Consider the following 144179-nt stretch of genomic DNA (forward strand, 5'->3'; position numbering starts at 1 on the left):
TGTGTTATTTCTGTAGCATCCCAACCACAAATATATATTGGCTAAAGGAATACATTAAACAGAAACACACAAAGTCTTTGGTTCAGAAAATTGAGTTTTAATTTTTTTTCTTTATTAGTGATTGACATTGGGTACATTACGTAGAATGTCTAGAACTCAGTTTCTTCCTTTGTAAAATGGGAAGAATTATGGTATCAATTTTAAGACTGCTAGGATAGGGGATCCCTGGGTGGCTCAGCGGTTAGTGCCTGCCTTTGGCCCAGGGCGTGATCCTGGAGACCCAGGATCAAGTCCCACGTTGGGTTCCCTGCAGGGAGCCTGCTTGTGTCTCTGCCCCCCCCCCCTCTATGTCTATCATGAATAAATAAATAAAATCTTTCAAAAAAAAAAAAGACTGCTAGGATAATAAGATGATATGTATATAAAAACTGGCACATGGCAAGTCTGGATAAATGCCTGCCATTATTATCACTTAAAATAATCTGACTAGTTATTGACATTGTCTTTCGGGGCTTCCCGGAGCTTTAGGAGAGGAGGCGGCTAAAAGCCAAGGATGCCGGCTGCGGTTTCAGCCCAGGTGGTCCCCGTGTATGGCCGCTGACAGCTGCGCAGGTGGGGCGGCGCCCGCCAGTTCTCCCCCGCGGCAGCGCAGCCCGATTAGCGTTAGCGCCGCGCTGGGGAAGAGGCTGGCGCAGGGTCAAATGACTTATCCAGGGTCGTTCCCCTCCAAACCCCAGAGCTCAGGGAAGCAAGCCCCGGTGACGGTCTCCCCAGCGGTCCGGGCGGCGCGGGCTGCGGGCGGGCGGGGGCTCGGGACCCGGGGTCACCTGCCGCCCGCGGTGGCCCGCGCTTTGCCCACGCAGTTGTCGCGCACGCAAACAGGGAGAGCAGAGCCCGCGCCTCACCGCTTGGTGTTGAGGCTCACAGGCGCGGGGGGCTCTTTGGGAACCGTCAGGTGCAGCACGAATGAGCTTTGCAGCAGGCGTTGGGCCGCGAGCCCCCGCCTCGCGGGCCCGGGCCGCTCGGGTCTCCGCCCTGCGGGGCGGCGCGGGGAGGGACCGAGGGAGGGAGGACGAGCCCCGGGGCGCCGGTCGGCGCGTCCCTCGGCGGCGGGAGGAGTTCCGCCCCCGGCCCGGCCCGGCCCGCCCCGTCCCCGCCCCGCGCCCGCGCCCGCGCCCGCCACTCGGTGCGCCCAGGCCCCGGCTGCGCTCCCGGTCGGCTCGGCACGCGGGCGGCCCGCCAGGATGCAGGCCCCGCACAAGGAGCACCTGTACAAGCTGCTGGTGATCGGCGACCTGGGCGTGGGCAAGACCAGCATCATCAAGCGCTACGTGCACCAGAACTTCTCCTCGCACTACCGGGCCACCATCGGCGTGGACTTCGCGCTCAAGGTGCTGCACTGGGACCCGGAGACGGTGGTGCGCCTGCAGCTCTGGGACATCGCAGGTGAGCGCCCGCGGACGGCCGGGCCGGGGCCTCGCGGCGGCTCTGCGGGCCCGGGGCAGGGCGCGCGGGCCAGGCTTTCCTGGTGGCTCGGGAACTTGCTTCCACAACAAAACCAAAGTTTCCCTGCGCGACTTCCAGCGCAGCCCTTCCCCGGCGCGTTGGGGCAGCGGCCGCGGCTGGCCCTCCCTCCCACACCCTCCCCTGGGGTCTCTCGCCCCGGCGCCCCCCGCCCCCCGGGCCCCAGCGGGAGCCCATCTGCAGTTCTCGGTCTCCAGCTCTTGTTCCGGACTTGGGCGACGCCGCCGGTGACGCGGCCCTTCGTGTCCCAACGGCCACGGCCACCGGAGGCGGGGGGGGGGGGGGAGCCCCTGGGCGGGTTAAGGGCTGCAGCCAGGAGAGCGCCAGGCTAGAGGGATCTGCCCTCCAGCTGTTTTTCATCGCTCACTTTGCTCCGGCTCATGCCGCCCCGTCCACTCTTCAGTCAAGCGAGTTGGAGGCTCTCAGCTTTGAGGAGCCAAGAAGGGTCCTTGTATGTAGGTGTTGGGGGCAAAGTATTATTTCTCGGTCTCTCTCGAGATCCCTGTGGTCTATGAAAAGGAGCCTGTGCACATGCCTTAGGGTCACTTTTGGCAAAGAGTCGATGACATTAGCCCTAAGGTTTCTTGATTTGTCCTTAAAGTTTCCACTGGGAGATCTGGGAAATGAGAAGCTTCTTTAGAATGTCTGAAACCAGAATTTGTCTCCAGAGGTAGGCGGGGGAGTTGGGCAAATGTGAGTCTACGGCAAGAGTGAGTCCTTGCTCGGACTGAAGCTGTTTGCAACCCCTGCCTGTTAGGCCCCTCCGTACAGATCCTGGCTCTGCCACTCACTAACCTGCTCACTGGCTTCAGACAAGTGGCTTCAGCTCACTTGCATCCCTGTTGAGTGGAAGGGGGTTGGGCAGCTCAGGAATATTCCTGCTCTGAGGTTGCAAGATCCTCTGGGATTCCTGTTTTGTGGTCTGTGGTACCAGGAACCTTTGTAAGTGCTGCATGCAAACCGGCCACTTCTCTTTCAGAAAATAGGGTCATTTTTAGCTGGTGTGTTTGCCTGGAAACACTTTATCACGGCTTGAAGCAAGAACAAATGTGGAAAATTTCTGAAAGGGCATTTCTGTTTTTGAGGGCCCCAGTTGCCTCTTTAATCATGAGCTGCTAAGTCTTATGATACAACTTTTGACATGTGAACAGATTCACGCACTTGGCCTCATCTTCGGCAGCTCTAGTAGCACAGGGGTTATCAGAGACCGGAAGATGTCATCGGCCACTATCTGATTGGGCTTTTCATCTGGAAAAGCCACTGTGAGGCTCTGCACTGGGTTGATGCATGTTTTAGCGTCTGAGACAGAATTCTTCTGGCTGCACTGATGTATGTATCCAGGACTGAAGCTTAGAATTAGCTTACTGTTTCAAAGGCCATGTAGCTGTCATGTAGACCTTTGGGTCAAATGCAAATAAGGATGTGACCTCAGGCATGTTAGAGAATGTTCATGTGTCTCATGTCCTCACCTAACAGGGAGGATAGAAAGGTATAGTAATTAAGAGCCTAAATTCCAGGAACACCTGGGTGGCTCAGCGGTTGAGCGTTTGCCTTTGGTTCGGGGCGTGATCCGGAGTTCTGGGATCAAGTCCCACATCGGGCTCCCTGCATGGAGCCTGCTTCTCTCTCTCTCTGTCTCTCATGAATAAATAAATAAAATCTTAAAAAAAAGAAAGAGCCTGAATTCCAGAGTTGAACTATTTTCGACTGAATCCTTGTTTTACCCCACACATCCTGGGCGATTTTAGGCAAGTTCCTTAACCTCCTGATCTTGGTTACCTTATCTATAAATTAGGGAGAACGCTTCCTCCCAGTAAATGAGAAGTGAGCAGCCAGCTAAAGGTGGTGCTCCCTACTATCAAGGAGAACTGCAAGGATTATTGTTAAACTAACATATATAACTGGTAGGCAAGAGGGCCATGATATACATGTGCAAAGTCATAATAAATGATGATTCCTATATTACACACATAATCTGTCCCTGAATACCCAGCACCATTTTTCAACTTTATCCATATTACAACATGCTGTCATGAGCAGTTTAAGTCCTAAGTCTAGAAATGCCTCCTGGGTGGTTCAGTCCATTCAGTGTCTGCCTTTGGCTCAGGTCGGGATCCCCAGGTCCTGGGATTGAGCCCTGTGTCCAGCTGCCTGCTCAGTGGGGAGTCTGCTTCTCCCTCTCCCTCTGTGCTTCCCCTCTCTCTCTTTCTCTAATAAATAAATAAAATCTTAAGAAAAAAAGAAATGCCTCCTGAGCCAGGTTCTGGATTGAACGAAGTTGCTGTGAAGGCTCTAGTGACAGAAGTCTGTGTAAATAAGAAATCTGAGGAGCCTTGGAAAGTCAGTTGTACGGGTACAAGGTATGTAGCATTTCAGTAGGGGAACTTCTTTTTCCCAGAACTCTGAAGTTCAGTGGGAACCTGTCTTTGGCAGCCTACAGCCCAGAGACCCCGTGAGCTGAGTTAGAAGCAGGGCATCGGGCGCCGCTCGTTGTGGGAAAGCAGGGCCCTTTTGGGAAAGGATGATTGGGGCGTCGCGGTGACATAGAGAGCCCTGTGAGGAGTGAATTCATATGAAATCCAGCGTCAAGGGCCCATTCAGACTCTAGTCAGCTAAGTGTACCTTACAGCACCTGCACATCAGCCTGTCTGTCCAAACATGGGAATGCTTCGCTCTCTCCTTTGGCTCAACTCTGGGGTGTGTGTGGAAAGAAGAGGTGAGGCTAAAAGATAACTGGTTGGGCTTCACTTTGAGATGATTGGGAATGTGGATGAGATGAAGAGGATGGCTCTGTCTTGATAGAATATCTTCTCTTTTTTTTAGGTATTATTTATTTATTCACAAGAGAGACGCAGAGAGAGGCAGAAACATAGGCAGAGGGAGAAGCAGGCTCGATCCCAGAACCCCAGGATCATGACCTGAACCAAAGGCAGATAGATGCTCAACCACTGAGCCACCCAGGTGCACCCTTGATAGAATATCAGATCCATCTGCTATAGAGCATATCTTTGCCCATTAGATCGTTTTTTAAATTTTATTTATTTATTTATTTATTTATTTATTTATTTATTTATTTATGAGAGACACACAGAGAAAGAGAGAGAGAGGCAGAGACACAGGCAGAGGGAGAAGCAGGCTCCATGCAGGGAGCCTGATGTGAGACTCGATCCCGGGTCTCCAGGATCAGGCCCTGGGCTGAAGGCAGCGCTAAACTGCTGAGCCACCCGGGCTGCTCTGCTCATTAGATTTTTGATATTCATTTGATTCAATGCCAAGTCAGGGCCTATTTGTCCAACTAAATTACTTGATAAATCTCAAGTAGCCACTTCAACTGGCCAGTCTGTTCCTGAAAGACTCCAAAAAAAAAAAAAAAATACCTCTCAGGGGGTGCCTGGCTGGCTTAGCCTGTAGAGAATGAGACTCTTGATTTCTGGATCACGAGTTCGAGCCTCACATTGGGCATAGAGATTACTTAATAAAAAAAATTATATATTTTTTAATACCTCTCAGGGCTTGTGAAGTAGGCCTGAAAACCAATATGGTAAATTCCATAAACCTCACAGGGAATGGCAATCACCCTGAATCCCAAAGATTCCATCATAGAGGAGCAGCTGGGTCAGCTCAGGGTTCCAAGGCTCTTGATGGCATCAAGAGAAATTAAGTCACTTTGCCTGAGGTCACCTAATAAGTGGAAGAGCTGGATTAATAGAATTTTGTGTGATTTGGAATCAAGCCATGCTCTTCAAGACCATAGGCCTGTGAGTGCCTCAGGCACAGTCGGCCCACTGGGGCTATACCCTCCTCTTCTTTAAAGCTGCTACTTCTTTAGATTTACTAAAGGTTATCCTTGGCTTCTCCTTCCTATTTCTAACATGTTTTTGGATATTAATCAGAACGACTGTGCGGACAGTGGGAAGAAATAGAATGAAAATCTATTTCTGAAAATTTGACTCTAAGTTATAGGGTTTTTAAAATAGATGTATCAGGAAAAAAGTAAAAGAAAAGGTTCCCCTTTCAGACTCTCCTTTTCTATTCCTCTCCAAATCTAATACTATAATTATTCCATTAGCATTTTCAAAGAGAACTATACAATTTTGTCTAGAATTCTCGATGTGCTTTGGGACCCTAGCTGCAGGAATTAGGTCAGTCATAGTAATAGTAGCTAACATTTCTCAAGCATTTATTCTTACAGTTGTCCATACATATTTAATTTTTAATTCCCCAGTAAAATAGCTGGTTAAGTGGTACTGCTGGAATTTAAAATTTGGCTGTGGAATTCAGTACCAGTTTCCTAACAGCTTTGCTCTACTTCTCACGATTTAAAAATAAAATACTTTTGGGGTGCCTGGGTGGCTCTATTGATTGAGCATCTGACTCTTGATTTCGGCTCAGATCATCTCATTGGGCTCTGAGCTGGGTGTGGAATCTGCTTGAGTTTCTCTCTTTCCCTCTTCCACTCTTGCTCTCTCTCTCTCTCTCTCTCTCTCAAATAAACAAATCTTGAAAAAAAAAACTTTAAAAATAAAAAAAAAAGTAAAATGCCTTAGATATATTCGAAATTATTTTTAAAATATACTACTTGGCGTTGGGCAGGCCGTGAGAGCTTGCTGAACCTCAGTTCCCTCATCTATGAACTGGCTCCTGATTCATTTTCCTGCGATGTCACGTATTTGTATTATGTAGTCTCCCGTGGTTGCTGTCAGCTCTGATATGTCTTGAGTGTGCCCAGGTAGCATGCCGCAGCTTATTCCACCTTCTTCCCTTGCCAGCTTTGGGACTGATGCAAGCCACTTAAACTTCTTTGCCTTGGTTTCCTGTCTGTAAACAGGGGACTGTAGCAGAACCTGCTCCTTAGTGTTGTTAAAAGAATGAAATGAGGTAATTCACGTGGAGCTGTGCCTGACACATAATAAATGCTGAATAAATGTTAGCTATTACTCTTATTCTTAATCGCCATTTCAAACTACCTTCACATACAATTTCCTTCTTGATCTGCCCAATACGGCTAAGGATATAGATGGATCAGGTGGTATGAAATCTATTTGGGGCCCCCGGGTGGCTCAGTGGTTGAGTGTCTGCCTTCAGCTCAGGGTGTGGTCCTGGAGTCCCAGGATTGAGTCCCGTATCAGGCTGCTTCTCCCTCTGCCTATGTCTCTGCCTCTCTCTCTGTTTCTCATGAATAAATAAAATCTTGAAAAAAAATCTATTTCATAATAGGAAAGAACAAGAATCAGAGAGGTAAGGGACTTGCCCAGGGTTGTAGGAGTTAGCAAGTGGCAGAGGAGGAAAAGTGGCTGAAGAAAAATAATTCCCTCAGGGCACGCATGTGTGCTAACTTTCCCTGACTGAACTCTGTGACAAACATTGGAGGACATTGACTGTCCCACAGGCCAACTGGTGGGGAGGTGGCCTGGGCCTAGCGTCAAGCCAGTGGCCAGGAGGTTCATCTGGATCACAGTGCTGTGTTGTTTCAGAGTTTATAAAATGTTCTTACACCTCGTGAAATTCAACGGGGGGAAGCTTTTGGACTTGACTATCTCTTCGGTGTCTATTTCTAAAAGACTGTAACTCTCCAAGGTGTTTTAGAAGAAGGGTCTTAAATGTTAATAGATCTAGAAATGTAGAGGGAGCTAAATTTGGCAACCACACATCAAGCCAAAAATAAATAAGTAAATAAATAAATAAAAATGCATGTCAAGTCTGGGCCACTCTCTTCTGGGCAGTTTATTGCCTTGTTTCTAGCCTGGCTAATTATAGATTTTCTAAATACCATGTGGACTAACGTGGTCTGTGCTTAGAGGTAAGCAGTATGTACACTGAGCAAGATGGGGAGCTTTTCTTTTCTTTTCTTAAGATTTTGTCTATTTATTCATGAGAGACACAGAGAGAGAGAGAGACAGAGACACAGGCAGAGGGAGAAGCAGGCTCCATGCAGGGAGCCCGATGCGGGACTCGATCCCAGGACCCCAGGATCATGATCTGAGCCAAAGGCAGACGCTTAACCACTGAGCCACCCAGGTGTCCCTAGAGGACTAGTTCTGACAAGAGAGCACATAGCAGTCTGCACAAGGAGTGCTAAGTCATTTGAGAGAAAGAAGGGATGAGGAGGAAGAGCTCTAATGTGTGCGTCTGGGTTCTTTAGCACAGATGGTAGGAAGTGGCACAGTGTGTATGAATGTGTTAGAGACGTTCTAGGTGAGAGGAAGACAAAAGTGGATAAAAAATCGAATAAGACCTGATTCCTGACCTCAAGAAATTCACAGTTCAGTGGGCACGATGGCACCAAAGCAAATCACTATAATAGTGAATGAACTGTATTGAAATAGGCCACTTGAAAATATTCTGGTGGTGCAGAGGGGGTCCAGCCTGCACCACATATGTCTGCTTTTTGAGCTTAAAACTGAGCAGCTTGGATAAAGCCTCTGACTCCTAGGGTATTTCTAGTGCTCTTACCCAGCACCGGTTACTCCCTGAGGGTGATTTCAGGGCCATGCAACCTGGGGCTTTCTTCAATTCTGTCTCTTTCTCTTGAGGATCTTACACATTCCCATGGCTTTAAATTCCATGCAGACAACTCCAAAAATGTGCATGTGACCTTGACTTCCCACGATCTTCAGACCTACCATTTGGTCTTCCTGCTGAGCATCTCCTTCATGATATCTCACTTATATTGCAAGATCAATATATCATAAGAAAGTGGCATAAAAAACCCAAAGATTGTTGGTTTTTCTCTATTGGTGAAGTAATATATGCTCAATGTATCAAAATTGGAAAGTAGGAAACAATAACAACAACAAACGAGTACAGAGAACAGCCACAATAACCCTTCCTAATGATAAGTAGTAAAGGATGCTATTGTAAGTCTAAACTAGGCATCCTTCCCCACTCGCTGGACTTGGTATACACCTTTCCTGTAGTCACATGGACTTAGAGCCTCTGCCATCTTTTCTTCTTTGACCCTCCAAGTCAGATAGTGATTATGCTTCTCCTGCCACTGCTCTAGACCAAGCACAGCAGTATTATTACTTCCCTGTTCTTCTGTAATAGCCACCTGGCTAGTTCTAGTCTCTTCTTTCTTCAGTTGTTATGTGTACCTGGGTCAAATTCATCTTTCCAGAAATTGTCTTGGTGGCCTTCCCATTGCTTATAGATTATGTATGTCATGAAAAGAGGAATTAAAACACTAGAGATGGGACGCCTGGGTGGCTCAGCGGTTGAGCATCTGCCTTCGGCTCAGGGCGTGATCCTGGAGTCCCAAGATCGAGTCCCACATCGGGCTCCCCGCATAGAGCCTGCTTCTCCCTCTGTCTGTGTCTCTGCTTCTCTCTCTGTGTCTCTCATGAATAAATAAATAAAATCTTAAAAAAAAAAAAACACTAGAGATGAGGTGATAGGAGGGCTGATGGCTAGAAAGAGGACAGATTTCAGGTCATAGAGCCATTGAGGGAGGAGTTGGGTTCTTCGCTAGTAGAAGCGAGTGGTGCCCTTGAGTCCTGACTAGATCAAAAGAAAACCCAGGATCCATTTCACTGTGGCTTATTGTCATGAATACAGTTATTCGCATTGAGGGTTGAAGTGGTACTTAAATATTTTTTTTGTTTTATTTTGCTGAATTTTATTGAAAAGGTCATTTTAAAATTTGAGGATTTGAGAAGTGTAAGATTTTGCCTGGGAAAGTTTACTCATTCACTTGATAAGCAGAGGGATTTAGGGTAAACAAAATGGATCAATTTTTGCACTTATGGAATCTGATAATCTAGTGGGACATAAAATATTTAAAACAGAAAGATAATTATTTAATCTCTGTTTTGATGAGTGCTCTGAAGGGGAATTGTCAGATACTGAAAGGAAGTCAAAACAGGACACCTACCCTAGCTGTGAGGAGACATGGGATGGACAGCAATAATCTGACATAGCTACAGGTTACAAGGTGTGAGAAGGGGGTGGTGAATGTGCAGTTTACAAACCATGAGAGGACACATATGTTAAGCTAGAGGTTAAAAGTGATGATCCGTTACATTTATCAGTTTGTAAAGGCAACTTTTGCAATTTAAACACCACAGTGATTCTGGCAAATAGGTCTTATTAATTCCAATTTTGGAGGTGAGGAAACTGGGCCAAGCCTAAGTAAAGCATGGTGCCTGGTGTGTAGTGGTCGCTCAGTGAAAGTGGTTTGATACTGGAGTCATCACTCACCTGAAAAGTTTTTGAGAATGGTTGCTTAGACTTAGGCTTAGACTTTTTCTCCCTCTTCTGATGATTTACTCTGTGGAATCCTGCAAAGCTTTCAAGTCATTAAGAACTGCCCTGCCCCCATCCCCCTGTTTTTCTTTCTTTCTCTTGATTCTTTTTTTTTTTTTTTTTTTAAAGATTTTGTTTATTCATAAGAGGCGCAGAGGGAGAAGCAGGCTCCCTTATGGGGAGCCTGATGTGGGACTCGATCCCAGGACCCCAGGATCATGACCTGAGCCAAAGGCAGATGCTCAACCACTGAGCCACCCAGGTGCCCCTCTTTCTTTCTCTTGATTCTGAGATGGAAACTGCCAGGAGGATATGCTGGCCCTGCTGCTCCTAGGGTGAAAATCATGTTTATTCCACCAACGGATGACACTCATCTTCCAGGTTGATGTACCAGCGTAGCGTCTGACTTGGCAAGGCCAAGACTATGACTGTAGCCTGGGTTTGAAATCATTGAGTTCGACTATTTTTTTTTTCCAGCTGTTTGAAAATTTAATTAAGAAACTATGTGATTTTAAGTTACTCTTTGAAAAACACTCAGGTTTTAACCTCCCATTCCCCATTCCTTTTAGTTTCTTACAGGTAGATATTAATCAAATTCTATCTCTTCTGTCTTGAAAACTCACTCTGTCTCATCCCTCTATGAGTGGCCATGTCTTCTTCACGATGCATCAGGACTACTGTAGCAGCTTCCTAATACCGACCCTTCCTCAAGCTTTCCCCCACGTTGATTTGTAATCCACAGAGGTGAGACTTTTGAACATGGCCTCATTCTCCTTTTTGGCATTCTTCAGTGGATCCCCATTACTTTCAGAATTAGAGGCTAAACTTTACCATGAAATTGAGGTCACTCATTCCAGTCCCATTTTACATACCTCTGACTCTTGACCATTCCACACATCTTACTATGGCTTCAATTCACCTACCTCACCCTCTGTGTTATGGCTCATATGGTTGTCAGTGGCTAAATACACTTTCTTCTTTTCACTTAGATGACTCCTATGGATTCTTGGTCACTCAACCCGTCTCACCTCTTTTAAGAAATGTCTGTTGAGCCCGTGTGCCCATGGGAGGCACTGTTTCTCTGTTCCCATAATAGCCATGCTTTTCGTGGATTTGAAGCCTTCTACTACTTCTCTGGAATGTCTTTTTCTTCCAATCTATAACCCCAATTCTAACATAGTCCTTGGTAATCAGCAGGTCCTCAGTGAGTGTTCATTCAGAAGTTTTCTAGTCAACTATCCATCATTGCTTCAATTCCAAGATATATCATTGATCTAAAAATTTCTCCAGTAAAACAAAAAAAATAGAGCTTCATAATTTTATGAATATTAATGTATTACAAGTGCATACATTGTAAAATTGATAAATATGGTAGTCACTTTTCTTACATTGGCATTCTGTCTCATTTTTTCACCATAAAAATTGGGGAGCCACCCTAAAGACCATTCTTAAAAGCTGCACTTCATCATTTAACCAAGTCTTCGTAATTTGGAATGAAGTGTCATTCATCTGGAGGTCAAATGGCAAAGCTATCTTTATGATTTTTTGATACATTAGATGGAGTAATAATTTTGAAGGGTAATTTTCACAGAGTTAAGATCTTGAGAGCTCATTAAACCAAGCTCTGCACTGAAAGGGAAAAGGGAGGGGGTTTGTATTAGCTTCTCAGGCTTTTAGAGCTAGTTAATGGTAGAACTGGAACAAGAGTACAGGCATCTCTGGTTTACTAATGATGAGATTTGAAGAATTGATTTTTTAAACACTAGATGTTTTGATATAGTCTTAAGCACTGAGACAGACAATAATTGAATTTAGTGGGCACCCAGTCCTATGGAAATTCATGCAATGAAGAAGAGAAGATGAAGAGACTGGGAACATCCAGAGACATCCATGGTCTGGCTCAAATAACATTTGTAATATTTTCCTCTGCTCTCCATTATGAGGCTAAGAATCTGGCCTTTTTTTTTTTTTTTTTTTTTGCCTCCTAGTTCACACCCCAAGTTCACTGCCTCTGAGACTTTGTTCCTGCTCTTCCTGCTGGTTCACATGCCCTTCCCTTTGTTTCCACATATCCAAATCCTATCAAATGTTTGAGATCTACCTGGAAGGGCAACTCTTCTATAAAGACTTCTATAATTCTCTCATTCTTCTTCCCTTGAATTGCATGCAACCTTTTTTTTTCTCTCTCCCTGTAGCACTTCTTCCTTCAGCCGTGTATTAAGAGTTATTTCCTAGCTTCCCAGATATGCCTGGTGTGGCTTAGCTGGCCTTGCCATAAGTTGTGACATAGTTTAATTAAATGACTGTGGAGTCAGCAAAGAGGTAGAGAAGGAGAAAGCATTATACAGGGGAGAACCAAACAAGGGAAACCAAGTTAATAGTTTCAAATATCTGAGAGAAATCAGAATTATTTCTTTGTGCTGAGTCCCTACTTTTCGTAGTCTCTGTTAGCCTGATACATTATTTAACCTGTCTTCCTCATCAGCCTTACACAAAACTGCTCTCTCAAGAAAAGGAATGAAAAACTTTGCTTCTTATGGAGCTCCTCAGCCTAATGGGGACAAAGGAAATATCCATTGTCGAACGGGTCCACACAATTTGGAATCCAACTTCTAGGGCAAAATTTAAAGTAAATTGACAAGTTATTTGTCAATTTCCCTACAATGTAATGTGTTATTAATAGCCATCATTATTGAGTGTCAGGCATGATACTGTGTGTTTTTATGTATCATTTCACTTATTGCTCACAATGAGCAGATCCGGCGGGTCCTGTTACTAGCCCCATCACAGAGCCGAGAGAACTATGCTTAGATGAGTTAGAAAACACATAGGCAAGGACAAAAAACATGTAAAACTTTTCAAAAATCATACAGGTCATGAGGGATACTGCTGGGTAGGAACAGATTTGTTGGCTATTTTCTGACTACTCCATTTCTACTGTTTCCTGAGTGTGATACAGCAGTGCAGTCATTTTCACATTCCTGAGATTAAGTTGAATTTAGAAGATACACACTATATATTTTAAAGGAATAATTTATAATTTTTAGAATCTTTATATTTTTGGATAGAGCTAAGAATTAAATGAGCTGAATTCTTTGCACATATCACTGCTGAGACCAGAGGGTTGGCTTGGCTTAATAACAACTTTTTTTTTTTTTTAAGATTTTATGTATTTATTTGAAAAAGAGAGCATGAGTGGAGAGGGGATATGGGGTGGGAGAAGAAAGGAAGATGGGGAAGCAGACTCCCTGCTGAGCAGGGAACCCTTCATGGGTCTGGATCCCAGGACCCTGAAATCATGACCTTAGCTGAAAGCAGACGCTTAACCGACTGAGCCACCCAGGTGCCCCAACAGCCATTTGAATATACTCCTTCTAGGCAGAAAAACCACAGTGACTATGGGGCGCAAGTCTCTAGTTTGAAAATTAAAGGTAAGAATAGTTTTGACGCTTGATGGTATTGGAATAAAAATTAAGTCTTGTGTAGGATAGAGGGGGAGGTATATGTGTGTATGTGCATGTGAGTTTTAAACTTAAAGAAAACAGCACTCTAGACTCTAGAGGCTAGAGCAGAGGTACTCAGACTTCTTAGGTGTCAAAGTAATTTTTTCATGGTGCCTCTAGGTCAATAGGATTAACAGGCCAAGTTCTATGTAGTCAGTAGTTAGCACCAAACAATTCAATAAGTATTTTGTTCTAACAACTTAGTAGCCATTTGAAAAAAAATTGAAACACAAGTTTAAAATTTTTTCATTACATTTTTAATAATTTTAATTATTTACTATTGGCATATATGTGCCTTTGGGCCATGGGACAACATCACAAAATTTTGAGTCAGAATAGACATCAACACTCTCATTTCCTGTTTCACGTGACTCTTGCTTTTTTTTTTTTTTTGTAAAGACTTTATTTGACAGAGAGAGAGAGAGCACAAGCAGGGGGAGTGGCAGATAGAAGGAGAGGGAGAAGCAGGCTCTCCATGGAGCAGGGACCCTAACGTAAGGCTGGATCCCAGGATCCTGGGATCGTGACCTGAGCCGAAGTCAGACCCTTAACCGACTCAGCCACCCAGGCCCTTGAGTCTTGGTTTTTTTATCACCTAAACTGTGAAAACTCTAGTTTCGAAAAGATAAGATCACATCAGAAGGAATATAGCAGATCTAATGAGCTGTCTCAAGCTAGAAGTTCCTGAGATCAAGTTCCTTGATGGAGCTTGAGTACTGCTGTGTCTGGCTTGAGATTTTAAAATATCCTGTTTATCCTGTTGCACCCCTGTGGGTTCACTGACACACCCTAGAGCAACCTGGTACATGTTTCGGGAATTAGGGCTCTAGAGGAATCTGGAAATTCTTTAAGTGAAACCCTTAGAGTCTAGTCATAAATTTGTAAAAGTGTTATAACTCGTGAATTTTTTACTGTCTTGTGAGTTACTTATAAAAGTATCTTTGAAGGTAACTTAGAGGTGATGTCAAATGTTAAGTAATTCAAACGTACCTTTTTATGAATACATTTGAGCTTCTTGTTCAGTGGATATATTTTTAGGTTATTTGTTAGGCATTTGTTTAATTTGTTTAGGTGACAACATGGAATGCTGGTTTTTTTGTTTTTGTTTTTGTTTTTGTTTTTTTCTCAATTTGTGCCAACCTCTCTTCTGTGACTTGGTTTCATTTCCTCCCACTATCCAGTATTGGACATTACATTATTCTCTATTCAAGTGAGTTATTTCATCTAATCTGAGTAGTGTTGGACCTCAGTCAAAATAAATTCTGACCAAAAAATCTGGGATAGTGGGGTACTAATTGTCTCTCTCTCTTTCTGTTTCTCTCTCTCCCTGCCCCCACAACAGCCTGAAATTTAAATATAGAATTTAATTAGAATATTCTGTTATTATTTTAAAAATAGGTCACTACAAATCATTCACCCTTCCTTTCCATAATGTTATTGTTTATTGACACCTGAAAAATCAATTGTTACTTTTTATGTCATCTTACTCTCACACACTTTGGCTTCATTCGACATACCCTATCTAGCTATGAACTGAGGGAACTAAAGAAGTTGTGGAAAGAGCTTGAGTGGTTCTGAACAGGGCGGGAGGGCAGATTATTTTTTTCAAGGTGAATCTTAAGAATGAGTGGGAGTTTAGTAGGCATAGATAACAAATGAGTTGGATGAGAGATCTTGCTTTCTTCAGTTCACTGTTCTCCCCACTGGGGTTCCCCCCTCACTAATAAGAAATTAGTGTTAGTTGTTGCTTCATTATGTAAAGAGTCCTTGTATTATAGTCCCCTTCTATCACACAGGTTTGTTGTGAATGTAGTAGCCTATGAGCCTCTCAGAGGGTGTGTGCTGTGGAGACATAGGGAACAGCATTGAGTAATTCAACAGTGGGCTCAAGGTGTCTCTGTGCAATCAGGGACATAGGCTGCAGAGATGTGCAGCATATAAAAAGCCATGCAAGATGGGGGGGGGGGTGGTGCTGCATAAATGGGCAAACAAGTGACACAGTCAGTGCTAGGTGAGTACAATGGAGGAAAGAGTTAAGAGTGGGGTCAAGTTAGTCAGAAAGCTCCAAGAAGTAGGCCTTGGTACAACCTTGAAGAATAGTTAGGGTTTAGTTAGGTAGAGGGGAAGGGAATGGATCTGTTCCAGCAGGAGTGAAGGGTACCCTGGAGTGAGTGTGAATGAAAGCAAGAAGAGAAATTTAGAGGAAAGCCAGGCAAGGCATGGTTTCAGGCACGAGGATCCTCAGTCTGAGGATTAGCCTTTAACTTGTAGATCAAGGTATGCAACTTTGAAAATCCCATAGGAGCCCAGAGGGTAACGTACATGAACTCTTTTGTCTACCTGACAAACTCTTACTCATCTTTTGATGAGTTTCTCCCTGAAAAATCTGTTCCCAGTTTAGGACCACTCAAGCTACTGCTCCTTGTTTTCCTAGGAAGTGGGAACACAGCTTCCCCATAATCCTGGATCACGTTTTGTTTCTCTACAAAACTCCACTTATAGCTAAGTGAATAAGCTGGAACAAGCCCAGTGTGTTAAAGAGTATTTTGATGCAAAAATAAACAAACATGGGATCCTAGGTAACCATTTGGAAGAGGCTTATAGTAAGAAAAACAGATCAGTAGCAACAACTTTAAAATAAAATTATATCAATTTCATTAAATTCTAAATATTTTGTTAGAGTTATTTTTATAAAATGGATGCAATTATACACATTTAAATTTAAGACAGTGTTTTTGTGGTATATGACAATGCAAAAGGAATAGCATCTGAGCAAATTATCTTTCCTTTAAAATTGGGTGTTTGGTACTAGTTAGCTCAAATAAAATAAACTAGCTTCTAGACATCACTCTTATTATGTGAACTTGGTAGTTCTATATGCTCTGAGTTTTCAAGAAATTCCAATATCTGTCTTATTAGAGATCTTCCTATTTTTAAAAAGATATATTTATTTATTTGAGAGAGAGAGAGAGAATGAGAGAGAACACACCAGTGTGGGGAGGGGCAGAGGAAGAGAATCTCAAGTAGACTGACTCCCCATTGAGCTTAGAATCTGATGCAGCATTTATCCCATAACCCATAAAATCATGACCTGAGTTGAAACCAAGAGCTGGAGGTTTAACTGACTGAGCCACTCAGACATGCCTAGAGATATTCCAATTTATGACTGTTGGAAAATAGGTCAAATTGCCTTAATTTTGTGTGGGTCATAGAACATGTTAGCAGCCCAACCACCAGTTTGTGGCATCTGCTGTTAGTGTGGTGGCTCTCTGAATGTGTTTAATTATGGAAATGATAGGATGAAAATAGAGCTTTGGAAGGTGAATTTGGCAGAGGCATATAGAAATTAAAGTACCAGTTAGCTCTCCAGACCTGACCATCCTTTGGAACTTCAGCATTATATACACAACTGCCTACTCAACATATCAGCCTAATAGATGTCTCAAACTTAATGTATCAGAGTCCTGATCTACTTCCACAAAACCTGCACCTCCAAAGTCTTCTTTAAAAAAAAAGATTTTATTTATTTATTCATGAGAGACACAGAAAGAGACAGGGGTAGAGACATAGGCAGAGAGAGAAGCAGGCTCCATGCAGGAAGCCTGATGTGGGACTCGATCCTGGGACTCCAGGATCACACCCTGAGTCAAAGGCAGGTGCTAAACTGCTGAACCACCCAGATGTCCCCCCAAAGTCTTCTCTATCTTAGCTACTAGCAACTCTGTACTTTTGATTTTTTTAAGCCAAAAGTTCTGGAGTCCTGCTGGAATCATCTCATATTCAACGTCTCTCCTCTATTATCTTGATTACCAGTTATATCCAGAAAGCAACCAATCTTCACCACCTTTCACCATCACCATGTTGGTCTATATCATTGTTTCTTGCCTGGATTATTGTCTCCCCACTTCCAACCTTGACTCCTATAGGTCATTCCTTAATGCGACAACCATAGTATCCATTTAGTCCTGCCCCTGATCATGTTTCTAATCTGCTCACAGTCCTTCACTGCTTTCCTCTCTCATGCAGAATAAAAGGCAACCTTCATATAATGGCCTGAAATTAGCTCCCCTCTGGACCTTGAGGTCCGCCTGCCTCAATATATACTCTTCCTCTTGCTCTATCCTCTCCAACAGAGACTCCTTGATCTTCTCTAAACACTTAACCGACACATTTGTGCCTCAGAGTCTTTGTTGATGTTGTTCTGTCGAAAACACTCTTCTCCTAAATATCCATATGGCTTTCTCCTTTACTTCTTTTTGGTCTTTACTTAAGGGACACTTTTTCTGTGGGCCTTCATCATCCATCCTGCTTAATTTTGCCTTCACCCCCACATACCATATTCTCCTTTCCTACTTTATTTTTCTTCCTAACACTTAACCAGCTAGTGTAGCGTTATGTGTACCTTACCAACTTTTTATCTCTTGCTGTTAGAATGTAAGATTCATTAGAACAAGGCCCTTTAATTCTGTTTTCTAGTTGCTAGAATAGAGCCTGAAAAATAATAAGGATTCAAAACTTTGTTCTTCAGTGAATGGATGGGATGAGATGAGGCGATCCTCCCTAGAGTGGTGATGATGAAGGCAAGAGACATGGCAGAGGGTGACTCTTAACATCTTGTTAAGCCTGCATGTATCTGCTGGGAAAGGGGGGGAGAATCAGGGGCTATCCTTTCACTCAGTGAGGCCTTATTGAGCACTCACTGTATACTAACTGCTCAAGATACTTGTCATGGGGGCTGCTGAAAGGTGGTTCTGGCTAGGGGGAGCTTGTAATTTTGTGAGCGAAGATTACACATGGCTAATGCCAGTATGTCAGCATAGGTGATTTGGAAAAAAAAAAAAAGTGATGGTTTGATGTGTTTCTGCTGCTTGCTTGGTGGGGCAAAGTAGGGAAGAGAGAAGATGAATGAGTTTCAAAACGATGGCCAGAGGGTCAGATGGGCTCTTAAAAACTGGAGGAAACCTATTCACGAGGATGTCCTCCAAACTCTGAGTCTAGTCTGTGGGTTTCCCTGAGTCTTCAAAACTAGTTAAGCTATTTTAAGTTCAGTGTCCATTTGGCCATCACAGTCATTAGATAGATTTGTTTTCTTCTAGATTCCTGTCCAAAGTCCATATATACTTTTGGATTCATCTTCCTGCCTTTCATACTATTATTTCCAAGATATAAAGAGAGTATCTTGGTAGTACTCTTAACTCTCTGGATTATGCCGTGACCCAAAACATATGTTATTTTGAATAGAGTAAATTGATTCCAAGAGATTATTTTTTAAGAGGATGAGAATGATTACAAAAACATAACGTTCCAGTGTCAAACTTGTTACAACAGATATGCACATAACCCTTTCAGAATGTTAATTTTCTCCACTATTGATTATTTACTGGAAATGAGAGTATAACATAGAGTGAGTGTATTAGTACATAGCACTAGTTCGTGAATACATGATGATGTTGTATTTTAGAGGAAGAAAGAACTTTAATTTCAGTTTATTTCTACAATAGTACCTTGAGTTTTTATTCTATCATACAAGTAGAGAAGAGGCCTCAGATTCGCAACATTAAAATATGATCAAGGCACCTGGGTGGCTCAGTCAGTTAAGCATCTGACTCTTGATTTTGGCTCAGGTCATGATCACAGGGTTGTGAAGCCTAAGATATTCTGTCTCCCTCTCCCTTTGCCTCTCCACCAACCCCTGCTCACATTCTCTATCTTTAATATATATATTTTTTCAATTTGCTCTTTAGGATTTTACAGTACCATGGTGGAGATATATAGATAATATAGCATGACAAATATGAATAACGTAGGATAAAGAAGATGCTGTGGGAAAAGGAGTTATTAGTTTCAGCTGGGGGGCCAGGGAAAGTTGCACCAATATAATGACATTTCAGGGCACAATTGCAGTTTGCAAAGGATTTCATGGAGCAGAGTAGGAGGAAAGATGGAGAAGGAATTCAGGCTTTGGGAACAGAGGTATGAAAAGGCAAGAAAATCCAGTGAGTACTGTAGAATGTGTTTTAGGAAGAATAAGTAATCCAGTGAGGCTTGGCTGTGGGGTATGTTGGAGGAAGTGACAGAGGGGTTTGGAAAGGTGATTGGAGCCAAAATCTCCTTACGTGCAGTGTTAATAAAGGTGTCTGTTTTTAAGCGTGTAAGAGTCAGTAAGGGCTAAAGCAGTAGAGCGCACTGTTAATGCTTACATTTTGAAAGTGAATTCTCCTAGAAATAGAGTTTTAAGACTTCACCTAGGGAGTGCTTAAAAACAGATTCCTGGGCCCCACAGAAAACTAGCACAGTAAAAATCTCTGAAGAGCAGGGCCCAGGAATGGGTATTCTAGAAATACCTAAGGTGATTTTTCTTTTTGGCTTTATTGAGGTATGATTGGCATATAACATATACATTTAAGCTGTACAACATGATGGCTTGATATTCTTATATATTTCAAAAGTGATTATCACAATAGAATGAATATCTCTATCACCTTACATAATTACTGTTTTTTGGTATGTGGTGAGAACATTTAGGAACTACTCTCTTAGCAACTTGCAAGTATATAATACAATATTACTAACTATAATCACCATACTGCACATTAGATCCCCAGAACTTATTTATCTTAGAACTGGAAGTTTATACCCTTTGGCTAACATCTCCCTGTATTTCTTTCTCCCAGTCCCGGCAACCACCTTTCTACTTTATGTTTCTACAAGTATGTTTTTGTTGTTGTTGTTGTTCTGTTTTTTTAAGAGAGAGCACCTGAGCGGTGGGGAGGAGGCAGGGAGGGGCAGAAGGAGAGGGAGAGAGAGAATCCCAAGCGGGCTCCATGCCCAGCATGGAGCCCAGTGCGGGACTCGATCTCATGACATGAACTGAAATCAAGAGTCAGACGCTTAACGGACTGAGCCAACTAGGTGTCCCTACAAGTTTGGCTTTTTTGGATTCCACATATAAGGGAGATCATACAGTATTTTTTCTCTCTGACTTATTTCATCTAATACAATGCTCTCATTCCTTTTGTCCATGTTGTCGCAAAAGTCAGGATTTCCTTCCTTTCCATAGCTGATACTATTCCACTGTATGTATATGACATGTTTTCTTTATTCATTCCTCCACTGATGGACACTTAGGAGGTTTCTAAGTCTCAGTCCTTACGAACAATGCTGCAGTGAACATGGAGTGCAGACAGCTCTTGAAGGTAATGATTTCATTTCCTTCCAATGTATGCCCATCTGGTGATCTCTTATGAGAATTTCTGAACACCTGTGTTTATATTTATATTTATTTTAAGGGAGAGCAGGGGTAATGGAGCTGAGATGCTGGGAGTCTCAGTTAGGGAGCTATCAGGGCTCCCAGTGAGGGCCTGAATGGGAGCAGTGGCAGTGCTGATGGTGGGGGAGGGCCAATCACAACCTGCTTCTAAAACAGAAACATTGGTAGGATGTTGGAGACCCGTTAGGCAGCGGGGTGAAGAAAGAGTCAGAAGGTGACATAAAGGTACTAGGGGGGCAATATTACTAGTGATGTCGAGAACTGGAGGGAACACTGGGTAGTAGCAGGTGGAGAGCTGGATGCCTGCATCTGAGGAGGTTGATGGGAGAGGTGGCCAGAGGCAGTAATGAATTTCATTTCAGGTATCTTATCTACTCCCTATTTTACCAATGACGAAAATTGAGGCTCAGAATGATAAAATGACTCATCTGAGCTCACAGAGCTAGTAGGTTAGTGGTAGAGTGGTAAGAGAATGTGCCCAGTCTAACAGAAAACCCAACTCACTTCCTTCTGTTGTTTCTATGTCTATGTAGAAGATTCCCAGCTTGGTTATGCCCACTGAGAACATCTATAGAGTACTAATTACCAAGTGAAAATACCATTAAATACACATTATAGCTGTATTGCTTGTGTATATTTTTAACTGAGTCTGTGAAACCAAATGGACCATTTAAGGCTATTGGGGCAGAGGGCCAAGCGTTGATTTACTAGGAATATTTTAACTCTAGATGCAGAAAGCAGAAAGGGAACTTAGAGGTCAGCCAGAACAAATTCATTTTACAGGTGAGAAAACAGTTTCAAAAAGAGAAATGCATTTGTCTAAGGCTGCACTTGTAACCAATGATTAAAATGAAGACCCATGTCTTCTGACCATTCGATTTATTGCCTTCTGCAGCAAGATTGTCCAAATTATTACAGCAGCCATTGTATTAACTTTTGTGATTCAGTTCATTGCTTTGTCATTTAACTTTCCTGGAAGCTGACACTGAATCATGAGTCACATCGACATGGCCATGGATGTATGTGTAGAGCCTAAGAGAAATGGGAACCTACATGATGAATCAGATCATTTTTGGTGCAGGCATTCAGTATGACACTTCCTAGTATAGAAGTTCCTTAAGGGCAAAAGATATGTATTTGCAGCACAAAATACGGAGCCTGGACCTATTAGCTATTCAGTAAATGTGTGTTGAATGAGTGATATAGCCCCACTGGGAATTTTTGAACTATATTTTTGTTTGTTTGTTTGTTTCTGTTTTTGTTTTTGTTTGTCTTAATTACCTGTGATAAATTCATTAGGTCTCTACAATGCCCATATGTAGGCATTCATGGAAAGTCACCTGGTTCTCATTCTTTAATAAGAAACAACAGAGAGACTATCAGCTGACAAAGGAAGGATAAAATGTGAGCTCTGGAAATGCCCTTGTCTGAATGTGACCTCCTGCCAGAACACTGGAAATACAGACTTTTCAAGTCGGCAGGCCCAGTAACCTCAATATACTTTTTTCTCTTTGTTTCTGATCTGGCACACTTGCCCTCACAAACTCAAACACACACAGAGGCATACACACAAACACACAGATGTCCTTTTTGAATTCCTCCAGAGGTGTTAAGCCGATATATTGCTTTTTTGCTTAGTCTTAAAAATGACCCTTTGCCATATATTTGAACTGTAAAGGTCTTCCTTCTTGAAGATATCCTTATTCTACTATGAAAACCTCTGGACAAGCAGATTATTGAATAACCCATGACTTTGCTTTTCATCTGATTAGTTCTCTGCAAGGGATCATAAGACAACTGTACAAAGCCTAGAGGCCTTCAGAGTCCTGAATGATCACAGAAGGCTTTTTTCTCCCGTCTTCCCGAAATGTCATGGCCATCCTGAGCAGTATCAAAGGGGATCACTGTTTGTATTAGGAACTAAAAAAAGAAAGTAAAAGAAATTTAAAATTCATTTGGGAGAAATGAAAGTTCATCTGCGGGTTGTGTGTCATATGAAGAGCATTATACCACTTTCTTTCATTGGCTAGACAATTGTGGAGGAGTACAAAGAAAGGCTTCTATGGTAAATCCCGTGTAAGAGATGTTTTAGGATCATCATGTGCTGGCCCTTACAGGATGCTCTTCTCTCCAGTGATACATGCATGGGCACACGGCTCACCCGCTAGGGCAGAACCTTGATCTGCATCCATTTTTACTAAGTGCTCGTGGATCATGTCCTCCAAATCTGTAATGCTCATGCCCATGTGAATCTAAGAACCTGCCAAACTATTTGTTAATGTGAATAAAAACTCAGCATCACAACACGTTGTGCTCAAAGTTAAGTGTGAAGTGTTCTTAGAGCTGTTGACCTGGATATTCTTAGATACCTGCCAGTTTTGGCATTTTATTCTTTTTTGCAACAAATTGGCTTATTAAATACACACCTTGCTTTGTTTTAATTTATATAACTTTCTAAGACTCTTACCATAAATAAATGACCAAATCAGAAGAAAAGGCCTTTGTCTTGTCCTATACTTCTGGAGTTTTGGGTTAAAAAGAAATAAACCCCGCCTTCATTAGCTCCTGTCTTCAGCTACTATTAGTGGCTAGAGTTACAAGCAATAGGATTCATTTCATCAGCCGAAATCCCAGTAATTTTTTTGTCATAAACTCTGCTCTGGAACTCTGATTTCATATTGTCTTTCTTAATTTTTAACATGCTGGAGAAAGGCAGGGAAATCTCAAGGGCCAGTTAGTTCTAAGGTCCCGTGCTGGGCGCTTTCCATATGTTGATTCATTTCATCCACACCACAGTCCTGTGAGGTACACATTCTTGCTGCCATTTTGCAGATGAGGAAGGCTAACCTTAGAGTGTTTAACAAACTGGCCAACATTTACTTAAAAAATGAAGAATCAGAGCAAAAGTGATTCTGATTGGTCTGAATAAGACCAATGCCTGCCTACCTAAATCTTTCCTTCCTTCCTTCCTCTCTCTCTTTCTGTTTCTCTCTTTTTCTCTGTCAGAAGACTTTTCTTATTCAATAGATTGTAGAGTACTTAAGGGTAGAGGCCATCTAGTTTATTGTTGTATTCCAAGCAGGTAGTCCAGAAACTGGCATCAATGTAAATATCTGTTTTCTGTTCAGTTGAGTTGAGTGTGACCCTCTTGGTATGTAAGCCTGGAGGAGAGATAGTCAAAGACTAATGGTTTAGTAGTTGAGAGTATTCAATGTTGGCAAATGACTATGGGCTCTGGATTCACGAAGTTCAGATTTGCATTCCAGCTCCAAAGCTCATCATCTGTATACTTTGAACAAGTTATTTAGCCTCTTGAGGTCCAACTTTTTCACTGTAAAATGGAGATAGTAATTCTACCTTTATAATTACTTATGAAAACTGCATTTTTGATGGTTATTAAATATAAATAAATGCCAACCAACACTACCCTTAATTGGAATTGACTGTGGGCACTTTTTAACATATTGCATAATTTAGGTATGTTTGTTATGTTTATAATTTATAATCTATCACTCCACTAAAACGTAAGCTCCATGATGGCAGAGATTTTCACATTTTAATCATTGTATCCCAAGTACTTAAAACAGTATTGTCCAGTAGAATATCCAGTGATAATGGAAATGTTCTATATTGGAGTTGTCTAATTCTGTAGCCACTGGCCACATGTGGTTACTAAATACTTGAAATATGGGTAGCTAGTGTGACTGAGGAACTGAATTTTAAACTGTATTTAATTTTAATTAATTGAAGCCTAAGTAGCTGTTTGTGGCTAGTGGCATGCTGTTCTAGCACAGTTCTAGAACACTACGTGCTATAAGAAAATACTTGTTAAATGAACAAATCCCTTCCAGATTCAAAGATGAAAAACAAAGCTGCGTGATTGTATCTTCCGCTTACTCTTTAAAGATAGATACTGAGGCACTTTACTGAGTGATCTGCTCATATAATAAAGGCCTCATGAGGTTCTGGTATGAAACTCAGTTTACAATTGTAATCAGGTTTTGATTTCTATTTCTTTTTGGTGTTAGGTCAAGAAAGATTTGGAAACATGACAAGGGTCTACTACCGAGAAGCTATGGGTGCATTTATCGTCTTTGATGTCACCAGGCCAGCTACATTTGAAGCGGTGACAAAGTGGAAAAATGATTTGGACTCCAAGTTAAGTCTCCCTAATGGCAAACCAGTTTCAGTGGTTTTGTTGGCCAACAAATGTGACCAGGGGAAGGATGTGCTCATAAACAATGGCCTGAAGATGGACCAGTTCTGCAAGGAGCATGGTTTCGTAGGATGGTTTGAAACATCAGCAAAGGTAATGTGACCTTAAAGGATTAACTTACTAGGCAAGATTCCCACAGAAAATAATCATATCATCATCAGCATCATTATAATGATACTCATATGTGTTTGTCTAGTGGTTTATGGTTCCCAAATTGCTTGAAGCTCTTTCTGATTTCAAGGGGATGAGTGGGCAGGGTAGAAATTACTATCCACAATTTAAGATGATCTTGGCTAAGAGGGCAAAAAGTGACCTGGACATGGTCATAGTGATAATAGCTAATAACTTTGTTTGTTTATGGAGTGCTTATTATATGTCAGGCATGTTTTATATGCACATTCTCATCGAGTCCTCACACAGCCCTATGAGGTAAGTATGATTTTTAGAATGAATGAAAGAAATGGGTTCACATGCAGTGTCACTACCTTATCCCATGTATTAATTAATTTATGCCATCAACATTTAATATGATCCTCTGCCAGGAATTGTGCTTTGCCCTAGAAATGAAAAGATGGCAAGAACGCAGAGCTGTCACATTGGGAATACTGGCATAGTGGAGTAAGAAAGTAGATGGCAAGTGAAGAACATCGTGTGGTTTGGCACTGTTCACTCTCCTGGATGACAGAGGAGTAGCAGGGAGTGGGGCAGAGTCAGGGCTGGAAGATGAAGAATCTGATGTGGCATGATAAGTATATTATTCTTCCCATTATGCCCCAGGCTGCTATCTCATTTGTCAGATGTGTGGCTTTTGCTCTACTCCCTTTGTTTTTGCTTTTATTTTTGCATGTCAGTATCAGAGAGAGAGAGAAAAGTTTTTACGGTAAATTTTGAAAGTTAAAAAAAAAGCAAATTAGAAAAGTAAATGTATTTCACTATATTTTTTTGCTGTTTTTGGTGGGCATATAAATATATTTTACATTAATATATTTTTAATGTACATATTTTAAATAAAACATAAATATATGTATATTTATATAAATATAAAATATATGAAAATTTATATATAATTTATAAATAAGTTGTATGTTGAAATATATTATTTATATAATATGTATCTTTTATATATAAATGTGGAAATATATTTTACATTATTAGGATTACATTCTGCATAGTTTTATATCATAATTTTCCTATTTTTATGTATTTGTGGAAAACATATTTAAGACTTACGGAGCATAGGCACTGGGCTAGGTATTTGGAATTCAGCTGTGAATAAGATAGATATTGTCTCTCTACTTCTGGAAATCACACTAAGGCCTTATTGTAAACATTTATGCAATCATTAAAGAACGGTTTGAAAATATAACGAATGTCATTCAAATAGACTGAGGAGGACTCTTTGACCCGTTTTATGCTAGAGAGCAGAATGGTCAGATTTTCCCAGGGACTAGGGAAAGACGGGAGGCAAGTCAATCTGGAAACAGAGTAGTCATTGCGTTCCTATGGGAAAATACCAAGGCTTTGAACAAGGATAAATGCTATAGGGATTGGAAAGAAATACCTGATTTGAGACTCTGACTGAAGTTTATTTTTGGTTTTTTAAATATTTTATTTAAATTCAATTTCCCAACATATAACATAACACCCAGTACTCATCCCAATAAGTGCACTCCGTAGCGCCATCAACCAGTCACCCCATCCCCCCACCCTCCTCCTTCAAGTTGATTTTTTTTAAGATTTCATTTATCTCTTTGAGAAAGAGAGAGAGAGAAGAGAGAGAGAACACAAGCAGGGGGAAGGGGCAGAGGAAGGAGGGAGAAGCAGATTCCCTTCTGAGCAGGGAGCCCAGAATAGGGCTCTATCCCAGGACCTGGAGATCCTGGAGATCATGACCTGATCCAAAGGTAGAAGCTTAAGTAACTCAGCCACCCAGGCACTCCTCAATGAAGTTTGAACACCATCAGGGATTAAGCAACTGCTTGGGTTGGGGGATGATGGCGATGGAGAGGAGGATGGTGGTGTCACTTTTCGGTCATAGTTGGGATATTCTTTTATTCTGGCCATGTCCTGGACAGTTTTGGTGCCTGCCTCCTTTCAGTCATGTCTCTGAGCTGACCTGAGTCTGGAAGTTGCTACTTCCAGAAGTTCCTGGGGGTTTTGCCTTCCTTCTTGGCATACTAGAATGCTTTTCTCCTTCTCTCTTCCAAAACCCTTTGTTTCCCCTATTTCTTAGGATTTTTCCTTGGATTCAGGACATAGTATCCATCATTTGCTGCCATCTTTCTACTTTTCTTGTCATTGAATCTTTTTGATTTGTTTGTTTGGGGGATGATTCTTGTAAAGAGAGAAATGTAGAGCAAACTCACAGGTCTGATGAGGTTACAGAATTTGAGAAATACGACTTTGTTTTTTTTAAAAATGCAGGGCTTGAACTCATGGCTCTGAGATCAAGACCTAAGCAGAGATCAAGAGTTGGCTGCTTAACTGACTGAGCCACCCAGGTGCCTTAGAAATAGGACATTTTTTATAGTTTAATTTTCGGACATTCTTCTGGCTTTTTCATTTTAAATTGCAAAATGTATGTGAATTCACCTATTCCCCTTATTTCTTAGCTCCACACTCAGTTTTGTTCTATGGCTTCTGCATATCCCTTCACGTTTCTTTCTTTCAAAAGAATTGCTCTCCTGCATGCAAACTCTAGGTACAGGGGTAGAAGAAGAGGATTTTACAGAACTTCTTCTCTTAATAGATTACTTTACATCTGAAGGGTAAACTGAAATGAGTGACTTATATCTATATGGTGAGGGAGTCTTCCATCACTAATTCACTCATTCATTCATTCATTCATTCATTCATCCAACAAATGTCATTAAACACCTCTTCTGTACCAGGCTTTGGAAATACAAAGATGTATAAAACAGACAAAATCTTGACCTCATGGATAATGATAACAAATAATAAAATGTAAGTAAAATATATAGGGTAGGATAGGGGATGTGGTAGCCAGAGAGAGAGAGAGAGAGAGAGAGAGGAGGAAGAAAGAAAAGAAAAGACCTATGAATTTGTAGGGAGGGCTGAAGTTGCTTGTGGACCAAAGGACCTCCTAGACATTTTCTTTTACCTCACTCTGACATTTCTTGCTCAACCACGGCATTCAAACTCTGCTTAAGAGCATGAGGTTCATTAACTTAAGGCCTGACTGACCCACTGTACTTAGGGGATTTTTAATCCTCCAAATCCCTGCCAGTGTAAACTTTGAAGAGAAGCTTTGTACAGAGAGAGGGTGGAGGGATTTCACAAGCCTGAAGTGTGCTGAAATGCTAAAAAGGGTACAAGGCCTCATTGTACTGCATTCAATGTCATCTTCCCTCCAAACATACCGCTATTGAAGTTGTCCTGAAAGTCTTAATAATGAACATGCCTTCCCAATGCCAGGTTAGTATTCAAAGTTAACATCTAGAATCTCAGGAACAATACTGCAGCATTGACACTGGAGTGTCAAACTGCTCAAAAAGTCTTTTTAAAAGACCTCTGATAAAACTCTGCTTAATTTCTGAGGCTAGTATTACAGCATTTACAAAACAGGCCCAGACCAGACTGTCTACCTGAAGACAAGATGGAAGCATTTGGATACTGTGATCCACTGCTTCTTTGATTACAATGTTTGGGATCAGGGAGCATTTCCCATAGAGATCTTAGTCTAAGAAAGTGAATCTACTAATAATTAAAGTCCTTTTGTGTGATCCCATAATCATTCAGTCTGGTCATCGACATCTGATTTCCTTTTTTTTTTTTTTTTTTTTAAAGTCTCTAAAACTTCGAATGAGCCAAAGGCCATCACCTTTGGCTTTGTCCCCATGGCCACATCCTGAAGCAACCCTGTATCCTGGCCATTTCTGAAGCTGAAACTTCCAGGGTGTTAGAAGACTTTGTCTTTGGGATTAGCTTCCATCTTGCTGCTGACACTCCTGCTGAGGGAAATTTGCTGTCTTGCTCTTCAGTCTTCTGGAATAACTTTCCAAGAGTTTTCTTTCCTTTCTTTTGTCTTTTTTTAAAAGATTTTATTTCTTTATTCATGAGAGACAAAGAGAGACAGGCAGAGACATAGCAGAGGGAGAAGCAGACTCCTTGCAGGGAGCCTGATGCAGGACTCGATCCTTGGCCCCAGGATCACTACCTGAGCTGAAGGCAGGTGCTCAGCAGCTGAGCCACCCAGGCATTCCTCCATGAGAGTTTTCATGTTTCATTGCTATTGCTGGAACACTCATGGTAGCCTCTGACTATGAATTAGGAGAGAAAAAGTAAAATGTATGCTAGCTTGCATCTCTGATTTTTACACCATCTCTTCAAATATTAAAACCAAAGGAATAAAAGGGAAAACTCTCTCTTAAGTCGAATGTTCTTTAGTTTTCAACCTTTGCATTCTTGTCCTTTCTCAGCCATGTTTACTTGAATTCTACTTGCAGACTCACTAGGACCAGATAATGTATACTTGTGGTGATCACATGTCCCACTTTCCAAGGACACTCCTGCCTTATCCTACTGTCCTAGAATAATTATGATAACACCCCCATTCCTGGTTTGTAATTTAGATTTGCGCAGTCACCCCATAGATCAGGAGCTCTAGTACATCTCACTGCTAAAGTATGCTTTAACTCTAATAATGTCTATTTTATGCAGTCTTGTGCCCAAGCCAGTCTTTACTGGTAGATTTGTCTCTTTAGGATGACAGCCTTGGTCTGTTCTTGTTGGAGCATCCACAACATTGGGAGTCCTATCTTCTGGGCCCTTCTCAGTGGCCGATAGGGTCCTGCTACCTGCTGACCCATATATCTGTATGTTGTGTTGTTGCCTGAATCTCCACCAGTTGCTCCTTTAGGATTCACTTTCTGGCCACACCTGCCCATCTTTTAGGGTTGTCAAGAGCATTAAGGACATAATGTATATTTTATGCCTGATCACACATATACACCATACCTGCCCCTCAAACATAACGTCCCTATCATCTGTTCCCACAGCCCATCTGCTGGTGTAGATGTCACCATCCATACTTAGCTCTGATGCACACAACAGCAGCACTTGGTGGAAAGGTCTGTTTCTATATCTCAGTCCTTGCCAGGCTGTTCCACACTGCATTTATTGTGAGGGGGTCCATGTGTGGGTATGTTCAGAAACAGGACACCAGGAAAATGCCTTGGTGGATGGGAAGTAGTGGAACGGTAATATTTAGCCAGCGGTGGTGGTAGGAACCAAGGGCACAGAAAGAACCACAGTGCCCTTTCTTCATGCTCCCCTCCACCTCATGCCCTACTCCTGGCAGATTTCTGTCCTATGTATAGTGACTTTTTAGCCCCACTCCCTTTCTCAGAATGTTCTCAAATCAATGAGTACTCCAGGAAGAAACTTTCTTACATTAAACTCCACTCAATTTTAGTCTCCCCCACCACCCCCCGCACAGTTAAAAAGAAAAATGCTGATGTGTGTCCTTCTGGGAGAAGGAGTATATTCAGTAGTGTTCTCTATAAGAAGTTATTCATTTTTTCAAGGAGGAGTTGGTGGTCCTTAGTATAGTGGATATTTTTCATGTGTTTGGATTTCTAGCAATTAATACACGTTTGCTATCTTCGGGGAGCTTCTAGCCATAGCAGGCTTACCTCTCCAGGAAGAACCCATAAAACTTTCTTCTTTTACTTTCTTTGCAGCCAGAGCACAGGCATCTGACCTAGATTCCACCAGTCATACTGGTTGAGCAACTAGACGCAGAAGGTGCAAGTCAAAATCCACTTTTTGGTAGTGGGGTGCGTGGGTGGAGGCAGAACAGGCATCAGTCCTTGGGAGACAGCAGAACTTGTGCCTGACCCAGAAAGAGAATCAGTGCTGGCCCCGGGGACAGTTGCATTCAAGTTGAGCTCCTTGAAGCTTCACAGATTTACAGGACCCAGTACTCCATGGTGGCTGGCAGCTGTGTCCTCATCAGGCTTGTTTTATGTGGGGTTTGAGTTTCTGGAAGCTTAGGCTTGAACCTCTTTATTTACACTGCTGAATAATTCTGCAAGCTACACAATATCCCTTGAATAAACTGTTTCATATTTAGCCAGCTTCAGATTCTGCATTTTGCCACTGAGAACCTGGATTAACACACATGGTCAAATACATTTGAGAAAGCCAACCTGAACAACTGCTTCTCTTGTTGTGGGATTTCTCAGAACTTCGATATTCTAATGTACATTCTGAGTCTCCAGTAAGAACCATGGCTGTATTTTTTTTTTTATTTTTCTCTATGTTAGCTTATGACAAGATTTTTCTGCATGTGAACCTCATTCAACAGTAGTCTGTACTGCATGGTGCTATGAACCTATGGAGTAGGCTTTATTATTATTTGCCATTTGAAAGAAAAAAAAGTTGAGACGTAGGTGACTTCCCTAAAGCTGTATAACTACTATCTTATTTTTATTTATTCTAACATACTCTTTTTGTTCTTTCACATGTTAACATTTCAAAATCAAAATATGCCCTAGAGCCAGTGTGGATTTCTAAAATAATGGTGTGCCAGACAAATAATAGCTTTTTCTAGTATCTCCTTCAAGAGGGGACTACATCATGCATCAGTTCCTAAATATGTTATCATGTAGAACACTTAAAAAAAAAAAAGATTGTATTTATTAATTCATGAGAGACACAAAGAGAGAGAGAGGCAGAAACAGGTATAGGGAGATGCAGGCTCCTCCCCACTTAACCAAATAGAGGGACTTGCTTAAATTCTGGTCTAGATTTCTTATTTAAAGGGAAAGTTTTCTGTGTTTCATTGTTTACTGAGTTCTTTATTATTATTATTATTATTATTATTATTATTATTACTCAGGCTGAAATATGCAGCAATTAAAAAGTGACTAGTTTTTCTGGGAGCTGCTTGAAGAGTAGTATCACATAGCATTTATTTTATAGGCTTCTAGAAAATAGGCACTTAGAAACATAATGTACTTATACACTTTGGAAACGCATAGATAATTGCACCTGGGTATGGGTGGAGAGTCATTCTAATTCACTTTTTAATGGAGTAAATATAGAACACCATTAAAAAAAACCTTTTATTTTTATATTGGGTAGTAGGCCATCTCTGATTATTCCCATTTTTCAAATGTCAAGCCATGAAAATATTCTTGACAGTCACTAGTACATTCACTGATTCAACACAATTTGTATTGAGTGACTGTCCAGGTCTGTGCTGTGAATGATGTATATTAAGGCCTTTCTGAGTTCAAAGCATGCTATGAGGTACCAGCTCTTAAAGTGTCAGAATTTCCTATAGGAAATAGATATTCCAGGTTTTAGGCATCCATTGCCAAAGAATTTAGATGAGGTTGTAGGATGTGCCTTCACTGACTTACTTGCTTCTGGCACACTTAACCCTGGATTTTTAGCTCATTTGATTAGAGCTCTGTACTTAGGGACATAAAAGGAAGGGCCCCATCTGAAATCTAAAATTGGAAGAAAGTTAGAAGACATCATTTAAAGGACATGATGGCCAGGGGCCTGGGTGGCTAAATTGGTTAAGCAGCTGATTCTTGGTTTCAACTCAGGTCATTATCTCAGGGTCCTGGGATTGAGCCTTGTGTCAGGCTCTGTGCTCAGCAGGGACTCTGCTTGAGATTCTCTCTCCCTCTCTCTCTCCCTGCCTCTCTCCCTGCTCTGTCTCTCTCAAATGAAATCTTCAAATTATTTTTAAAAATAATGGAAATGGTGGTAGTACTTAATGGTCACAACTGTTTCATACTCCAGTCTGGAGTACAACCATTTGAATCATTGCTTCTGACAGATTCCTAATGCCCTACAATGAAAAATGGGAATGGTTTCTTAAGTTGAGAGTATCCTAAGTACAATATCCTCAAACTCAAACTACTTACCCTATTTAAGAATCAGTATAAATTAATAATAATATTTTAATTTTTATCTTTAGCTAAGTTGGTTCTCCAGAGGCTTTCTAGGTCTGTGCTTACAGCTGAAATTCAACTATGACTAAACCATTATAGGAAAGTAGTTATGGATCCTCAGAGGATATCATCATAGCTTGGTGTGCAGGAGGCACGGTGTGACATATGTCCTTCTCTCCTGCATGGTTCACATTTTCATTACTTAAAGCTTAGGTCTTCCCTATCTTATACTTGGACAATTTTAATAGTCCATCTCCAGACTTTGCCCATGGTAGTCTGTACTGCATGGTGCTAAAAGCTCAACCTACCGAAGATAATTCAAGATCTTCTGTAGGCTCTACTTCTTGATTCAAGTTTAGACACCTTTAAACAGGGGTCAGTGAACTATAGCCTGCAGCTCAAGTATAGCCTGCTGCCAATTTTGTAAATGAAGTGTTATTGGAACACAGTCATGCTCATTAATTTATGTTTCTGGAATCAGCTTTCCTCCTGGATCTTGATCTCCAACAGTGACTCCCTTCCCAAACTTCACACTTCCATATTCTTCTGGATCTCTACTTGAATATCTTCAGACAACTCTTCAAACCTTACACGTCTGAAACTGAATTCATTAGCTTTTCTGACCATTATATCACCTGATGCGGAGACCTCACATCCACCTGGACATCTAAGCCATGCACCCTTAGAACTAGGTCACTCACCCTTCAGAACTCCCCATTCCTGAGCATAGAAAACCCCACAGTGAGGTTCTTTCTTGCCCCTCCAGGCCTGCCTCTGGCTACCTTGACCCTCCATGTGTCCCCGAGTGATATGAAACTGCATCACATGCCCTGTTCACATCTTGCTATTCCTCCTGCCTGGGACATAGTTTCCTTCCTCTTCTTTCCTACAGTTATTCTCCTGTCTCTCAATTCTTCCTTCGGGACTCGGCTCAAGCACTCTGCATTACTGACTTTCAGGTAGTTGGCCCCATCCCTTACCACAATTATGTTAAGGTTCTTTCTTTGTGGGGCTGGTTCCTGCACTGTCCTGGGAAACCGTCCTGGTCCTTCACCAGCTCTGTGGCTTACACATGTAGAGTGGTCACTTGGTCAGAGGTCTGTGGTTATTGGACGGAGCTGAACTGTTTGCCACACTGCTATTCAAGGACTCTTTCAGAAGATTCTTTTACTGTATTATTCTTTCCTTATCCTTTGTTGGGGTATTTCTGTCCTTAGAGAGCTGTGCAGAAGCAGAAAAATTAATTTACTGCTGTATTTCCCAGGAGGACTCCCCATTATATAACTCCTTTCATCCAGAAAGCTCTATAGACACTTTGCACAGCAGGGAGGTTGTAGTGCCCTGCAGTGTGGAGGGGGAGCAGAGAAGGAAAATGAAGATGAAGGCAACAGCCCCCCTTCAAGCCTTGGGCCGCAGACTGGGAACTGCAGGACTGTCTGCTTGGTAATGCCACATAGCAGCCTGCAAGAATCACCCATGAGCCTGTAGATCTGATTATCCAGCCTATTCCTCCTTCACACCCCGGGACCACAGTTTAACAATTTTTTTCCTCATTGAAATTCCCAGCATCTTGTTTACATGCATCTCTCATTTTCTTCAGCTGCCATCATTTGAGCCATGAACAGTGGCTATCATATTGCTTTTTTTCTTGCAACTAGTAAAATGGAGTTCCAGAGAGGCTTTTCAGTGATTTTCATTGGAGAAACCATGCTAAGACTTCTAGTCCAGAACTTTATCCAGTGACAATACTTTCTTTTTTAAAGATTTATTTGTTTCTTTTAGAAAGGGAGTGAGAGAGCATGAGTGGGGGGAGAGGCAAAGGGAGAGAGAGAGAATCTCATGCAGACTCCCCATTGAGTGTGGAGCCCAACTGAGGGCTCAATCCTGCGACCCTGACTCCATGACCTGAGCCAAAATCAAGAGTCGGACGCTCAACCGACTGAGCCACCCAGGCTTCCCCAGTGACAATGATTCTTCAAGAGTTGTACATGAGGAACTCCTGAGGAGCTTTCTAAGATTGCACATGGCTCAACCCTGCCCTGAGATGTCTGGAGGGGCACAGAATGTATGTTTTTGGAAAACAGTCCTTCGGCGATTGTGATATGCACCCTGGTTAAGACGCATTGTGTTATACTTTGTTCATTCATTCACTCATTTATTCATTCATTCATTCCTGAAGTATTCCTTGAATAGCTACTATGTATTCTTTGCCAGACACTGGGGCATTGATGATAAAGGGCACAGATTCTTCCCATTAAGAAGTTCCAAGTCTTCTGGAAGGAAACTCATAAACAAATAATTGTAATACAGTATCAATTTCTATAAAAACTGGTGGCTACCTCTGCCCAAGAGTGAGACAGCATCCTTGACGTTTGATCTGTGTCACCAAGAATGAGAGAGTCCCTAAAGGAAGTTCCAAGGGGGACTGGTGAGAGGAACTCCTTTTTAAAGGATGCTATGCAGAGGGGCGTTAGAAGCCACCATTAGGAGATTCTTAAAAGTGAAGCCAAGCTTTTCATCTTTATTCTGAGGTATCTTTTTTTAAAAGATTTTATTTATTTATTCGAGAGAGAGAGAGCTCATGCATGAGTGGGGGAAGGGCAGAAGGAGAGGGAGAAGCAGACTCCCCGCTGAGCAGGGAGCCCAACATGGGGGGTAGATCCCAGGACCCTGAAATCATGACCTGAGTTGAAGGCAGATGCTCAACTGGCTGAGCCACTCACGTGCCCCTCTAAGATATCTTTAGTAAGAACATGTCACTACTGCAGAATTAATAGCTTTATCACTCATCAGAAAATTCTCAATACAAGACCACAAAGAATCTCACTATTAAAAATAATAGTTAAACTTTATATTTATGAAACACACTCTTACTCTTCTTACTAGGCCTTGTCCTAGGTGCTTTATTTGTTTCATTTACTACTCACAAACCCAATGAACGAAGTGCTATTCTTCTGCCTGTTTTACAAATTAAAGAGCTGAGACTTACAGACGTTGAATAATTTACCCATCATCATATGGTAAGTGGCAAAATCAGAATTAGAACCCACATCCCTCTATTCAAAGCCCTTGTCCTTGTAAATCCACTGCTATTACCCATTATGTTCAGATTTCTACAAATATGTTGGAAGGTGCCTAGGTGGTTCAGTGGTTGAGCATATGTCTTCAGCTCCCTTCAGCTTCTGGGTCCTGGGATCGAGTCCCACATCAGGCTCCCCACAGGGAGCCTGCTTCTCCCTCTGCCCTATGTCTCTGCCTCTCTCTGTGTGTCTCTCATGAATAAATAAGTAAAATCTTTTTTAAAAATGTGTTGGATTTTCTTGAATACTGCTGTGCATTTTCTCATTCTTTTAATTCTTGGGAGTCTAAATGAAATATTTTGTCTCTTTGAAATAATTTTTTTTCAGCATTTTGGTAAGGAAAGGAAATAAACATATTTCCTCAGTCTGCCATGTTTAACTAGAAGGTACCCATGCTCCTTGGCTTTTTGTTGATTGTCTCCTTCATTTCTGACTCAGTCTTAGTCATTATATAATTTAACTCATTACAGTGTCTCTTAAAATTAGGTTTTATCCTAGGATTATGTGGAAACTAAAGCGCAATGGGATTTAATTAACTCACCCAAAGTCACACAGCTAGTGAGTCTCAGAGCTAGGATTTAAACTCAGGTCTGATTGATTCTGGATATGCTTGGTATTTTCTAGACCAGCTTTCTACCTTGAAAAGAAAAACCACAGGCAAAAGCTTTGTCTCCTCTATCAGAACCATTGTTGAAACCTTCTAAAAAGGGTTGCTTCCTGTGTCAGTGGGGGTTTTGTTACTAAGACATATTTGCCTTCTCCCTCCCTGTGTTACTTCATTTTTTTCAGTATTGATTTTGTTTGTCCCTGTTTTGTGGTCTTTTACCTTCTTTGATGCATCTTGTTTGCCATCTTTGAAGCAAGTGGTCTTAGATTTGTGGGCAGCAGCCCTGCTCTCCCAAGGCCTTCCATTTCATCTCTGTTTGCTTCACTGACTAGTGAGGTATTGATTTCTCAGGCTAGTCTGCTGGGATTGGAGGAAAAACCAATATCCCATTAGATATAAATGAGAAGCAACAGCAGCTTCTCAGCAGCTTGTTCATTGACCTCACATGCTAGGACACTATTCAAAGACTAGTTAGCCTGATGTGTCCACGGATATTCTGAAGTGATTAGATTGTCTGAGATATAAGGTAGAAAAGCCAATGACAGAAAAATCAAGGGTTGTAAATCTATTTCCTTGAACTAAATGAGGTGGAATCATCTTTGGGAATCATTTGCCTGTCAAAAGTTGCTCCAGGAGAAGGAAGTTCTCTGTGGAGAAGTTTTCCAATTCTTGGTCCCTTTGAATTTTCTAGGGTCAGCACAATCTTTGTGAATCATAAGATAAGTCCTCTGGTTTTCATATTCCCCAGGGTTCTCAAGATGAAAGGATGTCAGCAATGGGGTACCTAGCTTTACCCATACAATATGTTTCTGAAACATTGCATGTAAATCCCACTTTTTAACAATACCCCAAGATGCTCATTATGACAACTATCCCTGGATGAGTCCCTTTGAAAAGGAAGGGTTCCCTTGGAAGGACAATTATCACCTTCTGGCTCATCTGGTGATAAGTTTAGTTCTTAATTTTCAGATTTTGTAAATGACAGACATGAGCACTAGTATCAAATGGTCAAGGTCTAAAGAGACAGTAAGAGAAGCCCATAATTAACCCTCGAATTTTCATGTCATTATATCTTCCTCTACCATTGGCTGGAAACATAGGAAAAGAAGATTTGGAGAATACTTCAAAAGCATCTTGTGGTCTAACTACTTATTTTATAGTTTCATTCATTCAGTCTTAAAATAGTCATTGAGCACCTCTCCTCTATGTGACAGGCACTTTGTAGGCGCCAGAGCTATACTAGGGGACCCAACAGATCAAATACCTGCCTTCCCGGGGCTCGCATTGTAATGGTGCAGACGGCTAATGAAAAGATGAATAAGTGCAATGTGTAGTGTGTCAGTGGAGCTAAATGCTCAGGAGAAAATTCAAGCAGGGAAGGAGTGTAGAGCTAGTGTGGTACAAATGCATGGGACAGGAGAGTTCAAAGAAAGGAGAGCACTTTTGGGCAGGTCACCAGGGAAAGTTCCATTAGAAGGTATTGTGTGTTTTTATTTTATTTTATTTTAATTAATTAATTAATTAATTAATTAATTTTTGTTTTAAGTTAAAGATTTGAAAGAGGGACAATACTGAGCTGTATAGATTCCTGGCAGGGCAATGCACCAGGAAGAGGGTATAGCATATGATGAGGCACTATGGAGGGTTCAATAAAAATGAGGTCAGAGAGGTGATAGGGGTCATGTTGATCTTTAGAGCATTGTAACAACTTTGGGTTTTCCTCTGAGTGAGATTGGAAGACACAGAATATGGGATATGATTTGATTTAAACAATTATTCTGGTGGTTACATTGAGCCTGGATTGTGGTTGGAAGAACTGGAAACAGGAGGTGAGCTCGGACTCTATTGTAGCATCTATGAAAGAGAAATTTCATGTCGATAAAATGAAAGTAGGAACGTTCGACATGTGTCTTTGAACATGTAGTAGAGAGGATTTCCTAATAATTTGGATGGAAGTTATGCAAGAAAGAAGGGATTTGGGGAGGGCTCTGCAGTTTTTGGCCTGAGCAGTTAGAAGAATAGAGCTGCTATTTACTTTCTTAATTGGCTTTCACTCAAATCCTCTGAGTTTTCACTCTTTTGTGAAACTCTTTGTTAAGACTCCTGCTTGTTGTTCATGGGAAATGGCTTTAAGAACTCTTATCATTCTCATTCCCGATCTGGACACTCTGTAATCTGTCCATCTGCCTTTTTTTGAGGTAGTGGCCAGGTCTGTTGATAACATACCAGACAGACTGGACAGAGCATGGTATAACAAGGCTTTAACTTACCTTGCTTATGTTGTATTTTTAATTTTATATAGTAGTATATTGTATTAATTTAACAGGTGTAGCAAAACTGATGACACGTGTTATACTCATGGTCATCGAAAAGCCTTCTTATTTTTGCAAATGGTAAGCTGTCAAAATAAGGTCTTACTCTACTGATTTAAACTGCTGATAATTTAAGCTTAAGTGTAAGATTTTATACTAAGGTCTATTAAATTTTCTTCTGAGGCCTTAATCTATGAATCCAGCTTCATTTTTTTAAAGATTTTTATTTATTTATTCATGAGAGACACAGAGAGAGAGGCAGAGACACAGGCAGAGGGAGAAGCAGGCTCCATGCAGGGAGCCCGACGTGGGACTCGATTCCGGGTCTCCAGGATCAGGCCCTGGGAGGAAGGCGGCGCTACCACTGAGCCACCTGGGCTGCTCAAGTATCCTATTATATTCATAGGTCCTACCTCTACTCAATGGCAATGGACCCCAGAAGGTGGGAATCTTGGGGACAGTTTAGACTTCTGTCTGCTTTGTTGGTTTCTAGGTAGGAACAAATATGTTGGAGGGTTAAGGGTAAAAGACATGTAACAGTTGAGTTTGCCCATCCCACCTCCTGTTTTCTAAATTTCAGGGAACAGTAGTTTTACTAGAAGTTTACCTGGTAGTCTTCTGCTTATATTTCATTAGTCTTAACTACCCTTAGCGCAAAGAAGTGAGGGAAATCAAGTTTTTGCTACTTACACATAATCAGGATTCCATCAGAAAGGAAGAGGAGATGCTATGTAATGTATAGATAGTCAGGGTGTGAGTGGAAATGCCAAAGTGGAGAAAGTAAATCTTACCTAGTTTAAGAAAATTGGGACTTAATGAAAAACAAAATCACACATAAGCTCCCACCCAGGATTAATCACTGTTAACCTCACATTTCCTAATTGCATCATATTATATGCAACTTTAAAACTTATCATGAGCATTTTTCATAGCAAACTCTTTGTAAATGTAATTTTTAGTAGCTGAATAATTTTGCATCATAAGGATGCACCATAACATCCCTCTATTGACCCTCCTATACTTGTTCTGCATTTAGGCAGTTTTCAGTTTTCACTATGATAAATAATGTCATTATGAGCATCTTTATACATAAGTTATTTTATGTATTTAAGATTATTTTATTGGGCTTTATTCTTAATAGATTACTAGATCAAAAGGAATGGACATTTGTATGATTCTGATTACATGTTTTCATATAGATTTTCAAAAATGATGAGCTACTTTATACTTGACAAGTATTTGTATGTCTGTGAGAACACTCTAAAATCAAAATTTCATCATGTCATTTCTGTCTGTTACTTGTGGGTCTACCAAAAAGTTGCTCATCCAAACTTCTGATGAAAATGAGGTTAGTTCCCAACCGGGATTTGAGCTCTGTGCCACCATCTACCCATTCTGCGTGAAGCCACCTTGTTCACAGAATGTGATGACGGGCATCATGCTAAACCTAAGATTTGAGAGGCAGTCTCCTGATTGTTCAATCTGAAATCCTTATTATTAGAAGAAAAGGAAGTTAGTTGGTTTGTGTTAGGTCTGCCTTCTCTGTTCATCTGTTATCCTTGCACCACATTATTTAAACATTAGGCTTTCCCTTCATGATCTATACTTTTGCTCTGAATAAATTCCAATACTGTCTCCTTCTGCTTTTATCTTTTTCTCCAGGCGTGTCCTTAGACTTGGTTTGAGCACCCTGACCTATTTGGATGGGTTCAGACCACCCTCGAATCTGTTCTGAGTTTACTTCCCTTCTCCTACCTGTTGTACATATTATTTTTAAATCTAATCTTAACGGAGATGTTCCTCTAGTCAAACGGGTTTCTTTTTGATCTCCTTCCTCTTTCTTCTTCACTGGGTTACTCGTGACTATAGAGTTAGAATTTCTGTTTCTGAGCTTCTTGTCCTTATTTTTCTCCAGACTCAATCTTATACTTTGCTTTCCATCTGTGAGAAAAACCTACATAAGTTTCCATTCATTCTCTATAATTCTGTTTTTCAGTTCATGAAATATTTATAGATGTGCTGTTTCCTTCCTGTTGTCTGGGCTTTGAGAGTAAAATAAAGATATTAGGATCTACCCTACTCATGGCTCAAGATTAATCACTCCTCTGTTCACACCTTTGAATGTGAATGCTAACATAGTATGTACACCTTACAAATAACTTTAAATAACCAGAATTATAAAATAGATGATTAAAATTATCTGTAATCAAATTACCAATTGATTTTGCTGTTAACATTTTCATCTGCCTTCTAATCAGCAATAAAGGTCTATTAAAAAGAACCTCATTCTATCCCTTTTAGGCTATATTTACTCTTAGCTCCTCAACACATAGAATTGACTTATTAGCTGTAGACTTAAATATACACAAGAGGAAGGAAGAAACAGGTAGTAAAAGGAACCTGGGTTCCACAAAAAAAGCTAAGTCATTTTCTGAATCATATTTTATAATGCAAGAAAGCAGGTAATACATCTTAAATGGTTCTCGGGAACAAAGTTAAGACTTTGAAAGTTTGCATTTGAAACAAATGTCCCTTACCTGGCAAAGTTATTGTCCTTTGAATTGACTGAATTCAGTGGAAATCTGTAAAAATAACCAGAAAATCAGAACTAAGTTTAAGTCTTAAATGCCAAGAGCCTCTTTTATTCCTTTTTTAAAAAAATTAGTAAGCAACTACTTCATACCTTTCTGAAGGGGGCTTCTTTTCAGATCATTTATATTTCAACTCTACTTACCTCTTTTTGCATATCCAATATAAAAACTCCAATGTCCACTTATTCTGCATATGTGAAAGTTATCAGCTGCCACTGGATATGTATCTGTTTAATAATGCACAACTTTATGGAAAAATATTTTTCTGTTTCTTTTTAAAATCATACCTTGCTTATGCCTGTCTAGAACATGAAATATGTATGTTAGTGTAGATGATTATGATGTTCATGAAGCTGTATAGTAAATACAACAGAGAGTTCCTGACTTTGCAGTGATTCCTCCGTGACCAATTTTGTACTTCTGCTCCCAAACATTCCCTTTCAGGTCCCCCCACAGGTTATCCAAATGGAAATTACCATTTCCTGCGTACTCTCTCTCAAGTCATTGTAATTGGCCAGTAGTGTCCACATGACCCGAGTGGGGTTTCCCCTGGGGCCATTCTCTCCTGGACTCAGAATTGCTCTAATCTTGAGTATGGGGACACCTAGGTGGCTCAGTTGGTTAAGCATCTGCCTTTAGCTCAGAGTCCTGGGATCGATTCCCACATCAGGCTCCCTGCTCATAGGGGAGTCTGCTTCTCCTTCTCCTTCTGTCCCTAACCCCCTCTCCAGCTCCTGCTCTTACTCTCTCTCTTTCAAATAAATAATAAATAAATAAATAAATAAATAAATAAATAAATAAATAAATAAAATCTTAAAAAAAAAAATCCTCAAATGTGAACATGTGACTGAAGCCAGACTCATCCATGTTTTTCCCCAGCACTTCTCCAACCGAGTTTTGGGTTAAGAGGCCTTTTCTTTTGGGTGGCAAAGCTGTGGGAATGTAAGCCCAGAACCTGCTAAAAGCTCTCTCCCCCTTTATGTGCAAGAAGGTGCTGGGCAGATAGAGAAAAATGAAGCTGATCTGATGGCATTTGAGAGCCTGATTTTATTTTAAGTCTGGGTCTTTTAGGTAATTCCCTCACTCCCGCTGACTACCCTTCAGATGACTTAGGTAATTCAATGGATTTCTGATTTTTGCAACCAAACATTTATGGCTAATCATGTTGATAGAGTGTACTTGCTCTAGTAAATGATTGCTTAAATAAACATCTTGTTCTTAAACTCTCAATTTGAGAAATCTTTCCCATTAAGGGAACATTATTCTTAGGACTTCTACCAGTTAAAAAGCATTAGTCAAGGGCTGAAGATAGTCTCGAGTCACCTTCAATCCTGTTTGGGAAAAAGGCAGAATATAAATTCTCTCCTTTCACAGCTGATGAGACTGATGCCAAAGAGTAGACTTAACCTGTTCGTAGTGACTAAGCTAGTTTGTAGTAACATTAGGGCGAGGACTCAGCTCCCTTAATTAATTATCTGTCTAAAGCTGTCCTGAGTTTAAAGGAAGTTCAGTATAATAGACCTCAACATAAAAGACGTCACAATATTTTCTTGTGATTTTAATTGGTATTAGTCCATTTCTCTTTCCCTTTCACAGCTCAGTTCATTCATAAATTACTTGTTGAGCATGCAGGTGCAAACAAGCCCTATATAAGCTGCTGGTAACACTCCAGGTGCCTAAAAGTGCCACTTCTGCTCTCAAGAAGTTTAATATCTAGTGGGAAGGTAACCCTTCTAGAAGTCATTGTAACCATGCATGATTAAAGCTACTGTAGAAGCTGCTATGGAAGCACCTAAGAGACCTTGACCTAGCTCAGATTATCATCACCAATCAGGTGCTTTGTCTTTAAATTTATTATTAACATTATCTCTGTCTACTCTTTTAGTCATATTGAAAAAATATATATAAACCTCATTTGGGCCTAGGCCCAGAAAAATGAAAAATGGCAAAAATACCTAGCACTACCCTAGGTAAAGGTAGAAAACCGCAAGTATAACACAAAGTCAGTTAATAAATATCTCTATCCACTCCACCCCTTAGCCATCCACAACCACTTCTAGATATGTCACCACAACTCCTCATCAGTAATGGCCAAATTGTGCCAAGGCAAACACTAGCTCTGTAAGACAGAGCATGAAATAAGGGTTCTGTGATCAGATGAGTTGATGAAATATTGCATACTCATTCTCGACTTGGAGATGGGAGGAGAAAGTGGAACTGCTTGCTTCTCTCCAACCCTCCCATCCCAACCTGCATCTGCCTTTCCTCGATTCACGTTATTGTGTAGACCTTTACCCTTTGCTCCCCTTTCTTCTGTGTTGCTCTGGTTCTCCTCATGTCCTGCCACCCAAGATGCTAAACCTCTTTTCCGTTTAATGCAAGAAGTTTGATCACATGCCACATTCTGTGAGCTGCTAGGACTCTGAGGAGTGATAAAGAAACATTTTTGAATTGTTTTTAACTTTTCATTAAATGATTTAACCATAAGATGCCTTTTTTTCTGTACCACGTCATGAAACCTCAGACATACTCACTCTAACAAAGAATTATGTTTGTTCCCCCAAACATATACATATCTCATATACAACCTAATATTTAAGCAGGTCGCTGTGTTGTTCCTCAGATGTCTTCTTTCTTTTTTTTCCCCAGAGCTTATTATATGCTGACACTATTGCTGAGTTCTTTCACATAGCTCACCTTGTTTTCATAACATCCTCAGCAACCTTGTAACAATTGACATTATTTTTTAAATCACAATTACAGGTAAAGAAACTGAGGCACCAGTTATGCATGATTGCCTGCCTGGTGACATTTGGTTACTTCCCTGAGGTTACATAGCTAGCAATTGGCAGAGCTAGAATAGTCTCTTAAACACACAAAGAGTAAAAATTCAAGATACCCTGAAGATTCTGAACCTGGGAAATGTACCCAGATTTCACCTAAAAGTTAAAAGCAGAGTAAGATGAAATCCTTGTGAATCAGTTAGATGTCAGTAGCTAATTACTTCCAAATGAGATCACTCTGTAGGCAGAGGACCTACAGACAGAGAAGTAAGAATAATCCAAGCAAAGCACATTAAGAGAATGGCCTATAGTTTTAGTTCATTTGGAGCCCAGCTAAGTAAGGGGCACCAGGGGTGATGAGCCAGGAGAAGTAAGATGGAGTTCTGTTGGTTGGCCCTCAGTTAGTGGGTTTGGACTGATTCTGACCAGGCAACATGAGTCGACAAAGTTTTTTGAGCTGGGAATTGGGGCAAAGTCTGACTATTACTACACTTTAGGTAGAGTAGTCAGGAGACCATCTGGAAGGAACATGGAAGAAAATTGCCATGGGAAGAAAAATGGAGGCATGTGACCACAGAAAAGACTACACAGGTCCTGGCTCAGAGCAAAATGTCACGGTGATTGTGACATGGAGCACATAACTATCATCATGTCTAAGCAGAGGCAGGAGAGGCCTGGACTAATAAAATAACCACATAGGGACTGGCGCCAGAGTGTATTAAAGTGAAGATTATAGATACTTTGATGAATAGTGCTTGGTCCATGAAAAACGATCAATGACTCTTTGCTGAATAATAAATTATTTCATTTGGTTACATAATATTTCAATATTACATAATAGAAATTCCAAAATGAAGTATCTCCTCCTCCTTTGCTACTACAAATTTGTAGAATGAAAAGAAGTGAAGTATTATTCCCCATCATAAAAAAGAAAATCAAATAGCACATGCTAAGCGCTACCTCAGGAAGGTTTCCCAGTCTACAAATGACTAGTAATCTGAGTGTGGAATTTAGGAGTTAGACATCAGAGATGTGGTAGGGAAGTGGAGACTTAGGTCTATCCCTTAGTGTAGACCTAGGGTTAGAGAGTTCTGATAGTTAGTTAGTAGCATGACATTTGAACATAAAAAGGGGGTTAAAAGATCGATTTGCTTAATTTTATCAGCACATCACCTTTTACACATGGTTTTTGTTGATACATGTTTTTTCCCAGGTTAATTGTACTCTAACAATTATGGTTGGAGTTTCATTAATGCTATCCGGAAAAACAGGTTTCAAACTCTCTGCTGGAGAGGGCTGGACAAAAGGGCTGTATATAAAGATAAAGGACAGGCCTAAGAAGTGATCATGAAGCTTGAATTGATCATTCATTCAGTTTCATAAAAGTTCTTAAGGAAAGATGATACTAAAATATTCAGATATAACATACAGTCTTAAATATATATGATGTTGCCCAATTTCTACTTTTGCCTCATATCTAATTATGTCTCATTCTCATAATTCTGTCAGTTGGGTGCTATTACCTTTATATTATAGGTGACATGCAAGAAAAGTGAGTATTTTGCCTAAGTTTATCATCTAGTTATTAAATAGTGGAAGTCACCTGAAATAGCTTTTGAAGCATCAGGATATAAAGACATTTTTTAAAAAGCAAAATCAGTATTTAATGTCGGTCTGTTTGACTGCAAAGCATTTAATAGTTCAGCTTGATTTTTATAAAGTGGTTCAGTCAGTCTTCCTTCCATTTCACCCAAAAAGAATGGTGTCAAATCATACTTGGAAAACAAGATAAGAACAGGCAGTTTGACTTGAGAAATAAATTCTGTGGTGAATACGTTTTCCTTTTCACTCCCTGCAGATATCGCCCACATCTGAAGTTATTTTCAGGTTGAAATCTGGACTCGTTACTCTTTGGAGGGCCCTTGTTAACTTGTTCATTCATTCATTTGTTAGAATTAACAAATTTACCTAATATATTTGCCCAGTATTTTCCAAAGCTATCCACCCAAAGGTATTTTACCCAGTATCTTCCAGGTACCTCCTGTCTGCAGGCACTGTGCTATGCATTGGGATGCAGCCATGAGACCCACAGGAGCCCCCAGTTCAGTGGAGGATACGTACTAACAAGCCATTCCATACTGACCAGTGGCAGGTGCCAGATTAGAGGGGTGCTTGTCCGCGCCCGGGGGAGGCAGAGGCAACTTCTCACAAGAAATGATGACTAAAGAATGACCCAAAGGGAGAAGATGAAGAGAAGCAGACATGATAAGGGGGCTTGTATTTATCTGAGGACCTATATGTAATGTCTAAGTTATTCATCTGTGTATCATTTAATTCATAAATTCTAACAAGAACCCTATGATGTGTAGTTATCATTAGCCCCATTTTCTAGATTAAGCAGGGGAGGCTCAGGATTTGGATTTGCCCCTGGTCCCGCAGTCAGTGACAATACCAGGTTTTAAAGCTTGACTCCAAAGCTCATTCTCTCTCTCTTTTTTCCTCTCAAAGCTCATTCTCTTTCCATTATATCCTGCTGCTTCCTGGGACAATATTCTAGTCTCGATCCTCCGACTTGTTCATGGAGGTGCTGGAATGAAAGCATTTGATTATGATAGAAATGAATTATTAGGTAATTTCTGCTCATAGCACTCGATAAGTGTGACTTTAAGTTGAATTAAGTCCAGCAAATCCTGTGGACACACAGCTTATCCTATATGTGTCTCAGTCTTCTAGTCTGTAAAATAGATTAGTAATATATCCAGTTCCCAGCATGTACTAAGGGTGAAATGAGGTTATTCATGAAGCATATATAGCATAGCATAGTACCCGAGTAAATGTTCAATAGTGAATGTTCAATAAATGTTAGCAAGTATTACTATTAATATTTTGTGTCTGGTGGGGCATTTATCTTCTTAAGCCTTGTAACTGAAGGCTTCTTTGTCTTCATTAATGGGATTTAGAAAGTCTGGCTAAATGATAGGTTTTCTGCTTATGTTTATTCTTTATTTTCTTTTCAAGACTGATTACTGTGTACCCTACCACTGTTTCAGTATAGGACTCACTGTGAGGGAGATTTAAAAAACATTAGATTAAAGCCAAAATTAATAGAGGCAAAATCTATGAATGCTTTGATTCTTTATAGCCATTAGTGGTAATCTGCACACTACATATTGAATTTGGCAATGTATCACAGGAATGGTAAACTCTATAAAAGATCTTGGGAACGGTGCCTGCTTGGTGCTAGTGTTGTCAGTCTGGTGTGAGAGAAGAGACGGGAATGGTAAACTCACATTCCTACAGGAGCCAGGAAGTTAAGGAAATGAGTCAGGTAGGTGGCAAGCTGTAGACTGTGCATATGTGTCATTTAAAGACATTTGAAATAAAAAATAAACACCTATGGGCCAAACATACCATGTTGCAACTGCTCATTCATAATTTTTGAAATTTAAAAAGAAAGCACTGGCTATCAAGTTAAGGGACTTGCATCTTCATTCCTTTCACAGACATTTACAGAGAGGAGTGGGCACAGTAGGTTAAGAGCAAGGGCTCTCGGCTCTGATGAGGTTTGCCATTTAATACTGTTGACCTTTCAAGGGCCGGAGGAGAAGGGTTTGAGCACAGGCTGGGGAACCAGGTCCCAAAAGTTTGATTTCCACAGATGTCAGCTAACTTTGGTAATTTTGTTTAAAGAGTTCTTATGCACCAAACACTGTGCTGGGAGCCAGGAACACAAACATAATAAGATAAAATCCATTTTTAAGGACTTAGATGATAGGCACTTAGGAGTCACTGGTAAGTGCCAGGTGGTTAGAAAGTGCCAAGGAGCCCTGATGACACATTTCATAGTGCTGAGAGAAGGCTACTCTGAAGAGATAATATTTCTAGAAACAAGGAAGTGTGCAGACAGCAAGAGCTGAGAGGTAGTCTGTGTGACGCCAGACAAGTCACTGTCCTTCTCTGTTGCCTTGGTTTCCGGATGAGTCGATGAGAGCAGGTTGAATCAGGGGTATCTGATTTCCCTGGTAATTGGCATGCTTGGGGATGTTTCATGCCTGAGGTCGGGTTCCTGGGGCTGCCAGAGGGCTGGTGAGGAAGAGAGCTGTAAGGGACCAGGAAATGAACTTGGACCCCTAGTGAAGTGAGGACAGAGGCTGGGGCAGGGCTATGGTGGGGGCGGTGTGGGGGGAGGTTGTCAGAGGGACACTGTCTTCAGAGCTGATTTTATCTGTGAACTTTGCTCTTCTTCACCAGTATCTACATGTTGACACTGTGATTCTGTCCTGTTATTGAAATCAGAGACACTATGGCTCCATCTGTCCTTCCCAGAGCCTGTCTGGTAAACTAAAAGTTACTGCCAGATGACAGGGCATCATGAGGACCTGGTTTATCTGAAGCACACTCTCTAGTGTGGAACCATGGGGGTGGGGTTTGGATTCAGGCAGACCTTTGCCTGGGCACCAACCAACTGTTGGCCATAGACTCTAAGAAGTCAGCAGGGAGAGGGAAAAGAAAATACAGAAGCCCCAAGGATTGGAGCTGGAAGCCAGGTTCTGCCCCTTGCAGTCCTTGACACCTTGTGTGCATGCCATTTAGCCTCTGTGCTCCTCACTTCATCAGTAAAAGGAGGGCCATGCCTCCTGCCTCAGCTTTGTTGTGAAAATTAAATGAAATGCCAACTCCTGAGAACAACGTCTGAGATAGAGGACTCAATTTAGAGGCGCCCCCGTAGAAGCTCAAGATTGGGAGGCAGCAGTTATCGGAAGGATGGGGAGAGGGATATTAGGGATGAGAGAAGGAAGAGGTGCCAAGCAGACAAAGATACTGCTTGGTGTCTGCTGTGCCCTCCCCATGTTAGATAGGAGCTAAAGCAAATGGAAGCAGGCAAACTGTTTAGTGCTTATGCGCTCAATGAACAAGTACTAAATCTTAGAGAAAGGCTATGAAAACCGCTGTTCTGCGCGCGATGACTTCCAATGGTGGTGTTATCCTGCGGGCCATCTGCTCTAATTAAAATTTCACAGGGCTGAGGAATTTAGTGTCCTAACCTCAGAGCCTCTGGTACACTTGGTGTTTTGTTTGAGGTTGATGCATTTGGAAAGATTAGAGGAGGATGAAATCTTTGCCAGTTTCTAACTAGGCAGATGTGAAGGGTTTCTGCTAGAATATTTTTGCTCTCTGGCACTGGGGTTCAGAGATTAAATAATTTGCCACCAGACAGATGTTCTGAAGAGCTAATTAAAAAACTGACAAGTACCCAAGACCTCAGATAGTTAGATTTATATGCCATCCTCTGCAGGAAGATCAAAATCACTGCAGCTTAAAATCACTCTATTAAATGATACTTCCAGAAAGTTCACCGTTGAAATTAAAAAAAAAAAAAAGTGCCATTAAAGACATTCCTGATTATACAAGTGTGTTTCAAATCTGGCTGTACATTTTAAAGAAACGGAGTATCTTTAGGATGCCTGGGTGGCTCAGCAGTTGAGTGTCTGCCTTCAGCTCAGGGAGTGATCCTGGAGTTCCAGGATGGAGTCCTGCATTGGGCTCCTGCAGGGAGGCTGCTTCTCCCTCTGCCTGGATCTCTGCCTCTCTCTGTGTGTCTCTCATGAATAAATAAATAAATAAGTCTTAAAAAAAAAAACTTAAAAAAAGGAAAAAAATGGAGAATCTTTTTAAAAGGTACCCATGCTGGGCCCCATCCCAGACCAATTATATCAATATCTGGGAGGAGGGCCCCAACAATAGTTTTTTTTTTTTTTAATTCTTTAAATGATTTGAATATGCAGCCGGGATTGAGAACTGATTTAGAAATGAAACTATTTTAATATCTGTTTTAATCTTGGGAGACAGTACAATGTAATATATGGAAACAGGAAGTGGAGTGAGGCCAGTCTTAGCTGGAAAGACAGATTGAGGTCATATACTGCTCTGGGTAAGTTACCTAACCTTGTTAAAGGTTAAAGTTTCTTTACCTTTAAAATATGGCTATTAGTTTTTTAATAGATTTTTCTGAGGATAGGATGTGAGCATTATTTCATGACTACAGTACCTGCTATATGCCCAGCATGGAGTAGACACTCTATAACAATAGCAATAGTTACAACTATTTGTTTTTACTAAATTGCTTTGTTAGGAATTTTAAGCCTTTTTTTCAGCCATGCTTATTAATATGAATGAAAAAGTTCTGAGCAGAGATACAAAGAGAAGCACACATAAACCTGACACAGTGTGCACAATAACCATCCTGCAACTTGTAATAAATCAGTCAGATGCAGTCTAAGTGTACATATCTTGAAAGTCATAGAATGTATGCATTTCCTCTTGGAGATGTTAGTACTCTCTAGAATAAATCCAAATAAAAGTCCCCAGGTAGTGTTTTGCAATTAAGCCAGCAGCTGTGTGTTTTCACAGCACCTAGAAAATGTGAACTTGGCTGTGTCCACTGGGATGCCAAATAGCTCAATCGATTATATTGCAATATCATTGCCCAAAGAGTCTGAACCTGTAGTTCTAGCAGGCAAGTTTTGATTATCCATGCTAGGTGTAGACAGAAGGAGAGAGGAAGTTTGCTCTGTCTTGCCATCCCTTCCCCACATTTAGGCCCTTGGCTGTGATGTCAGTGGTGGATACAAAGAGAGTAGGACCTGCAATAGAAATCAACTTTGCTGGAGGCTCTGAGTGCCCATACTTTTTAAATGCGAGACACATGTGCTCAGACTGTACCGTTCTTTATTTATTTGGAAAACTATTCTGGAGGAGCTGAGTGTCTGGCTCTACGCCAGCACTCTTAACATTTTATACCTTGCTTCTTGTAGTAAGCATATGGTAAATATTGTGGTAGGTATTCGTGTTTACTCTTCTCCTTGATCTCACACCTGGCCCCATTGCTTACCAGTGTGTGTCTTGAGATCAGCCAGTTACTCCATTTCCTCTGCTGCAAAATAGAGGAATAGAATGCACACATTATTGTGTTCTGATGATTAAAAGACAATATCGTGATAACAGGTATTGATTATGTAGACCATGCCCTTGTCTGAGTATTTGTCTACATAGTTCATGTGTCCTAAATATGAATATGGATTAACTTACAATTACCTGTAAAGTAGATCTCTTAATTCCCTGTTGACAGATGAAGACACTGAGGCATGGAGTGGTTAGTCATTTTTCCAAGGTCACACAACCACAAAGTGGAGGAGCTAAGAGTTTGGCTTCATGCCCATGCTCAGAACACTAGGTACCAGGCCTTTCTGTAGAATGAGTGCGATAAATGATCATATTTGCCCCTCTTCTAAGCTTCTGCTTTCAGTTTCTAATCTGAACTGGATATGCCATGGCAACAGCACCATGGTTCACCCAACAGGTATTTACTAAATACTTACTGATAGATGAATTGATCAAGCAGAGTGCTAAGGGTCTCTCTAGTAATGGATGTGTATCATATTGTGTTTATTGACACCTCACCTGCAGAAAGTCCTCAGTGACTCTACCTGGCCCCCTGAGCACTCGAGGCTCTGTAGTGATGTGATACCAGACACCCTTTCCAACCTCATTATATTTTTGCTGTTTATACAAACCTTGCTAGTGGTGAAGCTCAATTAAAAATGGGACTTATTTTATCATCTTTTCCTTTGTGTGTCTACTGCTTAGTGGGACTCTGAATTATATCAATTGAATGGGCTAATGAATGTCATTGAGCTGCCGTGTTGTTCATTATTCGTATGCACCACCTGAAAGCAGGCGATCCTTGGCTCTGATGCTTTCCTTTATTGACAGCCTCATCCTCCATGGTCCCGAATCCTAGTCCTAACACCAATTAGCCTTTATTAGGTGTGTTCAACTTAATGAACAACCTCAGCAGCATCATCTTATCTTTTGATAATCCAAGTAGTCCCACTACTTGGGCTTAGATTATTGTTGTCTTTCTCATAGTGCTGATGAAGTTTTATAAATTTATCCACACTTGCATTTCACTCACCTCATTAGTAGATTTTGCCAGTTTGCACATTAATGAAAGAAAACCCTATTTAAATGGCATGTTAATATATGAGTGGAGGTTTAAAAAATACTACTGACTAGTCTAACTTAATACTGGGGGCCCTTTTGAATGCTTAAAATGTGTTTTTCCTATCACATAAACATGTTTTTTTCCCCTAATGTATGAAAGAGAAAGAAACTAAGATTTATTTAGCACTGGGCCTTAACACTGCAGTAAGAACGTTTTATTTGTTTTTGCACTTGGTTTCCAAAGCAATCTTGGAAAGGAATATGGCATGGTAAGAGCCGGCTTTGATGTCAGAAAGACCTGGATGTGAGTTTTGGCCCCAACCCACTGTGTGATCTTGGGGAAGTTTTCTAATGATACCAGCAGGCCAGGTCCAAGGAGCCAGAGGGGGTCCTGTAGGACCAGCCAAGAGGGTCTTTGGCTATACATAGGATGGAAATCAAATGTGAGCCAGCATGAGGTGAAAGCAGAGTTTATTGAAGATGTTGAGAGAGCCGATATAGATGGAATGTCCAGGAGACTTGGAAAGGAAAGGAGCAAGAGTCTCGTCTTTGTTCAGGGTCTGGGGTTTTTTACTGGGGTCAGTGGTCCGGTGTACATGCCCTCTCGGGGATTCAGGAACTGGTTAGATGGAGGCCCAGGCATCATTCCTTGGAGCCGGGAGTCCTTGGTGTCAAGATGTCTAGTGCTGATGGTCTGGAACACACAAATGCTATTTTCAACTGGTCATCCTCACCTGCTCCTACCTTAGATGTTATCTATTCTAGAGAAGTCATCAACTCCTTGTCTGTTACAAGGAGGACGTATGCTATATGCATTTTGAGGCACTTGTAAAGTGGGGTGGGGTTGCAGGTCTTATCAACAATAGAAGCAGGGAAAGGAGCAAAAAGTAGATATTTACGGAGTCCTTTAGTTTCCCTGTCTCATTAATCTACCTAAACTTAAGTTTTCTTATCTATAAACAGACATAATAATATCTTGTGTTCAATATTTGAGGTGAGATTTTGTTGCCTCCTTCCCTACACACAAGCAATAGCCAAATGGGAACCCAAGTGTTGGTTTATTGATGGCTTGGCGAGCACCTAAAAACCAGTCAGAAGTAGGGCTTCCTCAATGAGATGTGCTGGCCCATGAAGCCAAAATCTGGAAAGCTGTGTGAGGCTACCCAATAGCACTTTCTTAAAATTGGAGATAGCAGAAGACCTGGATTAGGCTTCTAATTGTTCACGTAAACAAGTGGCTGGGTGCAAAAGCAGATGTTGAGCTGGGTCTCTCCCAAAGAGCGGGGCCCCATCTAAGTCAGATTACTTTCTGAGAGGAGATAGTTCAGGTGTGACCCCTGGGCATGACACCAGGCAGAGGAAGAGTGGCAGAAGGCATGCTGAGAGTGGGCAATGACTTGAAGGCACAGTAATCCACTCAGCAAGGAACAAGGCTAGAGGAAGCCGATCTCTGTGGACCGGCTTCCATGGAATGAGGCACATACTTGAGCTAAAGCTAACAAAGCCCAGCCTAACAATAACAACAAAATCAGTAAGAAAAAACAAACTCTTACCTTATATGGCTTTAACTGGAATTAAGTAAGATTATGTGTATAAAGTGCCCAGCGTGTACATATTGTGCAGGCATCAATGACTACTATACCCTGTAAGGAGAAGCAGTTTTTCATTAAGTAAGTATTGTCATCAAGACCATTGTATAGGGATCCCTGGGTGGCTCAGCGGTTTGGTGCCAGCCTTTGGCCCAGGGCGCGATCCTGGAGTCCCAGGATCGAGTCCCATGTCGGGCTCCCTGCATGGAGCCTGCTTCTCCCTCCTCCTGTGTCTCTGCCTCTCTCTCTCTCTCTGTCTATCATAAATAAATAATAAATAAATAAATAATAAATCTTAAAAAAAAAAAAGACCATTGTATAGTTGAGGAATGGGAGGCTCAGAGACATGAATTCTGGCCTGAAATAAAAACCAACAACAATGAGAACATTATAAACAAGCAAAAAAAAAAAAAAAAAAAAAAAAAAGCAACCAGAATTTTACCTTGTTTTATACTTAGAAAAAGTATTTTCACTAAGGCTCTGTAAATAAGAGAAAATAATCAGTCTGTTTCCTGGAACTCCAAAAATTTCCTTAAACTTTGGTCACAGGTGAACTCAGGATTGGGCTTGAAAGATGGGGAACATGCTAATGAATATTTACATCAACTGCCATTAGCCATAGGTAACATTTGCAAACGATCACTACCTCTTACATTTTCCATGAGGTATGACTTTTTGCAGTGATCTCAAAATATATCAACAAACATGACACACATACAAAATTCAGAGATAAGTAGTTATACTTCAGGCCAGACAAGGCCTTGTAGTAAAATAATTTGATAAGAAAATCCTTATCTCTTTACATTGACTATGAGGAAACACTCAGAGAAGTTCTACACATTTGACTTTACTGCAGATCCAGGTTTTTTGTTTAGTATGCCAGTAGTAAATATTCTGTATTGCTCAGTTTTCTGATTAGCAGGAACGATTTAATCTGGAAGAACTGAATAAGCAATGTATTTTTTAAAAAGATTATTATTTGTTTTAGAGAGAGAGAGCACAAGTGGGAGGGGCAGAGGGAGAGGGAGAGAGAATCTCAAGCAGCCTCCATACTGAGCATGGATCCCAAAGTAGGTCTTGATTTCACCATCTTGAGATCATGACCTGAGCTGAAACCAAGAGTTGGACAATTAAGTGACTAAGCCACCCAGGCATCTCCATAAACAATGTATTTTAGATTTAAATGTTTGCTCCATATTTTCCCCAGATTGAAGTTTATTTTATTCTTGAACACATACTGAAATTTCTGGTTTCATGTTTTCCTTTGAAGAGTTCTATCCACCTGGATTGTCTAGGTAATATCACAGTAATGACCTTAAATCTCAGTGGCTTGGAACAACAAGGTCATAATTCTGACTCTGCTACATACATCATCATGAGATACTTGTCTCCTCTTGACCCTCATTCATAGACCCAGGTCAAGAGCATTTCCATCTCTGTGCTTCCATGATTGCAGAAGCAGGGAGAAAAGATTGACGAAAGAAGCACTGCCTTTTATTCCATCTATATGAAAGTGAGCCACATCTTCCCTCACATTCCATCGTCTGATGAAAGTCACATGTCCATGAGTAACTTCAAAGAGGTCAGAGCAGCGTGCTCCTACTGTTTGATTGAAAGGCAGACAGCCAGAAAATACTTGTGAAATCACTATTGACCACTATAGGAGGTGTCTTATTATTCCTATTTCTTATCAAGGTCACAAAAATAGTATGTGGCAGTGGGCAATTATGAACCAAAGTCAGACTGAAGACACATACGTGTCTTACATGTGACACTATAGTGTGTAAGAGTATGTGAAAACAAGAAAATTGCCCTCTAAGTTAAATCCAACATATTAAAAGTAAGTGAGCCTGTTAAACACTTTCTCCTAAGGGACAAAACAAATATGTTTGCTTTTGTGAAGGACTGAAAAGGAAAGTTCTTCGAAGGAATGAGAGTGTGGAGAATAGAAAGAGGATGCATGGGTAGGATATAGAAGAGGTATTCCAATGAATTACCAAAAATACCGCCCTTTGTCACACATAGGACCCTGCTCCAGAATTATTTTAGTATATTGATAAGAAAAGTTGTTTTTTTTTTCCCCCTACAGGAGAATATCAACATTGATGAAGCCTCCAGATGCCTGGTGAAACATATACTTGCAAACGAGTGTGACCTAATGGAGTCCATTGAGCCAGACATCGTGAAGCCCCACCTCACATCGCCCAAGATTGTCAGCTGCTCCAGCTGTGCTAAATCCTAGTAGGCTTCTTCACTGGCATCTGACAGAAATAATCCCATTATCTCACGTCTTAATTCTTAGCAATTTGTGTAAATGTCAAGATAGGGATACACATGTCGCAAGCCAAAGATCTATGCCTATACCTTTCCTATAAGAGAGAAAAAAAGCAAGTGTTCTTTTTTATGTTTTTTCCAACACCAGCACAGTGTTTACAGGCTTGTTAAATATTTAGTCTGTTACAAAATTCTGTCTTGTAGCTGACCACAATTCTGCAAGGCCAGCATCAGCCCTGTTACTTGCTTCTTGGAATCAGCCAAGGCCTCAGGTCTTAAAGAGAAAGGGGAGAAGAGCAGTCTAGCTGTCAAGTTAAGCACTGGCTCTCACTTTGCCCCTGATGCCTTTGTCCAGACTCCAATACATTCTCTGCTGGGCTGACAGGCCTATTAAGTAGAAACAACTTTTTTCTCCAGAGATGACCTCCATTTTCAACAGACCTAAGAGTCATTTCCTATTTAGCCCTTTAGAGTCAGTACACAGGTTTCCTGAGCTTTTATGGCTTTTATTGTCACTTGTGATGCCCTAAATGTTGTTTAACTGAAAACTTATGAAAAGACCTGCCTCCATATGTGCCTTTCTGTTAGCTTTCTTTGATTCCAGCTGTGGGACTCTTCTGTTCATGTAATATATATTATATATATTTTCACAAGTGGAAAATAAGACATTAAAAGATGCTGTTTCCCTATTTCTGAAAAGGCTGTGTCTTAGTATTGTGATTTTTTTTCTTTTTGACTATGTATCCATGGTTCTCAAGACCCATTTCTAAAATTCTGTTTTGAAAACAGGATGAGAAACATACACTTAAAGGAACTTCTGGGCACTATTATACTGAGATGAGTCTGTCTATTGTTCATATCAACATTTAGGCCAAGCAGTGTATCCATATTTTCTTGGTTAGGCAGAGGAATATATTCTCATATATTCTCATCAAGAAAGGTACCAAATCAATCAACATGCAAAGAAACAAAACAGATATCATAATGTTTTGGTTTACACAATGGATATGGTGCTGATATGCTGTGGGTAGCTACTACTTTTTAATGGCATTGAATGGCAGCACTGAGGGGTGCCTGGGTGGGTCAGTGGGTTTAGCGTCTGATTCTTATTTCAGCTCAGGTCATGATCTCAGGGTCATGACATAGAGCCCCACATAGGACTCCACACTGAGCGTGGAGCCTGCTTGGTATTTTCTCTCTCCCTCTTCCTCTGCCCTCTTCCCACTCACACTTACAGTCTCTCTCTCTCTCTCTCTCTCTCTCTCATTCTCAAAAAAAAAAAAAAAAAAGAATGGCAGCACTGACATTCGTAATATGCTCATGGAGCTTTATCTTTTGTAACAGATGTTTTGAGCGTCCTGCCCAAATATTATCTTGGCATTCCCTGTTTCTATAAGCACCAACCACTCAGCCTCTTACTATGAATGTTTGTGACCCCATTCCCAGAGGGCATTCTCTGGCCTCTGGAGCACTTGACACATGAGGCAGGCAGGTGAGAAATTCCAGGAGTTAATGTCTCTCAACCAATGGTAACAGGAGTTGAGGGATGACTACCCTAGGTTCCTTGCTCCTCAGGAACATTGTTCTGAGGCATGCTTTATGAAGCCTTACAGAAGTTCCCAGTGGGATGAAGCCCCTGGTTCTCATAGGGGAAATCTTCCATCTGACTCATCCTGCATGAGCTTCCTTTTCTTTTTTCCTCACTTCTCTACTCCTCTACTGGTCCATCCTGGGTTCACTTCCCAAATAAACTACTTTTACTCAAGTCCTTGTTTCAGGGTCTTATGGGGAAATCCAACCCCAGCATAATAAGTTAGCTGGGACTAAGATGACCCAAGAAGCAGATTCTCAACACCAGCTTCTTGAACTGAATCATTCAGCAGCTAGGTGGTACTAAGGACCACTTTGCTGATAAACAACATGGTGGAGCTAATCCCTAACAAACTGTATGTAGCAACATAATTACTAAGACTGTCATCAAGTGGATTAGGATAGAATATAGATAGAAGGGGGATACCTGGGCGGCTCAGCGGTTGGCCGTCTACCTTCAGCCCAGGGCGTGATCCTGGAGACCCAGGATCGAGTCCCACATTGGGCTCCCTGCATGGAGCCTGCTTCTCCCTCTGCCTCTGCCTGTGTCTCTGCCTCTCTCTGTGTGTCTTTCATGAATAAATAAATAAAATCTTAAAAAATATATATAGATGGAAGGAAAGTCTATTGTTCTTGTCTTTGAAAGACATGAGATTATGGAGTTGGCTAACTTCCAGAAACTCTGTAGGAGGAAACGTTACAGTCTTGAGTCAGCCAACACTCATCTCAGGATTTGGTGTAGAAGTTCGAAGACCTCCAAACAATCAAAGTGATCCTCATTTCCTTCTGCTATAGGATAGAGAGGATGGATGCTAAAAATCAGGCCTCAGATCTGATTTTAGGAGAAGCAGAGTTTTAAAGGAGACTCCCTACACAGAGCTAGCAAGTCTCCTCCACTAAAATGAGAATTCTTTTAGGAAAGGAGTCAGACACTGAATATAGGAGGAGATATTTGGATAGATACTCTTAGGAGTCTTGGCCCCAAAGATGTTTCTGAAATGAGGCCCAGAAAAAAAAGACCCTTGCCCATTCCTAGGGGAGAAAAGTCACTTGCCACATGAATGCTCCACCTGAATAGGATGTTTTATAAAGTGATACTTTTCCTTCTCGAGTTCTGCTACCAACTGCCCTCATTGCTTCTGGACAAATAACTAGGATCAGGTCTCACTATGAACTGAGTAGAAAAATATGTTCTATGTTGCAGGGTAAAATGGATTATTAATCAAATGAACTATAGGACCTGGCTAATAAGTACTGGTAGGAATCTGGAGAATGTTCTTGATTTGGTCTTGAGATGCAATCAGGGAGGACAGAATGTAGCACAAGATGATAGATAATCTGTTTCTAGGAGAGCACTCCTTAATGAGTTAATTTTTAACATTCTGGCAAGTAAACCTGGAACTGATCCCAATGTGCTACTAGAATAGCTCTTTGAAGCTTGGAAACAATGTTGGCCCAAAATAAATGATGTGGAGATGCCAGAACTACCTTGGCAAAGTATTAGAAGAGAGTTCCAAGGTCTCAGAGAGGTGGGCATATTATAATGTATTTATTTTGTGATATCAGAGAAACTACCAACTGATTATGTTCCTCAGGAAAGCCCATAGACACTCCCTTCACTAAAACAATAAGAAGTGTCCGCCAGAAAGGGATACCAGCATCAATGAGAAGCTCAGTGGTCACTCTTCTCTGTACCAGATTTGAGACTGTAAATATGTTGCTGTGTTTCACTGGGAATGACACCAATGTGGTTAAATTCAGTAGGTGGTACTACTTTTAGATGATGTTAGTATATTTAGTGCTAGGTCCTGAATAGCTAGCATCAAAGGTGGAAGTGGGAGTGAAGCCTCCTACCATCACTTTAAAGAATCAACTTAAGAAAGCAAGCTTCCCCTTGTTGCAACTCCGGGTTCTGCAGAGTTAGAGGTCTTGATAATTCTACCAGGGGACACAGTAAGGGCTCTGCTAACTCTATAGCTTCAGCTGCTGCCTGATTATTTTTGGCTCCTCGTGCCTACAGGCCTGTTGTTGGAGAAGGCTGTTAGCACACAGGCAGGGGTAATTCATCCCGATTACCAAGAGGATACAGTTGCTGCTAAATAATGAAACAGGAGGAGTCTGACTAGAAATCATGGCACTCGTTGGGGTGCCTCTTGATGCTTCCATGCCTAGTGAGAACTGAAAGGGCAATTGCAGTGATAGCATCTTGCTGAGGACGAGCAACCCGGGACTCATACTCTTAGAAATAAAACTCTTGAGATTTTGCCCCACAGGGTGACCCTAGCCTAGGAGCAGGTTGGTCAGGGGAATGGAAGTGGTAAAGGAGGGAAATGCGGAATATCAATTCTCGCCTCAAGATTGACTACAGCAGTGGAGACTAGCTTGTCCTACCAACCCTTGTTCTAAGTTCTCTATTTCTCTCTCTCTCCCTTTTGGAATTATGACCAAGAAGTTCCTTTAAAAAATCAATGAAAGGGGGACGCCTGGGTGGCTCAGCGGTTGAGCATCTACCTTTGGCCCAGGGCATGATCCTGGAGACCCAGGATCAAGTCCCACATTGGGCTCCCTGCATGGAGCCTGCTTCTCCCTCTGCCCATCTCTCTCTCTCTCTCTCTCTCTTTCTCTCTCTGTGTGTGTCTCATGAATAAATAAATAAATATTTTTAAAAATCAGTGAAAGGACAGACTGAACTTAACTTGTGGCATAAATGAATCTGAGAAAGGAAGACATGGACTATGGTAGTGAGACAATAGTGAGGAAATGCCCACACCCCCTCAGCACCATGCTTCCAATCGCAGTCCCCTGCATCTCTGCTTATAAGCATTCCACGGATGCATGGGGTGTGTCTGTCTTGCACATTGGACAGACCAGAGTGCTACAAAGTTAGCACCCCCAGGAACAGTCTCATCTGAGGCTGACATACAGGGAAGTAAGTTCTTCAGCATCCTCCCCTCCTCAGGTGGAATAAATCTGAATCTCATGCTATGAACGCTCAGAGGTCCCCCTGGGACTGAGGCAAGGTTTCACACAGTGGTAACTTGCTCATTATCACAACCCTTTTGCTTTCCTTTCCTTGCCTGTCCTACTTCTCTACTCCTCTGCCAGTGCTTCCAAGGATCATCTCCCAATTAAGAGATTCTCATTTTTTAAAAAAAATTATTATTTATTTATGTATTTATTTATCAGAGAGAGAGAAAAAGAGTACAAGTGGAGGGAGGGAGAGGGACAAGCAGACTCTGAGTTGAGCAGAGAGCCCAACTTGGGGCTGGATCTCACCATCCTGAGATCATGACCTGAGCTGAAATTATGAGTTGGTTGCTTAACTGACTGAGCCACCCAGGCACCCCAAGGGATTTTCATTTTTGATTGAGCTTCAACTGCTAATAGTTCTTAAAACATCAGAGCATCCAGGCAACAATTTTTCATTACCATGGAATCTCTAATTCACTGTTTTTCTTTCTAAACATCCACTGAACTGTGGTGTCTAAAATATGCGTGGTAAGATTAGAATGGCCTTCTAACCCTAATCCACCGCAGAAAATTGTTATTTTCATGGTCTTCAAAACGAATATCCATTGATTTATTGATTTCCTTACTCCCTCAACTAATATTTGTTGGATAATGACTCAGCTCCCAGGATTTGGCTAGGTATTTTTCTGGAGATACAAATGACTAAATCATGGTCTCAGATCTTTTTAAAAACATTTTTTTGCAAGAAGATCCTATCATCTTTAATATATGAAACACTTCACGAATTTGCATGTCATCCCTGCACAGAGGCCATATTAATCTTCTCTGTATCCTTCCAATTTTAGTATATGTGCTGCCGAGGCAAGCACTATGCTCTCAGACCTTAAGATAGCAACTCAAATATGTAAATAATTTACCACGTATCAAGAGAGAGGTCAGACGTCCAAACTAAGATATCTCTTCCAAAAACATAAGTTGGTTTTAAATCAGGAAAAAAAAACAAAAAAAACAAAAAAATAAAAAATAATAAAAAAAATAAAAAAAATAAATCAGGGACCACAGCTCCAATTGTGTTTAAGGAAATTGAACATATGTGCCTACAGTTTTCTTCCTAAAACACCAGGATCTAGGCACACAAGACTATTGTGTTCAGCTAGCACTTCCTGATGTTAACAATATCCTTTGCCCCCTTTTTTTTTTTTTTTGGCCTGGAAACCCTACTCATTCTTCAAGGACCAGCATAATGGCACGGCCTTGTAGCCTTGTAGGCCACTGTACGTAATTCAAATCTCTTTCCACACTTGCTTAGCTCTTGACCATTATCACTCACATGCTGCATTATGGTGATATGTTAACTGTTATTTATAAAATACATACTATGGGAGAGTCACTGATATGTAAGCTTTCCTTTATTATGTCATTTAATCCTCATGGCTGCCCTACATGGAATTACTCATCTCCTCTCTTATATATGTAGAAATTGAAGGACAGAGATACTGAGCAACTTGCCAAAACTCACACAGCTACAGACGGGCAAGGCAAGCCTTCCAACCCAGGGAGCCCAATCGCAATGTCCCTGCTTTTAAGCATTATGCTGAACTATCTCCTCTTAGCCAGTCCAGGAAATGCTAACAGGGCTTACCATATGCCAGACACTGCTAAGCACCTCTCTTACCTATCAGGAGAGGTGGTGTCCTCTTGTGATAATATGTGAAAAACCCTTAGCACAGCACCTAAACTATAGCAAGTAATTGATACATATGGTTATTATGATACTATTCTGTATGCTTAGTTATTTATTAAATCCAAGTAGTGCAAATAAAACAGATAAAAAATGGCATCGATTTTTGGAGGTATCAAAATTAGGACAATACCAAATCTATAGAGATAGAAAGTAGATTCATTGTTGCCCAGGCGTAAGGGGATTAGGTGTGGCTGCTAAAGGTTTACTTTTGTGGGTGACGGTAACATTCTAAAATTGATTGAGGTAAGGCTCGTACAATGATGTGAATTTACAAAAATCCATTGAATGGCGTACTTGAAATAGGTGAATTGTATGGTATGCAAGTAAATAATAAAGTTGTAATAAAAAACGAGGGCCATAGGAGAAAGCGGTATGTGGTTATTACCTCCCTCAGTGCATTATCTTGTGCCTCCATGGAGAATCATCCTGCTCTTATTCCCTAGGAAGGAATCCTTTACCACCACTGGCATCTGTCCGGTGAGTCATCACTGCCAAATTCATGACTTACTCTCAGATGTCAGAACTAGTGTTATACCTGGATTTGGATTTGGCTGCATCCGAGCCGTTTCAGTGTGAAAATAGCCTTCGTTTTCTGGGCTCCCTGGGGAACAGAATATTCCCCAACACTAGAAGAGAAAAGAGTGTGAGACATCCCAACAAAAAGAGGTCAGAGGTGAGGATGGACTAAGCTTAAGTAACTCTCAAAGATGAGGACAAAATCTGTCTGGGAAGTGTGGATGCACTATCTCCCTGCCTAGATTAATCTGAAAATTTCCATTTCAACAAACCAACTTATTTTGTTCCATTGTATTGATTTTCAGAATATGAATCCCCAGGCCCAGGCCTTAGTATTTTCCTAAGTGCAATGTACTCCTTCAAACTGTAATTAATGATAGACATAAGACTCTGGAATTCAAATTTCTAACTGGCCCAGATTATGCTTTCTATTAGAACAAAATGTTCTTATAAATGGGCTTAACGGAACCTTATGAGAGAGGGGCTTTTTTTTTTCATATGTGAAATATCAAAGCATTCTATTACTTGTAATACAATACATTGTTTTCTGTTTTTGATTGGACTGCACTTTTAAGAAGTTACCTATTCAGACGTAGAGCATCAGTCAATTTGCATTCCCTGAACTTCATCAAACAGCTATCAAGTGACTGCTCTGAATAAGAGCTCTACAAAATGCATAGTGCTACTATATGCTAGTTTCTTTCCTTTTTCTGTGATAGTTGTTGTCATGGAAACATGAGGACTAAGAGTCATGGGTCCCTGCTCTTTGCTATTTTCTTAAGGAGATGGGGATGGGTTAACAAGACAGGCAAAATATATGGTTACAGAACAAAAAAAGAAGGTCATTTCTGTCTCTACCACATAACATTCTTAGTTTTTATCTTGTTATTATAATAAATGTTAATAGTTATTGCTCAGGTCTTATATCTTTTCCAAACAAAATGCCATTTCGTCATCATGATCTCCCCTACTGGGGTGGTGGGTGATTTCACAATTTACGGATAAGAAAACAGAATGGTAGAGAACAATGTCCACACATATTATATGATTCTGCGCAGGAGTCTTAGGATATCATCTGCCCATTTGGCCACAGTGGGTTAATCAGAGTACTTTATCCTTCCTGGCTAAAGTAAGAGATCTAGGACTGGGCTAGTGATTCAACTGAACCATTCAAAGTTCTCTCGTATGTCTTCCCCTCCAAAGCTTTAAGAAAGAGGTCCATGGAAAACTGTCATAATTTTCTCACACCACGGGATGTGTGACAGATGAGCACATGCCAATAAGGATGAAGAGCCAAGAATGAGAGAAAGGAGAGCAGGAAGAAACGAAAGCCCTATTTGAGTCCCTCAGTCCATTTATGCCTGAATCCTGAATTAACCTTTAACTTTGCAGTTGTGTGATGCAATAAATTCCTCTTTGATTTCTTTGTTCATCTCTTCAGGGAAGATTGAGTTGATTTTCTGCCGCTTGTAACTCAGATGCCACATGGTCATTAAAAGTGGAGCTATTGATGTTGAACATCTTTTCATGTGTCTGTTGGCCATCTGTGTGTCTTCTTTAGAAGAATGTCCATTGAGGTCCTTTGCCCATTTAAAAAATTGGATTATTTGTGTTTTCAATTGTATAAGTTCTTTACATATTTTGGATATTAACCCCATATCAGATATATCATTTGCAAATATCCTTTCCCATTTAGTAGGTTGCCTTTTCGTTTTGTTGATGGCTTCCTCCACTGTGTAAATGCTTTTTATTTTGATGTAGTCCTGATAGTTTAATTTTGCTTTCTTTCCCAGAGGAAATGAATATAGAAAAATGTTTCTATGGCTTATGACAAAGAAAGTATTGCCTATGTTTCCTTCTATATATGGTTTCAGGTCTCGCATTTAGCTCTTTAATCTAATCTTGAGTTTATTTTTTTGTGTATAGTGAAAAGAAAGTGGTCTAGTTTCATTCTTTTACATGTAACTGTCCAGTTTTCCCAACTTCATTTGTTGAAGAGGCTTTTTCCCATCATATATTTTTGCTTCCTTTGTTGTAGATTAATTTACCATATAATCATGAGTTTGTTTCTGGACTCTCTATTCTGTTCCATTTATCTATGTATCTATTTTTATGCCAATACTATATTGTTTCCATTACTACAGCTTTGTAGTATAACTTGTAATCTGGGATTGTAATACCTCCAGCTTTCTTTTTCTTTCTTAAGATTGTTTTGGCTACTCATCACTAATTATCAGGGAAATGCAAATTAAAACCACAACAAGATGTCACTTTACACCTGTCAGAATGGCTAAATCAAAAACACAAGAAACAACAAATGTTGGCAAGGTTGTAGAGAACAAGGAATCCTCGTGCACTATTGGTAGGAATGCAAAACTGATGTAGCCACTGTGGAAAACAGCGTGGAGTTTCCTCAAAAAATTAAAAAAAGAATTACCATATGATTCCAGTAATTCCACTACTGGATAGTTACCCAAAGAAAATGAAAACACTAATTTAAAAAGATATGTGCAACTGCATGTTTATTGCAGCATTATTTACAATGGCCAAATTATAGAAGCAACCTAAATGTCCATTGGTAGATGAATGGGTACAGAAGACGTGGTATATTTTTATAATGGAATATTATTCATGCTGTAAGAAAGAATGAAATCTTGCCATTTGCAACAATATGGATGGAATTAGTATAATGCTAAGTGAAATAAGTCAGTCAGAAAAAGACAAATGCCATATAATCTCACTCATATGTAGATTTAATAAAATAATAAATGAGCAAACAAAGGAAAAGAGGAAACAAAAATAACAACAACAATAAAACCAGACTCTTAAATCCAGAAAACAAAGGGGCCAGAGTGGAGATGGATGGGGAGATGGGTGAAATAGATGGAGGAGATTAAGAATATACTTATCATCAAGAAATGTACAGAATTGTTAAATCATACTGTATACCTAAAACTAATATAACACCGTGTGTTAATTATATTTAATTTTAAAAACGAGAGTTAAGACTTTTACCCAATGTGTCTGTGTACATGGTCCTCCTGGTCCATGTTCTTGACCATAAGGTTTATTTATAAATAATAACAGCTTCCACTTAAATGGAAGACTCTTACAGGCATTGAAAACTTTACTTCAAATATTCTTCTGCTAGGGAAATGTGTAAAGACACAGTTGATAGAAGAACCGGTGCTTTATGCTAATAATAACTAAACAGTCAGTATCCCCAAAATAAATAGATAAATAGTGACAAGAGGCTTACGGAATAAAAATAAAGCACATAAATACTTGTGGGGACTAGGTGATATTGTGAAATTACTGTAGAGGAAGTTCTAATAGACACATCATACCACATGTTGTATTTAAATTAACATTTAAAAATGAATATAAAAAATGCTCTAACCAGATGGTGTTTGCCTATAAAAATCAGGAAGCAGTTATTCTTAAAAGTCCACAAAGTATGATCTGGGAATCTCTCTTTCAGAAAGAAAAAATAGTGAGCAGAATCATAGAAGGATGGAAAATAAAAGACTTGTGAAAGCATAATTGGGGTCAGAGAATCTCCCCAAAGAAACATGAGAAGGAATTGGATAAACACCTTAAATACTGATTAATTTTAACAGAAATGATATTCAACTATAATCTTTGGCAAAAGAAACAAAGTGAGAGAACGAAATTTAAGCTACGTTTAGAAATGCTTTGTTTGACATAAGTACACAAAGATCTACAGTGAGGCTATGGGGGACACAATCACTTGAATATGACAAGAGAATGAAAGATTGCTCAACCACAGGTACTGAAAAATCCTCATAGTGAATTATTATTTAAAATACCATTTAGGGGATCCCTGGGTGGCTCAGCGGTTTGGCGCCTGCCTCTAGCCCAGGGTGCAATTCTGGGGTCCTGGGATCGAGTCCCATGTTGGGCTCCCGGCATGGAGCCTGCTTCTCCCTCCTCCTGTGTCTCTGCCTCTCTCTCTCTCTGTCTATCATAAATAAATAAGTAAATCTTTAAAAAAAATAAATAAAATAAAATACCATTTATTTGGTACCTACTTTGTGCCAAAGATGTACAATATGCTACTTAATCTCGATAGCAAGAGAGATATTTAGAGACCCTCCAAAGGTCACAGAACTAGCAAGTGACAGAATCAGTCCTCAAACTCCAGACTACCTTACTCAAAATACTTTATTTTCAATATGTCTCCATGTGGCCATATTTTATATTACTATAGATTTGGATGGCACCGATTTTTAAGTTGTGTATTTATTTCGTGCATATTGGTTAAGGTTCAGTAAAGAAACAGACATTATTCAGTAAGTTGAGCAGGGAACATTTAACATTAGGAATTATTAATTAGCAAAAACAAATTAATTATGAAGAGAGAAAGAACTTTACAGGAATAGCAGGTGTAGGGAAAAGCCACCACTTCTGTGGCTGAAGGAGAGCATCCAAAGAATGAAAATGCTTGTCAGAGCCTGCCCACTTCCCACCCACTTTGTTGCAGAAGGTATTGCTGAGGCCCATTGGATGGTGGAATCGTTCACTTGGGTGCCTCATGCCTTGGCTGATGAGCAGAAAACCACTTGCTGGGCAGTTGCTTGATGGTGCCCCACTGAAACTCTCTGGAGGGTGTGCACCTGTAGGTCTCCATTATTGCCAGTGCCTCTGGCAAGAAACCTGTCTGCTGGTAGGAAGATGGCCTCTGGCAGCAGTGGTTCTAGATAAAAACAATCCCCTCCTTCCTACAGTATTCCTCTAGCACCCTGCACTGGCAAAGCCTTTACACTGTGCCTGCTGGAAAAGGAGAAATGTTTGTAGCGTCCAGCTGTAGAATCAAAAAAGAGGATGGGTTTGGAAAAGAGGATGGGTTTGGAACACAGAGGCAATAAATGGATAACTGGCAAAGTGTATTAATTAGGATAAGTCATAATAACTGTGGAAACAAATAACTACAAACCATTAGTGACAACATAATGAAGGATCACTTCTACATACGTTTAAGTGGTGATCTGGTCGCAGGTAACTATAAAATGCTACCCTTCTACAAGCAGAAATTCAACTATTTTGGCTTCTTCCCTTATGTGGCTCCACCACTTTGCAGTCCTTTGTTTCTGGATGTACAGTAGGAGAAAGAAAGAGAGAACATAAAAGACTGAGGAGCATACTTTAAAGCCAATCCTATAACATTTGCGCACAGTGAACTGACCAGAGCTTACAACCTTCCACCTCGTTGTGGCTTGGAAATGTACTGCAGGAAAATGAAATGGACAGTAAACAGGTAACCTTATTTCTGCCCCACTAGATTTCAAATACTTGGTCTATTATTACTGTTAAGCAAGTTATTATATCTCTGAGTCTTAAATAACTCATCTTTAATATAAAAATAATAAATTAACCTCCAAGTAATGCTGTGGGATTTAAAGAAATATAAAGCATTAGCCAATTTATAAATATTCAATAAGTATGAGATGCCTTAAATCAATGATTATCAAAAGTGAAAGAGGAAATGGATACGTATTAAAATCTCAAAGCGAAAAAAAATAAAAATAAAAAAATAAAATAAAATCTCAAAGCGGTGATGACAAGAGGGAAGATATTCAATCTTATAGTTCTATGTATGGAAAACTAAAATGCCTAATATTTTCATGATACAAATCTCAGACGATTTAAAAATCTTCTGTGGATGGGATATGTAGAAGTTAATTGCACAGGATGGATTTGCAACAGAGGGTCATGGCTGATGGGAGTAAAATGTAGAAGGTACAAAGGTGCTAGGTGAAATGACATATCAGAATCTGGTGTGTGTGTGAGAGTAAAAGAGGGTGGAAAGAGCAGAGAGTGCTGATTTAGTTCTGATTAAAAGGAGCATGTTTGAGGCACCTTGGTGACTTAGTTAAGCATCCGACTCTTGATGTCAGCTAAGGTCTCCCATCTCAGGGTCATAAGTCCAAGCCCCACGTTGGGTTCCTTGCTGGGCGTGTAGCCTATTTAAAGAGGGGGATGGGTTAAGAGAGGTTGAGAACCACTGCTATAAATGCTTGTTAGGTATCTACAGTAGTCCCTGCCTTATCTGCAGTTTCAGTTATGCCCTGGTCTGGAAGCAGATATCCTCCTTCTAACGGTGGTGGGGTCAATAGTAGCCTAACCCTGCTTCATAATACTTACGTCCCTCACTTCGCTTCATGTCATCACATGGGGATTTTATCATCTCACCTCATCACAAGAGGGGTCAGTACAGTGCAAGAAGATATTTTAAGACAGAGAAACTGCATTCACATAACTTTATTTACAGTATATTGTTACAATTGTTTTATTATTATTGTCGATCTCTTACTATGTCTAATTTATAAATTAAACTTTAACATAGGAATATATGTATAGGATAAAACAGTACATGTGGGTTTCTCACTTCTGGCATCCACTGTGGGTTTGGGAACCTATTGTGGCAGGTAAGGGAGAAACTACTGAAATTTATTTGAAGCATTTAGAAGAGTCCCTAGAATCTTGAACTGAGTATGTGCTGTTATTATTCTGATATGAATTAAAATTCAAATTATCACAAGGCAAGACAATTTCACATATCCCTATGTGCCAAGGGTTTTTCTGTAGCAACCATACTTTTAGAGAAATTAGATCTGACACTCTTATCCTAAGAGAATGTCAAGCACTCTAAGTGTTGGAGGATGTTCATGTGGCATATTTTAACATATGCTCTCATTCATTAAGCTCCCTTGAAAGGGAGCCCACTGTGGTGTATGTATGTATATGTATGCACACATGCACCCCCCCCCCCCATATTGTCTTTTAATTCTACTATGCTCTTACTTTGGGTTAGTTTACTCTCTTCAGGACATTCTAATCCATAGCAATGGAATGTTAATATAATTAAAGTAGAATTCCCACCTGTGTCCCGTTTTAAGTTCTCTTCCTTCTTTTGATTTTGGAATAACACACAAAGAAGGCCTCAGAGACTCAAAAAGAGGTCACGAATTTTGTGAAAATTGAAAAACAAAAAAATATGACAAGGAAAAGAATTTCCTTGAACTCTACAACATAAGCATCATTATTTAATAACAAACCAGGCTTGATTTTAACTCCAGTCTATTTTTCATAATTTTACTTCATTTAAAGATATATTACATGTAATCAGTTTGCATAATAGGAAATTACATACACAGATTTCTTATTCTGTTGAGATTGTGTTTGATGTTTTTATATCAGTTATAATTCTATCTGTGTTTTAATCATTATTAAAGAACTTTATTTGAACCAAAACAAATACATGGAAAGGCTTTTCCATTTCCACTGGTCCATTCTATGCTCAATTCAGAATAAAAATGATTTAGGGTAGAATTAGCTTATCTAAAAAGAGCTGTTTTGTTCAAGTTTTAATTTAAATTCCAGTTAAAATAGTGTTATATTACTATTAGTATATAGTGATTCAGGGCTTCCATACATCAGCCAGCGCTCATCATAACAAGTGCATTCCTTAATTCCCATAACCTATTTTCCCCATCACCCCACCGACTCTCTGGTGACCAGCAGTTTGTTCTCTGGAGTTAAGAGTCTATTCTTTGGCTTTCCTCCCCCCCACCCCTCGGTTTTCCTTTGTCCATTTGTTTTACTTTCTTAAATTCCACATATGAATGAAATCCTACAGTATTTGTCTTTTTCTGACTGACTTATTTGCTTAGCATAATACTCTCTAGCTCCAACCATGTTGTTGCAAATGACAAGATTTCATTCTTTTTTATGTTCCATTATATATATATATATATATATATATATATATATATATGCCACACCTTCTTTATTCATTCATCAGCTAGTGCACACTTGGGCTTTTTCTATAATTTGCTAATCATAGACATTGCTGCTGTAAACATTGGGGTGCATGGTATCCCTTTGAATTAGTATTTGTGTATTCTTTAGATAAATACCTAGTAGGGCAATTGCTGGATCATAGCATAGTTCTATTTTTAACTTTTTAAGAAAACTCCATACTTTCTTCCACAGTGGCTGCACCAGTTTTCATTCCCACCAACTGTGCAAGAGCGTTCCCCTTTCACCACATCCTCACCAACACCTGTTGTTTTTGTGTTGTTGATTTTAGCCATAAAAGACTTTTTGCCTTAAAAAATGTTTTTAGTATTATGCCTGTTAAGAAGATACAAAATGAAGATGAACTATTTTTAAATAACATAAGGGTTTCTTCTGTTGTCTAGGTAATGATGGAGATGCCAGGAGTAAATACAATATATAGGATGCCCTTAGCCATTAACTGAACCAGAATTCTGATAGAAGCAGCAAACTGAGGTCAGCTGAATAATCAATTTACAACCTTGGCCTTGAGTTTGAGTCTTTTGACTCACAAAGATCTAGAGGTGCTCTTGTGAGGTATCAGTAAAAAAAAAAACACGTTACTATATATATAACCTAGGTTGCTCCCTTAAAACCTAGGTTGCTTTGAAAACCTTTATCTTTAGGTTTTCTTCCCAGCCACTCCTTTTACTGATGAAACTGAAGTCCAAAGAAGTTTAGTGACATATGTGAAGTTACACAACTAGCTAAGACTTAGAATAATTGCTAAAAGCCATATCTCTACTATTCCTCTAATAATACCTCCTGCTCCTGAGAGTCTATTGGGTACTAGGTATTCGACTTACATTAATTTATTAAATTGGCATAGCAGATTTTCAATGTAGAATTAATTTCACAGTTGGTGAATAAAGAAACAGAGGCTCTGAGAGAGTAAATAAATTGTACAAGGTCACATAAAAGTAAAGATATAGACACATATATAGAGAGAGAGACTATTTTCTATATATATATATATATATATATACATACGTTTTTCTTTAAAAAAATTTTAAAAATAGGGTACCAAATTATGTATATCCTGTTACCTCAAATAAAAGGTATATACAGAACTTTTCTATATACAGAACTTTTTTAAAACACAAAATCTTCTTTCCTTCCTTCTTCCTTTCTTTCCTTTCTTTATTATTTTTGTGTAATGGGATCCTTCTCAACAAGGATTTATTTATTCAACAAGCTGTCAACATTGTTGAGATTGCTGTGGATGGAGGAATGAGTAAATCAAAGTCCCTGCTCTCATGGGGGTTGCATTCTAATGGCCTGCAGTGAGCAATACACAAATAAATATATGTTACATACTAATGAATTTCATGGAGAGAAATAAGGACATTTAAGAAGAAGAGTGTTTATTGGGGATACTGTTTATATAAAGTAATCAAAGAAGTCTTCTATGATAGTACAATAATTGAGCAGAGCTCTGAGGAAAATGAACTAGGCCATGTAAATGTCTGAGAGAATAAAATCCCAGACAGAAAGACAAGGAAATACAAAGGCCTAACATGGGAACGTAAATGAAGCTTTCCAGGGACAATGTGACTTAAAGACCTGGAACAAGGAAGAATTAGCAGTGAATGAGGTAAGAAAAGTGGTAGGTAGGGAGAAGATGATGTACTTTTACCCTGATTTTCCATAGGAATAAAATAGGGAATTGATAGAGGGTATTGAGGGAAGGGAGTGGCATGATTTAATTGGCATCTTAAGAAAGCCCGTCTGGGTACTTTATGGAGAAGAGTTTATAGGGGTCAGAGGGAAGCGGAGAGGCTGGAGAGGCAATTATTATGATAAACCAAGAGGATGATGCTGAAGATGCTGCTGGACTGAATCAGGGGAGCTGTAGAAAAGGTTTGAGGAGAAATGAAAAGGTGTGAGATAATTTGAGGAAGGAAGATGACTTGACTTAAAAAATATACTCAGGGTTGGTAATTGTGAATTTAAAATGAGGGCAGCCCGGGTGGCTCAGTGGCTTAGCACCGTCTTCAGCCTAGGGTGTGATCCTGGAGACCTGGGATCAAGTCCCATGTCAGGCTCCCTGCATGGAGCCTGCTTTCTCCCTCTGCCTGTATCTGTGCCTCTCTGTCTATCTCTCTCATGAATAAATAAATAAAATCTTTAAAAAATAAAAATAAAAAATAATAAAATGAGGTTAGTAAGTATGGTTGTGCCTTTTTTTCTCCAGTCACATTCTACTAAGCAGGTTTAGGTCAAAATAGGAAGAGATTTAGATTCCGCATGAGTTAGTGATTTAATAAGAAAGTGCAGTAGAGGGAAAGAGGGGCAGTGGAATATGCAAATGAACATAAGAGAATTAATCTAATTATTGACAGTGGAACTCAAGTGAATAAAAAGTGAAGACAGGAGTTAAGGGACAGTAAGGAGGTGGTAAGATCAATGTATAACAGGTACAGATGGGGTTAATGGAAAGTGAGACTCGTCATTCATAATGGCAGGGCTAGAACAGATCTCAGAGGCAAGTTGCTGAGGTAGGTAGAACAATAGTATTAAGATCAGGTCCACAATACTAGAAAATTTATTCACGTGCATGTTGTAATCATAACAGGTGGAACTGGAGAGTGATGTCGAGCTACATGATAAAATCTCTAATAAAGGGGAGGAGAGTAATTTTGGAAGTTCTGGTCTATCCAGGAAGGGGCAAGAATGATGGTACATTGGAAAAAGCACTAAACCTGGCTTCATTCATTTACTGAGTCTCTATTGAATCTTTGTGTCAGGGAGTGGAAATGTCAACATGCATAAAATAAAAATCCGCTTCCTCAGGGCTTCTGGCCAGTATGAGAGAGAGAACACATCATCAAAGCCACATCCTGTGCAATCCAATAGTCATGAAAGCCCCCATAGTGTGGGAACAGCTTGTTGTATCAAGGGGCTGGAGAAACTTTCTCAGATAAAGTAGAAAGGAAACCTTGGAAGGATAAGTATACGTTTCAAGATAAAGAGGATAGGACATCTGGTAGAGAAAAATGAATAGGAAGAGAGTAGCAAATGAAGTGGAAGGTGAGGGGAGACTTAATTGGCAGATGTGGCAGCGCAAGTCCTACATGGGTAGCAGAGAAGCTGCAAAGCTGGGGCTGAAGCACAGGTTGAAACCATCATTAGAAAGTCTTATATTGTAACCAGTTAGAGTCACCATTGAGCTTAAACAACGGAGTGACCATGAGATCTAGATTTCAGAAAAATTCTTCTGTCTGTGGGATGGAAGATGGATTGACAGCAGCACTGGATGTAGAACAAGTTAGGATAATACAGTTAAGAATTGGCAAGGGCCTTGATTGGCAAGAGGAATGGCTGGGGGTATAAAGTTGCAGCAGATATATTTTTTTTAAGTATGTGATTAAAATATTTTCCAATATACTCACAAAGTTGCCTGATGATGACTATAATCAGTTTTAGAACATTGTCATTACTCCTGAAAGCAATCCCATAACCATTAGCAATCACTCCCAAATGCCACCCCTCCACCCCCTGAAAATCACTAATCTATGTTCTATATCCATGAATTTGCCTATTCTGGACATTTTATGTAAATTGGATCATATAATGTCTTTTGTACCTGGCTTCTTTCACCTAGCATTCATATACAAGCATTTTTGTGGACATATGTTTTCAATTCTCTTGGATATATAATTAGAAGTGGAATTTCTGGCTCATACAGTAACTCTATATTTACTTTTTGAAGTACTGTCAAATTCTTTTGCAATATTGCTGTACCATTTTGCATTCCCACCAGTAATATATGAGTCTTCTAATTTCTCCATGTCTTTACCAACACTTGTTATTGTTTCTCTTTTTGATTATAGCCATCCTAGTGGATGCGAAATTGTAACTCATTGTGATTTTGATTTACGTTTAACTCACTTCTAAGGATGTTGAATATCTTTGCATCTGTTTATTGGCCATTTGTATATCTTCTTTGAAAAAATATTCAGATAATTTGCCGATTTTAATTGTGTCTCTTCTCTTTTGTTACTGAATTGTAGATTTCTTGATACAATTCTATATAGAAATCTTTTGTCAGATGTATCGTTTAGAAATATTTTCTTAAATTCTATGGGTTGTCTGTTCACTTTCTTGATAGCATCCTTTGAGGCGTAAAGGTTTTTATTGTGATGACATTTCATTTATCTCGTTTCTTTTTTATATGGTTGATGCCATATTTGAGAAGGCATTTTGCCTAATTCATGATCCTGAAGATTTATCACTATTTTTCTAAGAGTTTTATTTTTTAGAGATTTTATTTATTTATTTATTTATTTTTATTTTTTTTTTTGAGATTTTATTTATTTATTCATGAAAGACACAGAGAGAGGCAGAGACACAGGCAGGGGGAGAAGCAGGCTCCCCGCAGGAAGCCCAGCGCAGACATCCCAGGACCCTCCGGATCACTCCCTGAGCTGAAGGCAGACGCTCAACCACTGAGCCACTCAGGTGCCCCTTTCTAAGAGTTTAAAAAATACTTTTAGCTCTTATATTTAGGTCTGTGATCCATTTTTATTTAATTTTTCAGTATGATATGAGGAAGGGGTCCAACTTCATTCTTTTGCATGTGGATATCCGGTTGTCCAAGCAAGAGTCCTTGAAAAGACTATGCCGGCAGCTGATTGTGCCTGACTGAGCTTCAATCTGAGGCTGGACTCTCAGAGCTGGGACCATTACAGAGCCAGCCTCCATATTCTCAGAGTCCACTTCCCTCTCATGGCCCAAGGGGATGCTGCTGCTCCAGGGAAACATTGGATGAACTGAAAATAGAGGGTGGTAAAATAGGAAAGGGAGTACATTCAGGGCAACTATCTCTATATTTTCCTCCATCTGGGTTGGGGATGGTTGCAGAGGGCACTAGCTCAGGAGATAGAGGAATATGGGAAAAAATGGACACTCTGATGACCATCTACCACTTGGATACATAGCTGGAGCTAATGGAGCAAACCCAAGCTCCAGTGATCCTCCATCCCTTCAGAGACGGAGAAGTTTCCTCTAAGTAGGAGGAGATAGTCTTCAGAACAGGGGGTAAGGAGACTTCCTGAATTAAGTCCTTGCTGGGTTCTTTTTTTCTGCTCTACTTGCCTGCACTATAGTTTATATTGTTAGAATTGTAAATGAATTTATAATTGTCTCAGTGAAAATGTCAATTAAAAAAGTAAGAAAATTGAGCTAAGGATTTTAACATGCGTTTATTTAGCCAAAAATCTACATATGTCATATAAAAATACATGCAAAGATAGTTAACATCAATTAGTTATTAGGAAAAGCTAGTTAAAAGCTGTGAATGTGTTAGGATATGGAGCAACTGGAACTCTCATTTATTGCTGATTGAAATGCAAAATGGTACAACCTCTTTTGAAAACAGTTCAGTAAAAAAAAAAACAGTTCAGTAGATGTTTTAAATAAAAGTTAAACATGGAGCTGTTGTATGAACCAGATATCTTATTAAGTAGCCAAAATGAATGAAAATATGTCTAAACAAAAATTGTACATACATGTTAATATGATAGCAGCCCCAAATGAGAAAAAACTCAACTATTTATCTACTGGTGAATTGATAAAATATGCTATATCTATAGGATGGAATACTATTTAGCAATATACAAAATGAATGAATTATTGATAAATGCATTACCTTGTATTGAAAAGTCATTATGTTAAATGAAAAAAAAAAGCCAGACACAAAAGACTAACAGATCTATTTATTTTTTTATATAAATTTATTTTTTATTGGTGTTCAATTTGCCAACATATACAATAACACCCAGTGCTCATCCCATCAAGTGCCCCCCTCAGTGCCCATCACCCAGTAACCCCCCCCCACCACCCCTAGTTCGTTTCCCAGAGTTAGGAGTCTCTTATGTTATGTTTCTCTCTCTGCCATTTCCCATTCATTTTTTCTCCTCTACCCTTTATTCCCTTTCACTATTTTTTATATTCCCCAAATGATTGAGACCATAAAATGTCCTTCTCCGACTGACTTATTTCACTCAGCATAATACCTTCCAGTTCCATTCATGTCGAAGCAAATGGTGGGTATTCATGGTTTATAAGTAATATTCCAGGGATCCCTGGGTGGCGCAGCGGTTTGGCGCCTGCCTTTGGCCCAGGGCGCGATCCTGGAGACCCGGGATCGAATCCCACGTCGGGCTCCCAGTGCATGGAGCCTGCTTCTCCCTCTGCCTCTCTCTCTCTCTCTCCCTGTGTGACTATCATAAATAAATTTTAAGAAAAAAAAATAAGTAATATTCCATTGTATACATAGACCACAGCTTCTTTATCCATTCATCTTTTGGTGGAGACCGAGGCTCCTTCCACAGTGTGGCTATTGTGGACATTGCTGCTAGAAACATCGGGGTGCAGGTGTCCCGGCGTTTCACTGCATCTGTATCTTTGGGGTAAATCCCCAACAGTGCAATTGCTGGGTCGTAGGGCAGATCTATTTTTAACTCTTTGAGGAGCCTCCACACAGTTTTCCAGAGTGGCTGCACCAGTTCACATTCCCACCAACAGTGCAGGAGGGTTCCCCTTTCTCCACATCCTCTCCAACATTTGTGGTTTCCTGCCTTGTTAATTTTCCCCATTCTCATTGGTGTGAGGTGGTATCTCTTTGTGGTTTTGATTTGTATTTCCCTGATGGCAAGTGATGCGGAGCATTTTCTCATGTGCCTGTTGGCCATGTCTATGTCTTCCTCTGTGAGATTTCTAACAGATCTATTTATAAAACATTTTAGAAAATACAAAACTATGTTGACATATCAGATTAGTGGTTACCACAATTATAGAAAGAGCCCAAATGTCCATCAACTAATGAATGGATAAAGATGTGATATATATGTATATATAAAATCTGGTCTATATATATAATAGAATACTACTTAGCCATCGAAAAGCATGAAATCTTGCCATTTGCAACAATGTGGATGGAACTAGAGTGTATTATACTAAACAAAATAAGTCAAAGAAAGATAAATACCTTATATTTTCATTCATATATGGAATTTAAGAAATAAAACAGAAGAACATAGTGAAAGGGAGAAGAAAGAAGGAGGCAAACCATGAGACTCTTAACTGTAGAGAACAAACTGAGGAGAGGTGGATGAGAGGTATGGGAGGATGATGGGCATTAAGGACGGCACTTGTGATGAGCACTGGGTGTTATATGCAACTGGTGAATCACTAAATTCTATCCCTGAAAACAATAATATGCTGTATGTTAACTAGAATTTGTTTTTTTATTTTTTAAAAGATTTTATTTATTCATGAGAGACACAGAGAGAGGCAGAGACACAGACAGAGGGAGAAGCAGGCTCCCCGGGGGACCCTAACGTGGGACTCCATCCCGGATCCCAGCAGGCGCCCAGCTGCTGAGTCACTCAGGCATCCCAACTAACTAGAATTTAAAGAAAACTTGAAACAAACAAAAAATGCTAGCTCATTCCAAGAAAAAAAAACACAATGTAATAATGTACCACTAGATTAAAATAATGGTCTATTTTAACACTATCATATTGATAAAGACTAAGAGGGCAGTTGAGAAAAGATAAAATCCTGGTGAGATGAACCAGTACAAATGATTTGCTGCTTTACAGGATTACATATGTTTGTGTGCATGTAAACATGTATAAAAGAATGCTGAATGGCTACCTATCTGACAGTTATAAAAATGAATATGTGATTTCAAATTTGAAAATAAAATATCAAACAAAGGAGATGCATACTAAAACAGAAAAAAAAAAGATTAGTGGTTGCCAGAGGCTAGGATTTACTATAAAGAGACATGGGGACTTCTGGGCCATTGGAGATGATCTATACCTTGATCATGGTAGTGTTTACATAGCCATATGTGTATTTGTCAAAAAGTGTTGGGCTGCACATCTATAATGAGTGAAATAGATTTCATGTAAATTATACCACAGCAAAGCTAATTTTAAAACATCTTCAGGAAAACCATAAGTAGATTTTCCTATAATTAAATTGGTGATTTCAGACCTATGTCTTATTGTGTCAGTTTGTTTTAAATCTCAGAATTGGAAGGAATCTTAGACATAGATATCTGGGTCATCTTCTTATTTTCAACATGATGAAATTGACGTTTAGAGAAAAAAGTCTTCCCCAAGGCCTCACGGTTAGTTAATAAGAAGACTAGAAGCCACTCTCCTGAAATTCTAATGTGCCTTTTAGGTTCTTCGTTATACAGTAGTCTCCTCTGAAGATACTGACCATGCCTTATCAATCTCTTAATCAATCTTTTATAAATCTCTCAATTTATCTTATCAGTTCTATTTTTAAAATTTCAATTTAATGCAATCAATTAATTTCAGATGTTTTAGATGTTACATATTCTAATTCTACAATCTGTATTTGATGGTTTTCCTTAAGACTAATGTTTAGCTAACTTATAATCTATTTATCATCTCCCCTCAACCTTAGTCCTATTAATCATAGAGTCTCCATTACCTAACTGCAGTAGCTGAATGGCTTGTGGGTCTTTTTTTGCTGTAATTTTCTATTTTACTTTTTTTGGTTATGCAATCTCTTACTAGTTTTTTTAAAAGTTGGTTGTCTATTAAAAAAATAGACTTCAGATTATATCTTTTACCCTTTTCTTTGTAGGGAGGGAGAGTGGGGGGCCTGAATCTACTCATGGGCAGTTCTGAGTCAAGGCTGAGATGCAGCTCTATCAAGAGTGAGCTTCTTTTGGTTCTGCTTATCCCTCTTTCAAGAGGGAGCTTCATAAATTCCTTACCCCTCCTCGTGAGCACAGAAATGTTCTCTTCTGTTCCTGAGTCTCCCAAAACTGCTCTGCTCTTGAGACGCTTTTCACTTGAGTTCGGCCTTCTGCCCCACGTAGCCTAAGTATTCAGCACAAGTCTTGAGGGGTAAGCTGGCAGAGGCTTGGAAGCCCTGTCAAGCTTCTTCCAAATACTCTGCCAGGTTTTCTGTGCCCTCCATGGATTCAAAGCCTGAATTGTCAGACTCCTGTCACACCAAGAACCAACAAATGCCCCCCGGGGTAAAGGAAGCAGAGAAGGTCAGGCCACATGAGGAGGCTCCTCCTTCCTGGAATTTCATTCCCTTCATATCTGGAGGCATCTGAACATTTTGACTACTTTCAAACATATTTTCTAAATTGTATAGTTTTTTTTTTCTAGTTTCTAGTCAGGGGCACTACAGGGGCACAACATTAGCTAGTCCACTCTACCCGAAATGCAAATCTAACCCAGAGAAGTAAATGTCGGTAGGTAAAATATCTACAGTGTAAGTATTTTATATAAATTGGCAGAAAACTTTGCAGGATTTAGAAGATAAATCTAGTAACTTTTCATTTTGTCAAAAATTAATATTCTGTTTTCATCTATATTAACAGTAATATTACCAACTTTGTTGACATTTATTAGACACCAAGTAGTGTTCATACATACATAATCTCTTTTAATCCTTGCATCAGTACTGAGATGTGGGCCAACTCTTCCCATTTACAGATGAGGTTATTGAGACACAGGGCAGTCACACAGCTAGTGAGAGGGAACGCAGAGATTGGAGACTGAATTTTCTTTCTCTCAGCCACTAAACCAAACTACCTCACATGAGAACCACTTTACAATGAACTGCCTATTGCACAATTCACAGTTTACTCTCTCAATGACAGAGTACACTTCCCAAGACTCATTCACATGTTGTAATATAAAATCAGTTCTTGAATTGGAAGAAAGGAAGAGAATTCCAGAGGTTTTAGTCCTCAGGGCCTTTGCATTAATTGGTCACATTGACTAAAAGTTCCATTATGAAATTCAACACATATGCCTCTAGTGAGGAGCTGTTGATCACATTTTCCTGGAATTCATTCATCAAAGATGGGCAGTTCCAGGAAGAAGGATCCTGCACATTGATTGCCCCATGGAGGGTTCTAGTTCACAGGGCCCTGTGTTTCCATTAGAAAGTACTGGGGGTGAATTCTCAAGCTTTCCAAAACCTCTTATGGTAGAGCAGAAACCATTATGGGGCAGCCTCTCAGAACTGAATGAGGCCACATGTCTTAGCACTGTGGCCAGGACTGGTGTATCTCTAACAGACTGACCATCAGATGTGGGAATAAAACATATTTTGAATTACCTTATGGATATATGTTTATAGCAGGGTTTCAGACAGCCCTCGGCACCCTGTGTGCGTGTGTGTGTGCGCATGCACACACACACACACATACACACACACATAATGGTGGTATTAGATAAATCCTGGGGGATGGGAGTGACAAATGCTGATTTTACTGAAAAGACTCTGAAAACTAAGAAATTAAGATTCTGTTAAAAGATGGACTAAGGTTTGGTAGAGAATGTATGATCAATATAGAAAAATAAAAGTTACTTTTTCAGAGACCTCAATTTATAGCCTATGAAAATTGTATCACTAAACTTTTAACTAGATTTAATGTAGATAGATTTAAGCATAGGGTGCTTTTAGGATGCAAGAAAAGCTGCCCTGATGAGCAGCTTAAGCAAGGTTATGAAAGAGTAAAGAACCAGTCTTTTGAATAAGAACAGACAGGATATTCCAGGGAAAGAAATGGACATTTAATCCTACAAAAATCTATGGGGTAAGTATAGTCCTATTTTGTGAGAAACTAGTCTTAAATAAATTCAGCAATTTGCCCAAGGTCTCAGAGCAATTAACTGTTTGAACCAACTATCAGTTCTGGATATATGTAAATTTAAAGGTGTTGCCTTTTTACGACACCCCACTGCTTCTCTAGCCATGGATGCAAGTGGATACACCTCACTAAGCTGTAGTTATGGAAAAGGACATTAGTAAATGTCTTGTTTTATAAGATTATTATTAGGTGCTCTTTTTCCATAAAGCTTTAAAGCTTTTGCAGGTGATCCTCTCTTCTTCCAATCATAACAATGAAAATCTCTCCAATGAGGAGATAACTACGTCCAGGTCTCCTAGCGCTCCACGTTGGTATCTTAGGCCTCTCCAACCTGTGACATGAGCACTATCCTAATTACTGACCCAAGGGATGTCCTCTTTTAAGTTGTAACATGAGGTCTCTGTTAATCATCATAACATAACATTTCTTTTTCTACAAACTGACCCTTGAGAAAATCCACCCACTAAATTGTATAGGCCCCATAATCTATTTTGAACAAATTTATTAGTACAGCTGCTACCAAAATCAATTCACTTTGGTTAGAAACCAGCTCTACCATTAAAAATGATTATCTCCTACCCTTGTGAAACCCACAGACTTGGTTAAGGCTCATGTTTTTCAAGTTTTTAATTCCAGTTAGTTAACATAGAGTATGATTTTACTTTCAAGTGTATGATATAGTAATTCAATAATTCTATATATCATCCTGTGTTCATCATGACAAGTGCACTCCTTAATCACCATCACCTATGTCCCCCACCACTACCCTCCTCTCCTCTGGTCACCATCAGTTTGTTCTCTATAATTAAGAGAACTATAGGAACAAACCTATTTCTAGGAACTAGAAACTATAGGAACTAATATGTTTCTTGGTTGTCCCTCTCTCTTCTTTTTTTTCCTCCCTTCAGTTTGTTTTTTTTTTTGTTTGTTTGTTTGTTTGTTTGTTTCTTAAATTCCACACATGAGTGAGAACATCTGACATTTGTCTTTCTCTGACTGACTTCACGCCTAAGTGAAGCAGTGTATTCTCTAGCTCTATCCATGTTGTTGCAAATGGCAAGAATTCATTATTTCTTATGGCTGAATAATATTCCATTATAGATATATACCACATCTTCTTTATCCATTCATAAATCAATTGACACTTGGCCTGCTTCAGTATCTTGGCTATTATAAATAACAGCTATACACATATGGGCGCATGTATGCCTTTGATTTAATATTTTTGTACTTTTTGGATAAATACTCAAAATAGTGCAGTTGCTGGATCTTAAGTCTTAGGGTAGTTCTATTTTTAACTTTTTGAGGAACTCTGTACTGTCTTCCATAGTGGCTGCACTAGTTTGCATTCCCAGCTACAGTGCGAAGGGTTACCCTTTCTCCACATCCTCTTCAACACTGTTTTTCTTGTATTGTTGAATTTAGCCATTCTGACAGGTATGAGGTGATATCCTATTGTAGTTTTGATTTGCATTTCCCTGATGATAAATGATGGTGAGTATCTTTTCGTAAGTCTGTTGGTCATCTAGATGTATTCTTTGGAGAAATATTTATTCATCATCTCTGCCCATTTTTAAGCTGGATTATTTGTTTTTTGGGGGGGTTGAGTTGTATAAGTTCTTTATATATTTTAGATATTAACCCTTTATTGGGTATCACTTACAAATATCTCCTGCCATTCAGTAGGTTGCCTTTTAATTTTGTTGATCGATTCCTTTGCTGTGCAGAAGCTTTTATTTTAATGTTGTCCCAACAGTTTTCTTTCCCTTGACTCAGGGGAATGTCAGAGAAGTTACTGCCTGTTCTAGGATTTTTTATAGTTATAGGTCTCACATTTAGGTGTTTGATCCATTTTGAATTTATGTTTGTGTATGGATAAGAAGTGGTCCAGTTTCATTCTTTTGCATGTTACTGCCCAGTTTTTCCAACACCATTTGTTGAAGAGACTTTTTTTTTCCATTCTATATTCACTTCTCCTTTGTGGAAGATTAGTTGACAGTATAAATGTGGGCTTATTTCTCAGTTTTATGTTCTATTGATCCATGTATATATTTTTGTTCCAGTACCATACTGTTTTGATTACTAGAGCTTATAATATAAATTGAAGTTTGGAAGTTTATAATATAAATTGAAGATTGTGATGTCTCCAACTTTGCTTTTCTTTTTCAGAATTGCTTTGGCTATTTGGAGTTTTTTGTGGTTCTATATAAATTTTAGATTTGTTCTAGTTCTGTGAAAATGCTATTAGTATTTAATAGAGATTGCACTAAATGTGTAGATTGTTTTGGTAGTATAAATGTTTCAACAGTATTTGTTCTTCCAATCCATGAGCATAGAATGTCTTTCCACTTCTTTGTGTTGTCTTCAATTTTGTCCATCAGTGTTTCATAGTGGTCAGAGTACAGGTATTTTACCTCTTTGATTAGGTTTGTTCCTTGGTATCTTATGGTTTTTGGTGCAGTTGTAAATGGGATTAATTCCTTGATTTCTTTTCCTATTGCTTCATTATTGCTGTATTAAAATGCAACATATTTCTGTACATTGATTTTATATCTTATAACTCTACTGAATTTGTTTATCAGTTCTACCAGTTTCTTTGGTGGAGGCCTTATGGTTTTCTATATAGAGTATCATGTTGTCTGCAAATAGTGAAAGTTTTATTTTTTCCTTGCCGATTTGGATACCTTTTATTTCTTATTGTTGTCTGATTGCTGTGGCTAGTACTTCCAGTATGATGTCGAATAAAAGTGGTGAGAGTGGACATCCTTGTCTTGTTCCTGATCTTAAAGAAAAAGTTCTCAGTGTTTCTGCATTACAGATGATGTTAGCTAAGAGTTTTTCATATATGACCTTTGTTATGTTGAGGTATGTTCCTTCTACACCTACTTTTTTGAGGGTTTTTATCACAGATGGATGTTGTACTTTGTCAAGTGCCTTTTCTGCCTCTATTAAATTGATCATATGATTCTTATTCTTTCTCTTACTGATGTGATGTGATCATGTTAATTGATTTGTGAATATTGAACCACATTTGTAACCTGGGAATAAATCCCATTTGAGCATGATGAATGATTTTTTTAATGTATTGTTGGATTTGGTTTGCTGGTATTTTGTTGAGGACTTTTACATCTATGTTCATCAAAGATATTGGCCTGTAGTTCTCTTTCCTTTGTGGTGTCTTTATCTGCTTTTGGAATCAGGGGTAATACTGGCCTCAAAGAATGAATCTGGGGGCACCTGAGTGGCTCAGTTGGTTAAGCAGTTGACTCTTGATTTTGGCTCAGCTCATGATCTCAGAGTCCTGGAATTGAGCCCTGCATCAAGATTTGTGCTCAGTTGTGCCCAGTGAAGAGTCTGCTTGAGGATTGATATTCTCTTTCGCTCTTCCTCTCTCTCCCCCCTCTCTCCCTCTCTCCCCTTCTGCCCCTTCCTTTAGTCCCTCTCTCTCTTTCAAATAATAATTAAATATTTTTTAAAAAAGGAACAGATTTGGAAATTTTCCTACCTTTTCTATTTTTTGGAATAGTTTGAGAAGAATAGGTATTAACTCTCCTTTAAATATTTGGTAGAATTTGCCTGTGAGGCCATTTGCTCCTGGACTTTTATTTGTTGGAAGTTTTTGTTGTTGTTGTTGTCATAGATTCAATTTCTTTGCTCATAATTAGTATGTTCAAGTTTTCTATTTCTTCATGTTTCAGTTCTTGTAGGTCATATGTTTTTAGGAATTTATCCATTTCTTCCAAGTTGTCCAAGTAGTTAACATAAAATTTTTCATAATGTTCTCTTATAATTGTATTTCTATGGCGTTGGTTGTTGTTTTTTCTTGCTTATTTGTGATTTTATTTGGGTCCTTTCTCTTTTCTTTTTGAGAAGTCTGGCTAGGGGCTTATCAATAGTATCGAATGTTTTCAAAGAACCAGGTCCTGGTTTTGTAAATATGTTCTATTCTTTGTTTGTTTTTTTAAGTTTCTATATCACCTATTTCTGCTCCAATCTTTATTATTTCTTTCCTTCTCCTGGTTTTAGGTTTTGTTTGTTGTTCTTTTTCCAGCTCCTTTAGGAGTAAAGTTAGGTCGATTACTTGAGATTTTTCTTGCTTCTTGAGGTAGACCTGTATTGCTATAAACTTGCCTCTTAGAATAGCTTTTGTTGCATACCAAAGGTTTTGGATTGTTGTGTTTTCATTTTCATTTGTTTCTCTGTAATTTTTTATTTTTCATTTCTTCTTTAATATTGTTTAGTAGCATGTTATTTAGCCTCCATGTATTTGTGGTCTTTCCAGAGACTTTTCTTGTGGTTGACTTCTAGTTTCATAGTTTTGTAGTCAGAAAAAATGCATGGTATGACTTTGATCTTCTTAAATCTGTTGAGGTTTGTTTTGTGGCCTAATATGTGATCTATTCTGGAGAATGTTCAATGTGCACTTGAAAAGAATGTGTATTTTGCTGTTTTAGGATAGTATGTTTTGGATTTACCTGTTAAATTCATCCGGTCCAGTGTGACATTCAAAACCATTGTTTCTTTGTTGATTTTCTGTTTCGATGATCTGTTCATATGTAAGTGGGGTATTAAAGTCCCCCACTATTATTGCATTAATATCAATTAGTTCCTTTATGTTTATTATTGTTTTATGTATTTGGGTGCACCCATCTTGGATTTGTAAATATTTATAATTGTTAAATCTTGTTGGATCGACCTCTTAATTATTATATAGTCTTTGTCCCTTATTACAGTCTTTGTTTCATTTGGGGAATATAAATAATAGTGAAAGGGAATATAAGGGAAGGGAGAAGAAATGTGTGGGAAATATCAGAAAGGGAGACAGAACGTAAAGACTGCTAACTCTGGGAAACGAACTAGGGGTGGTAGAAGGGGAGGAGGGCGGGGGGTGGGAGTGAATGGGTGACGGGCACTGGGGGTTATTCTGTATGTTAGTAAATTGAACACCAATAAAAAATAAATTAAAAAAAAATAAAATAAAATCTATTTTGTCTGATATAAGAAATGCTACTCCAGGGGCACATAGGTGGCTCAGTCAGAGCCCTATTTCAGTCTGCTTCTCTCTCTCTCTCTCTCTCTCTCTCTCTCTCTGCCCCTCCCCACTGCTCGTGCTGTCTCTCTCAAATAAATAAAATCTAAAAAAAATAATCACTACTCTGGCTTTCTTTTGATATCCATTTGCATGATAAATGTTTCTACATTCTCTTATTTTCAATCTGCAGTTGTCTTCAGGTCTAAATCTTTTGTAGGCAGCAGAGATGGATCTTATTATTTAATCCATTCTGTAACCTTATGTCTTCTGATTGGAACAGTCCATTTACATTCAAAGTAATTATTAATAGATATGTATTTATTGCCATTTTATTAACTGTTTTGTGGTTGTTTTTGAAAATTTTCTCTGATCCTTTTTTGTCTTTCATGATTTCCTTCTATTCTCTAGTGATATATTTGGATTTCTTTCTCTTTATTATTTACATATATATTAGTGGTTTTTGATTTGTGGTTAGACTTAGGTTTGTGTATAGCCCCTTCTGCATATAGCAGTCTATATTAAGTTGATGGCCTTTTAAGTTTGAACCCATTCTTTACTTCTCTCTCCCTATGTTTTAGGTATATGGTGTAATATTTTACATTCTTTTATTTTGTGAGTTCCTCAACCTATATTTCCACTCAAGGAGTCCCCTTAAATATTTCTTGCAGGGCTGATTTAGTGGTCATGAACTCCTTTAGTTTTTATTTTTCTGGGAAACTCTTTATGTCTCCTTCTATCCTAAATGACAGCCTTGCTGTATAGAGTATTCTTGGCTGCAGATTATTGCCATTTAATACTTTGAATATATTGTACCTTTCCCTTCTATTTGGGAAATGTCTGCTGAAAAATCCCGTGATGGCCTTTTGGGGTTTCCCTTGTATGTAACTGTTTTCTTTTGTGTTACTTCTTTTAAATTTTTATCTTAATCACTATATTTTGCCGTGTTAATTATAACATGTCTTGGTGTGAGCCTGCTGTTGTTGATTTTGTTGGAGGTTCTCTATGCTTCCTGGATCTGGCATCTGTTTCTTTCCCCAGATTAGGGAAGTTTTCAGCTATTATCTCTTCAAATACAAGTTCTGTCCCCTTTTCTCCCTCTTCTACTCCTAGGACTCCTATGGTGTAAAAGTTATTTTTGATGAAATCACTGCATTTCCTAAGTCTATTCTCTTTTTACGTAATTATTCTTTCTTTCTTTTGTTCAGCTTGATTACTTTCCATTATACTCTCTTCTAGATAGCTAATTAATTCCTATGCTTCTTGTAGCCTGCTGTTCATTCTAACAAGCTTGTTTCTCATTTTATCTATTGAGCCCTTTATCTCTGCTATGTTATTCCTTATTGTTGTATTCATAGTCTCACTCGTGTCTTACATTCTTTTCCCAAGTCCAGTGAGTATCTTTATGATCATTACTTTAAATTCCCTATCAGATATATTACTTATAAATATTTCACTTAGGTCTCTGGCCATGGCCTTGTCTTGTTCTTTCATTTGGGACAAATTCCACAGTCTTCTCATTTTGTGTAAGTCTCTGCCTGCTTCTTTGTGTTAGGAAATTCAGCTATTGCTCTTGTTCTTGAGCATAACTGGTCTTATGAAGAAGAGATCCTGTAGTGCCCTGCAGTGTAGTGTCTCCTGTTCCCTAGGGCATGATACTTTAGTGTGTGTCTCCAATGTGTGCTGTGTATACTCTGCTGTTCTGTCTTGGCCACTTTATCCTTTAGGCCAGCCATCTGCAGAGGTTCTCTTTGTCTATTGCAGTCAGGATTTGGTCCCTGGCCTACATGTGGTGCATTTTGACTAGTTGTGCTCTGGTCTGTTTGTGAAATGAGTCCTGTTGCCAGCAGTGCTGGTACTGAGGCTCCACAAAGCTCCTGGGTCAGGAGGTATGATGTGAGCAGGGGCTTGAACCAGTTTTCTGGAGGTGGGGGCCCACCACACTGGGACTGAGGCAAGAATGATTGGGAAGGGCGGTTCCACTGGAATGTGGAGGTGGGGCTTGGTGAAGCACGTTAGATGGAGAGTGTCGGCACTGTGCTGGTCCTTGCAGGTGGATCTGTGTTTATGTTGAGGGGCAAGACAGGGAAATGGTGCCTGCCAGTTCCTTTCTTCCTGGAGGGGTCTCTCCATGAATGTTGTCTCTCAAAGACATACTCTGAGATGAGCAGATAACCTTCCCACTGTGTATCCCAGGCACTCTTCAGATTACTTTTTCCAGGCTGGATGTCCATGGGTTATTTGCCCACCTTCTTTCCAAGAGCAGCCCCAATATCCTCCAAGCTCTCCTTGAGCCAAGCCTGCTGACCTTTAGAACTTTAGGCTTTAAGCCCTGCCGGTTGCAAGAACTTATGAAATTCAGGCCCTCTCATTTTATAAGCCAATTGCTATGGGAATTCATTTTCCCCATATTCTTCCCTATGTGTTAGTCTTTTTCTCCCCACTCTCTGTGACAGCACTATGCTCCCCACCCCAATGGGCACACTCTGTTTCTCTCCCAAACTGTGTCTCCATACTTCCCACCTTCTTTGATAGGGTCTATTCTCAGCCTTTAGTTCTGGAGATTGTTCTGTATGTCTTCAGTTCAATTTTTGGGTATTTAAGGTGATTTGATAGTTACCTAGTTATATTCATAGGATGAGATGGGCCTAGGGTCCTCCTATTCCATGACCATTTTCCAGAGTCTGAGTTACCTATAAATAAGAAAGTGCCCACCTTGCATATTTCAGAGGGTTTGGGACTTGAACTACAGATAGTCTTAGAAAAGACAGTGAAAAAGCAATAAGAAACTCTAACTATTTATCTGTATTTTTCTGCTTGGCCATCTAGTTGACACCAATTTCCCTTGTTCTTTACTAAGGTGTTAAAGAACTTCAACCACAGAATTGGTTATTTGATTGATTGATCCCAAAACTCTGACTTGTAATCTTACCTAGGCTTATATCTGAGTCCTAACACCCAGCTCTTTGAAAAACGTAAGGCCCAGTAATTAGAATAGTATATGCCACATCCCACCAAAACTCAACAGAATTAGGAAATCTTAGTATCTTAAATCTTAACACTTAGGTGTTGAGGCAGAGCACCATTTACTTTGTGCCTGGGCACAGGAGAAAGTGACAGCATCAACCCCAATTTTCCCATATCCTCCTTGGACAATAATTGTTTTACTTCTTCACTGAAAGTTTGACTTGTGATGGATGATACAACATTAGTGACTCTTCCTGGACCATTGACATCACAACTGTTGGACTTCTTTGGGGAAAAAATAAGAAGCTGTATAAGGAAGGAAGGAAGGAAGGAAGGAACAGTCAACAAGGAGAATGTACACCAGATAGCCCATGTGCTCCACCAAGGCTTTACTAATAATAGTATTTTTGCTTTCTTTTCACCTTCTAGGCTGCCATACTTCTTCTCTTTTGTTAACTCACTTATGAGATTGCCATGGTAAACTAGAATGTATTTCCTATCGACTCATCTGCTAATCCTTGTTATAACAAAATAAAATATTACTGAAATTTAGTATATTTTTGCAGTTTTGTTAAGTGAGAAATTAAAAAAAAATTTAAATATTTTTAAAAGATTTTTCATTGATTCATTTGGGAGAGAAAGACTGTGAGAGCGTGAGCAGAGGGGAGGGTCAAAGGGAGAAGGAGGAACAGACTCCCCACTGAGGAGGGAAGCCTGATGCCAGGCTTGATTCCAGGACCCTGGGATCATTACCTGAGCTGAAGGCAGAGGCTAAATGTATTGAGCCACCCAGGTACCCTAAAATTTCCTTTTTTAAAATAATATTTGCAATACTTTATGATTCCTAACTATTCTATTTATCTCTTAAGGTAGCAGAATCATAATTATGATTTAGGATTTCCTGAAATGCATATATTATATCATTTAGTTCTCATAATAACCTTATAAAACGTCTTAATACTAAATCACATTTTCCACATGAAGAAAGGGAAGTTTAGAAAGATTAAGTAACTTACTCAAGATTGTACAGTTAGCCGGCTGTGGAGCTAGAATTCAAACCAGCCTACTGACTCTAGTTGTTACAATGCTACATTAACCTGCCTTCTTAGAGGTTAATGCCGGCCTCTGGACTTTACCCCTGAATCTACCAAGAAAGCTCGGTTCAGGGGTAAGAATAGCTTCAACTCATGTCCTTCTGTAAATCAGGGGTTGTCAAACTTTTTCTGTAAATAGTTAGATAGAAACACTCCAGGCCTCACATGCTTTATAGTCTCTGTCCTAACTATTCAACTCTACAAGAGCAGCCATAGACAATATGTAAGCAAAAGAAAATAAACTGTGTTCTAATAAAACTTTATTTATAAAAATAAGTGACAGGTGAATTTGGATTATGGGCTATAGTTTGCTGACTACTAGTATAAAGAAATCTTCCAATGATCGTTGCTCAATCATCTCTTTTAGAATAAATCACAACTTATTCCTTGCAACCATGTAGATTGCTGAAACTGTTTTCCTTAAAGACATAACTTAAAGTTAATGAAGTTTTCTCAGCCTTCATCATCATTTTTAACTTCTTTATAGCATTTTGCACCAGGTGGTGACATAATTTAATGGAAATACAATTAGGTTTGAGTACTGCTTTTGTCATTTCTGAACTATGTGACTTTGAAAGTCACTTCATTTCTTGTGTTCTATTGCCTTTGCTCCTTCAGATACACCCTCTACTTACTATTAGCCAGAGGCAATCCTAGGAGCTAGGGATATGGTACTACACAAGAGAGAGACCATTCTTGAAATTTATATTCAAATGAAAATAACTAATAAACGTTGCCTTATTCAATTGAATCTAAGAGGCCGATAGCTATCAAATACATCCTTATTTTATTTATCACCACAAAAAAAGACTCTATCAATTGTGAGATATGATGTTAAAATATACTAAATATGAATTTTTATTGCTTTAGATAAATGAAATTCAATAATGTAAATGCCTGTAATATCTCAGATAATGGGAAGTGCAAAGGAGAAAAATTAAGTGGAGAAAAGGGATAAGGAGAACTAGGGATGAGAGATGTAGTTTTAAACAGGGCATTCAGAAAGATCCTATGGCAGAAATCATATTTTAAAAGGAAGTCAGCCTTGTTTTTCTGAGGGAAAAACAGATCAACAAACAAAATAGTAAATACAAAAGCCCTGAGGCAGGAGTATATCTATTCACACTCAAGGTACAGTGAAGTATCCAGTATGACTGGAGTGAGGAGTAAACTAGAAGAGTAGTAGAAGATGAGGTCAGAAGGAATAGGCCAGATTATGTAAGATCTTGTAGGCTTTGTAGGACCTTTGTTTTTACTAGCGTGACACAAAATGGTAGGTCTTTGCACAGAGAAGTTAAATAATCGGATTTATGCTTTAAAAGAATGACCCTGGCTACCGAATGGAGTAAAGACTGGAGAAGATGAGGCGAGGAGCCAGTTAGGAGGCAAAGAGAAAAATTAGGAATGTGGTACTGGTGGCTTGGACCTGGATGCCTTCAATAAAGTTAGTAAGAAACGAGAGACTTTTGGCAAGTATTAAAGATGGAGTTTTGGGATTTGATGATGTCTGAGATTGAGATGAAAGAGTCAGTGATTAACACATCTGTCTTTGATCAGGGACCCTGAAAAGGTGGAGTTGCTGTTTCCTGAGGTGATGTACTTTATGAAAGAAGCATGTTTGATGGGGAAGGTTAAAAGTTTAAATTTGGCTGTCTTAGATTTGAGAGTCCTATCAGGTATCCCAGTGGTTAAATTTTCTGACACTGTTTACTCCCTACTGCTTCTGCCAGTCTGACACTTTTCCTGCTCAGATTCTTAAAACTGAGCTCCTTCTCTCTAGACTTTGCATGTCCTGATTTATTCAACAAATTATTTTTAAGATTAGGGTGATTAACATGTTTATTATTTTTTAATTTTAATTCCATTATAATTAGCATACACAGTTACATTAGTTGCAGGTGTACAATACAGTGATTCAACAATTCCATATATTACTCAGTGCGCTCTTCAATCCCCTTCACCTATTTCATTGATTCCCGTCATCCACCTCCTCTCTGGTAACCATCAGTTTGTTCTATATAGTTAGGAATGTTTTTTGGTTTATCTTTTTTTTCTTTTGCTCATTTATTTTCTTTCTTAAATTCCACATAGGAGTGAAATCATAAGGTATTTGTCCTCCTCTGACTGACTTATTTCACTTAGCATACTATTCTCTAGCTCTATCCATGTTGCAAATGGCAAAATTGCATTCTTTTTATGGCTGAATAATATTCCATTGTGTCTATATATTATATATAATATATACATGCACATAAACCATATATATATATATATATATATATATATATATCACCCTTGTGGCATATAGATATGTGTATATCTATATATATGGTTTATGTGCATGTATATATTATATATATACACATCTATCTATCTATCTATCTATCTATCTATCTATCTATCTATATCTATACCTATATCCACATATCTATATGCCACAAGGGTGATTAACATCTTTACTCAAAAACTTTCAGTGTCTCTTCAGTGTCTTTGTAATGGTGTATGTAGCCACCCTAACAATTAAAATTTTTATCATTTCTATCATCCCTAAAAGTTCTATCTTGTACTTAATTCTCATCTCTCATCCCCAAACCCTGACAATTATTGATTTGATTTTGTTCCTAATTTCTAGCTTTTTCTAGGATGCTGTATAGATGCAATCATGGAGTAGGTAGCTTTTGTGTCTGGAAAGTCTCACTTAGCATATCTATCCATTTGTTACATGTAAATAGGAATTTATTCCATCTTACTGCTGAGCTATAGGGGTAGGTTCCACAATTTATTGATCCATTTACCAGCTGAAATATATTTGGGCTTTTCCAGATTTTGGTGATTATGAATAAAGCCACTATAGTGGACTGAATAGTGGCCTTCCAAAAGACATGTCCTCCTAGAACATCAGAATGTGGCCTTATTTGGAATAAAGGCCTGTGCAGATGTAATTAAGGTAAGGATATTGAAATAAGAGTATCTTGAATTAGAGTAGGCTGTAAGTACAATAATGAGTGTCCTTACAAGAGATGGAAAAGGAGAAGACATTCAGGGACACAGAAGGGAGATGGCCAGGTAAGACAGATGCGGAGATTGGAGTGATGTATCTATAATTAAAGGGCGCCAAAATTGCAGACAGCAGCCAGAAGCTAGAGAGAGGGAGGGAATGAATTCTTCCTCCCAGCCTCCAGGAGGAACCAACTCTACTGATACCTTCATTTTAGCCTCCTGGCATCCACAACTGGTGAAAGAATAAATTTCTGTCATTTTCAGCCGTGAAATTTGAGATGATTTCTTGTCATAGTAATCTTTTATGATCCTTTGTATTTGTGTGGTATCAGTTGTAGTGGCACTTCTTTTATTTATAGTTTAATTTAGTCACCGTTTTCTGGGTAAGTCTAGTTAAAGATTTTTGTATTTTGTTTACCTTTACAAAAAACAAGCTCTTAGTTTCATTGATCTTTTCTATTATGTTTATAGTCTCTATGTCATTTATTTCTGCTCTGTTCTTTGTTATTTCCTTTCTTTTACTAACTATGACCTTAGTTTGTTCTTCTTTTCCCAGTTCCTTGAAGTGTAAAGTTAGACTGTTTATTTTGAGATTTTTTTCTTTTTTCTTAACGTAGGTGTTTATTGCTCTAAGCTTACCCCTTAGGACTGTTTTTTCCCCCCTGCATCCTATAGGTTTTGGCATGTTGTGGTCCAATTTTCATTTGTCTCAAGATATATTTTTATTTCTTTTTTTATTCTTCTTTGAATCCTTGGTGGCTCAGAAACAAGTTGTTTTATCTCTATGTATTTGTAGATTTTGCAGCTTCTTTATACTTGATTTCTAGTTTTATACCATTGTGTTCAGAAAAGATGCTTCATGTGATTTCAATCTTCTTCAATTTATTAAGATGCTGGATGCATTAAGCAGCGTCCTATTAACAATAGGTATGGTACCAGGCTCCAAGTGTCACTGCAGTAGGACCTATATTTTAATCTTGTTTCTAACATTTCATTTTACTAGCAAGAACTATTTTATTTCACTGTATTCTTTGTAATTCTAGACACTAGCATATGTAGTTGAGTCTCTTCATAGTATCACACAATGTCTGCCTTTTAATTTGGGTGTTTAGAACATTTATGTATAACAAAATCATTGATACATTTGCATTTAAGTAAAACACCTTGTTAATTTTCTCTGTTTATTTCACCTAATATTTTTTTATCTTACTCTTCAGTTCTTCTTGAGTAATGGAATGTTTTTATTATTTCACTTTATCTCTAATTTTAGCTTAGTAGTTCTATCTCTGTGATTTAAATTTTTAGTGTTTATTCCAGCATTTACAATACACATCTTTAATTTAGCTCTACTCTCAAATTATGTTTCACCACTTTCTGTATCATTTCAGAAACTTACAACAGAATGCTCCACATTCATTACTCACAGACTTTTTGCCATTGTGGGCATACATCTTACTAAGTATGTACACTTTCCATAATATGTTGTTGCTCTGTTTGCTGTAGAAAGTAATTTCTTTTATAACAAATTTAAAAAAGAATATCTTTCATGGTTATCCTAATTTTCACTGTATCTGGCACCTTTGATTTATTTGTATAAATCTAAATTTCCAACTAATAGTATGTTTCTTTTTCCTGAAGAAATTATTTTTAACATCTCTTAAAAGTGCTGATCTAGCAATGAACTCATTCTCTTTTTGCTAAAACATTTTTTTTACCTTTAAATTATATTTTTACTTGGTATAGAATTCTGAGATGACAGTTTTTTTTCTTTTCTTTCAATACTCTAAAGATGTTCTTCCATTGTTTCCTTGCTTGAATAATCTCCAAAGTTGACTGCAATTCTTATATGTTTAATTTAATTTAATTTAATTATGATAAGAACACAATATGAGAGTTGTTTCACCTTATGTAATGTTTATTTCCTGTGGCTTTAAGATTTTCTTTTTATCTTTGTCAAAAGTTTGAATATGATGGATCTAGGATGTTTAATGGATTATTATTATTATTATTTACAATTAAATCTGCTTAGGATTCCCAGGAGTTCTTGTTGTAAGTAATTTTGGAAATTCTTTGCAATTAAATCTTAGTTATTCTTTTATTTTAAGGTTTTTATAACTTTTATTTATTTTAGAGAGAGAGAGAGTGAGCATACACAGGAGGAGGGGCAGAGGCAGAGGGAGAAGGAGAGAGAATCTGAAGGAGACTCTGCACTGCATGTGGAGCCTCACACCAGGCTTGATCTCACAACCCTGAAATCATGACCTGAGCCAGAATGCAAGAGTTAGTTGCTTAACCAACTGAGCCACCCAGAGGCCCCTTAAGTAGTCATTTTTAACACTCAGGTTCTCTTTCTTCTCCTTCTGGCAATTCAATTACATGTATGTAGGATCACTGCTGCTGTCTTACAGGTCAATGATAACCAGAAGTGAGTGAGTGTGTGTGTGTGTGTGTGTGTGTGTGTGTGCACGTGCACCTGCGTGCACCCACGCACACAAGCAAAGTTTCCCTGCCCCTTCTCCAATGGGTTAAAGCATTTGCCTTCCACGTGTCCTGGAAGGCAGGAAATGTTTTGTGCTTGTCTTCCAGTGGCAGGAATCACAACTTGAATGCTTGCTTCACATAGCAGGACTCTTTCTACTTGCCCATCCTAACTGCATCTTTAATTTGAGCATCTAGTTAAGGCCCATAAAAATGAACTTTTGAGCATGTAGTTGCCAACTCCTCCTGAGTTCTTTGGGCTCCCAGGTATTTGAAACTTTCATGCTAGCCCATAGTTGGCCTTTAAAAATCCATTAAAATTTTACTTGAAGTTTTCTTACCAACATAATGTCAGTCTCTTCTTCCTCCCATGTTCTAGAAACAGTGACACAGTTCATGTGTCCTATCTCTCCCTGAAGGAGCTTATTACTCTTTAAAATTCAGTCCAGGTCTTACTGTTTTGCAACCTCAGCTATCTGATGAGCTCAAGAGAAGTTATAATTGTGTAGGCTGCTTGTTTTTTGTTTTTTTTTTTTTTCTTGTTGTTCAGATGGGACCACCATTTTCTGCTTTCTCCATCCAGAGTAAAAGTGATATTTTTGTCCATTGTACTGATCTTGATATTCTGACGTCTGGGATAATAGTATGTCATTCTTGACCTCAATCCTCAGGCTAGTTTCTTTTTTCCTCTCTCTGTCTCTTTCTGATGTTAAAACTTAGGAAAATATTGCCAGGAGGACATCCACATTTTTAATTTCTGGGAAAGTTCTTAAAATAGGTCAGGATCATGTTGCCTTCTAATGCCCTACTTAAGATAACTGTGTGTGAACTGAGAAAATTGCCTCAATATATTTATTTTCATCAAATTAGAATGGGTTGATGCCAGGGTTGAAGACCCTTTGACTTCACTTGGTCTCCCAAATGTCTTGATTTTATAATTCCTTGTTATAGATAGCAGTAGTGTGTTTAGTACAGCCTGATTTTAAAAATGACTTGCCATTTTAAGGGAAGTATAAGCTTGAATATAAAATTCTGATTTGGGTCCATGTATATCTATAATAGCTTTATAAAAATGTTTCAATATGGAAGTATCACAATATTTTATTTTGATTAAATATTGGTTGAATAAAAAGGAAGGTACTTATGGCTTATTTGTAGTGATCTTTTGTAATGTCTAAGAGTCCCAAATTCTGTTTTGTTCTCCAGCTTGCATTCTAACCTTGAAATTTACTGTTTTTAAATGCATTTCTTTTAAGATTATGTAAGTTGTTGAGTTATTGATTGCTTTATTTCTAGATCCCAAGATCAGACAATGCTTCCATATATAAAAGAAATAACAGAATTTTAGTATATGTGCTGCCAAGCTGAGCACTACAGAATTTTAAAAATAGCTACAAAATCTCAGAGTATAGATGATATATCACCCAAAGTAGCTATGATTCAATTGGCAACATCTAGATATTTTACGCAAACCCACTCATGATTTAAAGTGTATATACAGTGAGTAAGAGTGTGCCTGCTTAGACCTGACATCATACCATATTTTCTTAGTTTTTGATCACCTTCTTTAACCTCAAATCTAAATATTGAGATTTCAGTTGTCCCTTTTGTGGACTGTGTTGGGACATCTGAGTATTTGTGGCCTGATTTAACTCAGGCATTCTTCCTTTTGACAGACACTTAGAAGATATTGTTACTTGAAGTTAGACTAAAATTTTAATTCTGACTCCTGAAATGTGCAGTGTGTGTGTGTGTGTGTGTGTGTGTGTGTGTATTGATAGGGGGTTGAAGGAGAAGGAATAACTGCTTTAAGGATTAAGTGAGTTAATACATGAGAAGCATCAAGTTTAATACATTGTCATTTTATGACTCAGTGTTGTTTTCCTTTTCTTTTATGTGTCTTTTAATATAGGGATCAGAGTGGTCTATTAGAATAAGTGTAGTTCTAGAGCTGGACAGAGGCTTCACTCTCAGTCCTACTACTGAACAGTGCTTCGTGATATTAGGAAGCTACATAGCTTGCCTGAACCTCTGTTTTCCCATTCGTTAATAGGGGAGATGGTTATAACTCTTAGAATATTGTGGAGATTAAATGATGTAAACTCTTAAAGCACTGGCATCTGAAAGAATTCAGTGATGGTTAAGGAATATCCTGCTTTTTCTTATTTTTCTTTTTCCCTTTTCTTAATTTTTCCTCTAGTGTCTACTGTGCATCAGCTACCCCAATGATAACTCAGAAGAACTATTAGTCATCATACTTAATACAATGTATTGAATACTTAATAGATACCCAGAAATATTTTGAGCACTTTATAGACATGATTTCATTTCAAACGGAGTATTCCTTAAAAGTAAGGATGACTTGTAATAAAAGAAATCAGAACAGTGTTGTCTTCAAAGTGGGATAGTCAGGGCTGGACTAGGAAGGAAACTAGAAGAAGTTTCTGAGATGATGAAAATGGACTATATCTTGATAGAAGTCCAAAAGCATTTGAAAGACTCATCAACTGTCCAAATAAAATATGGGTATTTCATAAAAAGTCAAATTATCCTTTGATGAAAAATTTAAAGAAAAAATTAATCTTTTTAAAAAACATCCTATGGGAAAAAAATTAAAACTATTTTCAGATGAGAAAACCAAGGACCTGAATGTTCAGGTTTACATTTTATTCAAGTTCACATTTACTGGTGGCAGTACCAAAATCAACTGTAGGTATGTTTAAGCACACAAGTCCGTGCACTTAACCATCAGGCTAAGCTGTTTCTGGTGAGGCAGGTGCATCCTGACCCATGGTTTGTGATTTAACTTATTTTATCCTTTGTAGCTGTATCACGCAGATTGAAGCAGAGAAACATATTTTAAAATGTTCTGACTACTGACTGGGGATATGAATTGTATATTTGGATAAAACTCTAGAAAAAATATCTATTCCAAAATATTTAGCTAGGATGAGGTGACCCAGAATATATCTAGTGGAATCAGTTTCTCTTCCTTTTCAGCCTGTGTTTCTAAGAACTTTGGAAGGTTTTGAAAATAATAGCTCAGCTATGGTAACCCCAGGCAGCATATTCGCATGGTAGCTCAATAAGTCCTATGGTATAAAAGCTGCTGCCAATGTCTGCTGTGCAATAAACCAGCAAGGAATCAGCAGTATCTCTAAGACAGGGTTTTAGCAATCAAGTAAACCTATTATCTCACCCTCTGTTACAAAGCATATGTTTAAATTTCCAAATCAAAAATGTCAGCAAAGGTCCTTTGCTATTTTGGTGATTACAAAACAAAGCAGTCTGCAGTGCCTTTGGAGGGCTTGGGTCACTTCAGGGTTATTTCTTCCTTAAACGAGGCAGCAGCTTTTAAATTTACAATAATAACCTTGCATGATATTTCTCCTCCCAACTTCCCAACATAATGGCCGTAAATATACAGAAAACAGAATCTGCAATGTAAATGTAGCAAAAGGACAATTGATTAAATCAAAGGGACATTCTCCCTCTGTGTCATGATGAATATAAACTGAAAAATGCCTTATTGTGCTGTAACCTATGTGGTTCACCCTCTGAAACCCAATATTAATGCAAAGCACTTTATATGCTCATTTAATCCTTGCAGCAGTCCTATGAGAAATCTGCCCATTCATAAATTTAAATGTGTTACCCAGGTTAATTGATTTAACCAAGGACATACATGATACAACTGGAGAGGGAAGAGCCAAGATTCAGGCCTCTTTAGCTGCCCTCCATTCCCCACTACTAAATATTCTCTTCCTTCCCCCACCACATTAGAAAAACATGTTGATCTAGTCTCCTATCTCTACTGTGATGTTTCTGGGAAGGCACTGGCCTTCGCTGACTAGTTAGAGCTAATCATTTTTTCCTTGCCCTTTGAGCACTCCCTCATTCCCAAACATCCTTGAGACTCTGAGCTTGAAGAGACTTGAAGAGCTCAGAGCTTCAAGGTATTGCACACAGAAGCAGGGGATTAAAATCTGGGTTAAGGCAGGAAGAATATTAACAATAGTAGATGTCAGGTCATGTGATCTGTCTTGTACTAGACTGATCAGAAAACTATAATTAAAACCTTAGTTTCAATCAAAATTATAGAACCCACTATTGTGGGCATTGAGTAGAGGGGAGTCTATATTTGTAAAGCAAGCATACACCTGAGCATCACACATGAACCTGGGAAATAAATATAAAGTTTACACCTTGTATCTTGATCTGAGTGAGAAATTCTGTAAGCCTGCTAAATGCTAGCCTTGATAGAACTCTGTCCATTTAAAAATTATTAAGGAGGGACGCCTGGGTAGCTCAGCGGTTAAGCGTCTGCCTTTGGCTAAGGGTATGATCCTGGAGTACCAGGATCTAGTCCCACATCAGACTCCCTGCATGGAGCCTATGTCTCCCTCTGCCTATGTCTCTGCCTTGCTCTCTCTGTGCCTCTCATGAATAAATAAATAATATCTTAAAAAAAATCATTAAGGAAATAGTAGGAAAGACAAGGCAAGAATCAGAGGGCCCAGGAATAGATGCTACAGCACAGGGTAGGAAACCATTTCCTAGAGACTTCAACAAATCCTTGAAAATGATTATTCACAAGATCCAGAAGACGTCTTTACTAAACTCTAAGCACTATGTGAGCAGAAACACCCTGCTTTCCCCCTTGGAATTCCTAGCACCAACAGCAGTGTTTAACAAATAGAAGGAACTCAGAAATTGCTTGTTGAATGTCCATTGAACAAAAAAGTTGAGGAAAAAAAAAAAAGCAAAGGCTTGCGACCAAAGAATTTCCCAAATGTCTAGTTCAAAGACAATCACAAGCGCATAGTATCTCAAATTATGTGGCATTCCTGTTTTTTTCCTGGGAAGCCACTTAAAGAGATATGTTTCTATCTAGCAGTGACTCTAAGATAATTCATGCTAACTTCTTCAATAAATACTCCCTAAATCTCAGTGGCTTAGAAGCATAAGGTCTATTTCTCATATGTGTTATAGGCTGAGTGGGCAGAAGGGTCTTCTATGTTGCTCTTTTCCAATTGATAATTCAAGAATCTAAGCTCCTTCCATTTCAGAGTATTATACATCACTTCCAGTAGCATGGATGAGAGAGAAAGAAACATAAAAAAAAAAAAAAAAAGTTCTCATAAGTCATAGCAGGGCCAGTCTGGAAGTAGAATTTATCACTTTCTCCCACATACCATTAGCCAGGAGCTGGTCACATGGTTCCAACCTAACTAGAAGAGGGGCTGAGAATATATTCTTCCTGTCTGCCCAGAAGGAAGAAGGGGAACTTGTAGGCACTTATCCACTCTGTGCTACATTTCATTGTTTCAAGCGCCAAATACCTTTATGCTTTTTCTCCTACACAGAATATACTCAGCATATCCATAAGGCAATGACCCAAAGTCTCATGTGGTCACAGCACTGCATCCATCTCAAAGTTTAGAATGTCCACTGATGAGTTCCTTCTCTGAGTCCCTGGTATGGCTCCTTATAGTTATCTGGCTCCCAGTATAGCCATTTTCAATATTAGGACATGTCCAGGACAACCAAAATAGACAGCCCTATTTCAAAAGGGACACAGCAGTCTCTGATCCATATCAGTTGTGAAACCTCACTGAGCACACGCTGGGAAGCCCCCTACCCTTGGTATAGGATGAGATCCTTCATTAGGCTCCAGTTTTACTTTCTGACAGGAGTTTTCTTGCTCTTTTACTCATTGTTCACTGAGGCCTCACATAAAGACAAGATCCTCTTCACATTTTTCCCCTTGGTTGTTCTCAAATGTATGTAAGGGTATGTGCTCTCCTTGAGGACTATAGATATTTCAAAGTCTGCCTTCTACTTATGGAAAATTTGGAATCTAAGGGTAATAACAGCTTAAACAATGTTTTAGGGATTTTTCTGTCTGGGAGAGGTGGACTTAAGGGGACAGGTGCTTTCTTTGGCAGTACAATTACCTAAAAAACTTAGTAAGGTTTGATATATTGGGTTTTAAGATGTTCCATTTGCTTCTAACTACAGGGAAAGTTCTATTATAGATATAGTTCTAAAATATGCTTTATTATTTTTCTTTCTTCCTATCCCATCATGACTCTTGCTCTTGATATAGATGGGGCTACTTTTGGACAAGGTATGAATAGATCTATTATTTGAGATATTTTATTCAACTAAGAAATTTTACTGGACACTTTTCATCAAAGTCTTACAAATTATTATGGAAAATTTCTAACATAGAAAAGTAAAGTGAGTAATGAACCATTCTATTATCCAGGCTCAACAATCTTTAACACATGTCCAGTCTTGTTTTACTATACCCTTACCCACTGGCTTTCACAATCCACACATTATGGTTTTGAAGCAAAGCTTAGGTAGCAGATCATTTGTCCATAAGTATTTTAATATGCATCATAAAAATATAATTATTTTTTTATTTTAACTAAGAATGTTCATACTTTCAAAAAGCAGTCACTTCCTAATATCAAATATCTGATAAGTTGGGTATTTTTTTCTCATTTGTTTAAGGTCAAAATGAAGTTCATTCATTGCAATTGATTAATATGACTTGAGATTCTTACTACTTTTTTTCTCCTCATAATTTAAATTATGAAGAAAGAGAATTGATTTTGCTAAGTTTTTTATAGTTTGATTTTACTATTTGGGACTCTATGTTGATGTTTAATGTGTTCCCTTGCCACTTGTTTATCTGTAAATTGGTAATTAGATCTAGAGGCTTGATCAGAGTTCAGTTAACTTTTTTGGAAGGGATATATGATGGACAGGGACTAGGATGATCTCAAATAAATGTCACTGTATGATGCTCATCCCTTTGTGTAATTTCCTCCCCTTGAGTGTACACAGGACTTGTGACTTACTTCTAAGCAATAGAATATGGTAAAGGTGCTGAGATATGACTCCTGTGATTAGGTGACATTATTTAAGATTCTGGCATAGTAGACTAGAAGTGAGAGATCTCCTTCTTGCTTTAATGATGCAAGCAGCCATGTTGAGAAAGCCTGTGTGGCAAGGAACCACAAGTGGTTTCCAGTAGCTGCAGGTGGCTGTTAGGACCTAAGGGCAGTTGCGAACTAGCCACTCATTTGTATCTCCACAAGGGCATAAATTCTGTCAGAGACCTAAATGATTTTGGAGGTAGGCTTTTCCCCATTTAAGCCTCCGGCTGAAAACCTAGCCCAGCCAACACCTGGACTGCAACCTTGTGAGAACTCTTAAGCTAAGAGATCAGCTAATCCATACCTAAACCCTGATCCACAGAAACTATGAGATAATACAGTATGTGTTGTTTTAAGACACTATGTTTATAGAATTTTATTACACTGCATAGACAACAAGTCCAGAATATTTCATAAGTGATGTTTACTGTCATCAGGGGTACAAACTATCTGGTGGTGCCTCTATGACATTAGTAGCAAAAATTTTCAGAACTTTTCAAAAACATTTTTTAAACACCATTTAATATAATGTATTTCTTTAGCTTGATGTGATATTTTGAAAGCTGTAATTCCCAGAATATGTTAATGAGTCACATGTCCTATTAAAAATGTTTTGTGAGAATATGATTCTGTAGTCAAGTAAGTTGGGAAAGCAGAGCACCATGTAGCTTTCTTGTGGGAAACTAATGCGTATCAGTAAATAAAAGCTCTGATAAGTACTGCAGTAAAGAAATGTGGGAAACTAATGCATATCAGTAAATAAAAGCTCTGATAAGTACTGCAGTAAAGAAATGTGGGAAACTAATGCATATCAGTAAATAAAAGCTCTGATAAGTACTGCAGTAAAGAAATGTATTTAATGCTTAACTATAAGTTTTCTAACTATTTGAACACAGGATTTTCTTTCTTAGCCAATATCTATTAAAATCCCATAGACATCTGCTCTAACATTTAATGAACATAGTATTTTGAATATATTAGATTACCACCAATGGACCATTCTTTGCAGTGGGTCCTCCCTAAGACTATATTTCAGACTTTTTTTTCCCTCTTCCTGGCACAATGATTTTAATTCCATTATTTATTTTTGTTCTGTATCTCTTCAATGTTTTCAACATGAGGTCAGAAATCTTGTCTCTCAAAAAAAAAAAGAAATCTTGTCTCTCAAGGCACCTGGGTGGCTCATTCAGTTGACTCTTGGTTTCAGCTCAGGTCATGATCTCATGGGTTGTGGGATCCAGCCCTTCCCTGGGCTCTGTGTTCAGGGAGGAGTCTGTATAAAGATTCTTTCCTCTGCCCCTCCCCCTACTTGCATGTGTACACATTCTATCAAATAAATAAATCTTAAAAAAAAAAAAGAAATCTTGTCTCTCCTCTTCATCATTGTGTCTCAGTCCCTACAATGCTAAACATATAATAGGTGTTTAATAAATGTATGCTAAATGATTTTGTTGCTGAATCCAAATATCTGAATGCAAAAAAGTAGGGTCCTCTTCATGAAATTCTTATCTGATAGAAAGAAGCTCCTGGAGTGCCGATAGTGGGTAACATCCACACATTTGTCAAGATAATGTACCATGGAAATGGTAATTCCTCCTTCCTGCAAAAGCAGGAAAAGCCCTGGAAATCATCTTTCCTCATGTGATCCTGTGTTTAGGGGAGAGAGGAAATGTTAAAAAGTGATAGAGTCAAGATTGCCACAGACATTAAAAGCTTTTCAATAGTACTATCACTGCTACTAGCTGAAGTGTATTGTGCATGTTGTATGTGACAGTCTTTAAGCCATACGACAACCTTGTGAGCTAGGTACTTTTATTTTCCTCATGTAACAGATGAGCAAAATGAAGTTAAATAAATTTAAATAAGGTCTAACAGCTAGGATTTGACCAAGCTCTGTGACTCCATAGTCCTTACATTACTGTAGGCTTAGGGGGATTAAATTATGTATCCGCCCAACCCTCTTACCAGGTGAGACAAATGCAATCTGAGAAGCTCAGTGACTTGCTGAAGATTACAAATCATTAGTGGGAAATCCAGCACTAGAAACACAAGTTGTGGGAGTTTTGTCTAGTTTTTCCATGTTACATTTTGACCCTGTGATTAAACCAGGCAATTGTTATATGTTTATCATTTTTTTTTTAGGAAAAACAAGTGCTACCTTTTGTAAGGAGCCTAAAGATGTTTCTGGAGAGATGAGACCTACAAAATAGAAATAATTACAAAATAGGTACAAAGTACCATAAAGTTAGTGTTTAACTGTTCAATCTATTTTTCTTAAATTTTATCTAAATAATCTCTACATCCAATGTGGGGATCAAACTAACTACCCCAAGATCAAGAGTAGCTTTCTCTCCAGCTAGGCACATCCTCAATCTATTTCTTCAAATATTTTTACTTTAATTTTCTTTATTGAAAATTTCTCCTTTTTCCTGTTATAATTAGTAAAGGAAAACATGAGTCTGTATCTGACAGTTCCAAAGAGGTAGAAATTTAGAATGAAAAATTCTACAATAGGGAAATTGAAAAAAAGCACTAAAGTGAACAAAAGACCATATATATATATATATATATATTCACAATAAATATTATATATATGGTCTTTATTTCTTAATATGTATATTTATTATTTATTATATAAATAATATTTATTAAATATATAAATAATATTAAATAATATTTATTATTTAAATATATGTTTATTGTTTATTAAGCCTTAATAAATAAAGACCATGTATATAGTCTTAATAAAGACCATGTATATAGTATTAATAAATCATATATATACAGGAATAAATATATATAATAAATCATATATATATGCATACATATATATATGATTTTTAAATTTATTTTAGAGAAAGAGAGAAAACAAGCAGGAAGGGCAGAGGGAGAGGGAAAAAGAATCTCAAGCAGACTTCACACTGCCCAATGTAGGGCTTGATCTCAAAACCCTGAGATCACAACCTGAGCTGAAACCAAGAGTCAGATGCTGAACCAACTATGCCACCCAGGCATTTTATATGTATACTTTAAATTCATACCAAGCTATTAAGTACAAAATGTACCTCATCTTAACTTTTAAAATTTGTGATAGTAAGCATACTTCTCATATATTTTTTGGCTAATGCTTTCTTTATGCAAAGTATCTTCTTATATACTTTGTCCTGTTTCTATTGAGTTACTCATTTTGTCTTCCAGATTGATGTAAGTTCTTTATATATTAAAATTTTTAGGTCCTTTATGTTTTATGTGTTAAAAATATTTCTCATTATGTTATATATACTAATAGCATTTCTCTTAGTACTTTAAACACTTTTAGTGGCATCTGTTTAAATGATAAAGCTTTTACCAAAACTATAAAAAATTTTAAGAAGAAAAGGCCCTATTTCAGGGTGGAATGAATCAAGACTTTGTGTCACTAAAATGAAGGCTTGTAGCCATATGAAGATGACAACAAAATGAATCTGATCATTTACTCTTGTTGTGACACCTCTGCATGGTGCCAAACACACTCCCCAGCAGAGTGGATTGGTAGGCCTTCCTTGCATGCTGTGAGTCATAACATGAGAGGAAATCAGGTCTTATCCCTGTGCTGAACCATCCAGAGTAAGTCTTTATAGCCTACAGAAATTTCTCATAAGCACAAAGAGCATAAAAATCTCCAGAATGAGTTCAGCCTATGAACAAGCTAGGATAAAATATTGTTAACATTTGAAGTTTTTTTCCTATAGACAATTAAGATTATGTTTTTAAAAGTGTATTTCTATTGCTTTAATGTTTCTAATTGCTCTACTATAATATGTTTCTAGTTAGAATCAGTCCTCTTTTTGAGGCACACGTATATTGCAATTAGATTGTTAAATGGTCATTAAATAAAGCAATGTCTTCATTTATGATATATAAATAGGTTAATGTCACTAGACATCTGGGATGTCTTTTCCAAATAAGTATGATTAATATTCTCATTTGGTTCAGCACTGCAACTCATGGGTAATTTGCTGTTTTCACTTTATTCCTGAAGCTTCTGCCAACTGCTTGCGCTTGGGTCTCTCGAAACATCTGTGACTATCCACCATTGGTAATCCTCTTGAATACTAGTTGGAATGGTACAGAAATAGGTGCCCATCTTGACCTTTCCTCTTTAGAGCTTCCTCACCTGAAACAGGCTACTTTATTTTTGTTTTTTAGAGAGAGTGAGAAATGAGAGAATAGGGTTGGGGTGGGGGCTGAGGGAGAGAGAGGGAGAATCTTTTTTTTTTTTTTTTTAATTTTTTATTTATGATAGTCACAGAGAGAGAGAGAGAGAGAGGTAGAGACACAGGCAGAGGGAGAAGCAGGCTCCATGCACCGGGAGCCTGACATGGGACTCGATCCAGGGTCCCCAGGATCGCGCCCTGGGCCAAAGGCAGGCACAAAACCGCTGCGCCACCCAGGGATCCCGAGAGGGAGAATCTTAAGCAGACTCCATACCCAGCTTGGAACCTGACTCAGGATTTGATCTCTCAACTCTGAGATCATGACCTGAGCTGAAATTAAGAGTCAGATGCTTAACGGACTAAGCCATCCAGGTGCCCCTGAAGCAGGCTACTTTATTTCCCTTAGTCTCAATTTCTTCATTTGAAAAAAATCAGTAAAAATATCATAGGATTGTCACAACTGTAACTACTACTATCCACATTATCATATCATTATAAGGTATTGATAATGTTGACCAGATCAGTGAGTAGACAACAGTGCTTTAATAACTCCCTCCCCTAATAAAGTAAATGATTGTCCCCAGAAACAATCTCAACTTCTTTTTCTTCATCCCAAAGTCTTTTTATTAAGTTCCTTAAAGGTAGACTGTTTCACATGCCTTGGCATCCCCACAGCCCTAAGAGATTGCTGTAATTTAACATTTCAGTAATTTTCAGGAGGTTCAACTATTTAGGTTCGATGAATGGTTTCCCTTAGTCTATTATATGGCCATGATTTTTCTTTTTTAAAAAATTTCATTTATTTATTCATGAGACACACACACACACACACAGAGAGAGAGAGAGAGAGAGAGAGAGATGCAGGCAGAGGGAGAGGCAGGTTCCATGCAGGGTGCCTGACATGGGACTCGATCCCAGGTCTCCAGGGCCACGACGTGGACCAAAGGCAGTGCTAAACCACTGAGCCACCTGGGCTGTAGGGCCATGATTTTTAATGGAGGGACATTTGGCAATGTCTGAAGAAAATGTTGCCTTTCACAAATGGATAGTGTTACTGGCAGCTAGTTGATATAGGTTTGGGGTGCTATTACACATCCTCAAATACATAAGACATACAAACAAGAAAGAATGATCTGGCCGAGAATGATATTACCAAGGTTGAGAGACCCTGGTAAGGTAGAAAATATGGCTTTTAGTTCTTGTCCTAAGTCAGTTGTTCACTTGCTTTGTGACCCTGGGGAAGTTGCTTGACTTCTCTGCACTTTCAAAAGTTCTGTCTGACATAAAATGTTACAGGAGTCTAGACCCAGTGAGAGAGATGAAAGCAGGGATTCTTGTCATAGTAAGATCCAGGGATCCTCAGATCTTAATAAAACTTAGAGATCTAACTAATTTTTGGAAACACAAAGTCCTGATCAAAACTGTGCTTACAGGAGAAGAAAAACAAATGTGCCTATTTGTGGCCACTCTAAACATGTTAGCCTTTACCTCTCAAGGAGACAGAGAGCTTTAAGAGAAACCAAAGCATGCCAAAGTGCTCACAGAAAAGATGTCAATTCCATTCATTTCCCAAGCTCAGTGAGTATCCACAAAATTGAATGTTTGCTTAATTGATTTCATGGAATCACAAAGGCTTACTTTTACCAAGATTGTTATAATGAGGCTAGAGCCTCCAAAAGAGATTGTAAGCCATCCAGAGAATCAAGGCACAGCACAGTGGGTGGGCATGCATGTGTGTGCCCGCCACAACCCACAGGCCCCTCTTCAAGGCCTGCCCCGGTGTTGGCCATGAGCCAGATGAGGCTCTTGGAATACACCGATTGTGGTGGATTGAAGCCAAGAATCCAGTCCTGGGGGCTCTAAGCCCAAGCATGCCTCTCATTCGCTGTAACAGACTCAGAACCTGGCATAGTGTAGTGCTTAATAAAGAATTATTGAATGAATACACAGAAACTCTGAAAGAGAATACTCCTGAGTGGGTCTAGTAACATTTGACTCTGATCCCTAAGGGGAACGCTCTGGGCAAAGATCAAGGTAGTCTCCTCGGGGAATGGGGCATGTGGAGGACTTTGAGCTGCATTACTCATGCCCATTGTAGGAATATTCCTGAAGGACAATGCTTTCTGCAAGAAGTGAGGCCGAAGGTTTCACGTAAAGGGGGTAACAAAATCCAGTAGATTCTATTTCTCAGAATTAATTTAAAATTTAAATTTTTTTTAAATTAGCAGAAATTCTGATGGAAAGCCCTAATAGAATAAATAGGAGTTACAAACCAGAGCAAAGTATAACCAAACTCAATTGAAGGAAATAACCAATCATGAGAATCAGTGATTTTTCTTTTCCAAGTGTGTGTGGATAATACTTATTAAATGCTTCCCATATCCCACACACTGAATTAAGTGCTTTTCACACATTTTGTCTTATACTCACAACAACCTCATAAATAGATCCTATTGTTATCCCCATTCTATTGATGAAAAAAATCAAGACTCAGGCTAAATGATTTGCTCAAGGTCATAGAATTAATAGTAAGTAGTTGGTCAGTGTGAGTTCAGAGCCTGCTGCATTCATAACCACTGTGCAATGTTGCTGCTCTACTCCTCAGGGAGTGTTTATACAGGACTATCTGTCCATTTGCTTCTCTAGGTATTGTAAAATCTATCTCTAGATTGCAAATGACCAGCGGGAATGTCCCTCGATTTCACAGTTATGGTCGTTTTGTGGTATGTTATATTTACAGCAAAGATGCTCTTGTGGGCATTGTTAATTAAATTAAACAGTCTCCTCTGTGTGAGGCCCCAGACAAATGATTCTCTGGTTTTAATACTAGGGATAATTGTGTTCTTCCTAATGCCTCTGGTTTGTTTTCCTCTTTTGCACATCAAATTATATGAATATTCATACCTCCTTATTTGTTTTGGCTGCCAAGAATGTATGGCCACTCACCTGAAAATTTATTGAACTTTACACTTCAGGTAAGTACCTCAGGCTGAATCAGAGATTTGCCAAGCAATGTTTTCCGTTTGAGAGGATGCTCGAAGGAATACCCTGCTCTCCTGTTGTTTCCACCTCCTGTTAATGCGAAAGTCATGGAAATCCTGCCGTGGAAGGAGGTAGAGAGCAGTTAAAAGGTTCCAAGCACTGAGCGAGGGCAGGGCTCCACACATATTCTGTATCTTCAAGGAGTTCATAGCTTGATGAGGAAACATACAAATTTCTTTTTTTTTTTTTTTTTTTTTTACAAATTTCATTTGTTAAAAAAAAATATTGTGTTCAAGTTATGATGGGAGTACAGTTACATACTTGGGCAAAGGAAATGAACATCTTAATACAGGAGTTAACAAGTGGACAGGATGTTGAAGCACAAGGAAACATTTATTGAACACTGCATGTGGTGTTATCATTTAGATTATAGGATAAGTCTCTTGAATCCTCATCACAAGTCCAGAAGACTGCTATGCTTTCCCCATTTTTCAGGTAGATGAGAGCAAGACTCTGGAAATCGATTCTTCATTTGGGTCCCTTACAGCTGCGAAGCTTTGAGGCTGAGACTTCAACCTAGCTCAGTCTTCAGACATGCTCTTTCCTTCATGCATTAGGGCTCTACAGGTGTAAGGAGGCCTTCAAAGTAAGAATGGGTGCTTTGTGTTTGGCTTCGGGGAGTAGAGAAGCACATTCCTCCCAGGAATACCTGGTCTAATATTTGTGTCCTTTGTGAGGGCAGAGGAAAGGGCCCCACGATTTCTCAGGCTGTTTTCAAGCTCGTGTACTGGTCACACTTTCCCAGGGAAGGGAATATCTCACTTCTAACTTGAGAGAAGTGTTCCTTTTGGCTCAAGTGTTTCTCTAGCTGTGTACTGAAGATTTTAGTTGAGGCCACATTTAAGGTCAGTGAGGGAGGGGATCAGGTTAGTCTTGATCTTGCTGTATATATGGCAGTACCTGGCCCACAGAAGGAAGTAACATTAAGTATCCACTAGGTGAACACATGAATCATTAAAAAAATTCTGAGTTAAGGTTAATGCATTAGATTTGATAGTTTCTATGTACCCCAAATAGCATGAAAATTTCAGGTATTCATTAAATGTTTGCATTAAAAAATCCATTTAAGGCGGTAATCCTTACTCCAATCCCCCCACCCCCACCCCAGACTAAACAAAATTTTTCCTGGGGTTGTTACAACATTGTATTCCTATCAGAGCACCAATGAGGCTTCCTGTAATTGCTGCTCGGCTGCCTATCGCTCCCACTCCTCTGGAAACATCCTAAAGCAAGCAGCCTACAGGCAGAGGCAATGGATCCCTCCTCACCTTCGTATTCATAGTATGCAGCCAAAAGCTGGCATGAAATAGGGTTGGTGGGCTAACAGAAGAAAGAATAAATTTATCAATTAATTAAATATTTTAGCTGCTCTTAACTATCATGTCAGATGATTTACAAGTTTTTTAGGGGAGTCACAATCCAGAGGAAAGCTAGGAAAATACTTTGCCATGTTCTCAAAGCAAATTAGTACATTATAAGCTGTCTTCTCCTTACATGTACACACATACACCAAAAGAAAGGAAAAAAAATCACAAAAGTTCTGAAGCAGCACATTAAGAGCAGTATGAGGGCCTTCAAAAGCAATGTAAAACAGAATAGGTTGGTTTTCATCATTGCACCTCCGGGGCCTCCTGATAGTCTCTCATTGTAGTAGTTTCTTCTGAGTTGCTGAAGTCTGAATATCAGATGTCTCACTCTAAAGGTTTTCTATCATGTTTTTTAAATAAATCATGCATTCAAGTATCTTATGCTTTCTCGCCTTATTTTACTTTTTCTATCATATTACGTATTTCATGATAAAGCTTTTCCCCTACACTTTGCAGATGGAAGTTGTAAGTGATGGATGTTTCTCTTCCTAGTCACTAAACATTTTGAAAGTGATTTGAAATACCAAGATCTTGTCCTACCTATTTCAATTCTTAGCACATTTTAGTGGCAGCAATATATTATTTACTATTATTCAGGGCACTGCGTGTCTGTTGCCTTATATATCTGTTTAAGATTAATTGAATATGAGTGATTTATAAATGACTGTATCTAAAGACATATCCAGAGTAATAAACATCTGCATAGATTTACAGTTTAAGGAATGCTGTCCTATCAGCACGTCCTCACAACAGCTGTATAAAGTTGCAATGACCTTTGATTCATTTCATAGATAAGGAAACCAATACCCAAAGTGGTTTGCCCAAGATCAAGTTGTTAGCCTAGGTCTTTTGTCTACATATTATTCCCTACATTATCCCATCTAGGCAAAATTTAGAACCAGGCAATCCTGAGCCAGAGGAAATGGATTCTCATCCTAACAGTCTGATCCTGGGAACATGGTAGATTTAAGGAGATCTTCTGATACCTCCCTACAGTCACTTGGCTCTGTGCTTTTGGGTAACCTGTTTCTCTTGCCTGGAAAGCCTGTTCCACTTCCTTTTTTAAATTAAATTTTATTTTTTTAAAAGATTTTATTTATTTATTCATGAGAGACAGAGAGGCAGAGACACAGGCAGAGGGAGAAGCAGGCTCCTCACAGGGACCGCGATGTGGGACTTGATCCTGAAACCCCAGGATCATGCCCTGAGCCAAAGACCGACGTCAACTGCTGAGCCACTCAGGCGTCCCAAATTTTATTTTTTAAAAGAATTTATTTATCTGACAAAGAGAGAGAGTCCCCCTGTGCATGAGCAGAGGGGCCAGCAGACTCCCTGCTGAGCAGAGAGCCCCTAGGATCATGACCTGAACTGAAGGCAGATGCTTAATTGACTGAACCACACAAGCACCCCAAGCCTGTTCCCACTTCCAACCTAGAGAAACCCTACACATCTTTGTTTTCAGACACCACTTTTTCTGTGACGCCTATCTGCCCTCTTGAACAAAGTTAGTGGCTTCCTTTGTGTCACATGTGTTCCTTGTATATCTTTCCCATTACTGGATTTATCATACTGAAAAACCTAGTGAGATTCCTGCCTCCCTGGGTCGGCTTGAGGCAGCTAGAGGGCAGAAAGCATGTCTTATCCAGTAGGTGCTCAGTAAATCCCAACTTAAGTTCAACAATTGATAGAGTTCTTAGCTTTAAAACCATGTTTGACTGCACAACCGGGTGATATTTCTTTCCCTTTTGCTTTTTTTCTAAAATCTATACTCCTATCCAGGTAAACAACTAGTTTCATTATAGTGTTTAAAAGCTAGGAAGCTGAAGTAGTATGTATTTTATTTCTCTATGTAATATATAAAGTTTGAGGCTGTTGGAATGCAGGAAGCTATCCAGAGATGTCGTAAACTCAAACCTGATTTCACCCTAGCTTGGTTCTTCAAGACTCACAAAACAAGGTAGAAGGGAAAGGTGTTTCCAATGAGGGTAACTGCTCTTCACTTGTGCAGAAAAATACCTCCTTCAGAATATCCCAGCTCAAAGAGGTAGGACTTGGTGCTTTAATTTTTAAAAGCACCTTTCACAACTTGTGAAAGTTGGTTCAAGCAAGACAGACGGATAATGGCTTGCCCAAGTTCATTATAATGGGAGATGTGAGCTTTACAAAGAGTTCTGATTTCAAAATGGGTATGCTTTGTGCTCTACCACCTGGCCTTTGCTCCCCTACATGAGCAGCAGTGACATAAATAAAAATGCCTTTCTCATCTCAACCATTCATTCAGATCCCCCAACCCTGCCCTTACTCTCGGCTTTGCTGTGAGAAGAAAATGCTTAACCCTTTCTCTAACAGGACATTTGGTTGAGAACAAAAGTGGCACTTTGTCCTTGGAAGATTTCTTTTGATAAAATTTATTGAAGTTCTCCGGCGTGGTCTTATAGTCCCACCCTCTTGATCTCATTTGTTTTTTAATTTAATTTTCTTTACTAATGTGAGTGAAGCTCCTGCTGGCTTTTATAAATGTAGTTTTTTCATTGGGCATGATTTTTGGATGACTTTTATGTTTGATAGTTTTCTCAGATGCAGCGCTGGGACCTATACACACTTCATATTTGCATACGTACTTTTTTGTTGGCTGAAGAATCATCAAGTGAAGAGACCCTACACTCTGGAAGTTTTCCATGCTGATTTTCCGAGGCAATCTCAATGTCTTTTAGATCCCTGAGGATTTTCATCAATTAAAAAAAAAAAAAAAGCTTTGGGGTGCCTGGGTGGCTCTGTCAGTTAAATGTCTGACTCTTGATTTCAGCTCAGGTCATGATCTCAGGGTCCTAAGATTGAGCCCTGAATCAGGCTCCATGCTCAGCAGGGAGCTTGCTTCTCCCTCTCCTTCTGCCTGTCTTCCCCCTCACTCTCCCTCTGTCTAAAAAGATAAAAATATATAGATAAATTAACAAATAGTTTTGAGGGAAACTGCTCATAATATAGATGTTAAGGCCCCACTGATAGTTCAATGTTGGGGACTTTTGAGAATGGAAGATATTATGAGGGCCAAATAGTACTCTTCACCTCACATTTTACATAAGAGAATATTTGGTAGAATTCAAATGCAAGTCTCAGGAAGCATATGGATAGGATCTAAATAGACTCTTGAGAATAGACCCAGATCTGAAATCCAGTGCTATTGTTACCTGTTTGTAGTAGTGGCCATATGCTTTGATACATGCGTTAAAATTGTTAGAACCATATACCAAAATATTTGGAAAGTTTTTGGTCATTATTTCTTCAACTGTTTTTTTTTTTTTTTTTTTTTTTTTTTTTCAGGACCAAACTGTTCCCCATTGCTTTCTGGGACTCTGACAACACAAATATTAAGCTTGTTTCTTTTTTAATTGTCCTACAGATTTCTAAAAAAAAGAAAAAAATCTTTTTTAAAAAAGAATTTTAGGGCAGCCCTGGTGGCGCAGCGGTTTAGTGCCTCTTGCAGCCTGGGGTGTGATCCTGGAGACCCGGGATCGAGTCCCACGTGAGGCTTCCTGTGTGGAGCCTACTTCTCCCTCTGCCTGTGTCTCTTCCTCTCTCTCTCTGTGTCTCTGAATAAATAAAATCTTTAAAAAAAAAGATTTTTAAATTTTTCTAAAATATTTTTTTCTAAAAAAATCTCTTTTCTCTCTATTCTTCAAACTGGATAATTTCTATTTACATATCTTCAAGTTTTCTGACTCTTTTTTCTATTTTCTTCTATTCATCTCCATCTCACTGTTGAGTCCAACTGCTGATTTTTTAAACTAACAGTTACTTGTATTGTTTAGCTGTAAGATATCTGTTTGGTTCTTCCTACATCTTCTGATTCTTTGCTGAGACTTTCTATATTTTCATTTGTTTCCAGAGTGTTCATGATTGCTTGTTGAAACATTTTATAATAGCTGCCTTAAAGATGTGGTCAGATAATTCTAACACCTCTGTCATCTTGGCTTTGGACTGTTGGACTATCTTTTTCCAATGTGAGTTGAGATTTTCCTTTTTTCATATGCTGCCTAATTTTGGATTGTCCTATTTAAACACTATGGAAAATGTTGGTACTCTGTTTCTGGCTGCAAGTTAATCCTGTCTTCTGTGGGATTGTCTTGTCTGGGGTTCCAATGTCAGTCGAGCTTTCAAAACCTTTGCTTCTAACTGTCCTGTCTGTGCTCTATCTAGTGACCAGTCAGTGTCCTGGGCAGCGATTGTACCTTGGCTCAGTTCTCACAGATTTTGGTTTGCTGGTGAGAATCTGATCCACACCCATATAACTGGGAGTTTAGCCTAGGAGTTGATATACAATTTCCGTGGGATCACTTTCCTGAGCTCTTCTTTATCTTTAGTTTCTTTGGCAGTTTCCAGTTCCCCATGGCTCACCTTTTTGGAACACCACCCAGAAAATGTATTTTAGTTATCCTACTTTGCTACAGGGCCAGGACTAGAGTAAAACTAGTGAGGCACATGCCATAGGTGCAAAATGTAAGGGGTGCCAAAAAAATCATAACCAAGATAAATAACATTTTAATGCATGATTAAAAAATCAAAATTAATATGAAACCCCATCATATTACAATTTTAAATGAAGACAGGATCTGGCTCTGTACTGTATGACCCTGCCTCCCTCATATTACCCTAATTCTAGTCCTGTCCCATTGTATAGTTCCACAACTGTGCCCAATCTGGTGCCAAATGGCAGAAAGATGGGGGGACTGGCAGTGTGGCTATGGTACTACATTGATTCTGATCTTCTTCCTCCACCTGTCTGCCACTATTTCTTTTTCAGAGTCCTGAAGCAGCTGCTCTACACATTCTGTGCAGGCTTCACCATTGTGCTTAGTGGCAGTGACAGGATAGAGAACGTTTCTTATTCCATCTTTACGAGAACTAGAACCAGAGACGAATATTCCAAAATTGCTGTAAGGAGCTAAAGGAGAGGCAAGAGCTGGGCAATGGGAGTCATTTCTAGGGAGAAACAGTAAAATTTCATTAAGTAGTTCCGTCATGCTAGACTTCCTAGTAAATGTCTGTGTCCTTGAAAATAAAATTAACTTGATCCTGGTTTTAAGCAAAGTGGGTCAAGTTCAGGGCTGCCATGCCTTCAGCTCTCCGTACATCTGCCTTGAAAAAGTCTGGAAAACCTACTCAAGCATCCTGTTTGCAGTCCTTTGTTTAGGACTCCTTCATGTTTGCCCTCTGGGGGCCCAGGATGGTTTTGTGTATCGAACATGGCCAGCTTTGGGTCAGAAGATGGTAAAAAGCAGTGCAGAATATATCTAAATATTGTTTGATCACTGAATTTGGAGAATTAGAGCTGTGTACAAACACTGTTGACCTGCTTTTTAACTTCATAGCTTCTGGCCATTTTGTATTCATCGCAGTAAAAAAAAAAAGAAAAATGTTTAACCTATATCTTGGCTTAGAGAGTGGATTTCTGTAGAGTTCTGGAAAACCCTGAAACATCCCTGATGCATTTTCCTCCCTATCTCCTTTCCTGTCTCCATCCTGCTATTTCTCCTTTCTCCCCTTAATTTCCTTCCTTTCCGGAAATGTTGAGTTAGCGCCTTCTTTGTGCCTGTCACTTTCGTAGGCACTGTCGACTATATCAAAGTGGATGAGGTAAATACCGATCTAGCTAAAGGCACTGTCCTCTATTTGGGTAAACAGGCATGATCATGTGAAGGGTTGAAACAATCCGGGGACAATATTGGTGTAACTATGTCTCAGAGAGATGGTCCTTTTAGCTGATTTCTGATATCTTTGGAGTCCAGTCAGAGTCTTTTAGAGCTGTTACTTTGCACAAGCTGCTGCTTTTCTGAAAAAGAAAAGAGAAAAAAAAAGAAATTCCCTTGTTGCTCACTCTGTGTGTATGTGTGTGTGTGTGTGTGTGTGTGTGTCTGCGTGTCTGTGTGGGTATGGTGGGAGATCTTAACTTAAAAATGCATGTTACATATGTTTCTTTTTTAAAAAAGATTTTATTTACTTATTCATGAGACATACAGAGAGAGAGGCAGAGACACAGGCAGAGGGAGAAGCAGGCTCCGTGCAGGGACCCTAATGGGGAACTCAATCCCAGGACCCCGGATCACACCCTGAGCCAAAGGCAGGCACTCAACCACTGAGCCACCCAGACGTCCCTGTTACGTATGTTTCAAGTGCTTGTTGCTACCCCAAAGCTATTGTTTTATAAGTTGAATTTTCTTATATTGCCCTCTGTGGGCACATTTCTGTTCATAGCTTCTGAGCCACGTCAGGTGGTCATTGTTCATTCTGTATTAAGCCCCGAGCCCTGGGTCAGCTGTTGTCAGTGCTACCACAGAAGGCCACCTGAGTGTCTTATTTTACTGTGCTGTTATTCATTCTAGGCAAAACAGCCCCATGAGGTCTTGGCTGTCTCTGGTTTTCTGTCTTGTGAGGACCCTGTAAGCAGCCAGCACCCCCTCAGGTCTGCAAACCTAGACAGCTTCTGTCTGCCCCCAGTAATGAGGGCAAGAGGGCTAACATGGTCTCCCTCTTAAACTCATCTATTTTCCCTCATGCACTCTCTGGCCTCCCTGGGCACCGTGCCTGGGGATTAACCTCCTGTTCTATCATTCAGGAGGGAAGGGTGCCCAAGATGCCTTTGGTATGACTGCCTTGGGGTGCTCTGGGGAGATCTGGAGGCTGAGTGTCTGTGAGAATAATGAGTCTAGGAAGAGAGCCCTTAGGAATTACCTCAGGACACTGACAGGCTTCTCCTACCCCAGTTTCTTGCTGCATCCCAGGGAAGCAATTAGCACTGGGTGGGTGGTGGAGCAAGGCTGTACGCAGGAACTGGCTGCTCCGTGTAGCAAGGAGAGCCACAAGGGCTGCCTCCTGTGCAGACACAGCCCTGTACGGGAGAATCTGTTGCCTGGAGGGAAGCTGGCCTGTATTTTTCCTGGGAAGCCTGTGACCTCAATTTGATAGAAATAATTTGCTTTTTTTTCCCCTCTCTCTTGAGAAGAGACAGATATCGAACATGGATGTGATGAAAAGGCTTTTAAACTTTTAGAACCTGGACTGGCTTTTCAATTTGAAGGGCTCTCTTATATGTCTCCCTAAACCCACACTCCCTTTCCTGAGTTACGGGTTTTGGTGGAATTAGATTCCAGGATCAGGGTCTCCATCTTAATAAGGCAGGAATAAAAGTCTCTGCTACCTGATAGTAACAGTTCCAGCAAGATCAGGGAGGGACAGAGTTGTCAGGTGTCAAGTGAAGGTTGAACTCAGGCATCCTGGAGCCAGTCAGCCTTATACACCCTAGCCCCCAAAGGAAAGCAGCAGTTGTGAAAGTCTCAGCAGGAGAAACAATATTCAGAAAATACATTTATCTTTTTTTTCCTTATTTAGGTGCTGCTTCTGTTGTTGGAACAGAATCTCAGAAATATTTCATTCGTAGATTTTTTCAATAGCTAATTTTTTTTAATTTCATGGACAAATATGTGCCACCAAGCAAGTATTATTACCAACATCATCAATAACCAGTTAATTCATTCAATTAATCATTCATTTACCAAATCTTAGTTGAGTTAATCATATTCTATGTGCCAAGCTTTAGGCATTGAATTAGGAGAGGTTCACTCCTTACATTCAAGGCACTCTGAATCCTTTGGATAAAATGTACAATTTTAATATGATATGATCTGTGTTGTGACAGAGGCATTATTCAATGACACAAGAATATAAATGAGAGACAAGAAACTAGATGACAGGAGGCAAGGTCATTCTAGGGAAGGAGAAGAGCATGTATAAGTAAGGGAATGGAGATATCCACATGCAAATGATGTGTTCAGTTCATTACTGTGTAGGAGGAGGACAGTAAGTGGGACTGGAAAGGCAGATGAGGACAGATCTTTAAAAACTGTGCCATAGGAGCAGCACCTGGGTGGCCCAGGCAGTTTGGCAACTGGCTTGGTTTCAGCTCAGGTCATGATTTCAGGGTTATCAGATTGGGCCCCGCATCTGCCTCCAGGCTCAGGACAGAGTCTCCTTGGGATTCTCTCCCTCTCCTTCTCTCTCCCCTCTGCCCCCCACAACCCCAACCCACCCCACCACTTGCACATGCTCTCTCTCCCTCTCAAAAACTAACTAAATAAAATTTTTAAAAAACCATGCCATACGAGGGAGTGTGGACTTTATTCTGAAGCTGCCATTTATATAAGAATTTTAAGCAGATGTCGATGGTATGATCTACTTCACCAGCTTAGAGTGCAGGTAATTTTACGACAAAAACAAAAAAATATCTATAGGAACGTTGTCAGAGTACATACCAATGGCTTCTGTGAAGGGACATATGTCAGTGGGAATGAAGCAAGCCTCACTGGGAACCTCAACTGTGTCTTCTATATTCATTAATACATTTAAACGAAATTTCTGAAGCAAGTTGACATAGCATTAGATATGAAAAAAAATGGTTATGGGTAATGATTTGACAATAAAATAACTTTTAAAAATAGTAAGAGTTTTTAACATTCAAATTCCCTGGAGTCTCCTTTTGTGAACTTGGTAAGCGTTCTAGGCTGAACTGTGCCCTCCTTCCCCTACAAATTTATGTGTTGAAGTCCTAATGCTCAGTACCTCAGTAGAGGAACTTTATTTCGAAATAGAGTCTTTAAAGAGGTGCCTGAGTTAAAATTAGGTCATTTGGGTGGACCCTGATCCCATGTGAGTGGTGTCTTTATGGACAGAAGACACAGATGCGCATGGGAGAAGACCATGAGAAGACACAAGGAGAAGACAGCCACTTACAAACCAAGGAGAGAAGCCTCAGAAGAAACCAATCCTACTGACATCCTGATTTCAGACTTCTGGCCTCCAGAACTGTGAGGATGCAAGCTTGGGCTGTCGAAGTCACCCAGTCTGTGGCACTTTGTTATGGCAGCACTAGCAAACTAACACCACAAGGATTTTAAAGTGTCTCTCCTAAGGCTTCTTCGATCGTAAATAATTGTCTTAGAACTCCTGGAGAGTGATTCAGCCCAGAGTCCTGCTTCTAGGCTGAAAGAAAACTCAAGAATTAGACAAGGCCACAGGCAGATGCTAGTTTTTGACTTTTTTTTTTTTTTTTCTGCCAAATGGTGTAGATGAGGCCTCATGCTGCCCTATGGAATATTTCCTGATAAATGCGAGAAAGACATCATTACTGGTATGGATCTTACTCCCATGAGCATTCTCTTCATTCACAGGTGCTCAAAAGGATGTACAAGGTTCAAGTTCTTTAGTTTAATTATGAAAGTCAGCAATTGTGTCTATCATTTTCCTCTGCAATAGGGAGAGATATCCAGTGTCAGCCACACACCCATTCTCACCTCTATTTAGGCCCTGCTGTGGAGCCTGGGTGGCCAGCAGGGCTTTCCCTTTCCTCCTGGAACCTTTCGCTTCAGGTCCTTTCCTGTCAGTGCATATTTTGTGGAATATAATCAGTTCAGCAGTAAAAATGTGATAGCATTGAACCTCAAATAGAAAGAAGCTGGGATCTTAATCTCTTCCTCTCAGGAGGCTCCTAAGTCCCTTTGCACATTTTTCTGCATTTTTCCCACACCACAGTTCTGCTGATTTAGGGAATTAGGTGCCTATTTGATTAATATTTGCCTAAGGGACCTGTTAAGTAAGTCTCTGCAGAATAAATAGATCTGATTTATGGTACTTTGCAGCTCCACCATGAAAAAGAAGCTGATTTTTTTTTTAAATGGTAAGTTTTCTTAAATCCCAAATAATCACTGTCATATAACAGAAAAAGCAAAATGATCAAAATGTTCTAGTTCCAACAGGTCTAATGCTATCACCACTAATCACCACTAATATTATCTTCTAAAAATAAAAATAACAATTCCTACCTCCAACCCCCACTGCCCACAAGCCCAATCCAGATTTCTCCTTAACCTGACTCCAAATAGAAAGCAAAGGAACACACACAAAATACATAAATTTCTATTCTTCTCTTAAGATTCAGCTCAAATATTCCCTCTTATTTATGTGCTCCCAAATACATTTATTCATGGTTGTTTTCTTTGATTCCTTTTTTCCAAATTAAAAATAAATTATTATTGAAGAATAGTTGATATTCAATGTTATGTAGTTTCAGTTATACAATATAGTGATTTGAGAATTCTATACGGTAACTGGTCACCATCTACCACCATACAACAGTTGTACAGTATTATTCACTGTATCCTCTAGGCTATGCTTGATTTCTGTGACTTATTTTATAACCAGAAGTTTGTACCTTTTAATCCCCATAATCTATTTTTGCCAACTATCCCCCTCCATCTTCCTTTTGATTGCTATCAGTTTCTTCTCTGTATTTAAGAGTCTGTTTGTTTTGTTTTTACTTTTTAAATTAAACATGTAAGTGAAATCATATATTTGTTTTTCTCTGTCCAACTTATTTCACTTAGCATAATACCCTCTAGATTTATCCACTGCGCTGCAAATGGAAAGATTTCATTTTTTTATGGCTGAGTTCTATTCTGTTGTATATATATATTCCACATCTTCATTATCCATTTATCTATTGCTGGGCATCTGGGTTGGTTCCATATCTTGGCTATTATAAATAATGCTGCTATTAATATTGAGGTGCATGGATCCCTTTGAATTAGTATATTTGTATTCTTTGGTAAATACCTGGTAGTGCAATTGCTGGATCAAAGGGCAGTTCTATTTTTAATTTTTTGAGGAATCTCCATACTGTTTTTCACTGTGGCTGCACCAGTTTGCATTCCTACCAACACTGCACTAGAGTTCTCTTTTCTCCACATCTTCACAACACTTGTTATTTCTTGTTCTTTTTGATTCTGGCCATTCTGACTAGGGTGAGGCAATATCTCTGTGGTTTTAATTTTCATTTCCCTGATGATTAGGGATGTTGAGCATCTTCTTATGTGTCTGTTGGCCATCTGTATGTATTCTCAGAAAAGAGTCTATTCAGGTACTCTTACTCTGCCCATTTTTAAAATCAGGTTGTGTGAGTGTTGAGTTGTATAAATTCTTCATATAACTATATTTTAGATGTTATATTTTGTATGTAATCTGATAATTCTATATTTTGGATTTTAATCCTTTGTCAGATATACCATTTGCAAATATCTTCTTTTATTCAGTAGCTTGTCTTTTTTTGTTTGTTGGTTTTTATTTTTTTTAAGATTTATTTATTTATTTATGATAGACATAGAGAGAGAGAGAGGCAGAGACACAGGAGAAGGGAGAAGCAGGCTCCATGCCGGGAGCCTGATGTGGGACTGGATCCCGGGACTCCAGGATCATGCCCTGGACCAAAGGCAGGCGGCAAACCGCTGAGCCACCCAGGGATCCCCTGTTTGTTGGTTTTTATTGAAGTTCGATTTGCCAACATACAGTATAACACCCAGTGCTCATCCCATCAAGTGCTCTCCTCAGTGCCCATGACCCAGTTACCCCAACCCCCAACCTCCCCTTCTGTAACCCTTTGTTTGTCTTTTTGTTTTATTGATGGTTTCCTTCACTGTGCAAAAGCTTTTTATTTTGACATAGTTCCAATGGTTTATTTTTCCTTTTGTTTTCCTTACCTGAGGAGACATATCTATAAATATGTTGCTAAGGCCAATATCCAAGAGATTGCTACCTATGTTTTCTTTTAGGAGTTTTATGGTTTTAGGTCTTGGCTTTAGATCGTCTGTCTGTTTTGAGTTTATTTTTATGTATGGTATAAGAAAGTGTCCAGTCCCATTCATTTGCATGCAGCTATCCAGTTTTCCCAGCCCCATTTATTGAAAAGACTATCTTTTCCCATTGCATAGTTTTGCCTTCTTTGTCCTAGATTAATTGACGATAAAAGCATGGGTTTACTTCTGGGCTCTCTATTCTGTTCCACTGATCTATATGTCTATTTTTGTGCCAGTATCATACCATTTTGTTTATTATAACTTCATTGTATACTTTGAAATCTTGGGTCGCAGTTTTCAGAATTTGTCTCCAGCTTTGTTCTTCTTTCTCAAAGTTGTTTTTGCTATTTGAGATCTTTTGTGGTTCCACAGAGATTTTAGGATATTTGTTCTAATTCTGTGAAAAATGCTATTGTATTCTGATAGGGACTGCACTGACTCTATAGACTGCTTTGAGTAGTATGGACATTTTAACAATATTGGTTCGTCCAGTCCATGAGCATGGAATGTCTTCCCATTTGTTCGTGTCATCTCTAATTGCTTTCATTGGTTTCTTAAAAATTTTAGAGTATAGTCTTTTGCCTCCTTGGTTAAGTATATTCCTAGATATTTTATCATTTTTGATGAAATTGTAAATGGGGTTGTTTTCTTAATTTTTCTTTCTGCTACTTTGTTATTAGCATATAGAAACACAACAGATTTCTGTATATTAATTTTGTATTCTAATACATTTTTGGTGGAGTCTCTAGGGTTTTCAATATATAGTAATATGTCATCTGCAAATGGTGACATTTTTGCTTCTTACAAGTTTGGATGCCTTGATTCTTTATTCTTCTTAAGTGTGTCTACTCCATTTGCAAAATTAAAGCTAAGGGCTCTTCCTTTTTAATCCTAGCCATTAGAAAGCATAGCAGAGTCTCTACTTTTGGCAAATAAATAAATGAATGAGATAGATTTGGGAAAAGTATTACTGATTCCAATGTAGAGTTTTTCTTGAAGTGCCTTTAAGATTTCACTCACTAAAATCATGAAAACAAAGTGAAAATGAAAAATAATTTAGGGATCCCTGGGTGGCGCAGCGGTTTGGCGCCTGCCTTTGGCCCAGGGCGTGATCCTGGAGACCCGGGATTGAATCCCACGTCGGGATCCTGGTGCATGGAGCCTGCTTCTCCCTCTGCCTGTGTCTCTGCCTCTCTCTCTCTCTCTCTCTCTCTCTCTCTGTGACTATCATAAATAAATAAAAATTAAAAAAAAGAAAAAGAATTTAAGCAAGAAATGATGTGTTGGATTAAATAAACATTGGTAGGATGGGGAATAACAACAGGTTTTAGAGATAAAGAATTCTCAGTGTTTAGTGTTTAATTGGTTAAAGGTGAAGGAGAAGGAAATGATTTTCAAATTGCTGACAGGGAAAATTGAGTAAAAGTTGGTAACTTTTTCTGATAGAAAACCAGAAAAAAAGAGCAAGTTGAGGGTACTAAAATTTTCATTTTCCCCCCTTTTTGGGGAGTACTTACAAAGCGTGATGAAATGTGTTTTGCCAAGGAAGAATTCACCTAGTTGGGAGTTGAGACATACCTCTAAATTATTTTTTAAATTTTGAAATGGCTTTAAAAAAGAAATCAAATCAATGGAAAATAAACATTATGGGGGGAAAATATACCACCTACTTCCTAGAAGAGAAAAAAAGTCAATGTTGTAATTACTGTATGATCTGGAGCCAGCTACTCCACTACTCTGAGCTTGAGTTCCCAAATGGCAATAAATATTTTTGTTGATTTGACATATTGACACAGGGAAAGCTGTTGCTAGATGGCCTTGAACTCATTAGGCATCACTGAAGACTCTTTATGGTTGGCAGGATCCCAGGTTACACTGGGAAATTTCTTGAGTTATGTGACTAAAGGACCAGAGATGATGGGAAAGAAGTAGAATGTGAGGCGAGCCTCCTCGAAATAGTCTATTACTGGAATAAAAGAGCAAGTTATAGATAGGCAAAAAATATTTTATATTCTCTCTCTAATCACACACACTTCGTGATTTTTTTATATCTTTGTGAATGAGTATTTCTATAACTTTTATTAAGAAGGCAAACAATGCAATATAAAGAGCAAGACTGAAGTAGACACTTCACAAAGAAGATATATAAGATATATGATAAAACTACATATAAATTGTTATATTCATAGAGTTATATTCATTCCTATTGAGCAGTAAGAAGAAATGAATTGCTGGCACATGCAGCAACTTTGACTGAATCTCAGAAGCATTATGTTAAGTGAAAGAAGGCAGACACAAAAGACTACATATTGTATGATTTTATTTACACGACTCTTTAGAATAGGCAAAATTAACATGTAGTGAATGAATGATGAGTTATTTCCTGGGAATGGGGGTCATGTTGGTGATTTATTGCATATGTGCATATGTTTTTGTGATGATGACAATGTTACATGTTTTGATTGTGGTATGGTTACAAAAGTGCATTTTTAAGACTGCCCAAACTATATACTTAGAATGGGTATATTCTAGGAGTATTTATTGTATATGATTTATAAATCAATAAATTAGTATTAAAAAGTTAAAGTAATTAAACTCATTCTTTAGGAAAAAAAAACATCAAAGAGAAATCACTATTATCTAACTATAGGTAGATATATCTATCAAAAAATAAAGAATGGGGATCCCTGGGTGGCACAGCGGTTTAGCGCCTGCCTTTGGCCCAGGGCGCGATCCTGGAGACCCGGGATCGAATCCCACATCGGGCTCCCGGTGCATGGAGCCTGCTTCTCCCTCTGTCTATGTCTCTGCCTCTCTCTCTCTCTCTGTGACTATCATAAATAAATAAAAATTTAAAAAAAAAATAAAAAATAAATAAAGAATGAAAATGTATCTAAACATAAACAAAATGAAAAATTACAGAGGAAATAACTATTTTATTTTATTTTTTAAAAAGATTTTAATTATTTATTTGAGAGACAGAGCACTAGAAAGAGAGAGAGACAGAGAGAGAGAAAGAGAGAGAGAGAATGGGGGGGAGGGGCAGAGGGAGAAGCAGACTCCCCTGAGCAGGACTTGATCCCAGGACCCTGGGATTATGACCTGAGCTGAAGACAGAACTTAACTGACTGAGCCACCCACATGCCCCTGGAAATAACTATTTTAAAAAGATAAAATTAAGATCATAAAAGATTATTTCACATGAGTTATGGATATATATTTGAAATCTCAAGTGAAAATACAATTGGTTATAATTGACCCTACTTATACTAGAAAGCTTTAAAAGACTGATCATATCATATAAAAAAAAAAAAAAGGATAGGGGCACCTAGGTGGCTCAGTCAGTTGAGTTTCCAACTCTTGGTTTCAGCTCAGGTTATGATCTCAGGGTTGTGGTACCTCACATCTGGCTCTTCACTGAACAGAGAGTCTGCTTGAGTTCCCCTCTCTCCCTCTCTCTTTCTACCCCTTTTCTACCCCTCTTCTTCTACTCCTCCCCTGCTCACACTGGCTCTCATGCTCTCTAAAATAAATCTTTTTAAAAATTTTTAAAAATAAAAAAGGATACAAAATCCAAAACTGCTTTCTAAAAGTTACCCAAACTAGACAGTTACATAGAGAATTTTGCCAATCCTTTAAAAACTATTCCTACGAAAACTCTTCTAGGGTATAGAAATTATAGAGGAATAAAAAGTTCTATATATTTTTCTGAAACAAATATAATATTTAAAACCAAATCTGATAAATATAAGACAAAAAAGCTGGAAAAGTTATTTCTTTTACGAATAGTGATTTAAGAATCCTGAATAAACTATTTGCAAACAGAATCTTCCAACAACAATGTATTAGGAAAATACGTCATCAGGCCAAATGACATTTATTCTAGGGATCAAAGAATGACCCAATAATAGTAATTCTATTAATATAACTTATTATATTGATAGTTCTGAGGCAAATAATCATACATGGATCTCTATTGATACGTTTAATAAAATTCAAGGCAAAAGAGGAACAAATGTACTTCTCTGTATCTCAAATGATAACATCTGCATAGAAAAAATTATTTCAAGAAATTACATGTTATTTTGAGTGTAGATCCTTAAAATATATTAAGAATGAAAAGAAATACAAAGATACCTTGAACTTTACTAAGCTGTTTTACTAGTGGTATTAGTTTATACATTTTGAAATTATTTTATGTGGTGCAGGATAAAATAGATGGGCAAATTTGGTATGGAAAACTGAGAAAGAGCACTGTGGCACTGGATTTGCATTTTTGTTTGCATGGATGATTAAATGCATGTAATTAAGTGACAGAGAAGGCCAGAAGCAATGTCACATCAGTAGTTACTAGTATACTTTCCTCCTAGATCTTGGCTTGTCTACAGCATTCCTTATTAAAATGAACCTGGAATCCTTGGAGATATAACTGAAACCACCCCTTTGGTAGAGTGAGTACAATGCAACTTGAAACATCTTGCTGTGGTAGAAAGTAAAGAAGTGTCACTTTTGAGTTCTATGATAATATCTCTTGCCCTCATAGTCTTCACCCTATTCTTCACTTGTCACTATGAGCATCTCACTCATGGTAATGTGAAGATTACCTAAGTTCACACATGTAAATCACTTAAACTAACATATAACATGTAAGAAGTACTCTGTAAAAATTTGCTATTACCATTACTAGTAATATTATTAGACTCATTCCAAGGTGTCTGCTCTTATTTTTTTTTAATTTTATTTATTCACGACAGACAGAGAAAGAAAGAGAGAGGCAGAGATACAGGCAGAGGGAGAAGCAGCTCCATGCACGGAGCCCGACGCGGGACTTGATCCCTGGTCTCCAGGATCACACCCCAGGCTGAAGACAAAGCTAAACCGCGGGCCACCGGGGCTGCCCAGTGTCTGCCCTTATTGAAAGTTGTTGCTTTCATTACGTTTAAAGACTGATTTTCAGTCCTAACACGTTATTCCATTTAAGTATATTTTACAAACCCTCTATAAATTTTATATATTCTGGAGAGAAATGGCTAAAGACAAATTAGGTTGTCTTCATCAGTAGCTTCAGCTAGAGACCGTCTTTGGACAAGACCTATGTATAGGTTGTCACATAGACTCATTTACCTTGGTCCTTTCTCACTTCATATGTACTTTCTACACACTAGCGACGCACGAGGCACTATTCTAATGAGGATTCAGTGGTAATCAGAGAGAAATCCCTGCTGTCAAAGAGCTATGTGTGTGAAGACAGACTACAAATGTATACATGCATTTAGATTAAGTACTATGATATCAGGTACAGATAATTCCAGAAAGTCAAGAAGAAAATTGGAGTGCTATTTTAGATAGGTTACAGAACACTCTCAGGGAAACTTACATGTGAGACTAAATAAAATGAAGGAGGGTGTCATAAACATTTGGGTAAAAATATTCTTATTAAAGAAGGCTGTAATATTTTAAAAATTGAGGCAGGATTGCATTTGGGGGTATTCAAGGAGCTGGAGTGGAGATGGGGGGTGTGGGTAGAATATGAGTAGAGAAGTAAGTATGGACTAGATTACATGCATGTTTTATTATAAAGACTTTAGATGGGAAGACTTTTGTATTTAGTAGGGAATGGCATTACATGATTTACATTTTATAAATATATTGGTTGCTCTAGGTGAGGAAAGAATGAAAGCAGAATAGTTAGAAGTCTGTTGCAGGAGAGCAGGTGGGAGACATGTCTTAAAGCAGGGGGGTGGTGGCAGAGATGGAGAGATTGGATTGTGGGTATATTTCTAAGGGAGTGCTGAAAAGATGTGCTGAAAGAGTGGATGTATATCGCTGTGAAAGGAAAAGAGAAGTGGTGGACAACTCTAAGGTATTTCTGTGCGACCAGAGGAATGGTGGCTCCATTTACAAAAATGGGGAGAACTGGGGATGGAACAGGTTTGTGGGTGGTGGTGTAGGTGGAAAATTAAAAATAACTGTTAGTCATCCAAGCAAAGGTGTAAAGAAGCAGTTGGACACATGATTCTGAAATTCAAGACAAAAGTCTAAGCTACTGATTTAAATTTGGAAACATTACTGAAGAGGAAGTATTCCGATTGATTTATGGAAATTACCCAGGGAATGAGTGGTTGGAAGAGAGGAGAAGAACAGGCATGAACTGTGATGTGCTGAATCTTTTAGAGGTAGAGAAGACAAAAATAACCCAGAAAAGAAATAGAAAAGGAGTGGCCAGTGAGGTAGGGGGAAATTGGGAAAATGTGCTGTCCCCTACAAGTGAAGAACCTGCTTCAAGAAATGGAAGTGATTGAGTATGATAGTGTTGCTGTTCAGTGAAAAAAATATGAAGCTTAGAATTTGCAAACGGACCTGGTTTCTGCTAGGGACAGAGTAGGTTCAAATGAGAAAAAGGAGTTGGGAAATGGTGGGGGGGACAATAAATACAGACAACTCTTTTAAGTAGTTTTGCTATAGAGAGAAACATAAATGGCATGATTATAGAAGAGGGACATGAGGTTAAAAAGGAGGGAATTTTCTTTTTAAGATCAGAGATATTTCATTGTGTTTGAATGGCAGTGGAAAAAATCTAGCAGAAGGAGAAAAATAACCATACATGAAAAGAATGGACAGTGCTAGAGAAATATCTTTAAATGAGAAGGAGGGGATCTAGCGTTCCAGGGTGGGGTTGACTTGAGCTAACAGCAGGAAGGTTAGCGAGTAAATCATACAGACAAAGGCAGGCTGCAGGTTATGGAGGGAAGGCAGGGAAGTTCTCTTCTCAGTGCTTCCCTTTTCTCAGTAAAATAAGTAGCAGGGTCTTTGGATGAGAGACAGGAGGTGATGGAGGATGATGAAGATTTTAGAAAAGAGGACACTGAGGGGGGCACTTGAAGGGATGAGCACTGGGTGTTATACTATATGTTGGCAAATTGAACTTCAATTAAAAATATATATATTAAAAAAAGAGGATATCATGTGGAATTGTTGCTACCTTCCTCTCCACTATTTAGACATATTCTTAAAAAACTCATTTGCCAATTTAGTTTTAATACAAAAAAAAATGAAAGAGGAAAAAAAAAGTTCTGTGTAACATGTAGAGACAGAGTTGAAATTGCCAAGGCTGTTGAAAGCAGGGGTCTTGGAACAAATGCAGATTGCAAAAAAAAAAAAAAAAAAAAAAAAAACAAATGCAGATTGCACTGGAAGCTGCAAAGGAGCCATTGTGAAACTGGGGTATGTATTAATCTATAAATGGTTAAAAATCATTGTATAAAAATAATTGTATATAACCTTTGAGACACAGGGTTAGTTTTCTATACACAATTTCTTTATTGTAAATAAATGTCATAGGATGACAGAGACAGTTATATGAATTATAACACTTTACAACTCCCTCATTATATACAAATGTGTATATATACACAAATATAATATATATATCCTCCTTGTTACCAGCCAACTTGGGAATATGAGATCAACAAATAGATTTCCACCGTTAAAAAAAATGGAAGTAAGCACATATGTATGATATCATAATTGAGAAAGTATCCATGGACCATAGGTTAAGAATCAGGTTCTGACCTCATATGAATCCTAAACTAACTGACCTTCCCTCTCTCATGTCTGTGCCTGCATATTTTCTCCTCTCTGCCTGCAATACCCATCTTTGTTTTCTTGCCTACCAAACCGTTGCTTCTCTTTCAAATTCGAAGTTAAGCTTTGCCTTGTCTGTGTTTTTTTTCTTATTCTTAACAAACCCTAGGGGCTCCTTCCTCCAAGCTCCTGCTTCTTCCACAGCAGCATTTATTACATTGCTTTGAACTGTTGGTTTGCAAGTCTGTTTAACCCATGATTCTGCAGATTCTTTGAAGGCAGGGACTAAATCTTTTCATTTCTGAATCAGCATTATCTGGATTAGTGCCTGGCAAGTTTTGAATCATTTTACAAATAAGGAAAAATGAGATCTAGAAGAATGTAGGTAGCTTAAGCAAGCTAGTTGTAGTACAACACAAGAACATGTTTTTGTTTTTGTTTTTGTTTTTCTTGCTCAGTTCAGGTCTCTCTTAATTCTTCCTTCATCTATCTGTTGTTGTTTTTTTTTTTAATTTTCATTTTGTTAGTAGAATAATTAATATTATACATTTTCTTTGCAAGTTGCTTTTTGACTTCAGAATACATGGACTACGTTTTACATCAAATAGCTGCATAATAGCTATAATTCATAGTCATCTATTCTCCCCTAATGGATCTGTTTTTAAGTAGGGCAACATTCACACCAGGAAATGGTGGTAGGTAGCAATGGAGCTGTTCTGCACTTCCAGAAGGTTAAGTACTCCCCCTTGTGGCATCTCTGGGAGGTGAGGGTGGAAATGACCATGGACTCCTAAATCCAGGTGAAGAAGCAGGATGGATCTTTTGCTGGGAGTAAAAAATTATACCCTTCAACCTTTGTTCCCCCAGGAGGAAGTTCATGAGAAAATTTTTCCTTTCCTCACCACAAGCAAAAAATATCTTCATATCAGTGATATGAACTGTTTCCATTAGATTCCATGACCATCTGAGTAGGTTCCTTACTCAGGAGCTACTTTCCTTTGCCTTAACTGACATAAGTCCTCACTACAACCCTATTGAAGCAGGTTCTTATTCTAATGTTACAGGTGAGAAAACTGAGGTTCAGAAAGTTAAAACAATAATTCTAAGGGTGCGTAGCCTGGAATTCAGGTCTTTGAAATCTTCTGGGTAGTGCACCTGCCACCACACTGTGCTGCCCAGTTAGGTAGTGGAAGAGTGGGGAGCTGCAAAATTAGTTAGCTATCTATCCTTGTTATGAAAATAAAGTCATAAAAAATAATGTCATAGAGAATAAGTAGGCATGAGCTGCTGACTCTTGGCTGACAGTGCAAAAATCAAGGCTCCCTTTTCCTGAATAAGGACTCCAAGTGGTCAAAATATTGGATGAAGACAAGGGCTACTGAGGGGTGGGGGGTGGAAGGGAGATGGCAGAGAAGAGAAGGTATTTCTCTCTCTTATCCACAAGCTCAGACTTCACAAGTAGCCAGCAATGATCCTAATACTTTGTCCAGAACAGAGGTCAGAGAAGAGGGGAACAAATCTTCAAGCTGCCTCAAAAGGGTGCCAAAATCTAGTCTGAAACATTTTTCTTTTCTAAGATTCAGTACATTCTTTGAACCAAGCCAATAGCTTGGGGACATGAAGCAGCCCATAAGGGACCTTTTAGAAGGACTGGATACTGCCTGTGGTGGAGAAAGCAATATTAGCTTTGATTTGATGAATGCTTTCATAACCTACTCTCCCCTCCTTCCCAAGACTGTTCCCCTTAATAGATCTAATAAACATCCAAATCACCACAATAGCATGATTAACACATTTCCATATCCTGAACTCCTACAAGGCAGTGATCAAAATAATACCTAACACCTATTGATCACTCATTATGCACTAAGTGCTTTACCAGCATGATTGTCTCATTTTATCCTTACCACAAACCATATTAGACTGACCAAGAGAGGCTCTAGAGTTTAATTGACTTGCCCAAGGTCACAGTAAGTAGTTGATAGAACTAGGATTGAAAGCAAACAATCTGACCCTATACTGTAGAGTCACTGCCCGAAGGACTAAATATAGATAGCTGATCTCCGGAGTATCTGAGAAACTGAGTTTCCACTTATAGGCCTGCTCCTCTAGTTTTCTCTGCATGGTGAAGATGGCAAAAGATAGAGAACAACTGAAGCTTCTGTACATCCGTCTGATGGCTGAGGAACAGCCCATGATCTAGCCAGCCATGTGTTTCGCAAGAAAGAGAAAAGCAATTAAAATTCCACCAAGAGTTAAGATTGTAGGGAGAATTTGTAAAGAAATCCAGGCAACTGGGTGCCACTTGGCACTTTGATGTTAAAGTGGATCTATTGTTGATTACTGGTTTGCCTTGTCAACTCTACATTCAGCAATCCTGGATTTTCTCTTTATGACTTTCTAGAGTTTGCCATATTTTTCTTTTGTATTAATATTATTATTTTAATTCCAGTTAGTTAACATAGAGTATTATTTTCATTTCAGATGTATATATCATTCTGTTTTCACTCCTTGATCCCCATCACCTATTTCACCCATCCCCCAACCACCTGACTTCTTATAATCATCAGTTTGTTCTTTATAGTTAAGAGTGTGTTTTTTGGTTTGTCTCTTTTTTTTTCTTTGCTCATTTGTTTTCGTTCCTAAATTCCACATGAGTGAAATCATATAATATTTATCTTTTTCTGACTGACTTATTTCACTTAGCATTCTACTCTCTAGCTCCATCTATGTTGTTGCAAATGGCAAGATTTCATTCTTTTTTATAATTGAATAATAATCCATTGTGTATATATACCACTTCTTCTGTATCTGTTCATCATTCAATGGATACTTGAGCTGTTTCCATAATTTGGCTGTTGTAGATAGCACTGCTATAAACATCAGGGTGCATGTATCCCTTTGAATTATATTTTTGTATTTGGGGGGTAAATACCCAGTAGTGCAATTACTGGATTATAGGATAGTTCTGTTTTTAATTTTTTACTGTTTTCCACAGTGGCTGCACCAGTTTGCATTCCCACCAACAGTGCACAAAGCTTCCTTTTTCTACACATTCTTGCCAACACTTGTTTCTTGTGTTTTTGATTTTAGCCATTCTGACAGGAGTGAGGTAATATCTCATTGTAGTTTTGATGTGCATTTCTGCAATGACAAATGATGTGGAATATCTTTCCGTGTGTCTCTTGGCCATCTGTATGTCTTCTTGGGGAAAATTGTCTATTTATTTCCTCTGCCCATTTTTAATTGGATTATTTAAGTGTTGAGTCATGTAAGTTCTTTACATATTTTGGATACTAACCCTTTATCAGATATGTCCTCTGTAAATATCTTCTCTCATTCCATAGGTTGCCTTTTAGTTTTGTTGATTGTTTTCTTTGCTGTGCAGAAGCTTTTTATTTTAAAGTTGTCCTATACCTAATTTCTTATTTCCCATGGAAATAAGATCCAGGACTGCTCTGTTCTAGCCCTACTGACACTTCTAGTGTTGGCGCTAATGGTTGCACCTTTTGTTATCCTAGTCAGTGCCACCTGGCTCCATTGCTGGGCATCAGAGGCTCCAAATTGTGTCTTCCAATCCTCACCCCAGTCACTGTGCGTGTAATAAAGTCCAACAGGAAACAAATTTTTTAATTCCACATTCTCAGTTTTCTCATCTGTAACACAGTGTTGAAGCTACCTACCCCATGGAGTACAGAAATAAGGCAGCCTACATAAGCAGTAACTGTAGGGACTGGTATACATAATCCAAACCCCCTCATTTCTCCCACTAGAGCCCCCATTATCCTTGACCTCTGGATGTCAAAGAGCTCCATGGAGAGAGGAGATGCCCCCAAATGTGCCCTCATCTCTTACCTCCTTCTTGAGAATAGAGTAACAATAGCAACTACTGCTACAACCACACTTCTAAGTATGATGGCTTTTTTCCCCCCTGCTGCTGCCCCTGCTGGTGTTCTGCTATTATTTATTGAGCAAGCTATGTAGCATATGTAAAGGGTACTGTGCTATGCATTTTACCTACATTATTGATCTTAATCTCAGTATATGCTTTCTATGAAATCTTTATTGCATGGCCTTGAAAAATAGCTATCCCATTCCAGCCCAGGGTGTTTGCAAGGCAGGGTTCACATGTGAGGCCCTCATTAGGAAGCAAGCTCCAGGAGCTCTTGGAGAATAGGACTCGGCTGTGCATCCTTCCTTTTTACCATCTCAGCCCCAGCCCTTCTGCAGGGTCCCTCTCTGACTGATTTTACAGCTCGCCATCCTGACCATCATAGGCCCCTTTTCGTACTGTTTCACTGCAGCATTTTGCAGGCAAGCATAAATCTCTGAATCCTTAGGTTTTCAGTCAGGTAGAACAAAACCTCAGCATAGCTTTTCATGCTGTTAGTCATTCTCAAGCAGTTCCTTTCCTTTTGTTCCAGTCATTCTAAATGCTGAAAAACAACAGAAACAAAAGGCAATCATGAAGCCACATCCTTGGATGTTATTAGTAGAAAATAAAACAATATCCATTTTTATTCTGTTGAACATGTACTCTCTCTAAACAAAAGAAATCGGTGAACCAAAGCAAATAAAATATGCTTTACCCAGCCCTGCTTTAGACAGATAAGCAAGGACAATTAATATCGAGGCTCTTGTTTCCTTGTTCTCATTTTCTATCCCTGTAGCTAATTGATATTCCCAGAGGTATCTAAGATTAGATAACTATTTAAGATTCCCTTCTGGATTATTTTTGGTACTTAGTGGAAGTTTGTTTCCTATAGGAATTCTGAGGCAAATCAACTCTAACATAGATTTACAGACTATCAGAACTAAAAAGGATCTTAGGTATAAGCTCTTTCTGGGACAACCCCCTCATTTTGCAAGTGGGAATCTTGAAGCCCTGAAAACTTTGGGATGTGTGTGCTTTGGGAATTCAGAGGGGATCTTCCTTATAACCCAATATTCACTTCTTTGCACATTTGGTTCTTGGAAATTGTTTTTAAATTGTGTATATTTAAAAAATCCCATTAAAAATATAAAGTTCTTCCAGTAGTCTAGAAGAGTAACAATACCTCATCAGATTCAGCTTGCTTTTTTTCAATACCCACTGGGGCACAGGAGAAGGGTAGGCAGTGGAGAAATTATACTAATTAAAGTAAAGAAATAATCCTATTTCTTTAACACAAAGGGATTTTCAAAACTATATTGCTTTTTACCTGGCTGGTTGGGATTTGCTGTGTGTAATTGCTGTCTCGGGGGCCTGGGTGCACATGACGAAAGACCCAGGTTATTTTGGAGGACCAGTCAATTTTTCTTTTCTTAAATTCCCACCCAGAACCTCAAAAACATGAAGCCAGACATGCTAGCTGTCCAGGCTTAAAAATATTTTTAACAGAAACCTTAGCAGGAAAACAACCCAGTAAGACCCGAAGGCTCCTTACCATGCTTGGTGTCCACCATTTCCCTCTCTGTTAGTTACCAACATTCCTGGCTCCAGTCTTCCCTTCAGATCTGGTGGCTTCTGCTACTGCTGGTCCCATCTACTGACACAGATGCTGAAAGATGCCCCCTTTGTGTCCTTCCAAGCAGTTGAACAATGTGGTGATTCTTTCTGTTCCTGCCCCAGTTGAGAAGTGTCAGATGCCCCTGGGTGATCGTCAACTTCATGCATCAGTGGGTCAATCTGAAGGTTTCTACTCACCTGCTCCATGCCTGTTGGTGACCAGATTTCCAGACGGGAAACTGATGAGGCTAAGAGGGCTAGGGCTCCTAGTCACAGGGCTAGGAGTACAGTGGGAATCTCTGATTCCAATACAAGTGCTATTCCACCTCTCAGATGAATGTCACAGAGTTTGAGACACTTTAAGAAAGAAGAGTGTGGAAAGGGAGTGGAGAAAAAGAGTGTGCCCGTGGCTCTTTTGACCTGGACAAGCAGGACTAAACACGAAAGGGTGGGTTTTCAAAGCAAAGTCTCTTTCCCAAAAGATGATATGTCTTAATAAAGAACAAAAGGTGGAGTTGTACAGCCCTACGTTTGAATATCAGCTACCTCCTATCTGACTTTGAGAAAAACTGCCGAACCCCTCTGAGCCTTGGTTTTCTAACTGGCATACGAGAACTATAATATCCACACCAGGAGGTCATTTTGAAGGGCAAAATGACATATTGTATATAAGAGACCTAGAAAAGCACCCATAGGCACAGGCCAAGGTAGTAATCATTGATATCAAGACTAGCCTTGCTATATTCTCATGCTTACTTATACTTTAAAATGTTCTGGCTATCCTGCAATTTTATTTTATTTATTTTTTTAAAGATTTTATTTATTTATTCATGAGAGACACACACACACACACACAGAGAGAGAGAGAGAGAGAGAGAGGCAGAGACACAGGGAGAGGGAGAAGCAGGCTCCATGCAGGGAGCCCGATATGGGACTCGATCCCGGGACTCCAGGATCACACCCTGAGCCGAAGGCAGTGCTAAACCGCTGAGCCACCCAGGCTGCCCAATCCTGCAATTTTAGTGATCTTTTGAGACTATTAAGAAGGAGTAGTTTTTAACAACACACAGTTTTAAATCAGATACAGATTGGGGGTACAAAATCTATCTCTATTACTTCAAGCAGGTCAAACCTCTATAAGTCTCAGGTTTTGAACCTGTAAAATGGGAGTAATAATATCTCCCTGGTAGAGATGGGCCTATTTTGAAGAATAAATCAGATCGAATGAGACCATAAATTTTAATGGAAAACAGGAGCCCCACTTTGTGCAATGTGGTATTCCCTGAAATTGGCAATGTGCCTGCCATATAATTAGTCCCAAATGAAAAATTAATAATATATGCAATATAAGCTTTTAATGCAGTGTCTTATGCATACTAAGTAGGAGCTACATCTGTTTTATTCCAGTAAAAATATATGAAGGTGAAGCAGAATTGCAAGGCCATTTAATACCTTCTCACAATAGAAATCAGTCTGGAATAGCCTATCGGATTACTAAGATGTCTTCTTAAGTAGCTCTGACAACTTTATTCTCAATAAATAAATCACAGGGAGATAAATGTCAGGGAAGGTGGTTAATAGCTGATCCTGAGCTTTCTCGTAGAGACCTCTAGAGAGAAAGAGTAGTTTATAATGTTTGGGAATGCTAGGTGGGTAGACAGGGAATGGAAGAGATGCTAGGGATCTGGCACTGAAGAGGAAACTGAGGACGGTAAAAAGGATGAGGTTCTAAATACCTGGCTTTAAATCTTGCGTTGGAACTTAGGCAAGTCACTTTTTTTTTTTGTATCAGTTTCCCCATTTATGAAACAGGAAGAATGGCACTTTTCAGGGCTATTGTGATTAAATGAGACAGTGTGAATAAAAGTGATCAGTAAAACACTGGATGAAAATAAGGAGTTATTCCTTGAAGATAAAACTATATTGTAGAACTTTGCTTTCTCTACTGAGGTTTTGTTCATTTTTTTGTCTTTTTTTTCTTTGTTCTTAAGACTGGCTAATTTTTTACTAATTTGTCTTTAAGTTCCTGATCCTTTACTTTACAATAACAAATCTGTTGTTCAGCCCAATATGACATTTTTCCTCCCAGATTTATGGTTTTTCAGTTCTAAAGTTTCTATTTGGTTCCTTTGTTGTTGTTTTGTTTCCATTTCTTTCTGATGTGCTTCTCCATTTGTTATCTCTTTATATTCTTCTTTAAGTCCTTAAACATATATACATCTTGTTTTGAAGGGTTTTTTTTCCTGCCAATTATGAGAACTAGAGTTATCTTGAAATCTGTTTCTATTAGCCATTTTTGTTTTTTGTTTTGTTTTGTTTTGTTTTGCTTAGATTTATCTCCCTAATTCTTTGGGTGTCTAGCAAAATATTATATTGGTGTTGAGGAAGAAAAACTTTTCTATATTCCAAGATTTTCTTAGCTGATCTAATAATTAAATTGACAAGAGACAGAGTAACAGGAGAAAATTAAATTTGATATGTACCTATGAGGAATCCACATAAACGAGAGATTCAAAAATCAGTCAGGCGGGCAGCCCAGGTGGCTCAGTGGTTTAGCACCGCCTTCAGCCAGGGCCTGGTCCTGGAGACCCGGAATCGAGTCCCACGTCAGGCTTCCTGCATGGAACCTGCTTCTCCCTCTGCCTGTGTCTCTGCCTCTCTCTCTCTCTCTCTCTGTATCTCTCATAAATAAATAAATTTTTAAAAAATCTTTAAAAAAATCAGCCAGGCAAAATGAGGTATATATGTTATTGTGAACAAAAGAGAAGTATGTAGAGGTCTATGGCTCATTTTCACAGGAAAATGGAAAAGAGTAAATATTTGGTAAACAAATGTTTTCTGAGCCCTACAGAAATAATGGGGACACAGAGAGGAATTTTAACAAGTGGACTTTGTGAGAATCCTCCCTGTCTACCCTACCCACTGCATATTATACTATCGTTATCTATGGGGAAAGCTCCCTTCCTGGGACAGGACTCTATCTAAATTCTTTTAAGCAGTTAGGAGGAAGGTCACAATTTCTTCCTACACCTTTGTTTCTTAAAAATAATCAGCCTAACATAATTCACATGCCAAAAAAAAATACACAGGTGGCAAGTTTTGCTTCCTTGCATTGGACATTGCCAATAATATATTGTGAAATACTGAATTATGTTGTCTGATTTTAACTACATTGTCTTTTTTTTTTTTAATTCTGGCACACAGTTAAGTAATAATGGGTTTTATCAATCATATCAGAGTTGGGTTTACTTTTGTTTATGAAGGGGCTATTTTATTTTGTTTTTTTGTCTTAGGACATTCCTCTTAACATAGGGCATAGTTCTCACTTGTAAGATGGAACATTTCTGAGGTCTCCAATGAATAAGCATGGTGCTCACGAAGGTCAATTCACTTTGACCTGAATTGATACTCCCATATATTCCAGCAGTGTATGCCCTCTGGTATTTTCATGTAGGGCTCAGCCCTGCACCAGTTCCTTTCCTCTGGGACTCAGTGTCTCACCCTTCACATGCACAGCCAGTTTTTGATAAGGTTGATGGGGAAGAGCCAGACAGACTTCTGGACACCCTCAGTTCTGCAGCTTCATCCCCTCTGATAGCTTACCCCTAAATTCCATCCATTTCAGAAGCCCTCTTCTCAAAACTCTGAGTCTTCAGCTCAACAAGACTTCCACACCCTGCTTGGTCTCTACTTTCCAGCTCCATGGAAGAGTACACCTCTAAGCTTTGAGAATCTGGGGAAAGCTGGGCTTTTCTTCTGTGTTTCTCTTATTTCAGAGATCTCAGTACTGAGTTGTCAATGATTCAGTTCCTGAAAATAGCTGTTTCATGTGTTTTTCTAGTTTCATGGTTGTTTACAGCAAGAGGGCAAATCTTCTACGGTTATTCTTTCATGGTTAGAAGCTGGAGAACAAAAGATCTTTCTTTTTCTCTGATTATGATAGGATCCTGTTCTTTAATGGATGAAATATCTTCTCTTATTTCTCTGGGGATATTTTTTTTGTTTATTTAGCTCCCTATATTTTCTTTCTTTCTTTGATATGTCTTTTTCCTTTCTTTCCTTTATTTTCATGTTTATTTTACCTCTGACTTACATTAGGGCTACCTCAAATATATATGTAAGAGTCATTCAAAAAGCTCTTTGGAAACTCCTTTACAAGGCTGGAAGTTGTCAAATGACTTACTTCACCAGAATGTGATTAATTGGAGGAATTGGTTGCTTTATTGAGGGACCTCCAGATGTCAGTAGGTGTAGGTCTATTTTTATAAGCTGGCTAGTCGTCTCAGAGGGTATTTCCTTGAATGTGTTAACATGAAAAGAAATATGAATTTCTGTCTTATTGAAGCAAATATAAAGGAGATGTAGTCACCTGGCAATGTGTGCTAAGGGAAGAGTCCTGGGATGAGGGGCACCTTTTAAATATTTTCAACCAATTCCTTTACTCTCAGCTCCACCCTATTCCCAAGTCATCAGAGTTAACCTTCCTATTTCCAATATACTCTACAGTGTTGAGATGTGGCCACCTCTCTTGGTGAACTTCCTCAGAAGGAAAGTTTCAGTTTTTTGTGTATTACTACCTCAATAATTATTCATGTATGTACTTCCCATCTTCCAAAACTTTACAAGTCATTCAGGTGGGCTGTTGCTCGATTTAAAAATATTTTTTGAAAAACCTTTTACAGATATTTTAGTGGGATTTCAAGAGGGAGAGGCAATGTACATGTATATTCAATCTATCATGTTCAACAAGAACAATATTGTTGTTTTTCAGTAGAGTGAAAGTAAGTCAGTGAGGCATAGACAAAGGGGACATAATTCAGGAATGACCCCTTTAACACTTTGCATAAGCTCATTCACCCAACGGTAGGTATGACCCATACCCACTTCTCCACATATTAGAACCTGGTCATCCCTTGTCTCACTCCACTATCTCTGGTCTTTTGTTCTAGGTCTATAGAACTGAAGTAGGAAGAAGCCGTTAGCTTTCAATGACCTTACCTAAACAAACACATTATGTCCATGTTACTTATTCATACAGGCAAGAGTAGAAACAGCAGAAAAAAAATAAAGAAAAATTGAACAGGTGTGATAGGAACTGAAGTCTTTCTTCGTACTTCTGAATTGCACACTAGTTCAGGTTTCCTTTGATTTGCAGAGATCTGTTAGTGGTAGCCCTATCTTTTCTAAACACAAAAAAACACTTTGCAGGGCTCTCTCCTGGCCTTTCCTGACTTTATCTCAGCAAAATAAACCCATTTGGAAACACCCTTGAAGCAATGTTCTTCCTGCCTCATTACAGCTACATCAACACATCAGCATTCTAGAACTGCCCCGCCTGTCTCCCTTCTCAGCCAGAGCATCTCATAAGCAATTAAATCCACTATAGCTCAGCTCTGAGACCTTGTCCTTGCTCCCTTATTGCTTTTCAATAGCTTGAAATCTAGTCATCTGAAAAACCAAACTGATAACCAGGCAGGAATCCTCACTCGAGTGAGAAATGATGGGAGAACTTTGTGCAACGCTAAGGACTGCCCCATTGGAATGTGGCCCTGGATATGAAATGAGCCTTTTTAACGCCCACTTGAGAGCAGCCATGACTTTCTACACTTGGGTGCTCTGTTTGTGTTTCAAATACCAGGGATGGAGAGTGACATTTAGCTGCTGCTTAGGGACTCATTCTATCCTTTGCCATTTCATGCCAGCATTGTTTAAATGCTTGTCACAGCATCCAAGAAGCAAAGGAAAAATCAAAGCCCTGAATGTAAGGAGCTCAGTAGTGACATATGGAGTCAACTGTCAGCTTTCAAATCTCTACCTCTTCATCCATCAGCTCTACTTACCCTGCAGAGTCAGGGTAAGGTCCCAATGTGCTTATACATCCATATACATGTAATTCCCTAGCTATCTAAGACTCCTTCTCCCAGACCTCTTCTCAGACCACCTGGAGAATGTCACGGATGGAAGGGATGTTGGAAATTGTCTAGTCTAAGTCTTCCACTTTACAGAATTAAATAAATAACAATAAATGCCTTTTTCTAAAATAGCAGAGCACACTTATGCTCTGGATAAGCCAGGAATTTGGACTCTTAGTTCAGGGCTGGAACTTTGATGAATCTGAATGAAGCACTCACCCCAGGTATAAAATGCAAAAGGGCATCAGTCAATTCAGTGATCAAGATAACTAATGTTTTACTGTAACACTTTTAAGAAACAAATTAATGCAAAAAATTCTATAATGAACAAAATATAAGAGTTTTTAAAATTTTTAAAAAATATTTTGTTTTTTCATGAGAGACACACACACACAGAGGCAGAGACACAGGCAGAGGGAGAAGCAGGACCCCTGCAAGAAGCCCAATGTGGGACTCAATCCCAGACCCCGGGATCACTCCCTGAGCTGAAGGCAGATGTTCAACCACTGTGCCACCAGTTGTCCCAATATCAGAGTTTTAAATAAAGATAGAGTTCAACAGGACCAGAGATATGGTGAGGCAAATGAGGCAGGGATGTACAAGTACAGAGCTGGACCTGGTTTTTATAAAATGTTGATGTTCTGTTCATAGAATTTTGGGGGTGCATTTTGATTTTTAAAATATTGCATTGAAATGTTATTTCTCTAGATTACTGAGATTTTTGGGGTCCCCTTAAGTTTTGGACCTATGATGAATGTCTTACTTTACTCTAGCTCCAGCTCTATTCTTATTCTCAAACCTGTTCTCTGTATAAGCCTTTATCCCTGCCACTTCCCTGTCAATCTTCTCACTTTGAATGTTCTTTGTTACAGCTTTATTGATATATAACTGACATATAACATTGTGTAAATTTAAGTAAGGGGGCAACGTGAAGATTTCATCCAATAATACGTTGTGAAATGAATAAAAAATGGGGTTAATACCTCTATCACCTCACATGATTACCGTTTAGGTTTTTTGCATGTGGTAAGAACATTTAGGATCTACTTTCTTAGAAACTTTTACATGTACAATATAGTATTGTTAACTCTTGTCACCATGCTATATATTAGCTCCCCAGAGCTTAGTCATCTTTTAACTGGAAGTTTGTACCCTTTAACCAACAGCTCCCATGTCTCCTATCCCCCCAACCTCTGGCAACCACCATTCTACTCTGTTTCTATGAGTTCAGCTTTTTTTGGAATCCACATATAAATGACATACAGTATTTGTCTTCTTTTGTCTTACTTATTTCACATAGTATAATGCTCAAAGGGTTCACCCATGTTGTTGCAGGATTTCCTTCTTTTTTATAGCTGAATATTCCATTGAATGTGTATACCATATCTTCTTTTTTTAAAAAGATTTTATTTATTCATGAGAGAGAGAGATTGAGAGAGAGAGAGAGAGAGAGAGAGAGGAGAGAGACACAGGCAGAGAGAGCAGGCTCCATGCAGGGAGCCCGATCTGGGACTTGATCCTGGGTCTCCAGGATCATGCCCTGGGCTGAAGGCAGGCGCTAAATCGCTGAGCCACCCAGAGATCCCTTATACCATAGCTTATTGATCCATTTATCTGTAGCCAGACACTTAGGTTGTTTCCATATCTTAGCTATTGTGAATAATGCTCCAGTGAACACAGGAGTCAGAAACTTCTTTGAGATCTTGATTTCATTTTCTTTGGTTGTTCACTCAGAAATGGAATTACTGGATCGTATGATAGTTCTATTTTCAATTTTTTTTTGAGAAACCTCCATTCTGTTTTCCACAGTGGCTGCACCAATTTACATTCCTATCAACAGTGCACAATGGTTCCTTTTTCTCCACATCCTTGTCAACATTTATCTCTTGTCTTCTTGAGAATAGAGATTGTAACCACTATGAGGTAGTATCTCATTGGGGTTTTGATTTATATTTCCGTGATGATTAGTGATGTTGAGCAGCTCTTCATGAATCTATTATATGCCTTCTCTTGATTCTGAAACACACTAGGCTGGATGCTGACAGCCTCCATTTTGCTTTCCCAAGGACATTGATAAATGCTCATTGTGATCTCTCCCAGGCACATAGATTCCAGCCAGCTTT

The 144179-nt window shown here is 39.0% G+C and overlaps 1 protein-coding gene, 1 long non-coding RNA gene and 1 other non-coding gene across 3 annotated transcripts; 1 reads left to right on the top strand and 2 right to left on the bottom strand.

Moving 5' to 3' along the window:
* The first annotated feature begins 1168 nt into the window (after window positions 1-1168).
* Window positions 1169-56624, top strand: RAB38 (RAB38, member RAS oncogene family). Its single transcript, XM_025419359.3, has 3 exons — window positions 1169-1446; window positions 24567-24847; window positions 55741-56624. The coding sequence occupies exons 1-3, from the start codon at window positions 1245-1247 to the stop codon at window positions 55891-55893; spliced, it is 636 nt and encodes a 211-aa protein (XP_025275144.1). The 5' UTR covers window positions 1169-1244; the 3' UTR covers window positions 55894-56624.
* On the bottom strand, window positions 52533-67863 carry LOC112642045 (uncharacterized). The gene is made up of 3 exons (XR_003125005.2): window positions 67741-67863; window positions 53616-53705; window positions 52533-52756 (listed from the first exon to the last, which is right to left on the bottom strand). It is a non-coding gene; the product is annotated as an uncharacterized LOC112642045 (long non-coding RNA).
* On the bottom strand, window positions 61248-61354 carry LOC112642172 (U6 spliceosomal RNA). Its single transcript, XR_003125082.1, has one exon. It is a non-coding gene; the product is annotated as a U6 spliceosomal RNA (small nuclear RNA).
* Window positions 67864-144179: the final 76316 nt, after the last annotated feature.

The sequence above is a fragment of the Canis lupus genome, chromosome 21 (assembly GCF_003254725.2).
Source record: "Canis lupus dingo isolate Sandy chromosome 21, ASM325472v2, whole genome shotgun sequence".
In the NCBI taxonomy this organism is placed as follows: domain Eukaryota; kingdom Metazoa; phylum Chordata; class Mammalia; order Carnivora; family Canidae; genus Canis; species Canis lupus.

Coding starts and splice junctions, on each gene's coding strand:
- RAB38 (XM_025419359.3), top strand. CDS start 1,245: ATGCAGGCCCCGCACAAGGAGCACCTGTACAAGCTGCTGGTGATCGGC. Junction 1,447..24,566: donor GCAGCTCTGGGACATCGCAG/GTGAGCGCCCGC, acceptor TTTTGGTGTTAG/GTCAAGAAAGATTTGGAAAC. Junction 24,848..55,740: donor GGTTTGAAACATCAGCAAAG/GTAATGTGACCT, acceptor TTCCCCCTACAG/GAGAATATCAACATTGATGA.